The sequence below is a fragment of the Phytophthora cinnamomi genome (assembly GCF_018691715.1).
Source record: "Phytophthora cinnamomi strain GKB4 chromosome Unknown Contig127, whole genome shotgun sequence".
Taxonomy (NCBI): domain Eukaryota; phylum Oomycota; class Peronosporomycetes; order Peronosporales; family Peronosporaceae; genus Phytophthora; species Phytophthora cinnamomi.
The window spans coordinates 780,768-893,900 of record NW_027151060.1 but is presented as its reverse complement, the minus strand read 5'-3'; the positions used below and the strand labels follow the sequence as shown (position 1 = coordinate 893,900).

Genomic DNA, 113,133 nt, shown 5'->3' with positions numbered 1-113,133 from the left:
CAAGCCACTTGTGAATTTAACAGATAGGATATCTGTTAAAAGTTTTAGATACTTCCTCACCTTGGTGTAAGTCACACCAATGGATACATTGAAGTGGGCCACCACAATGAGTGGTCCACACCTACCCAAAGATCCTATTGGTAGAAAGCAGCATCTTTCTACCAATCAGAGACATGCATATTAGCGGGGCTCTGACAGCCAGCCGCTGTCAACCCCTTTCATAGATGATAAACAGTTTTAGCAGATTTTAGAGGAAGATCAATTTACAAACAGTACAGTTCTCATTTTACCTAATCAAAGTCACTTGGAGTCTTTATTTGATTTATATTATACTTGTGTACTCAAGTATAATTAACTCAAGTTATGACTAAGTACTTTCGCTTCCTCATACACGTAGCGCGACGTGTAAGCAAAAGTAGTGCGTCAAGTTAGACCCACTACACCTGGTAGCACTTTGTAGTCCGTCCAACGACCGACTGCTTGACGTTCGTACGAAGTGTACGAACGCGGAGCCGAGAACCCCATGACCACGGAAGTGCCCATGGAGAGCTCCAACACGCCTGCAACGCATGTTGCACGCGCTGACTGCCCCCACCTGTCTGACCCAGAGTGGGAAGCCCTCCAACGACTGTCAACAGTCATTGGAGAAGCGGCGTTAGCTACGATGCTGCGTACGCTATCGCCGACGGAGCAACATGGTGTTGCTCTGGGGTTCATCATGAAGGAGCAGCGTGATGCTGCTTCCTCAGTGACGGCGTCGTCAGGGACGACACCGCGTGCTCAACCATTAAAGTTGAGCGTAAGCAATTACGTGGGAAGAGAGGGCGAGCCTCTCCTCCGATGGCTTGTCGAGCTCGACACAGCCATAGCGGCTCGACGCATCGTCGACCCGCTGTCGAAGGTCGCGTTCGCCATGTCCTGCCTTGGCGGACGCGCAAGGAGTTGGGCGTATGGGCGCCGACTCTCCGATCCTACGTGCTTCAGCACGCACGAAGTATTCAAAGAGGAGCTCAAACAAGCGTTTGAGCCCCCGCAAAACGAGTTCCGGTCGAGGGCGGAGTTCCTCGACCTTCAGCAGGGTAAGCATGACGTCCATGCTTACGCGCAGCGCGCACGGTACTTGGTATCAAATATCGTGACTAACTCGATTGACGAGGCGACCAAGGTCGTCACGTTCATGAAAGGACTTAGAGATGGGCCCGTAAAGACCTATCTCTTCCGAGAGTACCCGAGTACTCTCGAAGCTGCCATTACCCTTGCCATACAAGAAGAGTTTAGCCTGCGGCAGGCTAAATACCATGTAAACGTACCGAGGCCGCAACCGCGCCCGGTAGCGAGGACGGGAGGTCCGGAACCAATGGACCTCTCGAACGCAACAACTGCTGGTTACCAGCAGCAGGGAGGTAACGTGCGATGCTTCCGTTGCGGAAGGATCGGTCACTTTGCACGGGAGTGCACAGCTCCCATGCTCCCTGGAGGTGGCCGTCGTGGCGATGCTAGGCATCGCCGCGGACCAACAAAAAACGCGAACATCCAGTAGGCGCGGGGCGCCCTACTGGTAATGCAGTCGCGCGTGCCGACATCGGGCACGCGACGCTGAGGACTGCAGCCCCCAGTGAGACCAGCTCTCACTGCAAGAAACAAGATGACAGGCCGAACCTAGTCATCTTGAAGGTTTACTGGAAGAGAGCGAGTGACTCTCTTCGAGCTTTGGTAGATTCAGGCGCGTCGAGCAACTTTGTTCGACTACGAAGCCTGCCGAGACTTGACTTCGAGGAGGTAAATGTACCTCGAAACCTTCTGGAGGTACGACTGGCAACAGGTGCCATCGTGAAGACCGAGAAGCGCGTCGTGAACGTGCGCTTCTCGTACAAACAACGGGTGTTTGTCGAACACTTTATCGTCCTGGCCCTGGACGATAAGTTCGACGTTGTTATGGGCATGCCGTAGCTTGCACGGCATGATCCGGTAATAGACTGGAAGAAGCGCACGCTCGTGTGCTTCGGTCGCGGCAGCGGAACACAGAGCGATGGCCCTGTTACCGCAGCGCACGCACCAGCAGGTGCGCGCGACTCGCCAGTCGAGACAGCGCTTAAAGCCGCTGTCCCGGAGTGCCCAAGGGGTGCGCGAGGATGCGCACAAGTGGGGTCCACGTCGGCAATGCTGCCGACGTCGGAAGAAAAAGATGTGTTGGTTCCGGGAACCAACACCCACGTTCAAGCGTGTAAGGGACAGTTCCTGACCCGAAGAGGTCAGGTCGACGACGACGCGTCGACTCCGGGAGTCGACGCACCCTCGGTTATGAGAGGCTCCGCCAATGAATGGCGTCGTGGTGACGAAGGTGTGTCAACTCCGGGAGTTGACGCTGCAAACAGTGCGGACGGTTGCAAACGTACCGCACTGACGCAATTTGCATGCTGTCGTGCAGCCGGGCTTGATATCGCGCGCCCGCAGACAGGGTCTGCCGGCGAACAGACACATTACCGTGCAGCTGGGCTGCACGAAGGAAAATGCGGTCAAGCCGGGCTTGATACCGCGCGCTCGCGGACAGGGTCCGCCGGCGAACAACTGTCCACGGCCGGGCCTGGACCAGGAGAACAACTGTGCGGAGCCGGGCTCCGCACAACAAGAAGATGGCGCAAGCGGAGAACGCTGCGCGAGTCTCGGTCCGGGACCGAGACGCATCAAGAACAGTCTGCTGGGCAGACTGAAGCGGTGACGCCGGACGTCGAGACGCTAAGCGTCTTGACGCGCACCGATACTGGATTCCAGTATCGCGAAATGGGACTCGCTAATCCTCCGACGACGGCGTCGGAGTTGACTTCGCTTCCAGCCATGAGTTGGAAGCGCTTCACGCGCGACTTGCACGATGGACGCATCGAGCAGGTCTGCGTTCTTTCGAACAGCGAAAGAACGAAGGCGAGAGCGAAGAGCTGAGGCAGCTCTTCATGGGAAGTACCACTGAGAGTGAAGACACTATCAGTGCGAAGACGAAGCGAGAGCGCTTCGAGGAACAAGGTTGGGACTCGCTGAAGTCGAGTCCCTATTGCGAATTGTTGAGGGAGTACAAAGACGTACTCCCGGAAGAGATTCCTGCGGAGCTTCCGCAGGATAAGGGTATTCAGCACGAGATTGATCTCGTGCCGGGCACGAAGTACTGTGTCACGCGGCAGTGGCCACTGCCGCGAGAGCAAGTAAAAGCAATCGACGACTTCTTCGAAAGTCGTCGCAAAGCAGGACAAGTGCGGGAATCAAAGTCCCCGCACAGTGCTCCGACGTTCTGTGTCAAAAAGCCACAGGGCGGATGGCGCATCGTTCATGCGTATAACAAGCTGAACGATGCGACGGTACCGGTGCAGACGTCGATACCACGAAAAGATGTTATCATCGATTCGATGGCCGGGAGCACCGTTTACAGTGCTCTCGACTTGCGAGATGGATTCTATCAAATCCTAATGCGTGAGAGCGATATCCCTCTTACGGCAGTGAGCACGCCAAGCGGCATGCTCTGGGAATAGCTAGTAATGCCACAGGGGCTTAAGAACGCACCTGCGACTTTCAACAGGTGCGTGACGCACTTGTTGCGCTCGGTGCGCGACTTCGCACCGAGCTACTTCGATGATGTATTCATCCACAGCCGGGCTGTGGACGAGAAGACCGACATTGAGATGCACAGGGTGCATCTCCGGAAGCTACTTGAGCTTATGAGAACACATAAGCTCTACGCGAACCTGAAGAAGTGTATCTTCGGGGCGAGCGAGATACCCGTCCTCGGGTGTCTCGTAGGGAAAAACGGTGTTCGCCCTGACCCGGAAAAGGTCAGAGTGATTAATGAATGGCCAACGCCTTCAAATGTCAAGGAACTGAGGCAGTTCCTTGGCTTGACCACGTACTTGTGCAAGTACGTGGAGGATTACGCGGGCAAGATCCGCCCGCTGTCACAGCTTCTTAAGAAAGAAGCTGTGTGGAAGTGGACAACCGATTGCCAAAAGGCATTCGATGCAGTCAAGCGGGGCTTGACTGAGGCGCCGATCTTGGCAGTGGCTGACCAAGATCGCCCATTTCACGTAGTGTGTGACGCATCCGATTTCGCGATCGGATGCGCGTTGATGCAGCACGATCACGAGGGCCGTGATCGTGTCGTCTACTACCAATCGCGTCAGCTGAAGCCAGCTGAGCGCAACTATCCGGTGCATGACAAGGAACTCCTTGCCATGAAGTACGCACTCGCAAAGTTCCGAGTGTATTTGCTTGGAAGTAGACCATTTGTGGTCTACACCGACCATGCTTCACTGTGCACCGCAGTGAAGTCGCCACACATATCACAAAGAATGGCGAGATGGCTCTCATACTTTGCGGAGCATAACTTTCGGGTCGAATACAAACCCGGAAGATTGAATGTAGTGGCCGACGCGTTATCACGTCGGCCGGACTACGCAGAAGCTGCTGACGTCAATGCCATTGACGTCATGCGATCGAGCCAACCCACATCGTCTCTGTTGGATGATGTGAAGGCCGCGTACGCGCACGACGCGGACGCGAAACTCTTGCTGGCCTACGGCACAGCGCCTTCTGACAAGTCCCGTCAGAAGCTGCCCAAGCACCTTCGAGCGCGTGCACACCGCTTTCGTGTGCACGACGGACTACTGCTTTACAATGCAGTCGACGACAACGCGGATCGCGTTGTCATGCCGAATGACCATGACCTGCGACTCAGGATCATGTACGAATATCATGATGCCCCGACTGCGGGACATCTCGGACGTGAGAAGACATACGTCCTTCTCACGCGCGACTTCTACTGGCACCACCAGTATAAGTGGGTGCGCAAGTGCATCCGTGCTTGCGAGGTATGCCAACGCGTAAAGCCTGCGCCATTCGCGCAGGCTCCGTTACAACCACTACCGACTCCGTCGGAGTGTTGGAAGTCCATGTCTCTGGACTTCATCTTTGGTCTTCCCCCGGACAGCGGAGGGAACACCGGTGTTGTGGTCTTTGCCGACCGCTTCAGCAAATGGTGCATCTGGCTGCGGTGCCAGCTTCGTCGACCGCGAAACAGACGGCCCGTCTGTTCGTCGACATGGTGTTCAAACACCATGGCATGCCGTCCGACATCGTGTCGGACAGAGACCCGCGCTTCACAGCGCACCTGTGGCAAGAAGTGTTTACACTTCTTGGGAGCCAATTTTCAATGTCGACTGCGGATCATCCGCAGACGGACGGTCAAACCGAGCGCGTGAATCGCGTGCTCGTCGACATCTTGAAGAGCTACGCTCACTCGTTTCAATACTGGAGCGACTGCTTATCGATGGCAGAGTTTGCCATCAACAACTCAGTGCATGCCTCGACCGGGCATACACCTTTCTACGTGAATGTCATGCGGCATCCACGTCTACCGAGTTTACTCGGAGTGATGGCTCCCACTTGAAGTGGGGGAGGATCTACGACTGCAATACAGCAGCCGCAGAAAACCGCTGACACTTGCACAGTGTCAGCTGCAACAATGAACAAACCACATGAGTCTGCGCAGGGCGCAGACTCATCCGCCGACAAGAACAACGACCACGGGTCTGCGCAGGGCGCAGACACCGCAAAGAACCACGCAGAGGCCGGGCCTCTAGCGGAGAGCGAGCTGAATGACTTCAGCTTGGATGCAATTAATTTCATCACCAAAAGACAAGCCGTGATTCGGTTTGTCCAAGACACAATAGCAGCTTCTGTTGATCAACAGAAGCTGAACGCAGACAATGCGGGCAGAGGCAACACAAATGAATTCAAAGTTGGTTCATTAGTTTTGTTAGCTACACAAAACCTGCCTAGACATGCAGTTTCGGATTTCGGAGCAAGTAAGCTTGCTCCGCGCTTCAACGGGCCGTTCACTGTGTTGGCACGGCACGGCAACGCTTACACGCTAGATATACCGTCTAGCATGCGCCTCCATCCGACCTTTACGTCGGACGGCTGAAGCCATACCTGCAGCACGAGCCATCTAGCTCGGCTGACCCGAAGCCTCGGTAGGAGCCGAGGCAGAAGCGGAGGACTTGGCCTCGGCGACGAGCAGCCTCTCCTCCAGCGCGCGGACGCGCTGGAGCAACCCCTTCATCTGGGTCCCCAGCTCGACCTGGATATTTGAGCTGGTCTGCGAGACCGCCGCGACTTGGGCCTTCTGGTTCGCCAGCTCCTGTTTCAGGGCGGCGAACTCAGCGCCCTGTAGACGCTCCACGGCGGTCACCCGGTCGTGGAGAGGCGCATACTGATCAGCCCGGGCTGATCATACCCGGGGCGTGTTCCCACCCCCGCCACCGCCGATCCGTGACGCCCGCGGCTCAACCCGCTGGATTGTTGAGCGGATTGTTGACCATAGTATTCCGAAAACGAACCCTCAAGGGGCTCGTTTTCGTATTCGTTGGAGAGGATTTCCTCCCCATCGAGATACATGGGAGCCGGGGAACGTCTTGCTGGAGGACGTTCCGGAAATGGTGAGGGCGTACGAGGAACAGTACGCGCTGGCGCAGCGGAAGTAACACGAGCGCTGCGATCATCGCCAGCGCCCGAACCCTCACGTGCTAAGAACTTAGCACGGAGCTCTTTGAGACTCTCGGGCACACGGAACGACGTGTACCCGTTCAGGTCGCGGTCGCTCAAGCGGACCGCCCCTGGGAAACACTTCGTGCACTGAAAGCCCTCGGGCACAGCGCACGGCACATTCGCCTCCTCAGCAGCAACATGAAGTTGCTCCAACTTTCCACGCTTCGAGTACGTCTCGAAGCGATCACGCGCTTGCTTAATCCGATCACGGTAAGCACTCGGCCTCTTGTTGAAGTTTTCAACAAAGCCGTTCCAACTTTGACAAAGTGCCTGCCATTCGGGCACTTTGCTGCGAGAACATGTCTTCTTGCTTTGAAACCATCGGAGCTCATGAAAGAGTGCGATGTAGTAATCGCGCCTTTGATGCGTTTCCGCATCAAAGTGCAGCCCGGCAGCCACACCGTCATCTTTGATGGCGCTGCATACGTACAGCGGCACCTCATTCGGAGGTACCGAGTTCCCAAACCGGTCCGCGATCTCGGACGCGGACGGCATCAATGGATCGCGCGCTGCAGGCGCAGCGCGCGGAGAGCCTTGAGCTTTGACATCACGCGCCGCAGCAGCAGCGCGCGGAGTACTGAGAGCCCCAGCGGAAGCGAGTGGGGTATCGCTCTCAGTTCGCGAACGCTTCGAGCTCGAAGCGTCCGATTCGTCCCCTTCACGCCGGCGAATATTCTTCGCATTAGGGTCGAGCGATTCGCTCGACACTGAGTTTTTACGCTTTGAGGGCGAGTCCTCCTCGCCCCCCATTTCTTCATCGTAGTCGAAGTCGACGACGTCGCCGTACTTCGTCTGGCGCTCGAAGTAGTCGTCGATGGAGAGATGACTCCCCACCGACTTCGAGGTCTTCTTCTGAGGCGCGCTCATCGTTGAATGAACGCGGATTTCTTCTCCAAACGCGGAGAATTGACGAATGGTCAATTCCGAAGATTGACGTGCGGAGACCCCGCGCGTCTAACCTTAAGGGGGGGGGATGGTGTAACGGGGTTACACGTACAAGTGGCCTCAAGCCACTTGTGAATTTAACAGATAGGATATCTGTTAAAAGTTTAGATACTTCCTCACCTTGGTGTAAGTCACACCAATGGATACATTGAAGTGGGCCACCACAATGAGTGGTCCACACCTACCCAAAGATCCTATTGGTAGAAAGCAGCATCTTTCTACCAATCAGAGACATGCATATTAGCGGGGCTCTGACAGCCAGCCGCTGTCGACCCCTTTCATAGATGATAAACAGTTTTAGCAGATTTTAGAGGAAGATCAATTTACAAACAGTACAGTTCTCATTTTACCTAATCAAAGTCACTTGGAATCCTATCTTACTTAACTTATATTTGTGTATTCAAATATAATTAACCTAAGTAACTACTAAGTACTTACGCTTCCTCATACACGTTGCGCAACGTGTAAGCTAAAGTAGTGAGTCAAGTTAGACCCACTACACTGTGCGAGTGAAGGGCGACATACATACCCCACAAAAGGCAAGTAATAATGTAACTTCTCCTGAACGCCAGATCCACGGCGCCTCTCAGCTATGTCGGTCTGCATTAGCACGCCAATAAGGGTCCGTATGCAGGTTGACTTCTCCGAAGTAGTCAGCTGGGCAATAGAGCATGCCAGCCACTCTAGCTCGCTGGCCTTTCCTTCGAGACAGCGACGCTCACACTTGTCCCCCCGTATCAAATTCTCCGCGCACTATTTGACGTCGACGTCAAGCAGATTTGTACTAAAGTCCTCTTTTTTCCTCTTCCTCTTCGGGCTCTCTCTCTCCCGTTAGCACCTCTTCCTTCGCGGACGATTCATCTTTCCTGCCGATGTCAGTCTGGGTAGTGTATCGCGCCAGCTGAATGTCTGTGTCGGCCGAGGCGCTGGCTGGGGCGGCGCCAGAGGCCCACGCGCTAAGAGAGAGGTCGTTTGTGGAGGGCTGGTCCTCAGCAGAGCACACCACAGCTGCTTGAGATGGAGGCGAGAGCTGCGCTTGCATGGGAATGGGAGACTGGTATCCGGTTGAGCTGGTGTCTCGTGGAGTTAATTCAGTTTAGTGATCGTTCGGTTTTTCAAAACATAAATCTGCCGTTTTCCCAAAATTGCATAGAAGTAAAAAAAGTCGATGGCCCAACTTTGAGCGCGATTATCTAGATAACTCTAAATGGCGCATAAGTGTTCTTTTGTTTGACATTGTCTCATATCTGCATACACAACGATTTCAAAGGGAGTATTGCGTTCGATTTGAAGTTCAACACTACCTCTGTTGTCTCTTCATCCACGTCAGTACTGCATACACTGACTGAGGGACTTCGTAGCTTAACCTTCCAGCTGAGAGAGCTTGTACACGTTACCCCACCACAGCTCGAAATCTTCATAACTTGCTGGAGAGTGAGGAAATGTTGTTTAAGATATCTTCGTCTAGTTCTTTGGATGATTTTTCCACTGCCTCACTAAGTTCCTTAGTATTTGTCACGGCGCGATGACACGTCCTCGCCTGCCATTGCGTAGAACCACCGCGTGTTCTTGTCGTGGTTAAACCACTTCTCATCGTCGTGGACGATAGCCAGCATCGGGTCGAACGCGTAGCCGTACGGTCCCGGCTGGTCGTCCAAAACCCCGAAGGCGTATTACATACGCCGCTCACGATGTGTTTCTATGAACATGGGCTTGATTGCTGTCATCACAGGGACAATCCCTTTGCTTTTCAGCCAACACTGAATCATCCCGACGGAGACACCAGCCCCGCTGGTGGTCGTTCGGATGTTGAAACGTTGCTGGAGCGACGTAGCGCGGACTTTAGCATCAATGACAGCTGGACTATAGCCTTTCCCGCCGAACTTCCCTGGACTTGCTTACGATGTTTTCTCCGGTGAAGCCGTCGTCTGGTACATTTTCCATTCGCGCTCTACAGCGTGCAGATGAACGTCTAAAGCGTCGGCCGTTGCTGAAATGTCCTTGATTTGGCCTTACTAATCTTTAGCACGTAACGTAATTTTTCACCAGTTCTCCTGACTTACTGATCTTTAGCAGGCAACGAAAAATTGCTACGTGCTTGTTGAGTTCACAACGAACTCCAAAATTCGCGCGTTGTTCTTGATCAACTTGGAGGTCGTCGAGACGCCTTAGGCCTCCAGGATATGCTTGACTCGATCACCAGCTTCCACACGCTGGATGATCTGCATCTAGGGGTCAAAGGGGAGAGTCATGCGGGTGCGCGTTGCCCCCATGACATAGGAGGTGATCATTCTCTTCCGTTGTATTGCCGATGTGCTTGATGCTTCGACGCAATACGACAGGATGTACACTTTGTCTCTCTTGATGCTGATTGTTGTTCCTGGGCCAAACGCCATGGTGACATCGACTTGGCTCGCTCCTGCGTCTAAACACAATGGCACCTGGAGCTTATGTTCAACCAGTAGCTCTTGGTAGGTTTGCGCGAAGCCTCGGCAGTTGGCCGTTCACTCTTCGGCGGGGTTCGCTCTTCGGCGGAGACGATGCACTCGTCGGTAGGGATGGTGGAGTCTACAGAAGTCCCTGCGTGGTTGACGACAACTCTTGAACGTCCCCACCGCATCAAGCGGATCCCCCATGCACGATACTGTCGCGTGTTGGCTCAGGGTAAGCGCTGGGCGTTGCTCCATGACTGGGTCTACGGGTGCTCTGAGGCAGAGCCCGTGCATACCCACATACGTTTACACTAAGCATTTTGTGCGGATATCAAAGCAGGAAATGTTGGCAATACCATATGTTTTGCAACCGAAGGGACATAAAAGTGAGTATTACGACAGGGGATAGTAAGATTCCCTCTTATAGTAAGATTCCCTCTTACTCACTTTACTGCGCGCCTGCTGCTCCTCCCCACGTTGACCTTGCTGCTCGGCCCCACGCTGTCGGCCTCGTGTAGGGATGAATTGTGATCTAGCTTTGTTAATTGTTTTGGTGCTGTGTACTATATATATAATGCAAGCAGTATAACAAGACCCGACTTCCTACAATTGAGGTGTTCGAGTTGAGTATTTGTTGATTATACATGTATACATGTGCATTTGTATATTATTGTATGCACTTGGGTGTGAGTGCTGTTGGACCACCACTGTTTGGCGAGCGAGATGCCACCGAGCAGTGGGGCACTTGACAAGCGACAGCCATCTAGCGTCCAAGGTTTCGCAAGGAAGCCAACCCCTGTTTGCGAGGTGCTTGGAGTGCAACAGCCTCCAAACACCCGGCCAGCCTAGTGTACAAATTGCTAAAGAAACCTAGCATAATGAATTTACAGCAATGCCAAATTCTATCGATTGCTTAATGGTTGCCTCCCTACAAGTGTAGTGCATAGCAGCCCTTACATGTTCCTGAAGTCCGCGCGTCCGTTGAGTCGTTCATTCCGGAACTCGCGGACGAGATCCGGGTGAACGTTGCCGACCGGCACGTAGCTGGACTCCCAGTCCACCAGCAGGAACGCGCCCTCCGTCGTCAGTCGCTCTTCGACGATCTCGCGGAACGGGAACTCCTGATCGTCGGGGTTAGCCACGACGGCAACCCGGCGAGGTGCTCCACGGCTTGGCTCAGGGGCGCTGCCTCTGGGCCTTGAGCCGCGGCTGTCGGAGCCCCGCCAATATGCACGTCTCTAATTGGTAGAAAGATGCTGCTTTCTACTAATAGGATCTTTGGGTAGGTGTGGACCGCTCATTGTGGTGGCCCACTTCAATGTATCCATTGGTGTGACTTACACCAATGTGAGGAAGTATCTAAAACCTTTAACAGATATTTATCTATTAAACCGTAAGTGACAATGTCATGCACAAGTGACCGTTGTCACTTGTGTGTGTAACCCCGTTACATTCTATGATTTAAATTATACTCGTGGACTCGAGTGTATGAATGCAAGTTACAGATAACCTTACGCATACTCATACACGTTCGTGCACGTGTAAGCCGCAGTAGTGAGCTAAAGTAGGCCCACCTGGAGCTTATGTTCAATCGACAGCGTCTTGGTACGTTTGCGCGAAGCCTCGGCAGTTGGCCGTTCACTCTTCGGCGAGGTTCGCTCTTCGGCGGAGACGATGCACTCGTCGGTAGGGATGATGGAGTCTACAGAAGTCCCTGCGTGATTGACGACAACTCTTGAACGCTCCCACCGCGTCAAGCGGATCCCCATGCACGATACTGTCGCGTGTTGGCTCAGGGTAAGTGCTGGGCGTTGCTCCATGACTGGGTCTACGGGTGCTCTGCGTGCATACCCACATACGTTTACACTGAGCATTTTGTGCGGATATCAAAGCAGGAAATGTTGGCAATACCACATGTTTTGCAACCGAAGGAACATAAAAGTGCGTATTACGACAGGGGATAGTAAGATTCCCTCCTATAGTAAGATTCTCTTACTCACTTTACCGCGCGCCTGCTGCTCCTCCCCACGTTGACCTTGCTGCTCGGCCCCACGCTGTCGGCCTCGTGTAGGGATGAATTGTGATCTAGCTTTGTTAATTGTTTTGGTGCTGTGTACTATATATATAATGCAAGCAGTGTAACAAGACCCGACTTCCTACAATTGAGGTGTTCGAGTTGAGTATTTGTTGATTATACATGTATACATGTGCATTTGTATATTATTGTATGCACTTGGGTATGAGTGCTGTTGGACCACCACTGTTTGGCGAGCGAGATGCCACCGAGCAGTGGGGCACTTGACAAGCGACAGCCATCTAGCGTCCAAGGTTTCGCAAGAAAGCCAACCCTTGTTTGCGAGGTGCTTGGAGTGCAACAGCCTCCAAACACCCGGCCAGCCTAGTGTACAAATTGCTAAAGAAACCTAGCATAATGAATTTACAGCAATGCCAAATTCTATCGATTGCTTAATGGTTGCCTCCCTACAAGTGTAGTGCATAGCAGCTCTTACATGTTCCTGAAGTCCGCGCGTCCGTTGCGTCGTTCATTCCGGAACTCGCGGACGAGATCCGGGTGAACGTTGCCGACCGGCACGTAGCTGGACTCCCAGTCCACCAGCAGGAACGCGCCCTCCGTCGTCAGTCGCTCTTCGACGATCTCGCGGAACGGGAACTCCTGATCGTCGGGGTTAGCCACGACGGCAACCCGGCGAGGTGCTCCACGGCTTGGCTCAGGGCGCTGCTTCTGGGCCTTGAGCCGCGGCTGTCGGAGCCCCGCCAATATGCACGTCTCTAATTGGTAGAAAGATGCTGCTTTCTACTAATAGGATCTTTGGGTAGGTGTGGACCGCTCATTGTGGTGGCCCACTTCAATGTATCCATTGGTGTGATTTACACCAATGTGAGGAAGTATCTAAAACCTTTAACAGATATTTATCTATTAAACCGTAAGTGACAATGTCATGCACAAGTGACCGTTGTCACTTGTGTGTGTAACCCCGTTACATTCTATGATTTAAATTATACTCGTGGACTCGAGTGTATGAATGCAAGTTACAGATAACCTTACGCATCCTCATACACGTTCGCGCACGTGTAAGCCGCAGTAGTGAGCTAAAGTAGGCCCACCTGGAGCTTATCTTCAATCGACAGCGTCTTGGTACGCTTGCGCGAAGTCTCGGCAGTTGGCCGTTCACTCTTCGGCGGGGTTCGCTCTTCGGCGGAGACGATGCACTCGTCGGTAGGGATGATGGAGTCTACAGAAGTCCCTGCGTGGTTGACGACAACTCTTGAACGCTCCCACCGCGTCAAGCGGATCCCCCATGCACGATACTGTCGCGTGTTGGCTCAGGGTAAGTGCTGGGCGTTGCTCCATGACTGGGTCTACGGGTGCTCTGCGTGCATACCCACATACGTTTACACTGAGCATTTTGTGCGGATATCAAAGCAGGAAATGTTGGCAATACCACATGTTTTGCAACCGAAGGAACATAAAAGTGCGTATTACGACAGGGGATAGTAAGATTCCCTCCTATAGTAAGATTCCCTCTTACTCACTTTACCGCGCGCCTGCTGCTCCTCCCCACGTTGACCTTGCTGCTCGGCCCCACGCTGTCGGCCTCGTGTAGGGATGAATTGTGATCTAGCTTTGTTAATTGTTTTGGTGCTGTGTACTATATATATAATGCAAGCAGTATAACAAGACCCGACTTCCTACAATTGAGGTGTTCGAGTTGAGTATTTGTTGATTATACATGTATATATGTGCATTTGTATATTATTGTATGCACTTGGGTATGAGTGCTGTTGGACCACCACTGTTTGGCGAGCGAGATGCCACCGAGCAGTGGGGCACTTGACAAGCGACAGCCATCTAGCGTCCAAGGTTTCGCAAGAAAGCCAACCCTTGTTTGCGAGGTGCTTGGAGTGCAACAGCCTCCAAACACCCGGCCAGCCTAGTGTACAAATTGCTAAAGAAACCTAGCATAATGAATTTACAGCAATGCCAAATTCTATCGATTGCTTAATGGTTGCCTCCCTACAAGTGTAGTGCATAGCAGCTCTTACATGTTCCTGAAGTCCGCGCGTCCGTTGCGTCGTTCATTCCGGAACTCGCGGACGAGATCCGGGTGAACGTTGCCGACCGGCACGTAGCTGGACTCCCAGTCCACCAGCAGGAACGCGCCCTCCGTCGTCAGTCGCTCTTCGACGATCTCGCGGAACGGGAACTCCTGATCGTCGGGGTTAGCCACGACGGCAACCCGGCGAGGTGCTCCACGGCTTGGCTCAGGGCGCTGCTTCTGGGCCTTGAGCCGCGGCTGTCGGAGCCCCGCCAATATGCACGTCTCTAATTGGTAGAAAGATGCTGCTTTCTACTAATAGGATCTTTGGGTAGGTGTGGACCGCTCATTGTGGTGGCCCACTTCAATGTATCCATTGGTGTGACTTACACCAATGTGAGGAAGTATCTAAAACCTTTAACAGATATTTATCTATTAAACCGTAAGTGACAATGTCATGCACAAGTGACCGTTGTCACTTGTGTGTGTAACCCCGTTACATTCTATGATTTAAATTATACTCGTGGACTCGAGTGTATTAATGCAAGTTACAGATAACCTTACGCATCCTCATACACGTTCGCGCACGTGTAAGCCGCAGTAGTGAGCTAAAGTAGGCCCACCTGGAGCTTATCTTCAATCGACAGCGTCTTGGTACGCTTGCGCGAAGTCTCGGCAGTTGGCCGTTCACTCTTCGGCGGGGTTCGCTCTTCGGCGGAGACGATGCACTCGTCGGTAGGGATGATGGAGTCTACAGAAGTCCCTGCGTGGTTGACGACAACTCTTGAACGCTCCCACCGCGTCAAGCGGATCCCCCATGCACGATACTGTCGCGTGTTGGCTCAGGGTAAGTGCTGGGCGTTGCTCCATGACTGGGTCTACGGGTGCTCTGCGTGCATACCCACATACGTTTACACTGAGCATTTTGTGCGGATATCAAAGCAGGAAATGTTGGCAATACCACATGTTTTGCAACCGAAGGAACATAAAAGTGCGTATTACGACAGGGGATAGTAAGATTCCCTCCTATAGTAAGATTCTCTTTTAACTCACTTTACCGCGCGCCTGCTGCTCCTCCCCACGTTGACCTTGCTGCTCGGCCCCACGCTGTCGGCCTCGTGTAGGGATGAATTGTGATCTAGCTTTGTTAATTGTTTTGGTGCTGTGTACTATATATATAATGCAAGCAGTATAACAAGACCCGACTTCCTACAATTGAGGTGTTTGAGTTGAGTATTTGTTGATTATACATGTATACATGTGCATTTGTATATTATTGTATGCACTTGGGTATGAGTGCTGTTGGACCACCACTGTTTGGCGAGCGAGATGCCACCGAGCAGTGGGGCACTTGACAAGCGACAGCCATCTAGCGTCCAAGGTTTCGCAAGAAAGCCAACCCTTGTTTGCGAGGTGCTTGGAGTGCAACAGCCTCCAAACACCCGGCCAGCCTAGTGTACAAATTGCTAAAGAAACCTAGCATAATGAATTTACAGCAATGCCAAATTCTATCGATTGCTTAATGGTTGCCTCCCTACAAGTGTAGTGCATAGCAGCTCTTACATGTTCCTGAAGTCCGCGCGTCCGTTGCGTCGTTCATTCCGGAACTCGCGGACGAGATCCGGGTGAACGTTGCCGACCGGCACGTAGCTGGACTCCCAGTCCACCAGCAGGAACGCGCCCTCCGTCGTCAGTCGCTCTTCGACGATCTCGCGGAACGGGAACTCCTGATCGTCGGGGTTAGCCACGACGGCAACCCGGCGAGGTGCTCCACGGCTTGGCTCAGGGCGCTGCTTCTGGGCCTTGAGCCGCGGCTGTCGGAGCCCCGCCAATATGCACGTCTCTAATTGGTAGAAAGATGCTGCTTTCTACTAATAGGATCTTTGGGTAGGTGTGGACCGCTCATTGTGGTGGCCCACTTCAATGTATCCATTGGTGTGACTTACACCAATGTGAGGAAGTATCTAAAACCTTTAACAGATATTTATCTATTAAACCGTAAGTGACAAATGTCATGCACAAGTGACCGTTGTCACTTGTGTGTGTAACCCCGTTACATTCTATGATTTAAATTATACTCGTGGACTCGAGTGTATTAATGCAAGTTACAGATAACCTTACGCATCCTCATACACGTTCGCGCACGTGTAAGCCGCAGTAGTGAGCTAAAGTAGGCCCACCTGGAGCTTATCTTCAATCGACAGCGTCTTGGTACGCTTGCGCGAAGTCTCGGCAGTTGGCCGTTCACTCTTCGGCGGGGTTCGCTCTTCGGCGGAGACGATGCACTCGTCGGTAGGGATGATGGAGTCTACAGAAGTCCCTGCGTGGTTGACGACAACTCTTGAACGCTCCCACCGCGTCAAGCGGATCCCCCATGCACGATACTGTCGCGTGTTGGCTCAGGGTAAGTGCTGGGCGTTGCTCCATGACTGGGTCTACGGGTGCTCTGCGTGCATACCCACATACGTTTACACTGAGCATTTTGTGCGGATATCAAAGCAGGAAATGTTGGCAATACCACATGTTTTGCAACCGAAGGAACATAAAAGTGCGTATTACGACAGGGGATAGTAAGATTCCCTCCTATAGTAAGATTCCCTCTTACTCACTTTACCGCGCGCCTGCTGCTCCTCCCCACGTTGACCTTGCTGCTCGGCCCCACGCTGTCGGCCTCGTGTAGGGATGAATTGTGATCTAGCTTTGTTAATTGTTTTGGTGCTGTGTACTATATATATAATGCAAGCAGTATAACAAGACCCGACTTCCTACAATTGAGGTGTTCGAGTTGAGTATTTGTTGATTATACATGTATATATGTGCATTTGTATATTATTGTATGCACTTGGGTATGAGTGCTGTTGGACCACCACTGTTTGGCGAGCGAGATGCCACCGAGCAGTGGGGCACTTGACAAGCGACAGCCATCTAGCGTCCAAGGTTTCGCAAGAAAGCCAACCCTTGTTTGCGAGGTGCTTGGAGTGCAACAGCCTCCAAACACCCGGCCAGCCTAGTGTACAAATTGCTAAAGAAACCTAGCATAATGAATTTACAGCAATGCCAAATTCTATCGATTGCTTAATGGTTGCCTCCCTACAAGTGTAGTGCATAGCAGCTCTTACATGTTCCTGAAGTCCGCGCGTCCGTTGCGTCGTTCATTCCGGAACTCGCGGACGAGATCCGGGTGAACGTTGCCGACCGGCACGTAGCTGGACTCCCAGTCCACCAGCAGGAACGCGCCCTCCGTCGTCAGTCGCTCTTCGACGATCTCGCGGAACGGGAACTCCTGATCGTCGGGGTTAGCCACGACGGCAACCCGGCGAGGTGCTCCACGGCTTGGCTCAGGGGCGCTGCTTCTGGGCCTTGAGCCGCGGCTGTCGGAGCCCCGCCAATATGCACGTCTCTAATTGGTAGAAAGATGCTGCTTTCTACTAATAGGATCTTTGGGTAGGTGTGGACCGCTCATTGTGGTGGCCCACTTCAATGTATCCATTGGTGTGACTTACACCAATGTGAGGAAGTATCTAAAACCTTTAACAGATATTTATCTATTAAACCGTAAGTGACAAATGTCATGCACAAGTGACCGTTGTCACTTGTGTGTAACCCCGTTACATTCTATGATTTAAATTATACTCGTGGACTCGAGTGTATTAATGCAAGTTACAGATAACCTTACGCATCCTCATACACGTTCGCGCACGTGTAAGCCGCAGTAGTGAGCTAAAGTAGGCCCACCTGGAGCTTATCTTCAATCGACAGCGTCTTGGTACGCTTGCGCGAAGTCTCGGCAGTTGGCCGTTCACTCTTCGGCGGGGTTCGCTCTTCGGCGGAGACGATGCACTCGTCGGTAGGGATGATGGAGTCTACAGAAGTCCCTGCGTGGTTGACGACAACTCTTGAACGCTCCCACCGCGTCAAGCGGATCCCCCATGCACGATACTGTCGCGTGTTGGCTCAGGGTAAGTGCTGGGCGTTGCTCCATGACTGGGTCTACGGGTGCTCTGCGTGCATACCCACATACGTTTACACTGAGCATTTTGTGCGGATATCAAAGCAGGAAATGTTGGCAATACCACATGTTTTGCAACCGAAGGAACATAAAAGTGCGTATTACGACAGGGGATAGTAAGATTCCCTCCTATAGTAAGATTCTCTTTTAACTCACTTTACCGCGCGCCTGCTGCTCCTCCCCACGTTGACCTTGCTGCTCGGCCCCACGCTGTCGGCCTCGTGTAGGGATGAATTGTGATCTAGCTTTGTTAATTGTTTTGGTGCTGTGTACTATATATATAATGCAAGCAGTATAACAAGACCCGACTTCCTACAATTGAGGTGTTTGAGTTGAGTATTTGTTGATTATACATGTATACATGTGCATTTGTATATTATTGTATGCACTTGGGTATGAGTGCTGTTGGACCACCACTGTTTGGCGAGCGAGATGCCACCGAGCAGTGGGGCACTTGACAAGCGACAGCCATCTAGCGTCCAAGGTTTCGCAAGAAAGCCAACCCTTGTTTGCGAGGTGCTTGGAGTGCAACAGCCTCCAAACACCCGGCCAGCCTAGTGTACAAATTGCTAAAGAAACCTAGCATAATGAATTTACAGCAATGCCAAATTCTATCGATTGCTTAATGGTTGCCTCCCTACAAGTGTAGTGCATAGCAGCTCTTACATGTTCCTGAAGTCCGCGCGTCCGTTGCGTCGTTCATTCCGGAACTCGCGGACGAGATCCGGGTGAACGTTGCCGACCGGCACGTAGCTGGACTCCCAGTCCACCAGCAGGAACGCGCCCTCCGTCGTCAGTCGCTCTTCGACGATCTCGCGGAACGGGAACTCCTGATCGTCGGGGTTAGCCACGACGGCAACCCGGCGAGGTGCTCCACGGCTTGGCTCAGGGGCGCTGCTTCTGGGCCTTGAGCCGCGGCTGTCGGAGCCCCGCCAATATGCACGTCTCTAATTGGTAGAAAGATGCTGCTTTCTACTAATAGGATCTTTGGGTAGGTGTGGACCGCTCATTGTGGTGGCCCACTTCAATGTATCCATTGGTGTGACTTACACCAATGTGAGGAAGTATCTAAAACCTTTAACAGATATTTATCTATTAAACCGTAAGTGACAAATGTCATGCACAAGTGACCGTTGTCACTTGTGTGTGTAACCCCGTTACATTCTATGATTTAAATTATACTCGTGGACTCGAGTGTATTGAATGCAAGTTACAGATAACCTTACGCATCCTCATACACGTTCGCGCACGTGTAAGCCGCAGTAGTGAGCTAAAGTAGGCCCACCTGGAGCTTATCTTCAATCGACAGCGTCTTGGTACGCTTGCGCGAAGTCTCGGCAGTTGGCCGTTCACTCTTCGGCGGGGTTCGCTCTTCGGCGGAGACGATGCACTCGTCGGTAGGGATGATGGAGTCTACAGAAGTCCCTGCGTGGTTGACGACAACTCTTGAACGCTCCCACCGCGTCAAGCGGATCCCCCATGCACGATACTGTCGCGTGTTGGCTCAGGGTAAGTGCTGGGCGTTGCTCCATGACTGGGTCTACGGGTGCTCTGCGTGCATACCCACATACGTTTACACTGAGCATTTTGTGCGGATATCAAAGCAGGAAATGTTGGCAATACCACATGTTTTGCAACCGAAGGAACATAAAAGTGCGTATTACGACAGGGGATAGTAAGATTCCCTCCTATAGTAAGATTCTCTTTTAACTCACTTTACCGCGCGCCTGCTGCTCCTCCCCACGTTGACCTTGCTGCTCGGCCCCACGCTGTCGGCCTCGTGTAGGGATGAATTGTGATCTAGCTTTGTTAATTGTTTTGGTGCTGTGTACTATATATATAATGCAAGCAGTATAACAAGACCCGACTTCCTACAATTGAGGTGTTCGAGTTGAGTATTTGTTGATTATACATGTATACATGTGCATTTGTATATTATTGTATGCACTTGGGTATGAGTGCTGTTGGACCACCACTGTTTGGCGAGCGAGATGCCACCGAGCAGTGGGGCACTTGACAAGCGACAGCCATCTAGCGTCCAAGGTTTCGCAAGAAAGCCAATCCTTGTTTGCGAGGTGCTTGGAGTGCAACAGCCTCCAAACACCCGGCCAGCCTAGTGTACAAATTGCTAAAGAAACCTAGCATAATGAATTTACAGCAATGCCAAATTCTATCGATTGCTTAATGGTTGCCTCCCTACAAGTGTAGTGCATAGCAGCTCTTACATGTTCCTGAAGTCCGCGCGTCCGTTGCGTCGTTCATTCCGGAACTCGCGGACGAGATCCGGGTGAACGTTGCCGACCGGCACGTAGCTGGACTCCCAGTCCACCAGCAGGAACGCGCCCTCCGTCGTCAGTCGCTCTTCGACGATCTCGCGGAACGGGAACTCCTGATCGTCGGGGTTAGCCACGACGGCAACCCGGCGAGGTGCTCCACGGCTTGGCTCAGGGCGCTGCTTCTGGGCCTTGAGCCGCGGCTGTCGGAGCCCCGCCAATATGCACGTCTCTAATTGGTAGAAAGATGCTGCTTTCTACTAATAGGATCTTTGGGTAGGTGTGGACCGCTCATTGTGGTGGCCCACTTCAATGTATCCATTGGTGTGACTTACACCAATGTGAGGAAGTATCTAAAACCTTTAACAGATATTTATCTATTAAACCGTAAGTGACAAATGTCATGCACAAGTGACCGTTGTCACTTGTGTGTAACCCCGTTACATTCTATGATTTAAATTATACTCGTGGACTCGAGTGTATTAATGCAAGTTACAGATAACCTTACGCATCCTCATACACGTTCGCGCACGTGTAAGCCGCAGTAGTGAGCTAAAGTAGGCCCACCTGGAGCTTATCTTCAATCGACAGCGTCTTGGTACGCTTGCGCGAAGTCTCGGCAGTTGGCCGTTCACTCTTCGGCGGGGTTCGCTCTTCGGCGGAGACGATGCACTCGTCGGTAGGGATGATGGAGTCTACAGAAGTCCCTGCGTGGTTGACGACAACTCTTGAACGCTCCCACCGCGTCAAGCGGATCCCCCATGCACGATACTGTCGCGTGTTGGCTCAGGGTAAGTGCTGGGCGTTGCTCCATGACTGGGTCTACGGGTGCTCTGCGTGCATACCCACATACGTTTACACTGAGCATTTTGTGCGGATATCAAAGCAGGAAATGTTGGCAATACCACATGTTTTGCAACCGAAGGAACATAAAAGTGCGTATTACGACAGGGGATAGTAAGATTCCCTCCTATAGTAAGATTCTCTTTTAACTCACTTTACCGCGCGCCTGCTGCTCCTCCCCACGTTGACCTTGCTGCTCGGCCCCACGCTGTCGGCCTCGTGTAGGGATGAATTGTGATCTAGCTTTGTTAATTGTTTTGGTGCTGTGTACTATATATATAATGCAAGCAGTATAACAAGACCCGACTTCCTACAATTGAGGTGTTCGAGTTGAGTATTTGTTGATTATACATGTATATATGTGCATTTGTATATTATTGTATGCACTTGGGTATGAGTGCTGTTGGACCACCACTGTTTGGCGAGCGAGATGCCACCGAGCAGTGGGGCACTTGACAAGCGACAGCCATCTAGCGTCCAAGGTTTCGCAAGAAAGCCAATCCTTGTTTGCGAGGTGCTTGGAGTGCAACAGCCTCCAAACACCCGGCCAGCCTAGTGTACAAATTGCTAAAGAAACCTAGCATAATGAATTTACAGCAATGCCAAATTCTATCGATTGCTTAATGGTTGCCTCCCTACAAGTGTAGTGCATAGCAGCTCTTACATGTTCCTGAAGTCCGCGCGTCCGTTGCGTCGTTCATTCCGGAACTCGCGGACGAGATCCGGGTGAACGTTGCCGACCGGCACGTAGCTGGACTCCCAGTCCACCAGCAGGAACGCGCCCTCCGTCGTCAGTCGCTCTTCGACGATCTCGCGGAACGGGAACTCCTGATCGTCGGGGTTAGCCACGACGGCAACCCGGCGAGGTGCTCCACGGCTTGGCTCAGGGCGCTGCTTCTGGGCCTTGAGCCGCGGCTGTCGGAGCCCCGCCAATATGCACGTCTCTAATTGGTAGAAAGATGCTGCTTTCTACTAATAGGATCTTTGGGTAGGTGTGGACCGCTCATTGTGGTGGCCCACTTCAATGTATCCATTGGTGTGACTTACACCAATGTGAGGAAGTATCTAAAACCTTTAACAGATATTTATCTATTAAACCGTAAGTGACAATGTCATGCACAAGTGACCGTTGTCACTTGTGTGTGTAACCCCGTTACATTCTATGATTTAAATTATACTCGTGGACTCGAGTGTATTAATGCAAGTTACAGATAACCTTACGCATCCTCATACACGTTCGCGCACGTGTAAGCCGCAGTAGTGAGCTAAAGTAGGCCCACCTGGAGCTTATCTTCAATCGACAGCGTCTTGGTACGCTTGCGCGAAGTCTCGGCAGTTGGCCGTTCACTCTTCGGCGGGGTTCGCTCTTCGGCGGAGACGATGCACTCGTCGGTAGGGATGATGGAGTCTACAGAAGTCCCTGCGTGGTTGACGACAACTCTTGAACGCTCCCACCGCGTCAAGCGGATCCCCCATGCACGATACTGTCGCGTGTTGGCTCAGGGTAAGTGCTGGGCGTTGCTCCATGACTGGGTCTACGGGTGCTCTGCGTGCATACCCACATACGTTTACACTGAGCATTTTGTGCGGATATCAAAGCAGGAAATGTTGGCAATACCACATGTTTTGCAACCGAAGGAACATAAAAGTGCGTATTACGACAGGGGATAGTAAGATTCCCTCCTATAGTAAGATTCTCTTTTAACTCACTTTACCGCGCGCCTGCTGCTCCTCCCCACGTTGACCTTGCTGCTCGGCCCCACGCTGTCGGCCTCGTGTAGGGATGAATTGTGATCTAGCTTTGTTAATTGTTTTGGTGCTGTGTACTATATATATAATGCAAGCAGTATAACAAGACCCGACTTCCTACAATTGAGGTGTTCGAGTTGAGTATTTGTTGATTATACATGTATATATGTGCATTTGTATATTATTGTATGCACTTGGGTATGAGTGCTGTTGGACCACCACTGTTTGGCGAGCGAGATGCCACCGAGCAGTGGGGCACTTGACAAGCGACAGCCATCTAGCGTCCAAGGTTTCGCAAGAAAGCCAATCCCTTGTTTGCGAGGTGCTTGGAGTGCAACAGCCTCCAAACACCCGGCCAGCCTAGTGTACAAATTGCTAAAGAAACCTAGCATAATGAATTTACAGCAATGCCAAATTCTATCGATTGCTTAATGGTTGCCTCCCTACAAGTGTAGTGCATAGCAGCTCTTACATGTTCCTGAAGTCCGCGCGTCCGTTGCGTCGTTCATTCCGGAACTCGCGGACGAGATCCGGGTGAACGTTGCCGACCGGCACGTAGCTGGACTCCCAGTCCACCAGCAGGAACGCGCCCTCCGTCGTCAGTCGCTCTTCGACGATCTCGCGGAACGGGAACTCCTGATCGTCGGGGTTAGCCACGACGGCAACCCGGCGAGGTGCTCCACGGCTTGGCTCAGGGGCGCTGCTTCTGGGCCTTGAGCCGCGGCTGTCGGAGCCCCGCCAATATGCACGTCTCTAATTGGTAGAAAGATGCTGCTTTCTACTAATAGGATCTTTGGGTAGGTGTGGACCGCTCATTGTGGTGGCCCACTTCAATGTATCCATTGGTGTGATTTACACCAATGTGAGGAAGTATCTAAAACCTTTAACAGATATTTATCTATTAAACCGTAAGTGACAAATGTCATGCACAAGTGACCGTTGTCACTTGTGTGTGTAACCCCGTTACATTCTATGATTTAAATTATACTCGTGGACTCGAGTGTATTAATGCAAGTTACAGATAACCTTACGCATCCTCATACACGTTCGCGCACGTGTAAGCCGCAGTAGTGAGCTAAAGTAGGCCCACCTGGAGCTTATCTTCAATCGACAGCGTCTTGGTACGCTTGCGCGAAGTCTCGGCAGTTGGCCGTTCACTCTTCGGCGGGGTTCGCTCTTCGGCGGAGACGATGCACTCGTCGGTAGGGATGATGGAGTCTACAGAAGTCCCTGCGTGGTTGACGACAACTCTTGAACGCTCCCACCGCGTCAAGCGGATCCCCCATGCACGATACTGTCGCGTGTTGGCTCAGGGTAAGTGCTGGGCGTTGCTCCATGACTGGGTCTACGGGTGCTCTGCGTGCATACCCACATACGTTTACACTGAGCATTTTGTGCGGATATCAAAGCAGGAAATGTTGGCAATACCACATGTTTTGCAACCGAAGGAACATAAAAGTGCGTATTACGACAGGGGATAGTAAGATTCCCTCCTATAGTAAGATTCTCTTTTAACTCACTTTACCGCGCGCCTGCTGCTCCTCCCCACGTTGACCTTGCTGCTCGGCCCCACGCTGTCGGCCTCGTGTAGGGATGAATTGTGATCTAGCTTTGTTAATTGTTTTGGTGCTGTGTACTATATATATAATGCAAGCAGTATAACAAGACCCGACTTCCTACAATTGAGGTGTTCGAGTTGAGTATTTGTTGATTATACATGTATATATGTGCATTTGTATATTATTGTATGCACTTGGGTATGAGTGCTGTTGGACCACCACTGTTTGGCGAGCGAGATGCCACCGAGCAGTGGGGCACTTGACAAGCGACAGCCATCTAGCGTCCAAGGTTTCGCAAGAAAGCCAATCCTTGTTTGCCAGGTGCTTGGAGTGCAACAGCCTCCAAACACCCGGCCAGCCTAGTGTACAAATTGCTAAAGAAACCTAGCATAATGAATTTACAGCAATGCCAAATTCTATCGATTGCTTAATGGTTGCCTCCCTACAAGTGTAGTGCATAGCAGCTCTTACATGTTCCTGAAGTCCGCGCGTCCGTTGCGTCGTTCATTCCGGAACTCGCGGACGAGATCCGGGTGAACGTTGCCGACCGGCACGTAGCTGGACTCCCAGTCCACCAGCAGGAACGCGCCCTCCGTCGTCAGTCGCTCTTCGACGATCTCGCGGAACGGGAACTCCTGATCGTCGGGGTTAGCCACGACGGCAACCCGGCGAGGTGCTCCACGGCTTGGCTCAGGGGCGCTGCTTCTGGGCCTTGAGCCGCGGCTGTCGGAGCCCCGCCAATATGCACGTCTCTAATTGGTAGAAAGATGCTGCTTTCTACTAATAGGATCTTTGGGTAGGTGTGGACCGCTCATTGTGGTGGCCCACTTCAATGTATCCATTGGTGTGATTTACACCAATGTGAGGAAGTATCTAAAACCTTTAACAGATATTTATCTATTAAACCGTAAGTGACAAATGTCATGCACAAGTGACCGTTGTCACTTGTGTGTAACCCGTTACATTCTATGATTTAAATTATACTCGTGGACTCGAGTGTATTAATGCAAGTTACAGATAACCTTACGCATCCTCATACACGTTCGCGCACGTGTAAGCCGCAGTAGTGAGCTAAAGTAGGCCCACCTGGAGCTTATCTTCAATCGACAGCGTCTTGGTACGCTTGCGCGAAGTCTCGGCAGTTGGCCGTTCACTCTTCGGCGGGGTTCGCTCTTCGGCGGAGACGATGCACTCGTCGGTAGGGATGATGGAGTCTACAGAAGTCCCTGCGTGGTTGACGACAACTCTTGAACGCTCCCACCGCGTCAAGCGGATCCCCATGCACGATACTGTCGCGTGTTGGCTCAGGGTAAGTGCTGGGCGTTGCTCCATGACTGGGTCTACGGGTGCTCTGCGTGCATACCCACATACGTTTACACTGAGCATTTTGTGCGGATATCAAAGCAGGAAATGTTGGCAATACCACATGTTTTGCAACCGAAGGAACATAAAAGTGCGTATTACGACAGGGGATAGTAAGATTCCCTCCTATAGTAAGATTCTCTTTAACTCACTTTACCGCGCGCCTGCTGCTCCTCCCCACGTTGACCTTGCTGCTCGGCCCCACGCTGTCGGCCTCGTGTAGGGATGAATTGTGATCTAGCTTTGTTAATTGTTTTGGTGCTGTGTACTATATATATAATGCAAGCAGTATAACAAGACCCGACTTCCTACAATTGAGGTGTTCGAGTTGAGTATTTGTTGATTATACATGTATATATGTGCATTTGTATATTATTGTATGCACTTGGGTATGAGTGCTGTTGGACCACCACTGTTTGGCGAGCGAGATGCCACCGAGCAGTGGGGCACTTGACAAGCGACAGCCATCTAGCGTCCAAGGTTTCGCAAGAAAGCCAACCCTTGTTTGCCAGGTGCTTGGAGTGCAACAGCCTCCAAACACCCGGCCAGCCTAGTGTACAAATTGCTAAAGAAACCTAGCATAATGAATTTACAGCAATGCCAAATTCTATCGATTGCTTAATGGTTGCCTCCCTACAAGTGTAGTGCATAGCAGCTCTTACATGTTCCTGAAGTCCGCGCGTCCGTTGCGTCGTTCATTCCGGAACTCGCGGACGAGATCCGGGTGAACGTTGCCGACCGGCACGTAGCTGGACTCCCAGTCCACCAGCAGGAACGCGCCCTCCGTCGTCAGTCGCTCTTCGACGATCTCGCGGAACGGGAACTCCTGATCGTCGGGGTTAGCCACGACGGCAACCCGGCGAGGTGCTCCACGGCTTGGCTCAGGGCGCTGCTTCTGGGCCTTGAGCCGCGGCTGTCGGAGCCCCGCCAATATGCACGTCTCTAATTGGTAGAAAGATGCTGCTTTCTACTAATAGGATCTTTGGGTAGGTGTGGACCGCTCATTGTGGTGGCCCACTTCAATGTATCCATTGGTGTGATTTACACCAATGTGAGGAAGTATCTAAAACCTTTAACAGATATTTATCTATTAAACCGTAAGTGACAAATGTCATGCACAAGTGACCGTTGTCACTTGTGTGTGTAACCCGTTACATTCTATGATTTAAATTATACTCGTGGACTCGAGTGTATTAATGCAAGTTACAGATAACCTTACGCATCCTCATACACGTTCGCGCACGTGTAAGCCGCAGTAGTGAGCTAAAGTAGGCCCACCTGGAGCTTATCTTCAATCGACAGCGTCTTGGTACGCTTGCGCGAAGTCTCGGCAGTTGGCCGTTCACTCTTCGGCGGGGTTCGCTCTTCGGCGGAGACGATGCACTCGTCGGTAGGGATGATGGAGTCTACAGAAGTCCCTGCGTGGTTGACGACAACTCTTGAACGCTCCCACCGCGTCAAGCGGATCCCCATGCACGATACTGTCGCGTGTTGGCTCAGGGTAAGTGCTGGGCGTTGCTCCATGACTGGGTCTACGGGTGCTCTGCGTGCATACCCACATACGTTTACACTGAGCATTTTGTGCGGATATCAAAGCAGGAAATGTTGGCAATACCACATGTTTTGCAACCGAAGGAACATAAAAGTGCGTATTACGACAGGGGATAGTAAGATTCCCTCCTATAGTAAGATTCTCTTTTAACTCACTTTACCGCGCGCCTGCTGCTCCTCCCCACGTTGACCTTGCTGCTCGGCCCCACGCTGTCGGCCTCGTGTAGGGATGAATTGTGATCTAGCTTTGTTAATTGTTTTGGTGCTGTGTACTATATATATAATGCAAGCAGTATAACAAGACCCGACTTCCTACAATTGAGGTGTTCGAGTTGAGTATTTGTTGATTATACATGTATATATGTGCATTTGTATATTATTGTATGCACTTGGGTATGAGTGCTGTTGGACCACCACTGTTTGGCGAGCGAGATGCCACCGAGCAGTGGGGCACTTGACAAGCGACAGCCATCTAGCGTCCAAGGTTTCGCAAGAAAGCCAACCCTTGTTTGCCAGGTGCTTGGAGTGCAACAGCCTCCAAACACCCGGCCTGCCTAGTGTACAAATTGCTAAAGAAACCTAGCATAATGAATTTACAGCAATGCCAAATTCTATCGATTGCTTAATGGTTGCCTCCCTACAAGTGTAGTGCATAGCAGCTCTTACATGTTCCTGAAGTCCGCGCGTCCGTTGCGTCGTTCATTCCGGAACTCGCGGACGAGATCCGGGTGAACGTTGCCGACCGGCACATAGCTGGACTCCCAGTCCACCAGCAGGAACGCGCCCTCCGTCGTCAGTCGCTCTTCGACGATCTCGCGGAACGGGAACTCCTGATCGTCGGGGTTAGCCACGACGGCAACCCGGCGAGGTGCTCCACGGCTTGGCTCAGGGGCGCTGCTTCTGGGCCTTGAGCCGCGGCTGTCGGAGCCCCGCCAATATGCACGTCTCTAATTGGTAGAAAGATGCTGCTTTCTACTAATAGGATCTTTGGGTAGGTGTGGACCGCTCATTGTGGTGGCCCACTTCAATGTATCCATTGGTGTGACTTACACCAATGTGAGGAAGTATCTAAAACCTTTAACAGATATTTATCTATTAAACCGTAAGTGACAAATGTCATGCACAAGTGACCGTTGTCACTTGTGGGTGTAACCCCGTTACATTCTATGATTTAAATTATACTCGTGGACTCGAGTGTATTAATGCAAGTTACAGATAACCTTACGCATCCTCATACACGTTCGCGCACGTGTAAGCCGCAGTAGTGAGCTAAAGTAGGCCCACCTGGAGCTTATCTTCAATCGACAGCGTCTTGGTACGCTTGCGCGAAGTCTCGGCAGTTGGCCGTTCACTCTTCGGCGGGGTTCGCTCTTCGGCGGAGACGATGCACTCGTCGGTAGGGATGATGGAGTCTACAGAAGTCCCTGCGTGGTTGACGACAACTCTTGAACGCTCCCACCGCGTCAAGCGGATCCCCCATGCACGGTACTGTCGCGTGTTGGCTCAGGGTAAGTGCTGGGCGTTGCTCCATGACTGGGTCTACGGGTGCTCTGCGTGCATACCCACATACGTTTACACTGAGCATTTTGTGCGGATATCAAAGCAGGAAATGTTGGCAATACCACATGTTTTGCAACCGAAGGAACATAAAAGTGCGTATTACGACAGGGGATAGTAAGATTCCCTCCTATAGTAAGATTCCCTCTTACTCACTTTACCGCGCGCCTGCTGCTCCTCCCCACGTTGACCTTGCTGCTCGGCCCCACGCTGTCGGCCTCGTGTAGGGATGAATTGTGATCTAGCTTTGTTAATTGTTTTGGTGCTGTGTACTATATATATAATGCAAGCAGTATAACAAGACCCGACTTCCTACAATTGAGGTGTTCGAGTTGAGTATTTGTTGATTATACATGTATATATGTGCATTTGTATATTATTGTATGCACTTGGGTATGAGTGCTGTTGGACCACCACTGTTTGGCGAGCGAGATGCCACCGAGCAGTGGGGCACTTGACAAGCGACAGCCATCTAGCGTCCAAGGTTTCGCAAGAAAGCCAACCCTTGTTTGCGAGGTGCTTGGAGTGCAACAGCCTCCAAACACCCGGCCTGCCTAGTGTACAAATTGCTAAAGAAACCTAGCATAATGAATTTACAGCAATGCCAAATTCTATCGATTGCTTAATGGTTGCCTCCCTACAAGTGTAGTGCATAGCAGCTCTTACATGTTCCTGAAGTCCGCGCGTCCGTTGCGTCGTTCATTCCGGAACTCGCGGACGAGATCCGGGTGAACGTTGCCGACCGGCACGTAGCTGGACTCCCAGTCCACCAGCAGGAACGCGCCCTCCGTCGTCAGTCGCTCTTCGACGATCTCGCGGAACGGGAACTCCTGATCGTCGGGGTTAGCCACGACGGCAACCCGGCGAGGTGCTCCACGGCTTGGCTCAGGGCGCTGCTTCTGGGCCTTGAGCCGCGGCTGTCGGAGCCCCGCCAATATGCACGTCTCTAATTGGTAGAAAGATGCTGCTTTCTACTAATAGGATCTTTGGGTAGGTGTGGACCGCTCATTGTGGTGGCCCACTTCAATGTATCCATTGGTGTGACTTACACCAATGTGAGGAAGTATCTAAAACCTTTAACAGATATGTATCTATTAAACCGTAAGTGACAAATGTCATGCACAAGTGACCGTTGTCACTTGTGTGTGTAACCCCGTTACATTCTATGATTTAAATTATACTCGTGGACTCGAGTGTATTAATGCAAGTTACAGATAACCTTACGCATCCTCATACACGTTCGCGCACGTGTAAGCCGCAGTAGTGAGCTAAAGTAGGCCCACCTGGAGCTTATCTTCAATCGACAGCGTCTTGGTACGCTTGCGCGAAGTCTCGGCAGTTGGCCGTTCACTCTTCGGCGGGGTTCGCTCTTCGGCGGAGACGATGCACTCGTCGGTAGGGATGATGGAGTCTACAGAAGTCCCTGCGTGGTTGACGACAACTCTTGAACGCTCCCACCGCGTCAAGCGGATCCCCCCATGCACGGTACTGTCGCGTGTTGGCTCAGGGTAAGTGCTGGGCGTTGCTCCATGACTGGGTCTACGGGTGCTCTGCGTGCATACCCACATACGTTTACACTGAGCATTTTGTGCGGATATCAAAGCAGGAAATGTTGGCAATACCACATGTTTTGCAACCGAAGGAACATAAAAGTGCGTATTACGACAGGGGATAGTAAGATTCCCTCCTATAGTAAGATTCTCTTTTTAACTCACTTTACCGCGCGCCTGCTGCTCCTCCCCACGTTGACCTTGCTGCTCGGCCCCACGCTGTCGGCCTCGTGTAGGGATGAATTGTGATCTAGCTTTGTTAATTGTTTTGGTGCTGTGTACTATATATATAATGCAAGCAGTATAACAAGACCCGACTTCCTACAATTGAGGTGTTCGAGTTGAGTATTTGTTGATTATACATGTATATATGTGCATTTGTATATTATTGTATGCACTTGGGTATGAGTGCTGTTGGACCACCACTGTTTGGCGAGCGAGATGCCACCGAGCAGTGGGGCACTTGACAAGCGACAACCATCTAGCGTCCAAGGTTTCGCAAGAAAGCCAACCCTTGTTTGCCAGGTGCTTGGAGTGCAACAGCCTCCAAACACCCGGCCTGCCTAGTGTACAAATTGCTAAAGAAACCTAGCATAATGAATTTACAGCAATGCCAAATTCTATCGATTGCTTAATGGTTGCCTCCCTACAAGTGTAGTGCATAGCAGCTCTTACATGTTCCTGAAGTCCGCGCGTCCGTTGCGTCGTTCATTCCGGAACTCGCGGACGAGATCCGGGTGAACGTTGCCGACCGGCACGTAGCTGGACTCCCAGTCCACCAGCAGGAACGCGCCCTCCGTCGTCAGTCGCTCTTCGACGATCTCGCGGAACGGGAACTCCTGATCGTCGGGGTTAGCCACGACGGCAACCCGGCGAGGTGCTCCACGGCTTGGCTCAGGGCGCTGCTTCTGGGCCTTGAGCCGCGGCTGTCGGAGCCCCGCCAATATGCACGTCTCTAATTGGTAGAAAGATGCTGCTTTCTACTAATAGGATCTTTGGGTAGGTGTGGACCGCTCATTGTGGTGGCCCACTTCAATGTATCCATTGGTGTGACTTACACCAATGTGAGGAAGTATCTAAAACCTTTAACAGATATTTATCTATTAAACCGTAAGTGACAATGTCATGCACAAGTGACCGTTGTCACTTGTGTGTAACCCCGTTACATTCTATGATTTAAATTATACTCGTGGACTCGAGTGTATTAATGCAAGTTACAGATAACCTTACGCATCCTCATACACGTTCGCGCACGTGTAAGCCGCAGTAGTGAGCTAAAGTAGGCCCACCTGGAGCTTATCTTCAATCGACAGCGTCTTGGTACGCTTGCGCGAAGTCTCGGCAGTTGGCCGTTCACTCTTCGGCGGTGTTCTGCAGAAGATTAGAATGGAACGAGACCACTAAGAGCAGCGGCGACGCGCCGGCGAGCAAGTTTGGGGGCTCGAACTACTGCAGTGCGCTCAGCTAGAAGCCCAGCAGAATCAACACGCCCAAGTTCGGGCTGCCATCCAGCTGCAGCAGCATCTGGCTATGATGGTGGATCTTATTAAATCGGTCGCTGCTCAGTCCAAGAGCAAGGATTAGTGGTTTCTCTATATAGTTTCTATTTGCTCAGTCGTCTTTCGCTTCAGGTTCAATGTGCGTAGTGATCCTTTGCCGACTCCGTGTGAGGTGCTCGCCGGCAACGAAGAGGCCGGCGCATATTGTTGCCCGAAGGCATTCTCGGATCTGTTGCTTATCGAGCCGACCTCTGTGAGAGGTATTTCTTGGTAACAATAATTTTCCTACGACATTACAAGACGCTTAGATATCACTACATGGCTAAACCCTAGATAACTCCTGTTGTCGACGTAATAACAACAAAAAGGAAAACCTGTACCGGTGGAAGCAACAACGCTTTACAACTCTGGTGTTCCCGGCCAAGTCGCAGATGACCTAGTTCGCTTAGTTGTCTGCAAATATGCTATTGCACACTCCTCGATGTCACAATACTGTCTAGCAAAGGCACACAACATCACCAACCAACCATAACACACATTATTATCGCCACTGTTGCGTTGCAACCAAATCTGATTATCAAGTAATACATGAAATGACACATCCTCATACACACAGAACTCCAAAAATATTGAATTTACTTCTCAAATACCAGACTTGACGCCGTATCACAAATTTGTCACTTCGATGCAGGCAACAAAGGCTTGCCTAGGCGGCTGCCTTTTGCGGCTCGAGTAGCCAGCGCGTTTTCCGCCGTCCGCTTTCTAGCGTCATCCAGCATATTCTTCGATGAAGCTTTGAGGGCTCCAAAGTTGAGCTGATCTTGATTAATCGACCCGTCAGGACTTGGGCCTTCAACTGTTCCAGGAGCCGAAATTGTGCTCATTGGGCGGCGCTGTTCCTCCAAGGCGTCTAGACGACGAAGAACGTGTTTATAATGCTCAAGTGGGACTGTCCGCGGCTTGGAATCTTGGCTCTCTGTCTCGATTGGTTGTGCACGACTCGCAGCAAGCAGCATGTTGATTTGCTTCTGTTGAATACCGAGCTGCTTCTTCAGTCGGTCTGTCGTACACCTTTTCAACTCCAATTCATCTTCCATCTGACTCATCCGCTCCAGCAATTGCTGATTTTCCAGGATTAACATATTCACGGAGGGCATATTGTACGTGACTTCATCGACTTGGAATTAATCTTCAGCATGAAAATTGGTATCTTGCACTTGTGCAGTGTGGTGTTCATTATGGATGGGTGGGTGTGATCGGTTTGTCGCCACTGCGGAACGAACTGATGCATGGTGCTGAATTGGCTGAAGCAAAACGACTGCCGCTGATGGGCCTCATTAACTTCAGTTGTAGCTGCATTTCGGAGGCCTTCATCGCTTAGAATCGCTGCTTTTTAGCAGCGACTTATTGTTGCTTTTGTTGTTCCACGTGAGCAAAATGCTGCGCGTCAACTTGCTCGTGAAAAACACCTCGTGCTTCAAATGAACCAGCTCGAAAATCTTGCGCTGCTAGTCCGGCTCTCGACGGACAACAGCACAACTAGACTCCTCCGTGGTTTTGGCTGGAGGGCGTACTTCTCCAATTTCAATGCAATCCGGCCGAACTCTGAGTTCGTTGAAATTCTGCTGATGGCGCCAACTGTTCATGTCCATTCGACTCTGAAAAATCTCTTGGTACGCGAGCATCATCTGAAAATTCCGGACTTGATTGCGGTGAAGAAGCTCGAGCTGGAGCGAATTTCCCTCCTGCACGTCCTGCACGAGCTTCTTCCTGCCTCTCTATCGTTTCACCTTAAACAAACTGTTTTTTCAAATGACGCCTACGTAAGCCTCGCGTTCGTTCAAACCAGCGATAGCGACACCCCGACGTAGACATGCTAGCTTTAGCTCGCCATCATTGAATACATTTAGGTACTCTCGAAATGCCTTCATGCCTTGAGCTGTTCTAAAACAATCAATAATATTTTCTACGTCCAGCGGCTTGTCATCACGAACGTCGCCATCATCCTCATCATACTCAGTGATGTCTACATTTCTCTCTTCGTCAACCTCCAACACAGGTGGGACATGATTCCCAGCTCGGGGGGCAGTGGCAACAACCCTGTCGATATCTGCAACCGCAGTCCACGCCGAGCAATGGGCGTGGGTCACCGCAATCAGGACATCTCTGACGAGGAGAATTTGGGACGGCGAAATACTCAGTAGCTCCTTCGTCTCTTTGTTGTTTTCGTCGTAAACACGGAGTAACAGATCATACCGTGATGTCATGAGCTTGTACGTAGCCTCGCATTTGACAGGATATCGGTATGCAATACGCATCGAACGTAGCTGCGACCATACTTGGAGTAGTAAGTCAATACTTCATCCACGACAAGTGCACTGATGGGAATCCGCGGCGGATACCGCGGTTCTCCGTGGCCTTAGCGTACGATTTCGATGGGTTCCGTAGCTCCGAGAAGTTGTTGGTGATCGAGCTGAGTGGCTCATTCGACTGCGTCTTCGGCATGCTGTGGCTTGCCTGCCGCTAGCCTGAGATTAACTGGCTGCCTGGCACAGTCCGCCCCCGAGGCATAGCTGTGAAACGTCGCTGTGAAAACAGTGGTAGCGTTCCTGTGCGGAACCACTAACCGGTGCCCGCACGTTGCCGTCATGGATTCCGACGCCATGGTCCATACTGCACCTGACGTGAGCGATGGCCCTTCGTGTGCGGTGTGGGAACACTCAACCTGTGCCGGTCTTGACTAGGACTCTTGAGACGTGCCTGACGTGGTCGAGCTTGGGTTCCCACGTCCCGATGAGCAGCGGTTCTCGGAAGTAGACGATAACGTGGTCGAGCATGGGTTTCCACAGAATGAGCAGTGGCTCACCAGTGACGAAGTGCAGGAACATGTGGTTGAGCATGGTCTCCCATATGCGGTCGAACATAGGTCCCCGCGGGTGATCGAGCGGGAGCTCCCTGATGAAGTTGACGCGGTCGTCTCCAGAGAAGCGCGTCCAAACGCCGATGTCGTGTCACGGCGCCGCCATTCAGCGGCCATGATAGAGCGTGGGCTTTTACAGGCAGCCTCGGAAGACACTCGACGTCACGGCCGTCGCGAACCACGCCGCCCAAGTGCGCGATCGGCATTCTCGATCGAGACTGAGTATGAGGTGATCTCAGTCCTGGTGGAGGGCGACGCGGAGACGCCTCCGCGCCTCCGCAACGTCGAGGTCGCACGTCCACCGCGCGACGTCGCCAAGATCTCTCGGTTGTCTGGTCTCTCGTAGAAACACTTCCTCCGTGACTTAAAGAAGGGCGAGATCGAGCAAGTGTGCATGATCGTCGCCGAGGACACCGAGCCCATCGCGGCCGTCGTCACCAGCGTCGGACCCAACTTCCGACGCGAGAACGCGCCCGAATTGAGCTGAGCCGACGGGTGCTCGCCAGGCACGCTACGCAGCTGAGTCGTTGCCGGCGCTTGAAGCGGCCGGCTACGCAGTCGTTCCGCTTGTGCGTGAGTTCATGGAGGAGATATCTTCCCGGACAAGGTCCCTACTACTCTTCCACCCGACCGCGGAGTTCGGCACGCGATCGACCTCGTACCTATTATAAGTACTGTGTAACGCGGCAGTGGCCGCTTCCTCGCGACCTACTCGAAGCCATTGACGCCATCTTTGAGAGTCGTTGGCAAGCCGGACACGTTCGCGAGAGCCTATTCCCACACTCCAGCCCGACATTCTGCGTGACGACTATCGATCAGACGTTCATATCAGTAATGCGTGTACTGGCCACCGAAGGTACCGCCGAGAGACGGACGAAAGCAACCAGCGGATCAGCCACGCCTTCAACGAGCGCAACGACGCCACTATTTCGGTGCAGACGCCGATCCCCAGGAAGGACATGGTGCTGGACACCATGTCTAGTAGTACCGCCATCCATCTGACGGATGGCTTCTATCAAATCTTGATGCTCAAAGCCGACGCGCCGTTAACTGCGGTCAGCACACCTAGCAGGATGATGTGGGAATGGTTTGTGATGCCACAGGGGATCAAAAGCACCCCCCGAAAACTTCAACCGCATGGTGTCCAACTTGCTTCGGCCGTACTGAGACTTCACTTAAAGATACCTCGACGGCATCTTCATTCACAGTTGTGCCGAGGGCGACATGGCGGACATCGAGGTACATCTCCAACACCTGCGGAAGGTGTTCGAGGTGATGCGAGAGAACAAGCCGTAGCCCAATCTGAAGTAGTGTATCTTCTGCGCTCTCGAGACTCCTGTGCTCAGAGATACGTCAGCAAGAAAGGTGTCCGTGCTTACTCCGAGACGATCGAGGCCATCTGCGTGCGGTCCACTCCTCACGACCAGAAGCAGTCGCGGCTGTGGATGCGTCTTGCGACATATCGTCACCACTAATCGAACAACTTTGCGTCAACCATTCGTCAAGGCCGACGCCACGCGGTCATGGCGCCCCGAACACCAAGATGTCTTCGGTGGGGTGCATACGAGCTTGTCCACCGCGCCTGTCATGGTGCTGCCCTACCCCTCATGTCTTTCCGCGTGGTGTGAGACGCAAGCGACTGAGGGACGCGAACGATTCGTGAGTTACCAGTCACGCCAACTGAAGGCGACGGAGCGAAACTACCCCGTACACGACAAGGAGCTGCTAGCCATGTGCTACGCCCTCACCAAGTTCGATGGCGCTGCTGTCGAGGTTGCAGCGACCGGCCCGCCTCGTGACCTGGCAACGACCGCGTACGAGTCAGACGCGACGTCGGCGGAGATGACCAAGTACCTGAGAGATCCATCAGCAGCGGCGCGGTACCGCTTATCCCCACGTAGTTGCGCCCGCGTCGACCGCTACGGACGACACGGAGGGCTGCTGACCTACTGCATTTCCACACAGACGCGCGATGAATCGAGTTCGGCTGATCCACGAGTTCCAAGATACGCCCAGCGGCGGCCACCTCGGACGCGAAAAGACATTCGCGTCATTGTCTACTGGCCGCATATATACATGTGAGCACGGAAGTGGGTATGCTCCAGCGAAACGTGTCAAGCCGTCTCCATCGACGCAGGCTCAGTTTCGACCTCTGCCGGTGGCACCGGAACCGTGGTTTTCGGTGGGCATGGACTTCGTCTTCGGGTTACCTCGCAATCCGCAAGGCCGCACTGGTGTTCTCATCTTCGTCGATCGTCTCAGCAAGATGGTGCATCTTGCTGCGTCACCGCGAAACAGTCCGCGACGATGTTCTTCGATATCGTCTACATCACGTCTTACGACTTCGATTGTGTCGGATTGAGACCCCGCTTCACCGCCGCGTTCTGGACGGAGTTGTTCAAGTTGGTAGGGACGCGGTCGGCTATGTCCACCGCGTCACATTCAGAGACGGAAGGCCAGACAGAACGCGCGAACCGGGTCGTTGCGTACGTGCTAAGGAGCTTCGCCACGCCATTCAAGTCATGAATTTCCTTCCTGTCCATGGTCGAGTTCGCTATCAACACTGTAGAACACGCGTCGACGGGGTCACCCCGTTCTCCATCAACTTCGAGCGATATCCGCGTGTTCCAGCGCTCCTCAGTGTGAAGCGCTTGATAGATAGGGTTAGCTGACAACGGCACTGCCGTTTCCGACAGCACTGATCGTAAAAGCGCTCACAACGTACAAGTTAATAGAACGTGGATCTCGAGTTACAACGAAAGGGACGCGGACGCGTGCTGCCACAGGGGGGAGGGGGGGGGGGGGGGGCGCAGATACCAACCGACGCCCCTGCAAGAGGGTCACGTGCGCGTGTCGCTACGAGGGCGACACCTTCGATACCGCAGCCTGCACGGATCGGACGCTGATCGATCCGAGTCAGCGTCGTCATGCATTTGAGTATCAAGACCCGCCGGCCGCGGTGGAAGCCGCCGCGCCACTTCCTGCAAAATACGACCCCAATCCGGAGCCGCTGCCGCGTGACGCAGCGGCTGCCAACGAGTTCCTGCAGCGGTCGGTGGTTCGCTATATCCACGATGCGATCGTGACTGCGATCGATCGCCAAAAGGAGAATGCAGATCGTCGCGGCAGTAAGATTATGGAGAAATTTGCTGTGGGCGATCACGCGTTACTGTCCATGACCGGTATTCAACCACATTGATGACAAACTTCGGCGCGAACAGGCTCACGCCCCGATTTAGTGGACCAGTCACAGTGTTGGAGGTATTATGTGATGCCTTCATGTTGCTGATACGGTTACATCCCACTTTTTATATTGGTCGGATGTGGCCTGCTGATGCATCCTGTGACGCAGCTCCTGGTTATCGCGCTCCACATGGTCCAGTCAACTCGCGATCAAGACGTCCGTTTGAACATGATGGTCCGGCCCCGCGTGTGCATAGCGCGGGCAACGTTCCTCACATGATGGAGATGATCCTTCGACACGACGATGACCGCGCTGCTCCTCAACCTGGTCATCAGGGTCGCGGCGCCGCGACGAAGCGGTTCCTGCGCATCGCCAGTACCTTGTGCGTTGATTGGGGCCGATCGCCGGGTAGTTGGGAGCCACGCGCGGTTCTCCTTGCCGTCGTGCCGGAAAAGTGGGGTTTCAGAATTATAATTTTCAGGATTGACGTGTGTTTTGGCTGTAATGACATCTTGTGATATGCCAAAATATAGCCGTATAGTGAACGGTCATATGAGCCAAAAATATATATTTCTGGCTCTGTGCGAAACGTATTAGATACTTACTTCTAACGGGTAAGTTACGATGCAGATCCCAGCCGTCCTACTAACTTCAGGGAATCTGTAAATAAAAGTGTAAAAGAGGACGCTGTTGTAACAGGCCAGGTGTGTGCCCGTCACTAACTTACACGTATCGTGAGGAAGCTTAGGTTCAGACTCGAAATTAAGAAGACCAAGTACTCAGTCTTGGTGAAAATCAACTCTGTTTTATTTTAGAGCCAGGGTGGCTGCCCCGGGTCTCTTGCGAACCACTCAAATACAGGTCAGCACCTAATTGGTTGAAATTGGTCTGGTTCCCTCTATTTCAACCAATCAGGTGATGCCGTATCAGCACATGGCTAGCCGTGTGCTGACTCACCTACTAATGAAAATTCAACCTACCTACATATGTAACAGGGCCCATTACAGCTGTAATGCCATGTGACTTACGAAATCAAGTGAATAGAGTAATCTTAGGCACACCAAGGATCGATTAACAGCCGTCTTAAGAAAAACTTGGAACCCGTGTGATGAACACAGGATGCGATCTGAGATCGGATGTGCGTGATCATTTAGTGGGAGTGTTTGATATCGTTATGATGTGATGATGTGATGCACGCTAATTGGGCCTAAATAGATTATTAATTTAGCCAATACGAAAAGTACAGTTCATCTACTTGTGCGCTCTACACAACTTGCAGAGGGATATAAGAGGAGGAGAAGAACGCGTGGCGCCGCCACTTCCCCCCCCCCCCCCCCCTGACTTCGAAACTGACGGCCTATATACTACACCGACACTGTGTCACACAGTATCTTTTACAGATCAATTTTCCTGTCAATTCCTGTAGGTAGCAGGCAGTTTAAACGATCTTTTTTTCTTCTTCGTTTTGTTGAGGGGGGGGGGGGGGGGGGGGCTAAATCGCTACGTCAAAAAATTGCCAGATTCGTCTCGCTAGAAAAACAGCCAATCAAGTTTCAGTTTTGTTTTCTACAAATCTCTCATGTTTGAATATTATTATCCAACGAGAGACCGTAGTGTGTAGCACAGCACAGTACTTCAACCAATCTAAAAGCAAGATTTTGGCATAAAAAAATCTAACTGTGATTTTTTCCCCGGACCGGTTAAGTATTCAATACATGCAATGTTAAAACGCCAGCTTTCAGTATGCGATTTATTATATTGACATGTTTATTGTGAAGTATATCAACACTATTGGGATACCTATAAATATCCTACAAGATTTTGTTACACGCAATTTTACATCGGTATAATGTCAAACCCTTTATTATTTACCAAGTTTCAACGCTTGGGTTCATCGAGTCGTGAAAAATGCGCTGTGGTGCACTATTTGATATCACAATAACTGGCATTTACAAGTTCCACATCACTTCAAACGTTTTACGTACATGTAGACTGATAAAAAGCAATTGGGTGCGCCAAAAATTGTTTGCGTCCGTGCCTTGAGGCTAGACTACATGTGTATCCACTTCATAATGCCGGTCAACCCACTAGGAATACAGCACGCCAAGGCGAAGGACCAACGAGGTAGTTGAGCCGAAACAGATGTGACGTAGTAGGCGTACGCGTACGTGCTACCAGACGAGGGAACCCGCATCGCGAGCTCCATGTAGACGAAACCGTTCATGTAGCAGAACATGCCGTCGATGGGCCCGCTCACCACACTGCGTTATCGCTCACGATCGACACCGACGCGGAGAATAATATTTTCCGTGTTTGCTCAGACCAATGCCATGTTGTTGTTGTATTCGGAGTGAAATATTGTCGAGATTCCACACTTACATTTAGCGGTGAAACTGCTCTCATAATTAAAAAGAAATACAACCGGTACGACAACTTATCAAATCCTAAACTTTGAAGCTTCTCGGCGTCGGTGTCCTGGAACTCAACTTGATAACATAAAAAAACGTAATCGGTATGTCTCCAGTGCAAAAAAATAAAAACTTCGGCTCGAAAACCCATCGATTCAGCGCTACGACCAAACCAAGCACCTGGTAAGTCAATCAGAAATCCTGAAATTGACGCGGGCTTGCCGATTCTAGGTTCCTCCAACTCAACTTGAAGCCTTCTTCTTGATGCGTTTATCTGCGTGCCACTTACACCGAACTCGTTGGCGATATCTTTTTACAGAACCTGGTTGGTCATCATTTTGAATACAGCAGCCTTGTCCTCATCGAACAGCCTGACCTGCTTGCACATTTTCGGCGGCGGGAGATCACGAAGAGCACTAACATCGGGTTTTTCGCTTCAACTCTGCTGCATCTTGGCGTTCGCACAGGCGGCCAGAATTTTGTGCTTCACTTTCTTTAATCCGGCCCACCTGCTGCGCGTTGACACCAAAATCCTCCGAGATCGCATTCTGCACGTCTCCGTTTTCGAGGCGCTTCAGAATCGCCGCTTTGTCGGTAAGCGAAATCATTACACACTTCTTGATGTCAGTGTTGTCGCGAGATTTAGCCATGAACGTAGACGTCAGATCCTTCCTCTTCAAATCCGCAGCATCCTGAGCTTCGGCACAGCGAGTCATGACAGCAGTCTTGTTGGTCTCGATCTTATTCAGGGGTTGGAGGCCGATGTTGTACGCAGCTGCTATGTCGGTCGGCGCTTCCCCGCTTTCAAGGCGCTCGAGAGTCTGAAGCTTCTGCCGCAACGTAGTTGTCACGTGCTTATGCTCGGCGGGAGGCTGAGTGCTATCGCAGCTGGTGTCGGGCGACGTGGTAATACGCGGAAGGTTTTTCTTCGCCACCACCGCGCAGTCTTCTGCGTTCGCAACCACCTCCAAGATGCGCGTCTTGTTCTTGACGAGCTTTGAGGTCGTCGAGACGCCGTAGTCGTCCAGGATATGCTTGACCCCATCGCCAACTTCCAAACGCTGTATGATCTTAAACTTGGCGTCGAACGGGAGCGTCACGCGGGTGCGAGTTGGCTCCACGTCATGGGAGGTGGCCATTCTCTTCGTGGCATTGGCGACGCGCTTGATGCTTCGACGCAATACGCCAGGGTGTGCACCTTGTCTCTCTTTATGTTGTTTATTGTTCCTGGGCTGACGCTAAACGCCTTGGCGACATCGACTTGGCTTTCACCTGTGTCTAGACACATTAGCACATGGCGTTTTTCCTCAATCGACAGGTTTGCGCGCAGCTCCGGCACTTAGCGACAGCGGAGGCGATGTACTAGTCGGCAGAGATGATGGGGTTTGCAGTAGCCCCTGCGCGGTTGATGCAGGAGCTACTGCAGACTCGATCACCGCCGGTAATACGTTCTTGGTCATCTTAGAGGGTCTGCAACCTGGGGTAACGGAGATCGCCAATCCCGCAAAAGTTAAGTGTTCGGCGCTTATGGTAGTCAAAATCGGCAGTACAAGGAGAATTCTTCGTAGGGATTTTGTTTCTAAAGTGTTTATTCTCGTTTTAACAGGAATCCTCCGTAAGAACTGGGTTGAAAACGCCAATTTAGGGGGAAAAGCTCAAAAACTCATTAAACCCTGAAAAAGATTACTGCTTCCAACACTACGGTAGGCAGTCCACCAATCCCGGGGTGGATGATAAAAACATATTTGGGGTATTTGTTATGCTAAATGTTTAAACGTATCAAAGAGTAAGTGTTCATCGGAATTGATTGTGCATATTCAAGGGTTTTACATTTTTTTCGCTTGACGATATACCGATGGTGTAGCAGTTGCTGTCGCGCTCTGGTGTGCAATAAGGTCGACACAGGGTATCGCGACGGAATCGCTTTTTAGGCGACATGCTGGGTTGAATACGAGTCTCAACGATGCTTTGCCAGACTTCAACACAAACTTGCACTAGAAGCGAATGCAGTCGAACAAAATAGAGACTAGGCACTACAACTGGTCATATCGTCGCAGCCTCAACTTCGAAGACCTTCATTTTAGGTTGCGCTGTCGCGGTGAAGTCGAAATGTTATCCTCGCTGCGTGAAAACTCCAGTCTCGACGTACAAGACCACCAGGAGCTCTTGCGGCGCGTAGAGAGGCCACTCCGATCGACGACATACAAGAATGGCAAGGTTTTCGTTGGAGTTTACGAAATTGCCTCTATCCTGGGGGAGGAGTGCAGTAGTGCAGCACAAGTAGTGGACACCTTCTTCAATGGCAAGTATTACGTTGAAGAGGAACTTCTAGAATGAGTTGTGGAAGTCGGTCATGAAGAGTGTACCACTGGAGATATTCGCTGGAATCGCGGTACAGTTCCAATACCTGGTGCGGCTACGGTTTTGCTCAAGGAAGGTGTACTGTGTGAAGGAAAGGTGACGTTGGTGGAGCAACTGGAGTGCCTCGCCGCCAAATGGGACAGTCGTTTGCGGGACGCACTTCGGGCAACCAGGAAGTCCGTAGAACAAGCTAAACTAACAAAAAACACGAACCCTAGCGCCGCAATTCAAGTGATGATGCATCCGCTGTCAAGTCTGGGACCTCTTGGCCCCATCATGTACCCCCACCGTGTCACCGACGATCCAGATAATTGTTACGCTTGGATTGGAGATGGATTGGAGACGAAGGTGGGGTGTACATCATTTCTGTATGCTCTCGGTTTGAATTTGATGGAGAGGAGTGGCGCTTGGAGATCGTCAAGGTTGGTGTTACGTTCCGTGATCTACGGGTTCGCGTGGAGGAGGTCATGACTTACTACTCCAGGTATGGTGGTCGCAATTGTGTGCGATGCGTATTGCATACCGATTATCCTGTCGAGTGCGAGGCGATGTTCAAGCTCATGGCTTCGCGATATGGTCTTTTACTCCGAGTTCACGACGAAAACAACAAAGAGACGAAGGAGCTACTGAGTATTTCGACGTCCCAAATTCTCCTCGTCAGAGATGTCCTGATAACGGTTGCCCTCACCCATTGCTCGGCGTGGACTGCGGTTGCAGACATCGACAGGGTTGTTGCCAATGCCCCCCGAGCTGGGAAGCATGTCCCACCTGTGTTGGAGGTTGACGAACAGGGAAGTGTGGCCATCGCTGATTATGATGTGGATGATGGTGACGTTCGTGATGACAAGCCGCTGGACGTAGAGAATTATATTGATTGTTTCGGAACAGCTCAAGGCATGAAGGCATTTCGAGTACACCTAAACGTATTCATTGAGGACGAGCTAAAGCTAGCATGTCTACGTCGGGGTGTCTCAATCGCTGGATTGATCGAGCGAGAGGAATATGTAGGTGCCTTGTGGAAAAACAGTTGCTGACGGTGAAGCGACAGAGAGGCAGGAAGAAGCGTGCGCAGGATGTGCAAAAGGAACATTCGCTCCAAAGTTTTATTTTGAAGGGGGACTTCATAAACGGGCTACAGAGGTTGATTATGAGGAATCTAACGCTGGAGATACTCACTGGAATCGCCGTACAGATCCAATACCTATTGCGGCAATGGTTTTGCTCAAGGAGGGTGTAGTGTGTAAAGGAGATGCGACGTTGGTTGAGCTACTGGAGCGCCTCGCTGCAAAATGGGACAGTCGTTTGCGGGACGCACTTCGGGCATCCAGGAAGGCCGTGGAACAAGCTAAAAACGAACAAGACGAATCCTAGTGTGATAATTCAGGTGAATATGCATCCGCTGTAAAGTCTGGGACCTCTTAGCCCATCACGTACCCTCATCGTGTCATCAATATTCCAGATAATTGTTACGCATGGATTAGGGACGGCGGCGGGGTGTACATCATTTCTGTGTGGTCTCGGTTCGAATTTGAGGGAAAAGAGTGGTACTTGGAGATTGATTAGGTAGGCGTTACGGTCCGAGACCTATGGGTTCCCTTCACAAATGCTCGTGTCCGCTGGTAACACCGACAAGCCCTCGGCGCGAAGGAACTTGTTCGTCGCGCCCGAGTCCAACAGCGCGCAAAGCGGGCGCTTCACGCCATGAACGAGGAGACTGAGCAGTCTCGAGTAACTGCTGACATAGCTGTGCTTGAAGCACAGGAGGGATAGGAGGAGATTCTGTCACCAGAGAACCACCACTCCTTCCACGACCGGAGGGCGCCCCGCACCTACTAGTTGTCGCCATTTTTTTTTGGAGCTGCGACGCCATTCACGATTGTGACGTTCGCCTGCATGGGCGATGGCGCGCTGCACACTGCCGTACGGTGTTATGGTTTACCACAGCGGAAGCGCAGCATCGGACGCGGACTGCGCGTCGATGGCGATGTTGTTCCTCGAGTCGATGTCGTCGGTCCCCAACGTCCACCGTAATGCTGGATCGCATCCACCACCATCGGCTCCGTCTCAGACACCGAGGACAGCGAGTCGTCGAATACCTGCGGCGCCATCACACAGTAGTCTTCGCGAAGCGCAACCGCGAAGATATCTCCGAGCGTCGATGGAGTCTCCTGAGTCAGGTAGAAATGCTGGTAGCCAGCGTTCATACTGGAGATGAAGACACGGACTTGTGAAGCCATGTCCACTGGATGCGTCGTGATGCACGACACGAGGTGCCGCGCGCGCTGGATGTACTCAGGCATGGACATGCGGCTTTGCTTCAACGACACGAAGGCTGGTCGCTGGACGCTCTCGTCTTGGGGCGGATCGAACGCGAGCCACGGGTCCGCCGTCATGGATGCCATAGTCCGACAGCAGGAGGTGTCGGCGACGAGCTTGCCGAGCGCCCATTCCTTCGCCTTCTCCACCAGTTTGGACAGGAGAAAGCACGTGCGCGCGAGCTCAGTAGACAGCTACCGAACTTCAGTCGCGATGCCCACCTCGCAGAACCAGTAGTTCAGGTGAAGGCGGCTCTCGCTTTCACCGCTGTACGTGGAGACATTGCGCTTGACGATGTCGGTCTCGTTCTTGGCCAACGTGGGAATCATCGCGTGCTGACGGAGGTCTGTGAGTTCACGTGCCATGAACTCGTGGGGATCCAGGCGTTGTTGTTGTTCCGTGCCGGCGGTCAGCAATGCCTTGACGACACCGTCACCTGATACTTCAGCGAGTCTGTGCAGTGCCTCCCACTCGAACAGCGACAGGTGAGGAAAACTGGGGTGTTCGAGCGACATACCAGTCGCTCCGAGGGTGGGCGCGTTGTTCACCGACGTGTCGTTCATCTTGGCCGTTGGACGGATAACAAAGTGCTACCAGGTGTAACGGGCTTAAGGCTGTTACTGGCTTGCACAAGCGCATAGGAAGTAGACAGGAAATGGAGTCTGAGATTGAGTGTTGAGACGGTCGCGGTGCTCGTGACCATCCCAACCATTAAACATATACCGGGATCTGATTGGCCACCGCGCACTCGCGGTGGCACCCCTGTGACAGTAGCCTGTCACAAAAGACCCACTAAACCTCTGTAATCGAATGGCTGCGCTGCTATTTGCTCAGGATCCATATTTTCTTCTTTCTCAAGTACAACCCTTCCGGCATGTTGTGTCGGCTCCGGATCGCACTCAGGTATGTTAAACTTGTGTGATAAGTCCATGATGTACTTATGTTAGACATACTGAGAATCTTATTGAACGTGTCTCTCTTAATCTCCATTTTCAAGAGGTAGTGGGCCTATCTTAGGTCTTTAATAGTAAACCAAGAGGATAGTGTAGCCTTGACATTTTCCATGAGTTTCATATTACTCGCAGCAATTGTGATATCATCTACGTACACGCAGATAAGTACTACATGAGGAACTCCATTTACCTCCCACTTTTGTCGAGCAAACAATACTCCTCTTTGCACCGGGAAAACCGAAGTTGTATCAAAAACTTATTGAAGAGCGCGAACCAGATTTTGTGGTGCCTGTTTGAGTCCGTATTGGCTCTTCTTTAGCTTACACACGGTCGAGTCACTTCCGTGTCGAAATCCATGAGTCTGTTGCATATAAATATCCTCTAACAGCGTTCCATTGAGGAACACCGTGGACATATCCAATTGGTGCACATGCAGGTCCTGAATAGTTGCTATTGCTAGAAGCAATCTCAGCGACCCGTATCTCGCAACTGGGGAGAAGATCTGATTGTAGTCTACCCCATGAATTTGTGTATTTCCTCTCACTACTAAGCACACTTTAAATCACCTAACCGTCCCGTCGGGGCTGTACTTTACATCAAGGACCCAGTGACACACTAGAAATTTTCCGCCCTTTTGGTAATTTTACAAGTTACCAAGTTCCATTCGCAAGTAATGCTCGGTGTTCAACCTGAAGTGCTACCTCCCACTGTTTGCATGTGGTCCTTGCAGAGCTTCTTTGAGTGACCTTGGAATCAGTATGACTTTAATACTTCGTGTAACAGTATCGATGGCTACTACGTAGTCTTTGAATTTGGCTTGCGTTTGCGGCGGAGTCTCGGAATTGAGGAGATGACCTCATGACCAGCCTGGTATCCCACTGCTCCTGTATGCGTAAGAGCGCAGACGCGTATCTCGTAGTTCGTCTCTGTTTTTTTTTTTTTCGGAGCGTGTACCCCTGCTGCTCGCACCCGTTAACCTAGCTCACGTATCTCATTGAGCGTGTCCTCACTGACTTCAATGTTTGCTGGTGGAAAGGACTTCGTGGTCAAACTGGACGCTACATCAAACCTCAGATCGCGGGCATGAGGTACCGGTTTCCATTGATGCCCAGCATCTTATATCATTTGTAGTTATCCGACAGCCCCAGGAGTTTGCACTCAGTTGCCCTGTTTTATTAGTTCTTTTTGACTTCGATACATGAGCTTATCACATGCTACCTCAAATTCGTAATGCTAGCCCCGTAGGTTTCTTCCTATATAGGGCCTCATAGGGCGTTTTGCCTTTGAGGCGGGCAGCTGTCACTCTATCAGCCACTGCAGTCAATAGACATTAGGCCTCTGGCCCCCACTTCCGTGTCATCCCAGAACCGGCAAGCGCACATCGGATACTGTCGACAAAGGCTTGGTGGGCCCGTTCAGCGAACCCATTCTCTTCCTGGGACTCCGCATTGCACCTCTGAAATCGCAGTCCGCTTCTTAGAGCAGTATTTCTCTACTACATTGTTTACAAAGTCAGTACCTCCGTCAGTTTTGATCTTTTGTACTTTGTATGAAAATTGCCTTTCCAGTGAGGCCATAAGAGTTGTTAACTTTGCTCCCACCTCTTTGAGTGATTTCATCACAAAATACCATTTGTATATGGTGGCATCATCCATGACCGCTAACGCATATTTAAACCCTGGTGTACCATACAGCCCTTCAAGCTTCATTTTACTCAAATAGTCAATGTGTAGAGTATGGAGCGGTTTGGTCGCCATTTCACCTATCATATTCCTGTATGGCATTCGCCGAGATTTAGTCAGTACATATGTGTGGCAAAAGAAGGCTACCCTTGCCATGTCTTTCCGGGCCAGGCGTGGTCCCCCGTCAATTACATCATTCGACAATATCCTCACTAGGCGGTCTTTCCCAACATGACCAAGTCGCAAGTGCCACTCTTTCATAGTGTCATGGATAAGTGTTGAATTCAAGATATTGGCAGATAATAATTTAGTACTATCGCCCGCAATCTTACTTGGTAAGTAGTAAACTTTATCAATTGCTATTGCAGGATAGCCGAATCGATTAATTTTATTCAAAAAATACAGGTATTTCCATTCATGGCCTGAATATGCCGCTATCCCTGTGTAGCAAGATAATATGCACTTAGCAGATTACTACTGCACTCCTTATCAAAGGCAACATTCTTTATTGAGATAACACTATGGTAATCATGTGGTTTGAGTTTACTAAATTTCACCTGCCTTGCAGTGTACTCAATGAGGCACCCCCAGTTCCCTTATTCAAAAGTGTGAGGTTGCCCTCATCCAAGACTATTAATAGGGGCTTTCTGTGTGCTCTGCTCCAGTATCAACAACCCACTGATCGTCAGTTATCTCTTATTCCATTAACAGGGATAAGTGCGTTCCAAAATGTTTCCTTGCCTCAGCATCAATGTCCATCTAGTTGAATGCCTTGTCCTCGGCCTCCTCCCCCTCACTATTCTCGTCGAATGCGAACTCATCTGCGTCATCCAGGAAGTCGACCATCCTTCACCATCATCATGCGTTTCTTCTTCGACTAGCAACCTCGAAGTTGGTCCTGCTCCTAATGTAGGTAAGGAAATTGTCCTTCCACATGGTGTACTCCCCTTCCTTATTGCTCCCCATGAAATGCTCCAGCCCAAGAGTTGGAGCGCTCCCATTGCGACCAGACCTCATCGTGTGCGGCGAGCTTGAGTACGTATCTGAGATGTTAGTCTAATAAATGGGCCGTTAGTTTCGAAGTGAGGGTGACTGCAGTGGCGGCGCCACGAGTCCTCCTCCTCTTACATCCCTCTGCAGGTTGTGTAGTGCACACAAGTAGTTGAGCTGTACTTTTCCTATTGGCTGAATTAATAATCTATTTAAACCCAATTAGCGTGCATCACATCATCCCATCTTAACGATATCATAACACGCAGCGTACTTAAAGCTTCACATGGAGGCCAACTACAATGATATTGGAGTTTTTACTGGGAGGAAGCTTTAGCTGGATGAACAGCCTAACCAATATTATTTCATTGGTTTAAAATTCTAAATTTGTTGCTTGAGTGCATAGGTCACAGATTGCAGCTAACGCAACACAAATATACGTGTGTAGATGGTGGCCGATGGTTACCGGAATGTTAGCCGTCTTTACACTTACAGGTCACATTAAGCCTGTACCAGAACTACTCATGAACAGCAGCTACATTTAATATAAGCCCAGTAGAGGTTTCACACTCTTAGACTGTCTACTTTGCACACCGAGCAATGGAGAAGGACAATATTACTGATCACTGAGAGATTCAGAGCGACGACGAGAGCCTCTACGACCACGACAGCACGCCTCCGAGTAAAGACGATCTCGCAGACGGTGAATTACTGCTCGTCAAACCGCTCCAGTGCTTCAGTGCATTCATTGCAAGGATGTTATCAAAGGCGACATACCGCAACTACAGGACGCTTTAGAAGCTATCGCACGCGTGTCAACGTATGATCCTGTTGCTTCACAACGAAGCGGGGGGACAAAACCATTACTCAGGTATGTGAACTAACGCTGCCACAGAACGACAAATACGCGTAGAATATAGCAGACACTGCTGCGGAAGATGTCGCTAGCAGAGTGGAGACTGGGTCCTGCTGCGTAGGTGGCCTTGCAGACGAACAACAAAAGAGCGGCTGCGTCACTTAGCTCAACCGGAACCAAAACGATAATGCTTTCCACCGTATACTCCCATACGCAACGTGTCGTACACGAGGAGGGAAAGCTGTCGGACATGCACAACAGCAACTTCAACAGTAAAAAAAAACGAGTTTGTCGCGTCCCAACTAACGGCGCGCAGATCAACTTGTCTCGCGTCCGACCTGGCTCCAGCATGAGTGACCCTCACAGCACTCATCAACGTGAAATGTAGTCATCGGGGTCAGCCGATTCCTGCTAGAATATACGTTTACCTTCACGGAACTGTCTGGTCAAAGCTGGAAAATCTTATTTTCCACACAAACTAGTTATCTGCCTTGCATTCTCCCTGTCTGCAAGTAGATGAAAACGCGACTAAGCGCCTTGTGAAGAGACTGGTGTCGGTGCCGAGAGAGCCTAGCATGCATTCGCTCCGCCCGCTCCTTCACTGCTGCCTCGTACGAGAGCCAAGTGCCTGGTGCCTGCCCACACAGCCCGTGCCTCAGAGGGGTGCCATCCTTGTTCTTGACAAATCACGACGAAGCCAGAATAGAATAGACTAGCAGAGGTTTGATGTGCTTTCTTACCGCGCTCGCATTGGTTTAAAAGTTTAAATGCGGCTCTGTGATTGGTTCTACTAGAGGTCCCTGGTGACTTCTACTTGCCGGCTCGTAGATAAAGGGTTAACGTCAGAACAGTCTTGCTTTAATTTGTATGTATTCAGGACGCTGCGCTAGCGATTGCTCCACATCTCCATTCACCAAAGAAATTGAACAGCCTGCTTCTTCAGCGCCAACGTACGGGCGCTTCTCACGATGCGCATTCAACTGCCGACGTCTCGCCAATTTTCGCTTCTTTCCAACCATTTTGCTGCACGGAGAAACGACGGGAGGTCCTACCAAGTCCCACATCCTATTTTCAGAAATTACACAATACCCACACTGTCCTCCCAGATTAGCATCGCCCCTAGTTTTCCAGACAGGAGAAGTAATACCTGTACAGCTCATGATTTCAGTCGGACCGCTTCAAATAGCAGTTGTAATTGTAGCCTCGGATTGGTTTAAAAAAAAACGGAAAATACACAGCCCATGTTTTGGAATACGTGTTTCCAACAGGTTTAGTCCAAGTTTGTAGTTTATTTGTTTCTGTCTGTTTTAAATTACGATTCGAGCCAGCCATCCACCCCGACGCCACGCGTCCTCATTTCTGCAGAAGCCCCCTCGTCCTGCCCCCCCCCCTGTCTCTCCTGTGTAGCGTGCTGGTTGTACCCAGCGACTGCCCTCTCCAGCCTCTCCAGCACGCTGATTGGTACGGTGTTACATTATCCTTCGGCTGTCTTCAGTCACAAGCACTAACAGTTCTCCTGCTTCAATTCATAACTTCTTCCTCCGCCCGACCGCACCACGACCCAGATGTTGTTCACGCTTCCGACGGTGGTAGACCTCACCCGCTTGTGTGGTACACCACGTACTGCTTTTGATCGCTTCATGCGCGAATGATGCATTACTAACTACTACGTGGCGCTTATCAACAGGAAGGGGCTGAGAGAACAGTGTACAGTTTGCGACGAAACCGCGTGAGCAGTGCACACGCGGCTGTCGTGGGCTCAAAGTGTAGTACGAGTACCCATTACATTATCGCAGGTCTGCAATATATTCCGCTACTTGTGAAATGGAGATTAACAACTAATATCTACTTTATCATTGACCGCAGGCTCCCGTCCGCCATCAGTATCGACACACACGCATCTGTCTACTCGTACGTGCTGCTCGATGTACCTGTTCCGGTAGAACATCGTTGTTTTGACGATGTTTTGACCATGTTTGATCATGTATTGACCAGGTTTGCTGTGTTCACATCCTTTGTCGGAGTATGGACCGCACGTAGAACACAGCGCGCATCTTACGATCTATTGCTAAGCGAGAGCATCTGGCGCAGCGACGCCGAAAGCAGCGTTGAGGGCAGTATGAGGAGCGAGGATGTGGAGAGCGCTGCTGATAGTGACGGTGTTGATCCAGCTCAAAATCAGAGGAGATTGCTAACGACCCGAGCAGCATTCAAGATGGAGCGGGTGAAGAACCAGAAGAAAAAGCGCCGCATGAACAGGAAGATGCCTCGAGCCCGACGAACCCCTCGAGCTTTTCAAGCGAAAGTGGTGATGACCCCACTGAGTATACATCTGGAACTTCAGTCGGGAGTGGACATTCCCGCAAGTGTGCGTTCACAGATTGCGACGAGGAGCTTTATTTTGTTCCGACACCGAAAACGTACCACAAGAACTGGAAAAGTTTGAGAAGTGTCTTCGCAAGTACCAGCGCGACACCATGACAATTTTGGCAGTTTCGGAGACTCTCAATGTTCGCTTCAGAAACATCCAAATTGCGAAGATGAAAGCACATGCTGGGAAACCCCCATCCCAGTTACCACGTGTACCTGAATCGCTCGATCCATTCCAACGGGTGTATATTTGCGCTAATGGTTGGAAAACCCGAATCCGATCCAAAGGCGTGCGGCCTCTCCGTCACGAGATGCGGTTTATGGCTCAAATGGTAGAAATATCTAGTGCAAGGTGGCGTGTGCAAGTGAAGTTGCCATTCTACGGACACAACGATTCTGTTGCACGAGCAATCAAAGGGTCATACCCGTCCATCCGCCTAGTCCCTGCCAGCTCGCCAGTTACGAAAGGTGTGGAACTCATGGTCGCTAGTGGAAGTCAATCGAGCCGGATATACGGCTACATTCGGGTCGTGTGGGGATGCGGGATGTGTATAACCTCATCACCAGGATCAAAAAGTCGGTTCGGTTCTGTATGCTATTTTGACGTGACTGCCGTTTGACTAAAGGATTGTTATACTTTAGACAACCATTTGACAGACGAAGGCCAGGTCGCCGAGCTACTGGTGAATTTTAACTCGTCCTCCGAAGGGAATGTGGCGTGCGTCGACGAAAACAGTCGTGGTCAGACTGCTGTGGTATCCATCAGCTCTGAACATATGCGCAATATGTACCAGCGATTCCCTGAGCTGCTTTTGATCGACTTCACACACAAGATGAACCGGTACGAACCGTAGAAACGCGTGCAGCCATGATTTGGCCATGTTTGACGCTTGTTCGGCCATGTTTTGACCATAGGTTTTGTCCATTTTTGACCATGCTTTACGCTTTTTTAACCTTTTAGGTACAACTACCAGCTGTGCACGCTCATGGTCATAGACCAGTTCGGGAATGGCCAAGCCGTGCAACACTGCGTCATTGAGCGCAACGTAGACTGGCACATGGTGAAGGTCGTGGAGCATTTCCGGTCGGTGAACAACTGGGAGCAAACAAAAGTGATCATGGTTGACAAGGACTTGAACGAAGTCGAGGTTTCAAGAAAATGTTCCCGGACGCACGTATTCTGTTGTGTCACTTCCACGTTATCACGTGGCTTCGCGGTGCAGTTCGCAACGACAAGTAGTATGACACGTACCCGAGCGAAGTTTTGAAACAGCTTGATTTTGCGTTGCAAACATGGTAAACTTAAAGTCGGAGGAAGAGCTTCAGCAAAATGCAGATGAGTTCAAGATGCTGGATTGTCGAGGAGATAGAGAAGCTTTGTGGGCTTAGTTCGATCAGAATTGGGTGACCTCCATGGACATGTCGGTGACCTACTATCGGATGAATCTGCCTCACTTCAAAAACAATACAAACAATCGTTTGGAGAAATTTTTCGGCAAACTGAAGGATGAGTTGGATAGTTCAGTGGCGATGAAGCAATGCTTGGGGGCAGTGATCCGGTACCAACGCCGACAAGAAGGCGAATACGTGTCGCGCGTGATCAAGCCAGGTACCAAACGAAACATCAACTACGGAGAGGAGATGAACCAACTACTTGGTATGACATCCGAATGGCTTGCAGACGTGGTTGTGAAGGAGTACAAGTTTGTCACCTGCGTGGAAGCTTTTAACAACTACACAATTGATGATGAAGTTCTTTTCGTCACGTTGCGTCGTGGTGGTCGGGCGCACCGTGTCGACATGTTCGATTAGATGTGTACCTGTGAGTTTTCCGCAACGGTGAAGTTGCCGTGCCGCCACGAGATAATGTATCGCAAACACGCTGCCGGACTAATGACGATCCCTTACGGTTCAATTCCAGCAAGGTAACAACATGTTTGGCCTATGGTTTCCCGTATGAGGAACATGTTTCTGACTTCTGTCCATGTTTTGCCCATATGTTGCCGATCTTTTGAGCATGTTTTGGCCATGTTTTAACCATGTTTGAGTCATGTGTCAACCATGTTTCGACCATATTTCGACCGCGATGTGGCCACGTTTTAATGGATAGATGGTTTCGAGTTGGCACATTGGATGATAAACTGCCCGAGGTTGCCGTACCATTGCGGATTACCACACAGAGCGATGGAGTCAACCGAAAGAAGCAGATGACAGAACACGCCAAGTTCAAACGTGTGCAGTTTATTCGATAGACTCACCTCGGAGCTGACTGACCTGTCCGATGACAAGTTCAGTGCAGATCTCGATCAGTTGGAAACGTGGTGGGGGAATTTGCGCCAAGGTAAGGTTGATCTTCCCCAGAGCGATACTACTGCACCTGCACTGAGCTTCCACCAAGTCGCACTATTGTCTCTGCTAGTGAGCAAAGTTGAGGAATGCATTACGAGGCGATGATGTGACACTCGTAGAGGACTACCTGAAAAAGAGGAAGCCTGCTCTTTTGGTGTTGTCGTCCTACCTGACCACGTTTGAGACTCGTCATCGCGGCGCCAACAACATGAAACTGAAAATTACAGCCGCCAAACACGCCTACACGGCAACATGCGCGCCGTACCGACTTCCAGAACCAATTGTAAAGGAGGCACAGATATCAATCGAGGGTGCGATACCGTATGGAGATACTATGGATCTTAGTATAACTCCCGATGCAAACGACGAATGCCCGATAGCAGATATCAAAGGGGTTGGTGAGTTCACACAGCGACAGCTTATGACCATTAGATTTATCTGGAGTATGTCTCAAGCATGCAGCCGATGCATGCAATGTTACGCTTGGTTGATGAGCAAAGTGGATATCCAGTTCAGTCCAGAAGGTGCAGCTGCGCTAGCTGAGCAAATGATCGAAAAGTGGCCATGTGAGCGTCTGCCAGGTTTTGGTGAAGGCTTCCGCCTGGGTTGGACTCACCTCTATTGTGCCCGAGAAAAATTCTGGCTACATGGCGACTTTATTCACGCAGTCGCGATGACACTGGCGGCCAAGTACAACAACAATACTACGTATTTCGACCAGTGGTGAAGACACCCGCTCTCGACAAAGACAAAGGCAAGCGAATTCCGCCGCTAACACTGAACGAGCTAGCGTGTGCTGACAAGGATATGGTATTTATGCCTATGAGTATCAATGGAACCCACTGGCCATGTGTGGTAGTAGATCACCCAACTTATACCCTTTTTTGCTACGACAGACTTGCCAAGCGAACCTACCAAAATCTGCTCGGAGAAATGGTTGAAGAACATGTAAGGAAGTCTCTATCTCAGCCGGACACGATAACTACAGTGCTCACTCTTATCCAGAAGGACAGCGACAATCGTGGTCTTTTCATCTGTCTGTACTTTTGGCGACTGGCGACTTGTGTTCAAGGAGGCGGGTAATGACTACTCGAAAACCGGACTCGTCCGTCGACGTTGGGATTTCGTGCGCACTGTCGGCGACTTTACCGACTCGAGCAAGAGTGGAGAGTAAGCAGGTGTCAGTTCCGATAAGTGCGGCAAAACATGTTTCGTTCCATCTTTTTCCCATGTTTCCCCCGTGTTCTAAAGATGCTTCAAACGTCAAGCGACAAGTCGGTTGATGACAATAGGGGGTTTCAAAGTTGAGCTGAGCCTAAAGGCATTAAAACATAAATTGATTTTCAGCCAATCAGATCGATTTGCCGTTTTGCCGTCATGTCAGGATTTCTTGACGCCCAAATCGAGTCCAAATGACCTAAGAGCCTATTGACCTGGTATCTGACGGGTCATTTCAACACGTTTCTTTTGCTTTCATCCGCCGTGCGAAGGCGTCAACAGCGCCCAAGACCAAGGAACGAAAACCCCATTGAGCTGGGAGAAGTACGGTGAGGAAATGGCTGCCGCTTGTTCATGTAACGGCATCTGTAGATCATCCAGTAGGCTTGACTACACTCCATCAACATGTCATGATCGCAGGCTAGCACGTCAAACTACGACATTTCTTCTTCTTCATCACCGAACAGATCATAGAAAAAAACAACGCTTTCACTAAGAGCTGTCGCTTGAATCCCGCGCTCCAGACTGCGCAATGTGTGTTGCCGGCGTGACACTTGGGGCATTTTAGCAATGTCGCGCTGGTGTTGCACCTGATCTAGCGGACTCGATCTCCGAGCGGCTCACCGTGGACTTGGTGCTATTGGCGCGACGCGTCGGCGCTTATGTTTTCTTGCCGACTGGGCGACCTCTGAAAAGGGGATTCAAGGTAACTTTTAAAACAGCCATTTCTTCTTAGGACATGACAATCCATCAGGGGCCAACACAGATACATTTTGTAGGACATGCAGTTACCGCACTACATCCCTAGCCGTGTACCTGGGCTGATTCCCCCAATGAGGGTGGTAGCTGGTATCCGTCAATGTAATGTCGCCGTGTTTGCGGATGTTGGCCCGGACGACCTGGATGCGCTCGGACGCCGAGGGGTGGTTCCGGGGGAATGACGTTTGTGTAGGCAATGGAGTGGTCAGGGTCACTCGCACGCCCTCCTCCGCGATTCGGACGAGGTCGTCAACGTGTGTGTACCCGACGCAGCAGCGGCGCAGGGCGGCAGGCAGCATGGCCTCGTTGGGGCGATAATCGTCCGAGGTTTGGCCACGAACCAGCTCCACGAAACGTGCCAGTGGTAGTCGCGTCCGCCGGATGAACTCAAACATCGCCGATTGCATGGGTTTGTTGAGCTCGAATCGCGCGGCATTGTCGGGGGTGCCCAGATTGGCACGTCGTGGGAATGGCACCCAACCGCACTGAAGGCGGTCGCGATGGACACGTCTCTGATGGACCGCCAGAGCTCGGCACGCCGCTGGCTAGAGTCTTGCAGGCGCTGGAGCGCATGTGCTGAGGGAGCTGGTTGAGCCATAGGGACCCTTGAAGTAGTGGTAGTTGCGGACTGGGGAAGGGCTGGAACACGCATGTGATCAGAGTTAGTCATGCACGCATCGGTGGCATGCTCGGAGGAGCTCTCACCGGCAAGTGCAGCTCGCGCGGGAGCACTGTGCGTACGGTCCGGTCTGTTTACCGCCGTGCTGGTGGGCGGCGAAGGTCCGTGGGTGCTCGCCACGGGAGGGGTGCCATGCGCATCGGCGGCATCTCCACTTGGGATCGTGGTCTCTGGAGTCTCACCGACATGTGACATATGTGTTGGTAGCGACGGTGGCTTACTCAGCAGGACTGAAGAACGAATGTGTGTATTCGTAGTTATCCTGGTGCTGGAACGGAGTGCTGGCAAGCCAGCAGCACCTCGTCCCCATCAGTGGGGCTGGGGCGTGCCACCGTGGCGGCGGTGACCGAATAGCCGCGTGACATACACTTGGAGTGCGGACGGGAGATCGACCGGCCAGGTGTGAGTACGGCCGGCGACGACGCACTCACCGTTTAGCCCGCCTCGGCAGACACCACCGCCGAAGAATCGGAGGCACGGTTCCAAGCTGTCGGAATTGCGAGGAATCAGGGCGCGCACACTGGCCGGCATGCTACTTGGGCGGGTGCGTGGGGAGCCGTTGCTGCTGACGTTGCGGCTGATCGAGCGGCTCCGGGGCGACGGCGGTCGGCGCGGTGAGGCGGGCACGGGAGCCACTGGTGTGTTTCTGAGCTGTTGTAAGGCCATTACCCAAGCGACCGAGTTAAACTCGATGCGAGACGCAGCCGCCGAGAAGTCGCGCCACCAATACGGAGAGTCATTCGACAGGTGCACGTACACCGCGCCGAGGTGATGGTTGACCTCGTGGAGCGTGCGTAGGACGCGACGCGGTGTGTGAGCACGGTCGTCGTCCATGTTGGCAACCACAAACTCGCGAAGGCGATGCAACGGGCGAGACATGAGCTCGTACCATTCCGCATGCGCGAACGTAAGGAGCCCTTGGATCGCACTGAGTAAGTCGAAGTACGATGTGCATGGTGGAGACGGAGGTGCGACGGCAGTCGGACCGAAGTCGTGAGCGAAGTTGGCGCCGGTGGACCCCGCCTCGAGCCGGGCCATGGTCCGCGGTATTGCATGACCGAGACACCGCAACGGCCAAACCGAGCACTCTCTGTGGTTGCGAGGACTGCTGGGCTATCATCGAATGCGACGCATTCGAGCAACCGCATGCGGTTGACGAAGGACATCGGCGTTTCGTGCATACCTCCGTCGGTCAGCAAGTAGGGGTACAGACGGTGTGTGGCAAGCATGTACACTGCTGTAGACACAAAGTCGCCGCGGGCGCGCTGGTTTCGTGCTGGGGGCGGGAAGTGCGCTGCGCGTAGAGTCAGGACCCCTTCGGCTGGAAGCAGGCCACGGTGATTGGGCATTGTCCAATTTGCGGCGGCGGGTTCAAGACCTTCGGCTGGTACCGGTCATTGGCTGGGGTTGGAAAGGCCATGGTCGGAGCCCGCGTGGGGGCGCATGAGGCGCAGTAGCTCACTAAGCATCTGTTGTATTTGAGGGTTGTGCCCAGGCGCGTTTCCCAAGTCCAGACGCGCGATGGGTTCAGAGCCAGGCGCGGTATGGAGTGTCTGGTCAGCCGCGAAGGTATTATCCGGAGCGACGGCTTGCGTGGGGGTGCTGCGGTGTTGCCACCGTTGTGGTAGTTTCGCGCGAAATCAGCGAGGTCGAAATCGCGGCGCAGGTCCGCGTTAGGCGTCAGCTGGGGGGCTGGGGGGTCTGGTGGGACCGAGGTTGCTGGTTGCTGTGCACGCTCTGCCAATTGGGACCCAAGTGGCACGGCGTGGCTGACCGGGTCCCATGCTGCAGAGGCACGGGTAGCGCTAACGACGGCGGAGGCATCTGAGAGGGCTCCGATTGGGCTTCGTCCGCCGCGGGCAGAGGGGCACCCGCTGGCGGTGTGTCCACGAGGGTGGTCGGTGGCTGGGTCGTGGGCACTGTGGGTGGCGACCGAGGTGGAGGCGAACAAGCACTGGGGGACGCTGGTGCAGGCGACGTTCGCGCAGGCGGGAAGGCAACACCGGGGGATGGCTGCGCAAGGACCAGGCCGCTGGACGTGGTGCCAAGAGGGACGGCCGACGCTCGTGCGGATGCGGCGGTAGCCTGGTCCTTCTTTGCGGCCAGACGCTTCTTCTGGCGTCTGATGTCCACCAACGTTTCGGCGGTGCGCTTTGGCTTAGACGCCCTCGAAGCGATTCGCGCGCTCGCGGCGTCGACGACGCGGACGGTGCCATGGTAGACGGGGTCGTCGGGGCGTTGGGCCGCGTCTCCGTGAGTTCGGGTACGCGTGGGTTGGCTGCCGCTGGAGGTGGCAGCGCTGACGTAGTCGGCGCAGCGAGCCGCTGCGAGACGGCAGAACCGGTCGGCTCTGTCGCTGGAAGGGGAACCGCGGGCGCCGCGGATGAACTCTGGAGGTTGAGGTCGAAGCAGAAGTCGACGGCGGTTGCATGGTTCCCGGAGTGCTGGTTATTCGATTGAGCTAAGCTGGACGGAGACGGAAGTGAGGCTCGGCGGTTGTGCCTCGCCGCCCACCTCCACGTCTTGTCCAGCTATTCCAGAAACCTCGGTTTCAACTTCTTGAAACCCCAAATCAGAGTGGTTGAAAATTTCCATGTCTTCAGGTCAATATGTTTGGCAAAATCCTACTTTGAAACCCCCTAATACGTAGTTGTGGTCATGAAATATATGAGTGTTGATTGCTTCCGACAATCCAGTAGTTGAGTCAGTCCCCTAACCCTTTTCAAAACCATGGGCAGTATTCAATTGTGTCGAGCATTCGTAAGACGGCTCGGTTACGGGATAACAAATCAATTTGATTGGATAAAACGGAGTCGATTAATCGTGGAGTTGGCTAGTTGCCCTGCACTTTCGTCGACGGAATGGCACGGTCCGAGCCTCGGGGTTTGCATCAAGCAGAGCTTCTCGAATACGTCGAAGTGTTGTTGCCGCTCGATCTGCCTTACTTGGCTTTTTTTTCGTCTGGTGTCATCTTCATGGGCACGTTTGCGATTGCTGTGTCAAAAAGAACGTCGGCTTCATGTTGATTCTGAGGTGGCTTGAGATCTCGCCCAGTGGTGGACTTTATTGCATCTCGCAGATGCTTCACCAAAACTGTCCACTCAGAATACCGCTTACGTTTGCTTTTCGTGGCAAAGTCTGACGGCTGCAAACCTTTAAACGGTGGGTAGCCCATAGATGGATTTCCAAACCACCACAAGTGCCAGACGCCGAGCGCATCAACGTCAGGAAACTTAAATTTTCTGGTAGCCGATGAAACTTGCCATCTCGGCTCCAGTAAATGATTGTGCCATGCGTCGCTTGGGGACACACCTCTGTCTGGACTGTGGTCCTCTGATACAGCCCTACTTCAGTAAGGAGCTCGCGTATGGTAGACTGAAGCTCCTCTTTTCTCATTGCTCCAGTTCCAACCCTCTTTTCGTCCAAAAGCTTCGAGATACCGCTCAGAAGTACATCAGGCATGCGTTCAATGGCTTTGTTAGTCTCCCGCTGCTGCTCATATAGATGAATATAAGGTGGAATTCCTGTTGGGACCAGCGATGACATATTATCGCGCACCAGCTTGCGTTGCAGTGAATCCATTAAATTGACGTCTCGAAATATGGCTGAAACCATTATGGGGTGCTTGGCGGGTATAGTATGCCTCAAGAAAATGGCATGCTCAACCAGTGATGCCAGACACAGTGCTAAAATCATATGCATGTTTGTGTCCTTACTCATCGACGGAAACATCACCTGTACTGCTGCGTCAATAGCGCTGCCATTTACTTCAGCAAAGTGAGGTGGTAGCACTGAAAAAATCAGGCGAGTTGAGTGGAAGCCCTGCCACAACTCGACCCAGGAATTGGTCACCTGCAGACTCGTAGCGAATGTAGCGGTTTTGTACCCCACCCAGGGACCACCCGCAGCGCAGACACACACTTGCGATTGGTGATCCGCCAGTACTCCCACTTGAAGCAAAAGTAGCAACCCCTTTTCGTATGGAGTGCGTACCATACGCCTTACCACTAGTCTCCTCCTGCAATAGCTCTTCCAGGTTCTTAGAAAATCTGCTTTTCTCGTTCGAACCATTGAAAAGGCTTACCAGCGCCTAGCGTTGGGTTCGACGCGAAATAGATGCCAAAGGCCAAAATACAGCAAATGCTTGGATTCAGCGGGTTGCTGTAAATGTGTCGGGGGTCTTTGGGGCCACTGCACTCTTGGTTAGTCTTAGTTTTGTGAAGAATGCAGCCAATGCTATCGTCAACACAATTTAGATGCGTCATGTGCACAGTTTCTATCGACTTAGATCTGCACTTTAAATTCCACTGCAGCACCACGTACAAATGAGCTAACTCACTATCAAGGATGCCAAGCGTTTTCTTGCAGAGAATCTTGTAGAGAGAAAAAGAAAGGGGGCATTTTCGAGAGGTGCGACCAGTGCCATTTTGATCATTATCTGCTTCAATGTGCTTCAGCCCACGAAAAAAGATTTTGAGGTCGTCTGTGTACTCGGGAGGGAGTGGGATTTTCTTCCGCCGATAGATATCCCAAACAACACTTCGGTAGCCACTTAGAGTCGATACTTTAAGCGACTTTGAGTTCATCTTATCAAGCAAAAACGTTTCAAAGTGAGATGGCTTGAACATCTCCACCTTAATTCCACCATCAGCGTCAAAGTAGCTTTCAGGAGACGGCAGCTTCTCCTTAATCCATTTGGTAATGCCCTTAACGCAACTCTTGTAGGCCTTCTTTGTTGATGGTGCTGTGCAAGCACCACGGACGTCAGCACTACTGAGCGTTCGAGGTGCTGGTGTCCGGCCTTGAGCCTGAGATCGTTGTGTTGGAGGTGCCAGCGAGTCCACGCCATGCCTGACGGTCGCCATGTTCGCTTCAGCGTGCCTGTCGAAATTTGAACCAATAGGATACGGATCTGGGCCGTAAGACGGCCAGGCTACGGGCTCTCTACACAACTCATTGAACGCCGGACCATACTAAAACCAGGTCTTTTTGAGTCTCGTCAAAACTTTTGTTGAGAAAAAAATAGAATATTCGTCTTACGCTGCCACACAAAACACAAGTTTGGTCTTACGAAAGTAGTTGAATCAATAATATCAACAGCCAAAAAAAAAAAAAAAAAAAAAAACACACAGCCAAACTCCCGTATTATCTATCACAGCGAATGCTACGTAGGTGCTGTTTGTTAGCTGACAATCAGTATAGTTTCTGGTAAGGAAAACTACCTACTACAAATTGAAAAAAAAATGCTCGAGTTATACTTATTCGTTTGTGTTCGGCATCACTCTACCAAAAATGGATTGCTACTCTGGTTTCGTCGTCGCATGGTTAGCAAATCAGTGCCCCGCATAGCCGTCGCCACGTTTCGAGGCGATGTTTGCGATGCGCCGCTCGACGCGCTCCCGCTGGGCTTGGCGTGATAGAGCGATCGCATCCTTAATCAGCGTGGACGACTGGCGGTGGGTGTAAGCCGACTTCTCAGCTGAGCGAGGTGATACGGGAGGCGTGCCTTCAAGGAGGTCGTAGTCTTCGATCTCCAGGGGGCTCACCACAGCAACAGCCACCGTCTTCTTTTCAACCAGCTCGAAACTTTCATCGCTGCCAGTGCTGCCTGAACTTTGCTGGGGAGTAAACGCACGAGCTGGTTCGTCTTCTTCCTTCTCCGCCTCGTTATTCTCCTCGATAACACCCGCCACAGTTTCTTTCACTAGTGTCGTATCTTCCTCTTCCGACGACTCCACCCTCTCTTCTTCCTCCTCCTCGTACAGGAACTCGCTCTCGTCGATCTTCTTCATCACCGAGTGGTTCTCTGGCCCGGCCGCCAGAGCGTTGTACTTCCGATGCAGCCTCTGGAACAGCAGCTCCTCGTTGAACTCGTACTTCCGGAGCAGCTCGTCCACCTCGCGCAGCTTCTCGGGGTTGTGCTTGGTGTAGAACGCCACGAGCCTCTTTCTGCAGCACGTCAACTGTTAGCACTAAGTCCACCCTCAACCTCCCTCTGATAGCCACCCACCGGAAGCGCGCCTTGGCGTCACCCTTTCCTCCGAACAAAATTACGCTGACGATGGCTGCAAAGCACAGCATGGTGCCCGCCAGGAACAGCTTCTTCTCGGCCTCCACGCTCATCCCGAGCAGCGAGTCTTCCGCGAGCTGCAGCCCCCACAGCGCGAGCTGCAGCGCCGCCAGCGCCGCGAGCACCCAGAACCAGGACGGCCGGATGCTGGCCAACGCGTAGCTCAGCAGCGTCAGCAGACCGCGCAGCACGCGCACCGACGCGTCGGCGTCCGCGCCGTCCAGCTCCGACCCGAGCAGCGGCTGCAGCAGCAGCTGGGGACGCACGTAACAGGCCACCGCTGCCGCCAAGACGGCCACCTTGAGTCCCGACCCGAGCATGATGTGGCCGATTGATGTCTGTCTGGGTGATATTCCTGGACGACAGCTTGAAGCTATTTTTAGCCGCAAGGTGCGCGCGGATTGGTCGATATTCGTCACGGCAGGTTACTGTGCGAAGCATGAGCCGACTGCGACAGCTGATGGTGCTGAGCCGCGACCTGGCGCACTCCAAGCAGTTCTACCAGGAAGGACTGGGGCTCAAGCTGCTGCGCTCGTCCGACACGTTCGCAGAGTTCGACACGCAGGCGGGTGTGCCGTTGTGCGTCAAGTTGGCGCAAAGGTGCGAGGGCAACTGGCTGGAACTGAGGAGACGGTGAACGACTCATGGGACTGTGTGACTTGTAATTAATTCTGTAGTGAGGCTGCGTGCAGCAGCGGATACTCACCATTCCTGAACTTCGACATTCCGGACCTGAGCGACGCCGTGCCGCGGCTGCTCATGCTAGGGGCGATCATGGACGGCCCCATCAAGTACCCGGCCCACGGGAAGGTACGTTTTGGCGATCTGGACGCGGCTTGGGAAGTTGTGGGGTCTAAGGAGTAACGTGGTCCTGGTGGTGGGTAATGCTGCAGGTCGCGGCGCTGCGGTCGCCGGACGGAGTTATGATAGGACTGTACGAGCCCAACTCGTGGGACAATGTAACTTCGGCGTGATTGGTGTCAGGGCAATGAAATCAATTTGCAGAAGTACCAATTGAGCTTGGAGCAAGGCTCGCTGCGTGGTTACCGCGTTGCATGACAAATTTGTATGATTGATTTGATACCTTTCGTGAAGGTGAAGTTCGACTACTACGAAACTAACTGTGCGGCGATACCCATTGTCGTCGACAACTCTTGTCACGGTGAACATGCTGCGGTTACATGTTCCAGACTTGCACTCATACAGAGAATGCTGCGACCACTGCGCCAATACAAAGCGTATTCCGGAGAGTTGCGCGGGAACCTGTGGGTGATTCAGCCAGACTAGCGGATCGAGCTCGCGAGTGCACCACTGTGTCGTACGGCGCAAATGTGAGTCGCACCGGGGAGGCGTCACTTGCCCCACGAAGAGCAGAACTGACGTCGGCCAATCGAGCTCCGATCATGCTTGAGCTGTTCACGGACCGCAGTACCATGCCAGGACGTACACCTAGCAATCTTGCAGGTCCAAGCACCTCTGATACGACGATCGGAGATGGAGGCGGGGTGAAGTCAAGCACACAGGGAGATCGAACACTGTGCAGGAGTTCCACCACGTCCTGCAAACTCTTCCCAACGACCGACATCTTCCCAACACCGATGAGTTCTTGACCGGGGGAGATGTCCGTGCGCATACCTGGTACGTCCTTCACAGCCACGCCTCCTTGCGGCATCTCGACGAAGGTCAGCCCCAGTCGCTGGTTCTTGGACCAGACCAGTCTCGTGGGTCTCTGCTCCTCCAGAAACCTCGACCTCGCGCGCTGCAGCGTCACACAGAGCGTGCCTCCCGTGTACACGATCGTGGTCTCCTTCGACGCGACTGGCTGCAGGGGGGTCGGTGGCGGTGGCAACTTGGCATTGAGGCCCTGAGTCCGTCGCTTGCCGTACACGTAGCCAAAGAAGCGCATGGTCTCAGGCCGCTCGAGTCGTGAGCACTAGGCGTGCGTTTGCTAACTGCACCACTTGCAACCAACGCGCAAGCTCACCCCACCTCTCGAACAGCCGAAAGAGTCCAGACGAGCGAAACTGGCTTGGTTTCTTCGCGTTACTTGCCGAGGGCTGAACGTGAGCTAGGCGCCAAGCAAGACCACAGACCTCTCCACTCCGTCGCGCCTGTCTCCGTTGCACGATGTAGCAGCATTCTATTGCTATTACGTTCAATGTTACGGATCCATTCGCGCCTCCACAATTCCACCAGACATGACAAACATCATATCCCGTCCAGGTTGAGTATATCCATTGAATGGATTCCATTCACACCAGCACCGCTGCCAACGGACTGCAACAAGCAAACCTTTCTGATTTGCCTTGAACCAGGAGCTCCACATACAAAACGCCGCATAAAACCATCATTCCGATGCCAGTAGACCCGTCATCGCCGACACAATTCAATTCGCTTCTAACCCGGCAGGCGGCATGGGCAACGCGGTGAGCTGGCTGGCGCAGTGCTTCTATCCGGAGGACCAGGTGTTCTGGGCCGCGGCGCGCTACGGCGACGCGCGCATCATCCGCTCGGCCACGTCGCGCCTCACGCCCGAGACGCGGCAGTTCCTCGAGTGGCAGGAGCCCTACACGGGGCGCACGGCGCTGCTGGAGGCCGCCGCCAAGGGCCACGTCGAGTGCGCGCGCCTGCTGATCCAGGCAGGCGCCAACAGCAACGCCAAGGACCTGAAGATGAACACGCCGCTGCACCTCGCGTGCAAGCGCGCCAGGCCGGAGATGGTCGAGCTGCTGCTGCAGGTGCCGGCGCTCAACCCGTTCGAGATCAACTTGTACATGAAGACGCCGCTAGACCTGGCGCGAAGCAGGTTCTCGGACGAGGAGGAAGAGACCGAAGCTGAACCATACGCCAAGTGCATTGAAATTCTGGAAAAGGTTCGAGTTTGTCAGCGTTTTAACGCTTTTGGACCATGTTGTAGTGTTGCTGTCGTTGACGGTCGCGTGTGGATATGATGTTGCTGCAGAAATTCTGTTTGTACAGTGGCTGGTTGTATGAGAAGACCGACAACGTGCTGTCGCTGGTGTCGGGCATTTCGTCGCTGAATTCGTGGACGCGACGTCTGTGTATCGTGTTGGAGCGTGGGGAGCCCAACGTGTTGGAGCTGGCGCTCTTCAGCATGAAGGAAGGCGGCGGGCTGCGCCCTGTTTGCCCTACGTCAGTGATGCTGTACAACGTTGCAGCTGGGATGGAGGCTTCCAGTGATCCGAGGTGGTTTAGCCCCAAGGACTTCACGTTCATTCTGCGAGGAGACCAGCTGAGTAAGTGTCATTACCGAGCCAGCTCGGCACTGCAGAACCCCGTCCACTTTGCCGCAGTTGACCAAGCGAGTTTTGATGCGTGGAAGCACTTTTTCGCCCATCAACAGCAGCAACTGGCCGAGCGATCCCACTTGAACAACAGCCTCCACGAACAGCTAAGACCATCGGAGGTTAGACACAGCCACATTGCTGGCTGGAATCCGGCCGTTGTTCCTTCGCCGTCAATACCGACTCCCCCAGGCCCTGAAGAAGATGAAGACATTCGAAGAGCTATTCAGCTTTCCCTGCGGACGGCGGCTGCAGAAGGCAATGGGCCTGGGGCTACTACCGATACAGCACGTTCACCACCATTGCCAATATCAGCTCCTGATTGGGAAGACTCGGAAGGATGCGAATCAAGTGGAAAAGAGGCATCAACAGCGGGTGCCAGTGAGCATAGCAGCGAGTCGGTGGCGTCTTCGGCCTCTGAGCAAAAGCCACCCGTGGTAAACAACGGAAGCACAGCGTACTCGTCTATCGGCGAGTGCGTTATATGCTTTGATGGACCTCAGTCCGCTGTATGTGTGCCTTGTGGCCACAACGCAGTGTGCATGAAATGCGCCGAAGAGATACTTACAACTACTGCGGAGTGCCCAGTTTGCCGAGCTCATATTCGTGAGCTAATCAAGCTGTACCGTGTCTAACCAACAAAGCGCAAGAAGTAGGGTAACGTGAGGCCTTCTGTAAAGCTTGCAACATGAAAATTAATTTATGTATTCCAAGTCACTACCGTGCCACTACGTCACACGCGATAGAGGCGAATCACCTCCCTGACTTGTTGTCGGCACACAGGACACAGTCGAGTGGTATCAAGAAGCTCCTGTGCGCAATCCATGCAGACAGCGTTGTGGCCACACGGAACGCAAACCGCCTCCTGAGGCCCATCGAAGCAAATCACGCACTCATCAGGGCTCTGAGCTCCTGATCCTTGAGCAGGAGTACTCTTCGCAGGAGGGCTCGACGTAGAAGGAGGTGCGGATGCTGTGCCATGACTAGCCGTTGAGTCATCGTCACGAATAAGCTGCACGATCTCCACTCCATCGGGTCCTACGATCGTTTCCGAATAGCCCAGCGTTTCCAGCATGGTGTCGGAAGGAGGTGGAGCAGAAGGCGCCGACCCAGTTCTGGGCTGACGCCGGGATTCCTCGAGGGAGAGGCGTAGAGCTCTTTCCAAGTCACGCTGCTCTTGAAGCAATGCAGCTTGGGTAGGACTTGTGCTTTGGGCCGACACAGCAGCGGACTGAGCAGGTTGTGGCGACGCAGAGCGCTGCGCTCCAAACGCAGTAGTGATTGGGTTCACTTGGACGTTAACCTGTGCAAACACCTTGCAAGTTAGAGCCTACACCAAATCATTTCGAATAAGGTTATCTGCAGAGAACAAGTCGTACCCGTAGACTCGTCAGAAATGACTTCCATGCAACCAGTTCGCCCTGATTTGAAGCAGCAAAATCCATCGACTGGACGGCCGACGCTCGACTTGTGCCTAACTTCCGCGACACCTTCAAGGACAATCGATATTCCTTTCGGTTGAGCCACGTGACATCGTCACTCTGTTGAATCCCGTCGCTCGTTCGATACAGCAGCTCCGAGCTGGTGACACCAAGGTTTCTCGCTCAGTGGAGACGTCGTAAAACCTCCCATGAAATTAACAACGCGTACCTTGGCACTGGTGGGCGTCGCTCTCCCGGCTTCATCGGGAACAAGTCGATCTCGACAACTTCTCTCGCTGCAGTCCGCAGCACCATCGCGTACCTAAGTCCAAGGAACGCATCAGAGCCTTCACCCTAAAGATCCGCACCCGGCTACGCTCTACCTCTTCTTCCACGAATCCAGGCCTGAAATTCCCGACGCAAGCGACAAAAAGTTGTCGGATCGTTCGTACAGCCATCCCGAGTAGATGCAGAGTTTCTGCAATCCATCCCGAAAGTGCATTAGAGGAAAAATATATCAGATCCACCACAAAGCAACACGAGTCTTCTACATGTACTGGTACCTTCTCAATGTGCTCCACGCACTGAATGTACTTGAGGCCTCTTCCCTCCGACGTTCTGTACGCCTGGCGCGCAATGTCCAGCGCCGTCTGCGCCTTGGTATTCGTCTTGGCGAAGTAGTCCACTGCCGGGGCCTCCAGCAGCAGCCGCACCACCTCACTCTTGCCGCAGGCCGTGGCGATGTGCAGCGGCGTGTTGCCCTGCGAGTCGCGCGCGTTGCAGTCCACGCCGTACGCGAGCAGTGCCTGCACGCAGTGCAGATGGCCCTGCGAGCACGCGTTGGCCAGCGGCGAGTAGCCGTACACGGGGTCCCTCCACTCGGCGTAGAAGCGCGTCTCGGGCGTGAGGCGCGCCAGCCCGTTGCGCAGCGTGGCCACGTCCCCGCTCTTGGCCGCCACCCACAGCGCCTGCTCCTCCGGGCACAGCGACTGCGCCAACCAGCTCGTGGTGTTGCCCATGGTCGCACTCCGATGGCTTTTTGTCGAATGGCACATATTCTTGATCCATCGCTATGATACATAGTGTAACCAAGATATAACGGTATAGTTGAATACCAGGTATAACAGCGGAATGATTGTAAACCAATATCCACGTTGCTGGATGCTATTCAGCCTGGTGCTGCTGGTCGGCGCTGCCTGGCAACGCGAATACCTCGGCGCTGACTTCGTTCCTGTTGAAGTCGTCGAGCTCCAGAGTCGTGCCTTGCACTACGACGAACTGCAGACTCGGACAGTGCACGCTCGTGGTGGTCCCTATCAGCTGGTCGCAGCCGCGGAGGTTCAGGCGCCGCAGCGACGGCGAGCGGATATACAGGTGTGTGAGGCTCTTGAGGAACGACAGGTCCAGGTCCGTCACGCGCTCCAGGTCCAGCAACACGAACTGCAACTTGTCATTGCGCGATAGGTCGAGCGTCTCCAGCAGCTTGGAGCTCACGTGCACTCGAGAGAGCTTCGCGCAGCTACTGAGGTCGAGTCTACGCAGAGCAGGGAGGTCTCCAGGATCTACCAGCACCTGCTCAAGCTGCGAGCACCCGGCAAGACTCAGTTTTTCCAATGCAGGAGACCTCGACAGCGTGTCCTTGATCAGGTGCCGCGCCTGCAGCGCCGACAAGTTCCGCGAGGACAGCGTCAACTTCTTGAGCTGCGGCAGACTCGTATCGGCGCAGAACTGGCTCACGGGGCAGTGCTCGATCACCAGATCCTCCAGGTTCGGCGCGATGATGGCAGGCTCTTGCACCTGGTAACACTGGCGGATGGCGACTTTCTTGAGCTCCTCGGTCAGGAGATGCACGTAGAAGCCACCGACGCTGGTGACTCGCGTCAGTACCAGCTCCCGCAACTTCCAGTCCTTGTTCAGCCATGGCACGAGCGACTGCATCGTCGGCATCTCCTCCAGAATCGCGTCCTGCAGCCGCAGACACCACACGTGTGGGAACAGCTCGGCCAGGCGAGCCATGACCTCGGAATCGCTGACGTTGCTGGCCGTGAGCTCCCATGTGTGTCGCGGAACTGCAGCATGCAAGTTGCGACTCACTGCCCGCAAAACGCACAGGTCAAAGCTGCTGAGCCACGAGCTCAGGTGCCCCAGCACTGCCGGCGACTCAAGCGACATCAAGCTCAACCTGTTAACCTGGAAATGCCAATCAATTATAGAATTTTAATTCCAAAAATTGCACCTTCACTCACAAACAGAGAAGCTATCACAAAATGCGTCAAATAATTTATTTTGCTCCCAAATTGCATCAAATAATTTAAATAATTTATTTTGACCAGCATTTGACCACCAACGATCAGATGAACAGCAGCGACAGCGAGAGCGATGGCGAGCAGCTGATGCTGTCGGGCGCGGCGCTGGCGGCGCTGCAGGAGTTCGCCATCGAGCGCGGCATCGCCGTGGAGGAAGGCTCGGGCGACGTGCGCAAGGACATCCAGAAGGCGCTGGACGTGGAGCCCCGCGAGGACTCGTTCGAGTTCAAGTTCGGCCAGGCCGAGGGCGCGGAGGACGCCGAGATCACCATCCGCCTCAACGGCCTGCGCCGCGACATCGGCCAGACGCTGCAGTCCACGGGGCTCACGCTCTGGCGCGCCGGAGACTTCCTCAGCGCCTACATGTACCAGGACCGCGGCCGCTTCGCCGGCAAGTCCGTCATCGAGCTGGGCAGCGGCCTCGGCCTCATCGGCATCTTGGCGTCCTACCTCACGGACCAGCAGGTGGTGATCACGGACGGAGACGACGACACCATCGAGCTGCTGGTCGCCAACTGCAAGCTCAACGAGGTGGAGGACAGGGTGCAGTGCCGCAAGCTGCTCTGGGGCGTCGATCTGGACCAGATTCAGGACAAGTTCGACGTCGTGCTGGGCGCCGACATCATCTACGAGCAGGAGCACGTCGTGTCGCTCTTCGAGACGGCCAAGTACCTGCTTAAGCCGGGGCGCCGCAGCGTGGAGGACGGAGGCAAGGCCGCGTCCGAGTTCTTGCTGGCGTACACCAAGCGCAACGTGTCCATCGACTACGTGCTGAACACTGCCAAGAGCTTCGGTTTTGAGTGGGAAGAGCCCACCAACGACGAAGGTATCTACACCTTTAGATTAGCGTAAACTGGTCTGCGTTTGACGCAGCGAAAATGAAGACGGCTTCATCTAGACACGAGCTTGTAGCTCTACGCGTGCGTGTTCGCCGCAGGTGACGATGAACCCGACGAGGAGGAGGACGAGTACTTCTCGCTGAACTCGATCAGGATCCGGCGTTGCTTTGGGTGGAGACTTACGTGGGGTCTCTTGGTCTTCACGAGCTCAAAGGCCTCTTCGAGCGTCATGTTGCGATACTGGATGAGGAACGCCACCACCACCACCGTGCTGCGCCCTCGTCCAGCTTTGCAATGCACATACGTCGTGTTCTGCTTCACGTCAATCTGCTCGTGGACGAATTCCACACACCTACGCCAAACGCACACAAAACGATGCCGATTAGAATGTGTTTGTTTTTCGTACCTCTGCTTCCAGCCGAACCTCTGGATGGTCTCCAAGGTCGGCGGAGAGAAGTCCCCAGTCGAGCCAAAACACTGAGCAACCTGCGCGCTCTCCCACTCTTCTGCAATACAAACAGTGAATCGCCTCATGGGTCAGTTTGCGAACTTGCAGCCACTGTAATCCACTACACTTCACGTACCCGGAGACACTGGCGTAGCCAAGAGGTTCGGCAGCAACTCGACAGGCTGGTTCATGGTTACAATTGCTCTCACGCCTTCATCTTGCACCAGCTAAGCCCACGTCCCATCAGAATAACCCAAACTGCGCAATATGCTGAGTATGTCTCTACCTGGTCCAAGTGGTTCTTGTTCTGCAGCGGGAGGGCGCCGAGGATCAGCTTGGACTCGATGCGACTCCACCACGGCCGGCGCTGCTCGTGGCGCAGCAGCAGGTTGTACAACAGCGACACGTGGAAAATCTGCTCGCCGTGAAGCAATGTTAGCACATCAGACACACTGTCACAGTCAAGTACGTCTCCACCTACCACGCCGCGGTTGCGCTTGGCCATCTCGACGCAAGTACTGTATCGTCCGTCCGCTTGACGACTTGTACAGTTCAGCAGCGATGGACATACGAGGATGTAGCCATATGCTGAATGAGATGGCTACAAATAGGCTGAGTTGGACACCGCATAGCTATGCGAGTTGGCGATGTCCAACTCAGTCTATTTGGGGCTCAACTGCTGCCTGGTGCAGTTAGTGTGGCATGATGCAGTCGCTTGCGGCGCCATCATCAGCGCTCGGCATCGTCCGGAACTTGACGGGGCCAGCAGGCCCAAGCGACACAGAGCTGCTGGCCTCCTTGCAGCGGACGCTGCTGATAGCAGCTCTGGAGACTCCGTACGGCCTAGTGAGGCTGGTTACACATGAATGGGATGCTGGATACTGATGTTGAGCGTGGTTTTCAACAGCCCTCGCTTTCGCAGCGACATCGACGTGGTCATGATTCAGCAGCACCTGGCAAGTCTTGGAGTCTTCGCGTCCGTTGCACCACAGATTCTACACTGTACGTGAACTATATAGTTTGGATCACTTTTGGAGCAATTCGAATTTTACATCTGTGGTTGCGTTTGTTCATTAGACTTGGCTACCGAGTGTACAATTACTGTTGGTGCAGCATATCCCATTTTGTTTGCGCCTGATAAATACAGATCACTAACTTCGACTGCTATCATAATTTCAATCCGATCATTTAGCGTATACCCGATGGAGATGTTCTTTTCTACCAGGTACGTGAGCGGCCAGACGATACTGCTATGTTCGTATCACCGTCTTATATTTTTGCGCTATTACACTTTGATGCAGGAGGACGTAGTAGACGACCATGCTCACGCGTACATTGTCGTACGTTCATCGCAGTCGATTACACTTCAATGTTAGTTCCAACCAGGGAGGGTGTCGTCATTTTGTCCAGCTCGAAGGCTCGCTTTGTGGTTACTTCAACAAAGCTTTTAGCAACCGTCACAGCAGAGGTGATGACTTTCGATCTTGGAACAGCAAAAAGACCAACGCTAAAGGTGTCACGATCGACTTCGGGGATCTCCAGGTCACCTATGGCAAAGGAGGTATTGCATGTATCTAAACAATGTAAACATGGTAACGGATCTAACTGTTCGCCGCCTTTTCTTCACAGCCATATGCGGGATTGACGATTTTTACTCGTGTTCGTTGTCTACATCGAACTGCGAGAGTCGGCATCATCTGAAACCTCTTTGCCGTCGCAGCAGCGTGGTAAGCAAATGCTGACATGTTTTTTTATATAAGTATTAACTTAACACTCCCGCTTGTTCTATAGCACAGCCAAGAATCCACTACTATAATCATGCTAGCAAAGGTGTTGTTGGCTCAATCACCAGGAAATTTCTACTTTGTCTATAGTCTCACTCGTTTACTATGTAAATATTTTTGAGCAGGATTCACTGGATCGGGTAAATGAAAGGTTTGGGCTGGTTTACGAACGAGGTGCTTTAACTTCGACAAAGGTCAGAAGAGTGCCAATGAGTCGATAGTAAGGTGTTTCTTCTAACCGAAGTTTATGCGGGAAATTTGCTGGTGTACAGGAAACCTTGCGTACGGATGTTGCTCACCTAGCAGTCTTTTCTCTCCTGTCTGAAACGGCGAAAAGAACGCTGCTTCAAACCGCGGCAACACGAGAACTCAAGGCGGGAGAAGTCTTGTTTTCTGCTGATGCTGAGAAAGATTCCAGCGCTTCAGCGTTTGTGATAGTTCGCAATGGCTGCCTGAACATTCATTGTATTGAGTATGCCGATACACCGATTACCACTATGGTGAACACCACAACAAGCAATACGTCGGTGCCTAAAGGTGCTGTCGCGTCACTATCTCGCGGCCAAACGTTCGGCGACCAAATGGTTGCACTCGGCCGTCCACATATTTGGCCATCCAACCCTCGCCGGCGGCGACACGCCCCAATGCGTTTTAAAGTCGTGGCAGGTGATCCATCCACCGAGGTTTTGCTGATTACCAGAGAGCAGTATGAGCAGCTCGTGCGCGAAGATCAGCTACGACTATCATACACTCCGATCTTTGGAATGACATGCGTTTCTAACTCTGCAGCGTCCTTGGCGTCAGCTATCGAAGACCAAAATTTATCCCTGATTACTCGACAATTGTTGACCGATGCAACCTTGTCAAAGTTTTTCTTCCAGTTTCCGCCGATCGTTCTCGAGCGCCTGTGTCATCATATGGAGATCCAGCACTTCGAATCTCATGGAGTTCTCCTGGAAGCTGGTGAGCCCATCGACCGTGTACATATTGTTCTCATTGGATCTCTTCGCAGTCGTCAAGTTCGCGGGTCCGAAAGTGATCGCAACGCGGGAAAACCATTGGTTCACCAGGGGAGTGCGAGGCGGATGTCCTTCGCGCAAGAAGTACATTTTATTCCAGGCGATGCGTTTGGTGCTCGTGAGTTGATGAAGCGTTCTTATACTTCCGACTCACCTGTGCTTGCCGATGCTGGAACAACCTTGCTTTGCGTTACGCGCTCAACGTTTGAGAGGTGGGTGACGCCAATGCGGCACAACACGATTGTAAAAGCAGGAAGCATTCTGCAGCCTTTTGTATGGAGTAATACGTCGCCTCCAGCAAGTCCGCGGCATTCATACTCGGCAAACTACGCTTCATCGGCGAAAGTATATCGACGACAATCTGGCCCACCAGTACTTTCGTCTGCAATCGTTGAACCGGACAGAAGTAACGCTCGTCGGCTTGACGAGGCAGCAATTTTACTAAAGCGGCTTGGCCTTTTTCAGACTCTGCCACGATTCCTGTTGGCACAAATGCTTACTCAAGCTTCTTTGCACAGCAAGAGCGCTGGAGATGAATTGTTTCACGAGGGAGATACCCACCGAGCACTTGTCGTCATTCTCTCGGGCTTTGTGTCATTCTACAGTATTGAGAATATGTCAGCTACCATCGATATGTTCCAGAAGCACCCGTTTTGCTTTTACGCCACGTTTTCTGGCAGCACTACAAGCCCAGAAGACTTCGTGACTGAGAGGAGAGCCGAGGAATGTCCAACAACGCCTCCCCCAGCAACGTTGAAACACCGTGGTGCTATGCATGGCGTTCATATACAAACACTACCACCCCGTAATGCCTTCCGAACTGGAGTACTTCAAGAAGGCACAGTTTGTCCTGCAACCGTGCTGGCTCAAACAAATTGCCAGTATCTATTGTTCGACGAGAAAATGTATGCGACCTTGCTGGCCGAACATACTCCTGCTGTCGATATGAGCAGCTATGTTGTTCAACCCGAGTTTTCAGTAACACCAGCGCCATCTACTCCGGCATACACTCCCGAGTCAGGATCAGTGCTACACCAACCAACCCCGAAGCCGACTGCACCGAAGCCAGACTGCAAACCTGGTGGTATTCCACCGAGTTTGCTCTCGTATCTTGAAGCAGCACGTATTCCATGGCTTCCGCCTTCCACTGCCAAAAAATCTCTGCTGCTGCGGTCAATGGCTCGTGTTCACCTTGCACCAGGACAAAGGCTCATTAAGCACAACGAAATCTTGAAGCAGCTTGTGTTTGTCGTATCTGGTAAACTCGCAGTATACGTCCGTGAAAGTAAAGAAGTCACATCCATTCTGAACGCGAGCCAGCGTTCGGTCCAAAGTGCCGCTCTGGAGCGAAGTGTTGCCAGTAACTACTCTACTACATCTCAACAACTCTACCAAGAGCGAGATGGCATTGATGATCGAAAGGCACTTCAACGTAAAATTGCACGTATCTCAGAAGAGACCGTGTACAATGAGTCTGAGGCAAAAGCTACCAGCCCCAATTCACGTTTTACCGATTTTGTTTTGCACGCAGCGAAAGAAGCAAAAGCTCGACAATCTATCAAGGTAGAGGGTCCCCAGCAAGTACCCCCCAATCCGCCGGCAGGTACTCGAAGATCGCTACACTCAATGGTGGACAAAGTGAAGTTTCAGTGCACGGCAGCAGATTCGAGTGGACATACTGCAGCAGAAGTGAAAATGTACACCAAAGAGCTATTCATGCTTCACTTGGGTCCGGGAGATATCTATGGTGAAGAAATAACAGCTCCAAGCGGCATTTTTCGGAGTGTTCACGACATCTATGCGGATACTTCGCTAAATGGAAACTCGGAAACGGGAAAAGATCGATCGCAGATGTCATCGGCAGGGACAGAGATCCTTTGCTTAGATCGTCACGTTTTGCATTCAATTTTTGCAAAAACAGAAGATGAGGCTGCGAGCGAGCTTGTTGGAAGGGCGTCAAACGCGAAGGCTAACTGGCAACTTGCGAGTCGGAAACTCATAAAAAGAGCTTCGCATGGGACGATCGATGAGTCTGGAGGATATATCAAATTAAAGAAGACTCCGAAGCTCTTTGATATCTTCAAGAACATCCTAAACCAACGACGATTTCTTACAATGGGCACCCTCGCTCACTTCCCACTGTTGCGAGATTTATCAGAAGACGCTCGACGCGAATTGTGCCTAAATGCCCGATTCGAAGCGCTAGATCGATATACCGATGTGTACAAAGGTAACGGGGACGCCAGTGGAAATGATCACCGATTCTTCCTGTTGCTGTCCGGACGTGTTAATCTCATTGCCAAGGGACCAAACAGTCATGTTGTATCCCAGAACGCGAACTCGACTGGTCTTGAACACAGCCTTCGTGAGGTTGGAGCAGGGGAAGGCTTCGGAGAGTTCGAGATTTTGGTACCGGAAGCACCCGTCTATATTGCGGCAATTGCTGCAGAGCCCACAAAGCTATTGTCTATTCCTGCTGACATGTTCATGAGACATTGGCCATCCACAAAAAACGCACAAGGCAATATTGAATATTTGCGCTCGCAGATCCCGTCTTTTGCTTCGCTTGACCACGAGAGGATTGCATACTTGTATCACAGTTTTTCATTCCAAACGCACATACGAGGAACCAGTACGTTTGTCTTCTCAATCGAGCATTTGCAAGTTTGTCGTCATTTCTTACTGACACCGTTTGTCTGCAGACATTTTTCAGCTTCACGACAAGCAGTCCTGCGTTCCGACGAAGGAGGTCTACTTGATCAAGGAGGGCGCATGCTGCATCCGCCAAATTGTTACTCTAGTAGGCTGTCCAGGCACCGACTTCCGTTACGATCCATGTGACGATGATTGTACTAGTGCTCAAGCAAACACACCAGCTCAGATGCAAAAGGCTGGAAAACCCATCAAAGTATTGGCGACTGTGGCTGATGTTGGGGTCGGGCACGTCTTCTGGATCGACAATGATCACTATCCTATTTCTCTGGTAGCAACTTCGGCTGCTGTCACAATAGCAAGCATTTCCGTTGACAAGCTAAAGGCAATCGTGCCGCGTGGTTTGCTAGTTGGTCTCGAAGATTTAAGCGATCAGCTAAGCGAGCTGTACGCGCAGCAATACCAATTAGCAAAGCGAGTGACTGCAACTGTAATGCACGAAAAGCTGGCAGCTCATAGTCGACCCCTTCCAACGATACAGCCTTGCAGTGATCAAAGTCCTGGCATTCCAGAGCAACCTCCTTGTAGCATTTTATCGCCTTGTGGATCACCGCTGAGAAAGCAAACTAATCCCGACACCGGCAACGCCTTGGACGTGAGCGCAGATGCTTCGAAGCGAGCCGACATGGTAAATGCTACTTATCAGGCCCAGCATCAATTTGAGCGCTATGATATTCCCAGTCAAGTGTCGGCCACAACCTTAACAGGATCATTTCTCGACAAGAAGCAAACGAGTAGTGATGCAAGACCAATTGTTAATCAACCGCAGACGACAGCTACGCCCAAGCAAGATCAATGTAGCAGCGCTGAAGCTGCTACTGAGCCCACCGTCGCACAGCGAAACGAAGCACCGAGCTTGCTTCGGTTAAACGTAAAAGTTCCTGTCGCTGGTCGACATGGTCCTCCCAGTCTCCGAAATTTAGCCAAGCCTACCGCAGCTTCCACCGATTGGAGAAGATGCTCGACAGGCAGTAGTCGTGGGGTGGCAAGTTCACCAATTGATGTTGAAAAGGTGCTCCGCTCAAACCAAGAAGGCCCGATAACTTATGAGGTTGACGTCCGTGCAAGAGTCCGCGCGCAGATGTGTACGATTGAGTCACCAATGCGAGCAATGCGTTTGGAGCCTTCTCGCACAGCAGTGAATAGTTTGGGGAAATATTTGGCTGATTCTCCGTCCCCATTCACCCGGCCGGGAGAATCCTATCTGAGGCGACAACTAGGCCTACTGCACCGCGTACCCACACCGCCAGCTCAAGAGCGCTTAAAGCCGCGGCACCACAAGCCAGTAAAGTCTTCGATATCAAACGTAAAGCAGATGCAGGCAATTATGCCATCGGACGTTCCATCTCGCGCAATGTTGACACGAAAGCAAGGGTTTCTCACGACATTACGTGTGAGGAACGTAGCCCCTTTCGACGGCGACGGACGTGATATCCTAGACTCAATCCTCCCTCGAGTTTACCAAGGGCGCCGATTTTTCTACGTTCTGGTTGACAGCGAGCTCCGTGAATACGCGGACACCATTGCTCTCAACAATCTCTCTCAGACACCTTGTCTCCGTCGCTACAGCCTCTACAATCCTCGCAGGACATGCTTAGTCAGTGACGTACCTGTTACGTCGGGACAAGCCGAAGCCTTGCTGCGTCAAAGTTTCATGTTGATCATCGACGACGCGACTCGGCTATTTTTCACGGCTGCGAGTGCAGTTGATAAGCACAAGTGGATGACCGAGCTCAGTCAAGCACGCGTGCTTGGAGGGTTACAACATCCGGTCTCTGTTCAAGTCCAGCCACGACGACCTATCGCTGCAGCGCCAGCTCCAGGTGATCCGGCAGCGCTTGCAGTAGCAGTAATTGACGCATTCAAGGGCCGTCGTAAGTCAAGCGTAAATGAACGGAAGCGGTCCTCCGTTTTCGTGCCGAAACTAAAACCTGAAGACGCATTACACGTAGAATACCACATCAGCTGAATATACACGCACTTCGGAGCGCTCGTTTTTCGTTCAAATCTGCCTTCTGCGTCAACTCGGTCTGCACACTGGGCATCTACTTGAGCTCGACGGTTGGGTACCACTGCTTGAGCGTGTCAGTGAGCTCCCAGAAGCTGTCGTCCACCACCTTGTTGACGAGGACGGCGTCGAACACGCCCGGCTGCTGCCCGTAGGCCAGCTCGCCCGCGGCGTTCTTGACGCGGAGCTGGATCTTGTCCTCCGTCTCGGTGGCGCGTCCGCGCAGGCGCTTCTCGAGCTCGTCCATGGAGGGCGGCGCGATGAAGAGGTACTTGGCGTGGATGCCCGACTTCTTGACCTGCTGCACGCCCTGGATGTCGATGTCCAGGATGCAGATCTTGCCCTTCTCCTGCACGTCCTGCACGGCGCGCTTGCTGGTGCCGTACACGTTACCGTGCACCTCTGCGTGCTCGAGGAAAAGGCCGGCCTCGATGTCCTTGAGCACCTGGTCCTTTGCGTGAAGTGGTAGGCCACGCCGTCCATTTCTGCTCCTCGCGCGGGCTGCGCGTCGTGTGGCTCACGGAGAAGCCGAAGGTGTTGGGGAACTTCTCCAGCAGCAGGTTGATGAGCGTGCTCTTTGCCCACGCCCGACGGGCCGGCGATCACGATGGGCTGCAGCTCCGCGTGCGGCGGCTTGAAGGCCGAGAAGTGCTCGGCCGCGAAGGCCACGACGTCCTGCGGCTTCTCCAGCAGCAGCGCCGACATGAACCCGCTCAGCAGCGTCTTGATCTCCGGGTGCGCCTCCACGTAGGCCGCGTGGTCCTTCTTCAGCGCCTCCTTGCGCTCGTTCAGCAGCGACAGCTCCTCGAACGACAGCGACTCCAGCGCCTTGGTCGCCTCCTGCTCCGCCGCGCTCATGGCTTCACTGGTCTGCAGATTATTTAGATTGGGAACTGAGGATTCGACTTCAGATGGAGTGTGCACCACACCTATTGATGTGGTGTACACGGACTTCACAAGTGGTACACGTAGTTGAAGTGCAGATGGCTACATACACTGGTTATCCCTTTTCAACCGGCATGCCGGAGCGTATCAGTTCTCTACTTGGCATTAGTGCAACGGCGGCTACTGCAGCACGCTCGCGTTCGCCGATAAATTCACTTCTTCGTCCTGTGCAGGTGCGTCGTACGCGACGGGCTGGGCCGGAGCGTACTGAGGAGCGGGCGCCGCGCCGAATGCAGGGGGCTGCACGGCGGGGACAGCGGCGGGTGCAGCGGCATCTGCGTTGTTGGCCAGCTTCGGGTTGAAGATCTTGAACTGAGGTGGTCCGCGAGCTGCTACGCCAGCGTTAGGAGGCGCGTAGCCCGGGTAGCCGCCTGGGGTCGTGCGCGGCTTGTTGGCGTACGTGGAGGCGTACGGGTTCACGCCGGGGGCAGGAGGAGACGGAGCAGCCCCTTCTGGTGCCGGGACATCGACTGGTGCAGGTGCCGGTGGCATCATGACCGACGGAGGCGGGGCAGTGACCTTGATCTCACGCTTATTACCGAACTTGGCCGTCAGCTCCTCGTTACCCACACTCGAGCCGAAGCCGTCTGCCTGGATGGGGCGGTAGTCCTTGGGGCGAGCGAATCGCGACGGTCCGCCACGCGGAATAGCGCTGTGCGTGGCGGCAGCATATAGGTTGTTCTGCGGTGTATGCTGTTGCGGGGGCATGCCCATCGGCGGACCCTGCACGGCCGAGTAGTCTCCACTAAGCGGGGGTGGCGCGATGACCGGTCGGGGCGCCATCGGGTCCACCGACGGCGTGATCCCGGGCGGGAGCATGGACGCGGCCTGCGCCGGGTCTTCGTGTCGGAACTGCAGCGGCAGCAGGAACTGGCGGATGTTGTCGCCCTTGGCCACGTCGTACGGCGTGCGGCCGCTGCGGTTGCGCAGCGCGGGGTTGGCGCCGCTGTTCACTAGGTACTTGACCGCGTCGTCGCGGCTCTGCGCTGCTGCGTAGTGCAGCGGCGAGTTCTGGCGCGGGCACATGGCGTTCACGTCCACGTTGTGGGCCAGCAGCAGCTCGAGGAAGTCGACGCGTCCGTAGTAGGCCGCCGTGTGGATAGGCAGGTTCCCGGCCTCGTTCTTGGCGTTCGGGTCCATGTTCTGCTCCTCCAGCATGCGCACGAACTTGTCGTGCAGACCCTGCTCGATGGCGGCGTGGAACTCCTGCTCGGGCGTGAGCGTGGGCGCCAGCAGCTCGCCCAGGTTCTTGACGTTGAGCTTCTCCGCGAAGTAGCCGAACATCTCAACCTGTTCCTTTTAATACCAGCCACAGCGGCCTGAAGGGTGCGGGCACACACAGAGGAGAGGGCGCAGAGGAGGACGAGGCCACCTTCTCACCTGCAAGAGGGCAGCGGGCGTCTCGTGCTTGAACTGAGCCACGTAGGTCAGGTCTTGTCCGCTGGTGTGCCGCACACAAATAGGTATGTCTGGTGTCCTGCACACAAAATTATCCATATGGTGTATTGCACACCAATGTATCCATGTATCCTCTGAGTTCAGAAAGGAAGAGTTTCCTTTTGGGACAGTCAAAAGAGAATCCACCTTGGCGTCAACCTCATTCCCGATTAAGCAGCGTCGGACCGACCGAAGCTCCCGCGATGATTCCCGCCGCACAGCCACTGCCGCAGACGGCGGCCGACATTCCGCAGCGCTCGTACGCGCCAATGAAGGACCCGCGCACGGGGCTCGACATGACGAACGCCGAGTGCGCGCACTGCCGCAAGAGCCTGTTCGAGAGAGACATCATCAAGCAGCCACAGTGCGGCCACCTGTTCCACGCGCACTGCATCGACAGCCACCTGCGCTCCGAGCTCTGCTGCCCCGTGTGCAAGGTGCAGCTGCTGTACCCGGCTGTGGCCGCCACGGTCGTGCACGACGGCAGGGCGGCCGGCTCAGTCTACCCGGCGGCGCAGCTGCCCCCGCGCGCGGTGCCCGTGGCCACGGCCTTCGCTCCGGTGGACGGCACCGACGCTCGCGACTACGCGGCGTGTCGGGAGTGCGGCCAGATGTTCTACCGCGACCCGACCAAGGTGCGGCCCGAGACCAACGGGTGGTACCGCTGCCAGCGCTGCGCTCAGACGGACATCATCGACCTGATCAGAGGCAGCTTCTGCGTGCTGCAGTGAGCGGCAAAGTGAGTGTCTGCAGCGGCAGCAGCTTGTGGCGGATACGTAACGTTGCTGTATCCGCCTGCGCCGAGCGGACTGGCTGCGGACTGCAGTGGATGGGAGGCGATCCGGTTTTATATATCACCATTTTGTACGCTTAGCTCAACCATAGCGAAGAGGGACAAGTAATTAAAAGAGCACGAATGCTGTGGTTGCATGTCACGTGAACGGTATCAATTGCTGGTGGCCTGCCAGCGTTTGGCAGGGATATTTATTTCATCCAGGCTGACACGACTCATCTCGCACTTCGTCCTCTGTCGGCATATTTTAGCGAGAGAATTTATCCAGGAGCATGTATCATTGTTCATGTAGCACGCGTACTTGCGTACCCAATGCACTGAAGTTGCGAATAAGAAGCTTCTCGTACACGGCGTTCGTCGAGCGGTACTCGCAGCTCGGTTGAAGTTTCGACTGTTAACCTCAATTTTGAATTTCACGCCGCGTTGGTTATCGGAATTTTCACTTTTGCACCAGACCTCCGAGACCTCATGGTGACGAGGAAAAGGACTAGGCACGGGGTGCGCAACGCCGGCCGCGCTAGCGGCCGAAGCACGTCGCTGAAGCTGAAGGGCCTCCTGAACGTGGGAGACTGGCTGGGTGCGTCTCTTGTCGCCCCCCGCAGCTCCTGCGTGCAGCTCAAAACTCACCGATTCCGAGAATTTGCGCAGACGTACTGGACCTCGACGGCGTGTGGAACGTGGCGCGCGTGCTCAGCGTCCCGGCGCCCGGAGAGGTGCAGCTCTGTCTTCCGCGCCTACCTGAGGCATCCACAGCCGCTAACAACGGTATGCTGCTGCTACTGGCAGGTGGAGATCACGTACGATGGCTGGCCGACGGACTACGACGAGGTCGTGCGCATCGACAGCGACCGCGTGGCGCCCTACCACACGTTCACGAAGGCGGTCAAGTGCTGGGTCAAGTACCTCAACTGGCCGCTGTGGCCCTCGCTGGTGCGTCCCTCACCTACGTTGCTGAAATGGTAGTAGACTTGTGCTCACCTGCTGCTGGGAGATGTCGTAGATCACGATCCGCACGCCAGGGACACCGCAAGGCGTGCGGAACCTGATGGCCGAGAATCGACTCCACGTCGACTTCTTGGATAACCCCGATTTTTCAAAGAGAGACCGGTGCGTGCTATGCAGGACAAGGATCTGGGAGCACACTGCAGTTCCTTGACGATGGTTTTCATGTTGCACCGTAGATGCTGGCAGAAGAAAGGTCAAGCGCGGGCCTTTGAAAGTAACTTCGACACGAAGCGCATGGCGACGACTGGTGCTCAATTCGAACGAGCTCTGGTATGGGTGCTGCAATCCGACGCGTCTTCGAAGATGCCTAGGTTTGTTGTAGGGACTTTGCCGGTGGAGTACAAGAACGGCGAGATGGAAAGCGTTCAAACGGCGAGGAGAAACATGGGTGACGAACTTTGGTTCCAGAACTTCACGCAAAACAGAATGCATCACCGCCTGTGTCACGTCTACGAGACGACGGGAGAAGAGGAAAAAGGAGACTCGTCAAGCGACGAATCCCCGCCAAGAAAGCTGAACGTGAGAAGATTAAATCTGTCGGCAATGAAGCAAGAGCTTCCCTTAATTGGCAAAGAGAAGAAGCAGCCGCCTCCTGTCAAGATCGAGCTGGACCCGTATTCGGATCCTGAAGTGCCGTACGAGCTAGTACCGATGAGCGGCAGCGATAGCGGCAGCAGTCCTGAAAAGATTGTTTCAGCGAGCAAAATGGACATCGCAGATGATAATGCGGTGACGGGTGGTCAGGTTCATGTCGACGAGGTGGATAAGGCTGAAGCAAAGTCCACGTCTGCGGTGGTCTCTGTTGACGAGGTGGATAAGGCTGAAGCAAAGTCCACGTCTGCGGTGGTCTCTGTCGACGAGGTGGATAAGGCTGAAGCAAAGTCCACGTCTGCGGTGGTCTCTGTCGATGAGGTGGATAAGGCTGAAGCACAGCCCACGTCTGCGGTGGTCTCTGTCGACTCGAGCGATCTTGTCTCGACGATTGTGATCGATAGGAGTGAGAAGGGGTCCCAGGAACTGCGCGGGCGATTTTGTATGATGCAGACTGCAAAACAAGGTGATGGCGCTAGCTTTATGCAACTATGTTTCATTCACTGTTAACTCATCGTGATTTTTGTGCAGAGTCGTCTTCAGCAGTCCATGCCGAAGAAAAGGTCAAGAGATCCAGGCAGACGGTCATCGCAGTACCGAGAAAGTTTGATGAGGCGGCTCACAAACCTATCAACCCAACAATCGCTATGGTTCAACCCTGCTTTAGTCTCGTCAAATCAGTTTCAAGGATTGAGGGTGGAGTTGCGTTGACATCACCATCGACGGCAGTTTTCTGCTCCAGCCAGGGATTTTCAATGGAGTCGTGGTTCAAGCGGAAGTTGATGGCAGATTTTATGGCTGGCGAGCCACAATCAACTATCAAACGTTGATGTATTAATCAATACAGGCAATCCTCTATGCTGGATCCCTTTGGTGATGCCGTCTATATGTATGTAGTCCCTGGTATGCAATGGACGGGTTCCCGTAGAATCCTTGTCTAAAAACCCATGTACAGATCTGGTACAGCCCGTAGTTTGGACCCGCACATCTGGTGATTAGATGGCTAAATACGGTACAGATCAGAGGTGTCATTTTGAAGCTGAGGAAACCTTTACTTCTGCACTCATACGCAGCATAAATCATGGCGCCCAGCATGGCGGCAGCGCTACCTGCAAGAGTAGGCGAAGTACACGGGTATCAGGAAGGAGAGCAAAATCACATTCTATAGTGTAAGAAGAACCAGTCAAAACGAATGCCAAAGGCAAACACAAACGCAGGGACTAGGGGCTCATTGTCGGTGCGCGAGCACAACGCTGCCTCATCCAATGCATCCTTCTAACACACGCCATCCCGAGCAATACCCGTAGGCATGCGCTCCTAGACTTCCGTGCGAAACCAAGTAGGAAATGAACGCTCGTCACGTTGAAAAGCCCGTCCTAACGACTAGCGTAGCTCATTTTCCGGAAATGCGTTCTCGTGGCATACCGTGCCGCCAGTTCAGTGGTGTATCTCTCTTCGTAGTCATTGCGACGGCCACGATATTAAACGAACTAGTCATTGGCGTCCACTATCTGCACAATGATTGCTTCAGCGTGGAGCAGCGCCCCATACTTGGTTTCACACGAAAGTCTAGGAGCACATACTACAGGGCGTATAACGAGCAATGCTGAGCTTTATGCACTATTTTGTAATTTATACATACCTTTTCTGAACTTCCATTCAAAATGCCGATTGAACTTTTGCTTTTGATCCAAGTTAATTCCATAATTCCATAACGTCGATCCCGTTGGCTACGTCGGCCATGCCGCCCAAGAAGAGGCTGTCCGCACACAGCTCGTCGCCCCGACAGAGCGTGGCGCTGACCAAGGGCGACTGGCTCGGTGCGTTCCTGCTGTCCGGGTCGGCGGCCGTCGATGACCCAATCTAACGGCCGATGAATGATACATTTTTTTATTTTAACGATACTCTTTCGCGGCAGACGTGATGGATCACGATGGGGTGTGGAACGTCGCTCGGGTGCTGAGTGTGCCGTCGCCAGAGGAGGTGCGACACGTACTGCGTGCTGTAGTAGCTCAATGAATACTACGCGAGGCTAACCGACCACGTTGGAATTGATACATCGACCGCAGGTTGAAGTCATGTACGACGGTTGGCCCGAGGACTACGACGAGGTCGTGCGCGTGGACAGCGACCGGGTGGCGCCCTTCCACACGTTCACGTGGGCTGTCAAGTGCTGGGTCAAGTACCTCAACTGGCCGCTGTGGCCATCGGTGGTGCGCAGCTCTACTCACCGCAGCTAGAACTGTGAATTTTGTGTCGTAAACGTGGTTGGATTTACGTCGATGGTTAGATTACAATTCGGACGCCTGGAACGGAGGAAGGCATCAAGAACCTCGCGATGGAAAATCGGCTCTACGTGGATTTCCTGGATGACCCCAACTTTGCCAAGCGAGACCGGTAGGTGCGTTCGCTCTGAAAATTGGGGCTGCTGGTTGGGCTTAAGGGTTCCGTTGTTGCTGTAGGTGCTGGCAAAAGAAGCGGCAGGTGAAAACTTTTAAGGATAATTATGATGCAAACCGCACGGGAACTAATGGCGCGCAGTTCGAGCGAGCTCTGGAGTTTGTGCTTCGGTCGGACGCAACGACAAAAATGCCAAAGTTTGCCAAGGGTACGCTTCCCGTGCAGTACGAGTATGTAACGACAGGGTCCGTCGAAGGGATGCGAAAGAACATGGGTAAGGGACTTTGGTATCGGAATTTTGCGAACAACAAGCAGCGCCACATGCAGACACACGTCTACGAGGTGATAGGGGATGATGAAGAAGAAGAAGACATCAGCAGCGGGAAACCCATGCCAAAGCTGAAAGTAAGGAGGCCGAAAACGTCTTCAAGGATTGACACGACACCCACTATACAAAAGAAAAAGCGGTCACTTCCTGCAAAAAAGCAACAGATTCCGGTGCAGATAGAGGACGAACCACTGGTGCAGGTCGAGTCTTCCTATGAGTTCGGGGTGACGAGAAACAGTGATAGCAGCGGTGATAGTGAGCATGAACGACGGGCTTCACTCATCAAGAAGAGACGCAAAAACCGATCAACAGTGCCTCCATCAGCGAACATAAGGGGATCTCGGAACGAGAGGCACATGATCTCGTCAAAGGACACTAATGCTGCAGCAACGATGCCCCGGCATGTTACTGTCTTGATGGATGAAATTATTGTCGACGATGATGATGATAGCGGCAGCAGTGGGGTAGTCAATCCAAGACCAACAAGAAAAGCCCCAATAAAAGTGCGTGGTGGAGGACGAATGCAAAATTCTTGGTATTAACGATATTTGTGTTGTTTTGAACACGCAGAGCCAACCAGATGACAGCCAGGCGAAGCATTCCACCGATCAGGGAGATCTTAGCCTTGCTGCGAGCGCCAAAACATCTACTCGGACGCCTAATTCAGATGATGATTCGGAAGAAGGAGAAGAAAAAGAAGTTCCCAGACATGCAGTGAACGACGTCGAGCTAGATAGATTGTCCCCGAAAACGGTTTTGGATTCGCTACGCACCGAGCACTTGGGAAAAGAAAAGTCTCGATCTGGTGATGTCACAGCTTCAAGGACGTCCAGACAGCCGAAGTCAGCGAAACGACCAAAGCCAAAGACAGCGTTGGAGCAGCGTATTGCGCTCACTAAAGAGCTGCTACAAGGTCTGGATAAAGAGAAGCAGCTAGCGGCCAAAAGCATCCCAGACCAGGGGCGGAAAAAGACGACTACGCTTTCATCCCGTGGCTGTAAGTATTGATGTACATTTTCGAAATGACACGACAACCATAACCAGTCTCTCGTAAAATATTTGCAGCCCGCGATGGGAATCGACCGGTCGCTCACCAAGCAAAGATGCTGGAGTCATACCAGCTGGAGAACTCAGACCTATCGTTTATCCGTCCTAACAGCGAGAGTTACGGATCTCAGGGAATCGACACCTCTCATGAAGGTATGGTATGGTACGCATATCTTAACTTCACTGCAGCGTAAGATAACGGCAATCGTGTTTCTTTTGTTGTGGGATCATATACAGGAGTGTTCACTGAGACTTCATTCGCCTTTGGTTTGGAGTCTGAAGAGTTAAGGCACTCATTTCTGTCTGTCGAAAAAGACTACAGCTCTGATAGTCAGGAATCAAAGGGTATTCCGACGGCACCTGATGAGCCTGTTATGATAGACCCCCCAAGCGCCCCAAAAGAGAGCGCACGCCGCATGAAAGCCGAGTCGAAAACTCTCGAGATGAAAACTTCTGGTGATTCAGAGCAACGCCCTGAGGAGAAGATAATATCGGACGATGACGGCGAGGACAAATCTCCAAGCGATCCGAAAGAGAGTACACGTCGCAAGAAAGCTGGGCTAAAAGTTGTAGAGCCGAAAACTCCTGCTGAGATGAAGCAACGCTCTAAGGAGAAACCCATCTCGGTCGATGATGGTGAGGAAAAATCGCAAGAGGTGCGTCGGCGTTTTTGTGTTATGCAGGCTGGCTTAGAAGGTAAGCCTTCATGAAGCTTACCTGAGTGAAGGTTGGAGTGCCCAGACTTTTTACTGATGTTTGTATATTGCAACAGGCGCAACGGAGGCTGATGGTAAGGAACGAGGCGCACTGGAGGTTGATGACAATGAAGAAGCGAGCCCGGAAAATTTGAGAAGAACTGTGATCAGAATATCACGTATATTCGACGAACCTGTCAAGGAAGCGTCGTCTGTGTTCACGAGCTCGACAGACTCCATGCTGCGTATTTCGCCGCCACCACCGCTACCCCTTGATGATTCCAATGACCGCTCTAGCGTAGCATTGACGTCTCCTTCGGTAGCAGTTTTCAGCTCAAGCGAAGGATTTTCAATGAACAAGTGGTTCAAACGCTCGCTGGTCGCCAATCTTAGGAATGGCAAGTTTAATTGATGTGACGGAAGTCAGCGGCAGATCCAGCGAAGGTTGTTACAAGTTATGTGTGATCAGGGGGTTACCTATTTAGCGTACGTGCGCTCGGCGAACTAAGAGATCCAAAACAACAATGATTCGAACACAGCCCTGGTCTACTGGTCTATTCTGGTAAGTCTTTTGTTGTGGGTGCCAACATTTGTCTTCGTACCGAGCTCGATCACAGAACAGAGAAGAAAATGGGGGGCCAAAGTGACGGGGAGGAATACACCAACGATCAACAGCGAAAATGCAAGCGAAGGCCATTGTACACAGTGCGACAGCCACCGTTGATTCAGCCATTGAGATTGTCTGCGTTTGCTGAGAGAACTTGCTGTCGCTTCGGTATTCCATCCGACGATCTTGCGCATGAATGGGTAGTATTGTTTCAAGCGATCAGTGGTGGAGAGAAAATAGGTGGAGGTATGCCACTCCAGATCCCCGATACGATCTTGCTCAGCCCAAGTGGGTACGTTATGAGAGTTCCAGAGCGGCAAGCTCCATTATACCAACGCTGATATTTATTATTAATGACCGTAGGCAACCAAGTGTTTGGTACACGACATCATCTGCAGGACGCGTGAAAGCGAGAGACTTGATGGTGAGATTGGCTTCGATGCTCCTACCAATTGTGACTTACGTGTTCGCTCCAACTTTGCAGCGCGTCTCGCCTCAAGCGATTCTTGAAGCCTTCCACACCCCATTACCTCATCGACGGAATCCTTGTGCCGGCACGGATGATGCAGTTGCTGTGCAACGTCTAGGCTTTGAAGTCATTACTCTTGTTTCACAGCAGCTCAAGGTGAGTAGCTAACTGTAACTTGGTTGTTTCGTACCGAACTAATTGAAAGTTGGTGCTAGGTGTTTTGCAAAGATATGGAGCTCCCTACCATTTGTCTTCCTATGGAGTCAGACTCGAATCCAGCACGGTCAAGATTAACCAAGGGGGTATTTTGTTTGCAACGCCATATTCCATGCCAGAACAATGCCAGCTTTTTGGTTGTGTGGCGCCACTCGCACGTACTACCAAGTAACGAAAAACGAGATAATTACGAGAAATCTACTCACCCCGTATCGGGGAGCCGTGGAGAGGAATCGATCCACAAAAGTACAGGTAGCAAGCGTTCGACGCCGCGTGCGCACTCGGACGTATTTCTTCTCACTCAAATCGCAGTCGATATCGAGCGTGGTGTAAACGAAATTATTGACGACGGCACTACCGAAAACGAAAGAGATCAGGCCCAATTGCAGAGTGTCTGTCGACTGGAACACCTTGACATCGAGCGTCCGGGTAACACTACCTCGAAGACACTTCGGCAAGGTGGATTCGACGCCGGTGTGATGGCTCCGCTGCTGTTCTACATGAAACGCGTGACCTCGGAGGTCGCAAACAGTATAAATCTAGGCCACAACACGCGGCAGGCATGCGGTACGTTGAAATATCAAAATGTGGTGCCATCTTTACAAAACTCACATCATTTCTCTTCTTCACCAGGCCTTGCGTGTGAGTTTTTCGTCGGTGAGCACAACCGAAGCGTGTATTTCTCAGCACTGCGTGGCATTCAATGGGTCGCAGGAGCACCGTCTTGGGAAGTTTTGCGGGAGGTTGATCCTCTGTCAAGATCGCTGTGCGAGTTTTACGAGCGCTCCGATACCACCCGCGTTCGCCTAGGTGGAAGGAGTAGTAGAAGACGAAACGCGACGTCCCCTGTAAGGCCTCAATCACCACTAGCAGCGATGTATTACGAGCTAAATCCGCGGTTCCCGTCGGTCCACACACCATTTGCCGGTGAGAAGCAGTGGCTCCATCGCTCTCAATTGCTCGCACCAGACATATCGCCGCGTTACATCGGTGCATCCGTTCCAAAAATCTATCGAGACGGTGTGTTTCAGTCGCTGTTGACAGCGCACCAAGCTGACTCGGTAGTTCGCCTCAATCTGTCACCACAGGCGCCAGCATCACTGGCAGAAGTTCGCCGTGAGCAGCCTCACTTGTCGCCTCGGAGTATTTCGATTCGGCGGAGGACGACAAAGAGTATCTCGGTCTCTTCAAACGAAAACGTTGAGGCCTCAGCTTCATCTCCATCCTCCAGCGCGGTGTGAAGATCTCAGGATATGGTGCACGTAAGCCAAGAAGACACATCAGTACAAAGGTCATTTACACAATAGAGAACAGCTAGTATTCTCCGCTGTAGCTTTGCTTCACTTCCTCTGCAGCCTGCTTTTAAAGCCCTCCGTCAGCCATCCCAGGATGTTCCAAGGTTTGTTGTCCACTTCGTAGCGAGATCCGCCAGACCAGTCTTGGTAGAAATCCGGGTCTTGCTCCAATGTTTGACTTGACGTCGTTTGGTTGCGTGATCCCTCCATTTTCACAGAGGAGATACGCTCGGACAATTTGGCAGGAGGGTCCATCGGGTCTTTCCGACGACGGTTGCCGCTCAGTACACCAACGTTGGTCGGACGACTAACTTCGATAGCTGGAGCCGCGGGCTTCGACTCGTCCATTAACACGTCGTCGTTCAACATCTTGCTGTCCGCCGTGCTGGCCTTTGGTAACTGTGACGGCACTGGTGCTGGTTTTTGGTCTTGGACACCATTGGCAGGCGGTTGTTTCATTTCCCAGGACGCGGCTTGAACGGTAGGCTGCGCTTCATGCTCCGCATCAAGACGAGCCTCCGATGTGACTACAAATCCCGAGCTGCTGTCTACAACGCCGGCGTGGTTGTTGTCCCTGGCAATGCTTGAGGATCTGGAGCTCGCTTCGCGCACGGATGGAGGTGGTGAAAATGAAGACGCAAAGGAAGAGCTCGAAGAGCTTGTTTGCGTCAGTTCCTCAATTACTGATTAAAAAAGAGCCAAACCACACATACACAGTCGAAAAATCAACACTATGCACGCATGGGAGGCAGCTACGCGCAGGCACGCACGCACGCACCCATCCACCTGCACTACAACTGCAGACGGAAGGAAGGAACGTCAAATTAACCTTTAACGCGTCGGGCCCGGGTGCTGCGGCGGGTGCTTGGTGCCGGGGCGGCGGGGCGCTTGTTCTGGCGAGTCCGCCGGGCCGGCGCCGTCTCCTCGTCTTCATCGCCACTCTCCTCGACTTCATCGGCTTCCGGCTCCTCCTCCTTCTCTTCGCTTTCATCGTCATCTAAACACAAAATCCCACGAAACAGCAACCATAGCATCCAAAATATCACCATTTCCGCCTCTCACCAGTTAGACAGCAGCAACACACGAGCACGAACCTTCCGACTGCTCCTCCTTCAGCGCCTTCTTCGGCGGGCGGCCAGGGCCGCGCTTGGCCGACTTGTGCGCACTCGAAGATGCCGTTTTCTTGCCCGACGAGAACGCGGGCGCCGTCGAGTAGCCGTAGAGCTCCTGGTAGCGGTTGCTGAAGTCTCTGTAGAGGTGGAACCACTGCTCCGACGTGCACTCCTTCCTCTTCTCCTCGAGCGGGTCCGCCATCTTGCTCGAGTACTCGATGGGCAGCGTGCCCGGGCCCGAGAACAGCAGCGGCGACGTGCCGGCCTTGGCGCGCTGCGTGCCTTCCACGAACTTGGGGAAGTTCTTGCCGATGTTCTTGGACGCGCGCTCCTCGAAGCCGTCGCGGAAGGACGACACGTTCTTCTTCTGCATCCAGCAGCGCGAGCGCTTGTCCTCGTTGAACGAGTCGTAGAACTCGACGTACAGCTTGGTCTCCTCCTCCAGGCCCTGCGCCGCCAGCGCCGTCGTGGGCGCGCGCAGCACCACCTGGAAAAAGTATCATTCGTCAATCCACTCGTCAGCAATAAGAAAATAGTACTCTACTGCTACACGACTACTACTTTTTTCCAAAAATAAAAAATGATAAAATAAATTACGTACGAAGGCTGGCCACCAGGGCCACTTGGTGAGTTTGGCCCAGCACTTCTTGACGATCGTGTACGTGTGCAGCGGCGCCAGGCGCTGCGTGGCCACGCCGATCCACTGGTTGTAGTCGTCGCCCCAGCCGTCGTACTTGATCTCCACCTTGTCCTCGTCCTCGTCGGCCTCCTTGCCCACGTCCACGATCACGCCCGTGTTCCAGATACCTTCGTCGTCCAGCACGTCTGCGCACAGAGAGAGGGAGGGGGAGGGAGTGAGCCTACAGGTCTAGACAGGGGGAGGGGAGGGCGATCGCACGCACCGACGCGCAGCCCGATGTCCAGCGGCATTTCCATCATGTTCCTTGCGCCTGGGGCCTGAGCTTCTTTTGCTGCTGTTCCCCGTGTTTTTCCCGCGTTGATGTGCGATGGGGTCAGGTTTGACCGCGCGCCGCTCCCATTGGTCGAGAAATAGTGTGCGCGTTTGAAAGAAGGCTCCGTCCCGTAAAAGATGGGCAGGCAGCTTCAGCTTCAACCTGCTCCGTATGCTGTGCTGGACAAGTTGGGGCTCAGTTAAGCCGAGATGGTTAGAAGTTATTGGACGTGCGTCCTTCGTGCGGTGTATTTACAAAGTCTAGCGTACTGTTCTGTTCTTCTATCTGCACAGGCCGGCGTCATTCGCATCGTGCTCTACTAGCCCAGCGGTGTGCTGCGCAATTTACCTCCCTTCAACTTCCATCGGAGTAGCCGCTACCTCACCCGCAGCGAAGTGTTGCTGGGGAGGCATTGACTTGGATGACGATGCTCCTTGTGCGTGCGTGACTTCCTTGCCCGGATTGCAAGCTACCTTGCCGCTCTCATCGGCGGGCTCCTCTTCCGGTGTCGGCTGGGGCTCAGCGGCAGGTTGCTGGGTCTGCCACCACTCTGCGGTCTCGTCCAGCAGCGGGAAGAAGTACGGCACGTGCACCTTCTTGACTGGCACCTCCGCGGCCTTCCGCTTCTTGCGGAGCGGCAGCGGCAGTGGCATGGTCAGCGACATGGAGCGGGAGCCCTTGCGGACTGGCCGCATGACCTGAGGATGCTGCTTCTGCTGCTCCTTCCGTCCCGCGCTGACGCTGTGCCACGGCGACCGCAGCAGCCCCGCGAACTTGGGCAGCAGCGAGTCCTGCTCGTCGTGGTCGGCCACGACGTTGACGCTCAGCGGCCCCGACGTCTCGTCGTCGCTGCTGTCGGCCTCGGCCGCCGTGGCTGCTCGTCTGCGGACGGCGAACACGAACGCGGTGGCGATGGCTGCGAAGAGCGCGACGCCTATCGCAGCGGCGACGAGCGGATCCATGTCACGGAGCGCGGCGGGTCCCTACGAGGTCGCAGGTGAGCTCTGCCGCCCACCACCGTGGCCCCCTTTGCTGTCCGACCGCGGTAATGCTCGCGCGGCATGCCATTGGTGAAAAAAACATAAAAGAGAGGTCGTGTGTGACACACTAAATATTCCTATCTTTTGGATACGCGGTCAAAACTGCAGGAATGCGAGTGGCGTGCGGCTGGCACGAGCTCGCGCTCGCCCTCGGCCCGTGACCGCCAGCCACGCTCCCGTCTCGGTGGTGACTCAATGCCATGCACACGGACGGACAAGGGCGCCGAACGAGTGCACGAAGCTCGATGGCGCGCGCGTAATCGCCCCGCGCGGCATGCGCGCACTCGGCTGGTCTCTGAATGCCCTCCTGTGGCTGCGAGCGCCTCTGGCTGGGGCAGGACTCAGCAAGAAGCGGCGGCGTATCCGTGCGGCACTGGATTGCGAGCTTCCCGATCGCTGGATCGCTCCCGCATTCGTCGTTCGCGAGGTGCACGGCAAGTGGCACTGCGATAACGGACGCTGTACCGAATAGACTGTACGTCAACTTGACGTCGTCGTCAAGCCTTACCTTGAAGGGCCGCGGCTTGCGCAAACTGTTCAAAAGGCAACTTGCAAGTCGGCAAGGCTCTTGCCCCGTTCAAATCTTTCGGTCGTCAGGTTTTATGCTGCGATATTGAGCGCCGCTGATTGCAGAGGCTCGAGAGCAGACTTCGGGTTCGCTAACTGCAGCCTCCCCGCGACAAGTGTCCATGATGATGATGTTCGCCCCCGAGTATCCTGCGATGTGGATTGCGATCGCCTGCGTCGCGTCGCATATCCGACTGGAGCCCGATCCCTCATGCCGATCTTCGGTGACGGCGGAGCTCGGAGCTTGGAGCTTGGAGTTGGGGCTGCTCCGCGCCACGCTGCTCGGGGCTCCAGCACCGGTATGGCCGGCGGGACCACTGCTGCTGTTAAATGGAGGAGAGGGATGCGCTAAGCTTGAGTCAGCCGGGTTCAACTCAACTCCACTCACAAAGGCAAAAGGCATCGAGAGGGTTGAATTGGTACACTGGTAACGTGTTGGCATTCATTCTGCACATACTTATTACTACTTCGTACACTACGCGGGCTTCTCTTTTTTATAGTAGTGGAGCGCTACATACATAATAAACTATCCTGTGGGGCGGGGGCGCAGCCTAGAGCTCGAGGTCGAAGATGAGGTCGCTGGCCGCGGCGTCGGTGGCCGCAGCGGCGTGGGAGGTGGCCTGCCAGCTCTCGCTCTGCTGCTGCTGCTTTTGCGGGTGTGCGCAGCACGGGCACTGGTCGGCGTCGTCCTCCTCCTCCTCGTCTTCGTCCCACAACCACCGCTTCGTGGAGGTGGCGACGTACTTGCGCGTCTGCGCGGGGATCAGCACGGGCGAAGTGCGCGGGGCGGCGACGGCCGGGCGGGAGACCTCCTTGTGGAAGAGCTGCTTGTGCGCGCGCTCGCGCTGCAGGCGGATGAAGCTGGCCATGAGCTGCTGGTCCTCGCGGCTGAGGGTGTCGCTGCCGCGCTCCGAGTCGCAGTCGGTCTCCTCGCCCGACAGGTACAGCGGGTCCTCGTCGTCGACGGCGGGCTTGCAGGGCTTCATGGGCGCCCACGCGGGCAGGCTCTGGGTCTGGGCGAGCGGCATGCTGGCTGGCTGGTCGGGTGGGTGGGTGGGCGGATGCCAGTCACAGTGCGGACGGGCGGGCGTGCGCGGGGCTTCGACAATTGCGGACTGAGGCCGGCTCGGTGCCGCGGCCGCGCTTGCAGTCTCGGCTGGCGTGGGTGACAGCGCCGGGCGGCGAGCCCAAGCGGCGCCAGCTGGCCGATGGAAGCGCACGCGCGCAGGAGGCGCCCGCCCATTGGCCCAAAGTGGTCAAATCTCGCGCGATTGGCTGAATCCGCGCCGCGCGCGCACGGCCGAGCCCGAATCTGCTGGCCGCGGCGGGGGTGACGGGGGCGCGCGTCCGGTAAAAAGAAGCCCGGCCTCGTGGGGCTCGGTGACGCCGCTGTTTATGGCCGGCCAGCGGCGAGCGCGTGCGCGGGCGGGCGGCCGGCGATAGGTAGATGCATAAACTCACAGCGAGGTCTCTCCACCAGCAACTCGAGGCTCTTTGTCAAACGAATCTCTTCCAGAATGTACCGAGATTCGGGCGGTACCACGATACCGGTACAGGTACAGGCAACTGCAACCAAACTGCAACCTCGCGCGAGGAACACGCAGCCCGACGGATCACGGCTCGGCTTGCAGCATGCGCCCCGCTGTCCTGGTGCGCACGCTAGCGCTGCCGCCGGCGGCTCGCTGCTGTCTCGACGACGAGCGAGCGAGCGACCGACTGGATGTCATCATCATCGCCCGATGACGACTGCCGCCGTTGCTACAACGAGACAAAGATAAGATTCACAGGCAAGCGCAGGCAAGGCAAAGCTTCAACTGCAAGGTTCGGGGCGATAATGTTCGATGGTGGATAAGTTACGGCGCGCTTTGCGTGCCTTAGAGGCCCTCGCGGGGCTGAATAAATAGACTATCCTGCGTTACTACGGGTGCGGGCCTTACAGCTCCATGGCGAAGATGTCTTCGTCGCCGTCGTCGACGCCCGTCGGGGAGGTCGGGGCCGCGGCTGCCTTGAGCGGGAGCGCGCTGCGACGCACCACGCGGGGCTGGGCGCCGCACTGCGAGCGGAAGAAGGCCAGGTTGCCGTAGAAGGCCGGGTCGTCCTCGTCCAGCTCGTCCTGCTCCGAGTCCACGCCGTCGTCGTGCTCGTGCAGGTAGCGGCCGGCACGAAGCAGGCGCATGTCGGCGTGGTAGGACAGGTCCGGGCTCTCGACGACGCTCGCGCACAGGTGAGGGTGCGGCTGCCGCCGGCCGGACGTGGGGATGCTGATGGGCGCCGTGCGCTGCGCGGCGAGCTTGCGCTTGGGCTCGAGGCCGCACCGGCAGTCGGTGCAGCCGCTGTCGTCGCTGTCCGAGTCGGCGCTGTCGGTCTCGGCGTACGAGGACGCGGGGCTGTGCTGCGGCAGCTTCTGCAGCGTGGTCATCCACTCGGAGAACTCTTGCATGCTGGTGGCGGGTGCGCTTGCGCGGTGGGTGGCAGATTCGATTGTGAGCGTCTACAGCGCTCCAGCGCCGCCGCCATCATCGAGCCCGTCTCTCCGCCGCCGCCGCGCTTGTGGTGCAAGCGGCGCCGCGCTGCCAGCAGTATTTTCGTCGCCAGCAGGCACGCGCACGGGCGCAAATTGCGGCCCAATCCGCGACCAAGCGGCAAAGATACGGCTGACTCGGCCCCAGTATAGCCCTGCCGGCGGTCGCGCGCCACGCGATTGGCCGCAAGGGCCCCGCAAAAAGACACGCTGCAACACGCCAGCCTCGCCCGTCACGAATCGCATGAGACGAACAGGCCAGCACCCGACAATCCCCAGGAGCCCAGGCTGGGCAGCCAATGCCTCTGCTGGTCAAAGCCACCGCAAGGCTGTTGTTGCCCAAGGACTTCGTAGCTCCGACGGCGCTCCTGCCCTATTTGACAGACTGTGTCAAACCGCACGCGCAGCCAACAGCGGGAAGGCGCGGCACGCTCGCCACGCTCCCAATCGCCCCTGAAGGCCTTGGGCTCGCTCAACGAACGCGCACCGCGAGCCCCAGCACTCGACATCCGGGGCCCACCCGCGAGAAGAGCCACCCGAACAACGCACGTGCCTGGCTGCCTGTGACAGCCTTGTCGACAATCCGACGGGGCCGAGCGGGATCTTATCCTGCTGCAATGCTCGGCTCGAGGATACATGTAGCACAAAGCTCTGAGCAAGTCCGGCCGCCGCTGCTGCGGGTGCATGTACTGTAACCATGGTAATAATAGATGTACCATGGTAATAATAGATGTACATATCGCCAGCGCTGGGCCGGGCGATTGGCGAACGTGCGGCCGTCAGCGCTGACCTGGCCCGACCGACGGCAACGAGCCGCGAATCTCTCGCCGACGGCGGCGAATCTGCTCGTGCCCGACACCACCCGCTTGTTACCTCTATGATATGGTCGGTCGCGTGGTTGGTCGGGCGGTGAAAAACGCGCATCCCAAGTTCAACGGCTCGTCTATTTCTCCCACAATAGACGCGGCGCGGTTAGGGATTCAGTTGTACCAGAACAGCGGTACACGCCAGAGAGCCTCTGGTTGAAGTTCAAGCCGCAATTCTGCGCAATTGTCCTCAGGGACGTCCTCCTCTGCCGGATCGTGTTGATCTACAGTATTTCAACGCCCGCGACGCCGCCAGTGGTTGCCTTTTGAAGATCCCTTGCGGCTCGCCGGTGGGGCGCTGCGCCGAAACAACAGAGTCGAGCGCTCGTTGCGCAGCGGGTGAGCTTTTTTTCCTGTTTGAAGTTACCCCCTGCAGGAGAGGGTCGGTCGGTGCTTCTCAACACCATGCGATGGTGGTTCGGGCAGTCTTCGTCGGGCACCCGCGGCGGCGGTGCCACGATTGGCCGTCTCCGTGACGTGGCCTGGGGCAGCTCGACTATTTGACGTTGAGGCACCTCCACGTTATGGTTCGCACCTCCACGTAGACCGTCGAGGCTACTGGAGACAGCTCGTAGTATACACGAAGCGATCGACCACGGCGTTCCAACTTAGGAAAAGGCAGTCGTTCGAGCAAGCAGCGTGCAATCGCGTTCGTGAAGTACGAAGCTCCGCCTGCTGCTGATGAACGTCCGCAGCTGATTGGAAAACTTCGACATACACGATGTGGGTTGGAGAAGTTCGAGGAGCTGTGTAACTTGCGCAAGCGAAGCTTGGCGTGGTGTAGTGTGTATTACGCTTTACGTGAAAGTAGGGCGATATTTAACTTGACCCAAATCAAATTCATCGTTTGTGTAGTGGGGTTTCGTTCAGACGAAGCACAGATCTACTCACTGAGCATCGCAACGGATGCGATGTTGAGCTGACAGTTAGGAAACCACCTCCACGCCAACAGGCCGTGCCTGGCAGTGGAGGGTCATTAGGGAACACGTGCAATAATACTCATAATGTGCTTAGGGTTCGCAACGAAGCCCCAGCTTCCTTACCAGTGTGTGTGTTTTCTCGCTAAAACCCACTACAGTTTGTGTGGCATCGGGTATCCATTCTGAGCAAATTACATGTATGTACGCCGAGCAGAACGCGGCCGCTACCGCCAAGTCACGTGCAAGTTGTTGTTTAACTGAGATCATCCAAGCGTGAATAGTGTGCAACTCAATCAGAACGGTGCTGACGAGTTTCCGTTCCAAGCCACTCAACACGGACAGCATATGTACCTCTACCTCTGGGTCTGATTGAGAATTTTGCGCTTGCAATAAACGACCGTTTAAGTTTTCAAGAGCCTCTTCTTGTGGCATTTCATACATTGAGAGGGCGATGACACACAAACGGTAAACCTGTCAAGAGCATTGTTCGTGTTTCGCAGCTTTCCGTACTTTAACTTCAAGAAGCGAGGCGGTAACAGCGGCAAGAGAAACCCCACCACGGCACGCGCCATAAGAACCTAACCTTGAGTCAAACGCAGGCATGCCATACACTTTTCACACCACCCCGCCTTGTGTATGTCGAAGTTTTCCAATCAGCTGCGGACGTTCATCAGCAGCAGGCGGAGCTTCGTACTTCACGAACGCGATTGCACGCTGCTTGCTCGAACGACTGCCTTTTCCTAAGTTGGAACGCCGTGGTCGATCGCTTCGTGTATACTACGAGCTGTCTCCAGTAGCCTCGACGGTCTACGTGGAGGTGCGAACCATAACGTGGAGGTGCCTCAACGTCAAATAGTCGAGCTGCCCCAGGCCACGTCACGGAGACGGCCAATCGTGGCACCGCCGCCGCGGGTGCCCGACGAAGACTGCCCGAACCACCATCGCATGGTGTTGAGAAGCACCGACCGACCCTCTCCTGCAGGGGGTAACTTCAAACAGGAAAAAAAGCTCACCCGCTGCGCAACGAGCGCTCGACTCTGTTGTTTCGGCGCAGCGCCCCACCGGCGAGCCGCAAGGGATCTTCAAAAGGCAACCACTGGCGGCGTCGCGGGCGTTGAAATACTGTAGATCAACACGATCCGGCAGAGGAGGACGTCCCTGAGGACATTGCGCAGAATTGCGGCTTGAACTTCAACCAGAGGCTCTCTGGCGTGTACCGCTGTTCTGGTACAACTGAATCCCTAACCGCGCCGCGTCTATTGTGGGAGAAATAGACGAGCCGTTGAACTTGGGATGCGCGTTTTTCACCGCCCGACCAACCACGCGACCGACCATATCATAGAGGTAACAAGCGGGTGGTGTCGGGCACGAGCAGATTCGCCGCCGTCGGCGAGAGATTCGCGGCTCGTTGCCGTCGGTCGGGCCAGGTCAGCGCTGACGGCCGCACGTTCGCCAATCGCCCGGCCCAGCGCTGGCGATATGTACATCTATTATTACCATGGTACATCTATTATTACCATGGTTACAGTACATGCACCCGCAGCAGCGGCGGCCGGACTTGCTCAGAGCTTTGTGCTACATGTATCCTCGAGCCGAGCATTGCAGCAGGATAAGATCCCGCCAGGCCCCGTCGGATTGTCGACAAGGCTGTCACAGGCAGCCAGGCACGTGCGTTGTTCGGGTGGCTCTTCTCGCGGGTGGGCCCCGGATGTCGAGTGCTGGGGCTCGCGGTGCGCGTTCGTTGAGCGAGCCCAAGGCCTTCAGGGGCGATTGGGAGCGTGGCGAGCGTGCCGCGCCTTCCGCTGTTGGCTGCGCGTGCGGTTTGACACGGTCTGTCAAATGGGGACAGCCCACAGGAGCCGTGCATTCATCTCGCCGTCGGAGCTGCAAGCGCGCAGACGGCGTGCCTTCCTCCGAGAACCATCGCAATCCAGGGGGGGGGTAGATAGGCTTGAAAAGATACGTTGCTCAGCGTCATTGAGCATCTACTAGTAGCATGGCTGTCTTACAGACCAATGCCAGCCACGTTTATTTCGGTTAGCAACTGACGAGAGTGTTGTGTCAGCTTTCCAACAGCGTCATGCAAGTCGAAGAACAGCGCCATGATGTTCATGTCGGACAGCGTTCGAGTGGACGCCGCGCCTACACGAGTATGGAGGTCAATGGGCCCTCGCCGAAAGACGAGAAGCAGACGCAGACAGAGCCGTTGCTGGTTGCAACCGGGAAAACGCGTTTTGTGACGCCACAGATTGTCCTGAGCGCTGAAGAGGCCACACACTCGCCCTACGCCGAGGCATTTGCCGAACTCTGCAGGCGCATTCGGTCGCCCGCATGGGCATCTTCAATGCTGGTGGTCCTCGGGCATGATCCTGAGAAGCATCGAGATGACCTGGAGCGCAAAATTCGAGAAGATGAAGCAGCGGAAGCCATCAATACCGAGCTGCGTGTATTTTTCGACACAGTGCTGGCTCCGGTCATGCAGGAACGTGAGACGGCCATAGTCAACACTATCCACGAGTGCGTCCAACAGGAGATGCATGCCAGAGATCTCGTAACTCAAAACCAACAGCAACGTTTGGCCCAGCTGACGCTGCAGATCGAGGAGTGGGAAAAGCAGGTTGTGCATCTGAAAGCCAAAGTCGATCGTCGCGTGGCCGAGAACAACGCATTACGCAAGGAGCAGTACAGACAACTGCTCATGCTGCGCGACATTGTGAGCAAGCAGGGGACAGAGCCTGGAGCATTGTCTGCGTTGAACGAGGCAATCGCCACCGTTTTGGCTGGGAAGCAGCACGTCCCGACACCGGAGAATACCCAAAGCAACAACGAGCCCGATCAGGGTAAAGCTCCTGGTTGTGGCTGGGTACCTGGAAATGCCAACGTACAAGCGCTGCACCGAGAGAAGGAGAAATGGGAGCAGAGAGCGAAAGAAGCCAACACGGAGTGTGAAGGACTTCGTGCTCAAATCGCACGGTTGGCGCAGGAGAACTCGACATATCGAGCGACTGAGTCGGCGCCTTGGTTTTTGAAACCTCAGAATGCCATCGCAGAGCGCCAGCGTATCGCGGATGCCGTGTGCTCGTATCAAAGCAATTGGGAAGAAATTGGCGACTCCCTCGTGGAGCTTCTGAACAACGACATCCTTTGGGCTGCAGTAGAGCAAAGCGCTCGTCGGGGTGGCAAGAGTCGAGTTTCAAGAGGGTTGGAGGCCGCACTAGCACAGCTTGACAGCTGCCTCCAGCCTTCATCCATCGAAGAAGAGCCTGCACCCAAAAGGGGACAAGAACCCATTGCCCCTCAGCTTGGTAGAAGACGCTCGACATTCACCGACCTTGGTCGGTTGATTCCGTGTAAAGCCTGCAATGGCATCGGGTATGTTCATGCTGACAAAGGAGATGCTGGCACTAATGATACGGATTCATACCTGCGCAAGACGTTGGAGCAAGTGCTGGAGTTGAAGACGCAACTGGATAAAGCTAACACTAAGGCATTAACGCTGGAGGGACAACTCCAGTTATCGCATATGCAAAGTTCGCAGTTGCAGGAGAAGATTCAGCAGGCGGAGCTGATAAAGTCTAGCGCGATGGATAGTTGTCTCCAAACGGACTTGGGCGAGGAGGAAGGGCTTGATCTCGATGAGATCATGCACTCAGCTTACGGGCAAGATGCACTCGCAACTGATACTTCCCGATCTCGCCAAAAACGACGCAATACACAGTACGACCATTTGATCGTCGAGCTAAAGAGCACGCTCGCAGTTAAGGATGAAGGCTTGGCTGAGAGTAGGAGAGCTCTCGATGTAGCTCAAGCACGTACAGCGAGTTTGCAACGTGCGCTTCAGAAAGAGAAGGAAACACACGCTGAAGAGCTAGCGATGTTAAAATCCTCGCTGGCATTCTCGCTCAAGACTCGCAACAGCAAAATTGAAGAGCGTCAAGCGGCCGTTAAGCTCTTGATGAAGAAGTTTTCGAAGAAAGCACCTCAACCACCGGTCATAAAGCAACCCAGTGCGACTTCTTTGCCTCCAATGGACGAAGCTGAGCACGATGAAGAGAGTGATGACAGTGATGAAGACCAGGAAAAAGATGCCGATAGTGGCGCATTGCTACACACGAATACAAAGGAACAGTGCAACGAACCGAATGAGGTCAAGCGTATGGAAGCGTTAGCTCAACGATACGCTGAAGACATCGTCCGCGTACGAAAGGAATACGAAATGCAGCAGGGACTGCTGAAAAAGGCGGAAGCGGAGATCGCGGAGGAGGACGAGAAGCGAGGACGGACCAACAGCATTTCCCAGGGAAACCTCGTCGTCAGTATGGCATCCCATCCTCGTGACTTGTTCAAGGCACTGTCTACAGCACAAGCCGATATTTTGAAGCTACGCAGGGCATCACAACGCTCGTCGGCGTTGCAGACTGACCGTTTGCTGACGCTAACTACTCATTTGGGCCATATGTCCGAGGAGCTATGTACTTTGCGCAAGCGAAACTTTGCCGAGCTCGAGTTCTGGAAGCTAGAGTGCGAAAAGCTGCAAAACACGAACAAGGCCCTTGAAACAGAGCGGCAGATTTACAGGAAACAGTTGCAAGAGACACACAGTCAAGATGATTCCGGAAACTCGCTGTCCTCGAGAACCTGCTCGATGTGTGAAGAGCACAAGAAGAGGCTCTTACAGATTTCAAACGAGCTACTGAAACACGCACAAGTTTCTCGGTCGGATCCGGACGTAAAAGTGCCTGCTCCATCAACACTGACAGACGCGGAACGAGAACTCGTCAGCAGTGTTTTACTGGAGCTCGAGACTATATACGCTGGGATGACGTCAGTTAAGCAACAACTTGCCCGCGACTTGGTGACAAGTCACCTGGGTAGTGCATTGCGCCCACGTTCTGCTCGGCGTACAGCTATAGATCTCGCGAAGTTGGAGCCGAATGCCACGCGATCGAGCAACCAAAGTGGAAAAGATGGAGGTTCACCAGTACCCACGCGAAGTGCAGGAAACTCCCCAAAGAAAAGTTCGGCTGGTTTAAAGTCCCTAAAATCTAGTCGTCAGCTGAAGAAAACTGGCGGAGAAGTTATCGACGGCAAACTAAACTGTGCTCGAAGTCCTACCCGAGCCAGTCTGGACTGCCTGCCTTCAGTATCGAAGGTGAAGGTCAACTTAGATACCGAAGGTACACGAGACGAATTACCCACTACCGACGAACGAGCTTCTGAATCGTACCACAGAAAAACACTTGTCCAGGAGATCCTGGAAGGCGGTGGGTTCTCGCTAACTAAGATCGGTCTTAGGGTCGAAAAGTGGACGTCCGAAACCTCTGAGTTGGATGTTACACAGGAAAAGAAACCGAATTCGGACCCTGATAACAACAGTGAGGATGCTAACACTGGTCATCCTGTTATGACCACGCCAAACGATACGTCGTTCGACTGGAAGGGTTCTGAATCTCAATATGCTCCTGCGTCAGAATGTGATGAAAATGCGCTGACGCTTCAGATAGCGGGCCAGCCTGTGGTGAACACCTCCAATGACATAAGACGTGATCCTGAGATTATTTGCCAACTCAGGTATTTGGTCAACCACAGAACTGCGGCTAAAGAGCGAGTAGCCGTCACCCGGTGGCAACTTTTGGTATCCCGTATCTTGTATCTGATGTGCGAGCAGCGGCTTGAGCAGGTATTTGGGTGTTGTGGTCTCTGTACGATATGTTACTGCGCGATAGGGCCAAACTAACGGTGGATGTCCATTTCTTTTCCAGATTAAGTTTGTTGCGGACAGAAGGACGAGAATCCATCCTGATGGAACCCTCCGCCCCACGAGCTGCAATATTATCGGCGTTTGTGTCGTAATGGCTAAGATGGCTGAGCACCATAAAGTTGCTGTAGAGACTGCCATGGCTGCTCAAGATCTCTCGTGTAGACATCTCAAAAAGGCTGAAGCACAAGTAATTTTTCGAATTGTATGATAGCTTTTGCTTGGATACTCACAATGTTTGTTGCGTTATGGCAGCTTATTCATGGAGTAGCTGCGCTTCTCGATAATCTGAGTAGGAAAGGGAAGTCGACGATCGAGCTAAGGGAGATCCTCCTTCCAAGTCAAGGGGGCTCCCCTCGGCGAAGCCCAACAAGTAACCGGCCATTGTATCCATCGACTAAGGTGAACTTGAATCGATTGCCTCAAACGCAACAGATTCCGACGTCAACCTTTCCAGCTGTGGTCACACCAAAAACGGGCGGGGTCATGCGTCCTCCAAGCAGCTCTGGGTGCAGCGGCGAACCACCCGCTGGACACTCTTCATACAATGAAAGTTACCACCTACCAGTAAGAAACATTTTGCTGTTCTCATGTGTGCCAACCGAAGCGCTAACACCTTAAATTCTCCCTCTCAAACGCAGAATCGGCTTGTTAGGTCTGCGGGGCCCCGACCATTCCACTTGATTCACTCTTCTATTGGCGCATTGCAAGGGTCAATGCCATTCCCCGATTCTGTGTACATCCGGAGTTTGCATGAATCGGAAGTAAGGACACCTGGTAGCACAGTTGCTGCCCCACAACGACCAGTGCGACCCCATTCGTCCCCAGCAGGCCCACGACCGATGTCTCCCCGGGTGTACGACTTAACTTCGTCGTCGTGTTTGCTATACAGGCCAGGGCAGATCGCTGAATCCGAAACAGAAATTGAAGCAAACTCGAGGTGCTAATAAACTTAAATTTGATTGGGGTAAACTACAACTCAATTACGCTACTCACATCAGTACAGTTATTTTTTCCAGTCGAATTTGCTCAGTTGTGAAGTTTAATGTACTGGTCCGTCCGTTATGGGGGTGGACTGATACCACGTCAATCGCAGTATTGATATTGATATTCTCAATCGTAATTTTCCACCTTTTTGAGCCAACTAAATTGCCAACTGAAATCGGCTCCTGTTCCATCGTGCAAGATATCGTAGTTAGATCACTGACCATAGCAACAACGAATCGTGGTGCAACTGTCGCTCGTACACATACCGTTGTGGTCCAACGAGTTTTGAATCGTGTAGCATATCCACAAAAACAGATTTGATTGCACCATTCGCCATTCACGGTCCAGTACGAAGGCGAGCTGATGTAGTGTCGAGACCCCAAGCTTTTTCTTTAATATAACGCTCATAGCTATGAATGACAGGAGTTCCATGAGGCCATAAATCGCGATATTACCGAGCATTGAGGAGAGTGACGTGCGATTTAACGCCCGGATCTGTGGATAGAAGACTCGATTTGGTAGTTGGAACATCGCGATCGTATAAATGCCTACATTTTCAGAAGCACCACTAGTATTAGGCGGAACCTTCAACGGGATGGATACAGCTTACTGTATATGAAGGGGATGATAACTTCGGTGAATTCAATCAGGACAATAAACTCAGTTGTGAACAACACTTGAGCCGTCCTCTGAACATATTCCATCCGCTGCTTCGTCGTAAAGATTGCCCGAAGAGGCTTGGATATTTGCGGCTTGGTCGGCGCTACAGCAGCTGTTTTTAAAAACGGAGTCGAGGGATACTTTGCTAGTATTGCTATTGTTGGGAACATCTGGCGGGTAGACTTGAAAGTTGTCTCTACTTCTTCAGAGGTCGGGTCAAGATGCACTTTCACCCCCCTGCCACTAGCTGCATCGGGGTTATGAGATCGAACTGAAAAATAGCGAAGAGATACATCTCTTTTCAGTTGAGCGTCTTCATCCAGCATTTGAAGAGCAATTTCGACAAAGTTTGCCGATTTCAGTGGGTGATCCGTCGGAATCTTGAGGAGCAGCGACGTAATATCGCTTAGAAAGTGGTTTACGTCCTTGATAGATATCCATGCGAGCACAAAATCGACGAGCATAAGTGCCAAGGTTGTTGTGATCGATGTAGCATTTTGCATTGAACTTGCCACATAGAGTGCGTTGAAAACCTCGATGTTGAGAATGACAACCTGCGGCTTGAGGTCATCTTTGGCACCAAGAAAGAAGCTAATCCAATTCTTCGTGGCAATTTTGATAATTGGGAGTAGCAGCACGTAAAAGGTTTGTGCAGTTGAACTTATCGATCGGAAGCCGTAGAGATAAGCAGGATAAATAAACGTCAGCACCACTTGGCAAGCAATTACGACTATGTAGCTGAGTAATTCCTTGCGTAATGCCGCTTCTCGCCTTAATTTCTCGCCAAAGAATATTCCAAAGCATATTACAAGCCCAACAAACCACACTGGAATCCCAGCCACGAGAGTAAATGGCAATGGAAATCCAAGTAAGCTCGTCATCCTCAGCATAAAGGCCACAGCACCAGCGCTCGGGATAGCGGAAATACTGAACGTTCGCAGTGTCGTGAACTCCAAGCTTGGAACAGTGAGATGAAGCTGCTCGAGAATGGCGCGTGTCATGAGTGAAATTGTCAGATAATTCCGACCCCAAAACAAATAGTTCGCTTGGGAACCTTTCTCCGTCGGAGCCAGTGGCACGCAGTCGATTAGCGTGAGGATAATAACGCACGGAAATGGTGCCATAGCCAAGAACATGCTGGCGCGAAGAACCGAAGTCGAACTCGTGTATTTGTTTAAGAGCCTCATGCGATAGATGGAGTAGCTACCATGGAGTTCCACTTGGAGATACAACCACACGTCGAACACGCCATTGCACAAGCGCTTCAAACCTCGCATTTATTTTCTTGGTCAGTCGGATTGAACTTTGAGGGTTTCGAGTTTTAGAAGCAGTCATTGGAATGGCCATCCCAGGATGTGAGCTATTTTCGCTTTCCAGTATCAAGTCGTAAGAGGTGTTTTAGCCCTTGTGTTCTGACTCACTAGCTTCCAAGTACGACATTAGTTATTCGCCTCGTCACCTCTCACTTGAGAAAACGAAGCTGGCCCTCACAGATATGAGGCAGGAAACTCGTGTCATTTGGCGCCGCATGCGCAAGTTTACATCTACGTTTCAAGCGGAGCTGCGTGGACACTACTCTCCCGATAGGATGGAAACTTTGATGAAGTACAGTCAAGCGACGTCAACAACACGAGCAGTTCTCATTTGTGCGGTATCGCCATTTCCGTGCCTGTTGGTATTAACGCTCATAGACTGTGCCCCGTTGGCCCCACCTGATGACGGATCCAGGGCCAACTACTTGTTCTGGGCTCGAGACTTTCTGACGATTGCACTGATGACACGGGTTATCTTGGAACAGTTTCGAATAAGCGTTCCGGGGCTGCATATCAATTCTATTCAAGTAGTTGCCATGCCGCTTATCTCCAGTGGAGGAGCTGTAGCATTTATGACGATGATGTCGAGCATTATTGGGTTTCCATTGCCATTCGCGCTTGTTGTTGGCATCCCGGTGTGGTTTGTGGTCCTCGTCGTGTGTTTTGTATTGTTTTTCGGGAGAATACTGAGGCGAGATTTAGTGTTGTTCAAAGACTTGCTGAGGTCGATCGTGGTATTGATTTGTCAAGTGCTGCTGACGTTCGTCTACCCAGCGTACTTGTATGGATTTGTCAGTGTGGAGCCGTCAAACCAAAAATTCTACGTCATGTTGCTTCCTGTCATAAAGATTATTGCTAAAACTGGATCGGCTATTGTCTCGGGGACAAATACGATTTGACGCCGCAGATCATGATTTTCAACGTTGACGTCTTCAACGCACTCTACGTATCTAGCTCAATGCAAAACTCGCAATCCATTACTACAATGATGGAAATGGTGGCATTGGATGCATTACTAGGTTGGGTATCGATTTCTGACATAAGCGATCTTGTGCGGGATGTTCTCCGTCTACGGCGCAAGATACCCGCAGGACATCCACTGAAATTTGCCAGTTTTATCGAAATCGCTCTGCAGATTATCGAGGAGGACCCTCACGCAAAAACCCTTCTAGCACAGCGTCAATATAGCTCTTCTGCCATGGTTGTAAAGCGTTGGAGTGGTCCTAGTACACCCTCCGTGGCGGTTCCTTCCCAACCTAGCTTGCTATCCACCAGCAGACAAGTTCTCCCTGTTGACCTGTCGTCGTCAACAGTTGTTACTGCACCTGAAACTAAAACTGAACCCCTGCAGCTAGCCCAAGTCCCCAAGTCTCTCGAGAGCATTTTCTCGCCCAAGGAGCGTCGGCGCTTTCTAGATCAAAGTGCACGAGTGCTCTTCACGACGGAATTCGTTATTCTGGTCGAATACACGGAAGTGATCGTGCCGTACATTTACAGTGAGTAGTTGAATTTAATTGCCATACCTCTGGAGCGCATACTCACCTGTTGTTTAGGTATCTACACTACTGCCATGTACTATCTGCCCAACCACGACTATTATCCACAAATCCAGTCATTTAGTAAGAATGGTTTGGCAGACAATCTCGGCAGAATCGTCGCGTTTGGGTTCATTGAACTCCTTTCACTGTTTGTGATCGGGTTCTTCATCCAGCGGATGCTTCGCATCTCAATGCTACAGTTGCTTTCGTTTGTACTTGACCGTAGCTGGCGCATGGTTCAGTCCAACTTATTCTTGTGGATTTGCTACACCATCCAGAACTCGCTTGAGCACAATGGTAGGCGATCAAATGTCGTTATTTACGCGAGCATCGTTGTATTTCTCACAGCTATGTTTCGTGAACTAGGAGCCGACTTTAGCTTCTCATTCGCGTGGCTTCATTCAGCTTAACTTGCAATTTGGCCCACACCCAATTTGCCGAGCGACTCTTCATCACGCTAGCAGTACTTACCCATATGGCGGCCGCTTCAGCAGCACAGCTAACAAGTGTGGGCCAGATTCAGGATGCCGCGAGATTTCTGATGCAGCCGCGGAACTCTCGTCGAGCGTCAAAGGTTCCTGCTGTTCAAGCACCGAGACGGATCCTGCTGTCAGAGCAGCAACTTTCAATGGAGTTTGGAGTTGAGTTCTTCCTGTTCATCTCGTTTCCCGCCGTCTCTACTTCATTGACTATCCTTGATCTCTCGTTCAACGGGCTGGATGATCATTTCTGGCTGAATTGGACGCCTGACTTGCGAGGCGCAGCATGGCCAACGTTGATAACACTGAATCTAGCCAACAACCAGTGCGTTCGAAGTATCGATATACTGATTTGTTGATTCATTATTGATCTTTTTTGCGTGCTACTTCCTTAGATTTTCAGCCCGAGGGCTTGAAGCAGTAACAGTATTTCTTGCGCGATGCCCCAGCTTGACACAACTCGATCTATCGCTCAATCCGTTGAGTGATAAAAGTCCATTGTCTGACTGGATACGTCCTCTCATAGACGTCCTGGATGGAAAAGGCCGTGATCAGTTGCATGTACTGGACATGTCATGCACCGGTCTCACCGATGCTAATGTCGTGCAGATACTTCAATCTGATTTTGCGAAGTATGTTACGAAGCTATATCTACGCTCAAACGGGTTGACGGATGAGGCAGCATTTACATTCGGGAACGCATTACCAAGTATGAAAGTGGAAGTTCTCTCGTTGGCAGGTAATATGATTGGAGACAGTGGAGCTGCTAGCCTTGCCTTTGTCATGGATGACGTACCAGCGCTGCAGACTCTCGACCTGGAAGAAAATCAGGTATTGTATCTTCCCCAGAATAATAGCTGGAATTTTACATCTATTATGTTATGTATGTACTGACCAACTTTCGTTCACAGATCGGACGTGCAGGAATTGCTTCGTTTTCCACTGCATTAACGGGATGGCAGCAGCATTTCCGTTGCGCCACCTACACCTTGGCGGAAACCCATTTACATCGAAATATGAATTGGAGCAGATCCACACGAAGATACACGAGAAAGCTATCGAAACTCAATTGGGTGCTTCCCCTACTGCGACGGTGCTCAATCTTTGCGGGAATAAGGTCAGGCGGGATATCTTACTGGAATGCTGCTTAACTGACCGCTATGTACATGTGGTGACACAAACACTGCGGGCATTACCCAACTGGCAAATGCTGGAAGTACTTGATTTGAGCGGGAATGAGATTAGCGAGCAGGGCGCGTATGATATTGGTCTGTTCCTAGCCTTGCAGCCCCATCTTCGCTTGCTTAACCTGTCCAACAACTGCATCACTGGTAAGGATAACTGCTGCGTGCACACACAATTTTTGAAGCTCACAATCGATGTGGTGTGTATGCTTGTTCAGATACCGGAATTTTAGGTCTCGCAGAAGGCCTAGAATCGAACGCAAAACTGCAGGAACTACTTCTCGACCACAACCAGATAACCGATGCAGGAGCAAAACAACTGTATTTGAAAGCTTTCAAAGCTAACCAACAGCGCCGCATAAAGCTCAGCGTCGGAAACCCTCTTACACCGGAGTGCAAAGTCATGTTGGCAGCGATTTCACAGGCACACGATCTCCGGAAGCGATTCGCGAAGGAGTTCGCTGATCAAGAGAAACTCGAGCTTAGTGGAAGAGCACTACGCCAATACGGTGTTGCCGCAATCACCGAGGAACTTGTATCAACCTCCAGTTCCAAATGTCGAGTTATTGACTTCTCACGAAACGGGATCGGCGACGAAGGTGCCGAGGCTGTCGCGCATCTGCTGCGAACGTACCCGCCGCTTGAAGAGCTTGATCTAAGCTTTAACGATATCGGTGATGGCGGCGTCATTGTACTATCCGATGCGCTAACTGAGAACTCCACCTTACTGTCACTTTCATTGCACTCTGCGCTTGAAGGATCCCAAGTGAAGCCGAAGCTGCAGGAGAAGGGTTTGTGCTATCTTGCACGGGCTATTCAAGGGCATAGAACGCTGGTTAAAGTCGATTTGCGGAACAATGTCACCTCCCCGGCAGTAGTGCGGGCTTACGTGGAGATGCTGCGCCGCAACCAAGGGATTCAAAAGTTCAACGGGACGAGTGCGGCGGTGTTCTTATCGAGATACGACTTCTGAGACTTCGAAGACGCATATACACGCATAGCTAAACTAGTGTCAAACGTGTCCCCTACGTTTACAACTGTTCCGTTGTAGTGGCGTGACTGATTGTATAATTAGTTTCACGATAGCATTTCGTTTTGCACTGAATCACGCGACTGACTCACAACTAACGATGACAAGCTTGCACCGCTTCTGGAGGCGAGCATACAGATTCTGCGTAAGCTTTCAGGTGGAATTACGCGGACACTACTCGCCCGAGCGCATTAGCAACTTCGATGACTACCGCCGACAGACTTCGACGCTCTGGGCTTTGTTGGTTTGTGCAGTGTCACCATTTCCGTGCTTGCTCGTTGTCGCAGCAATCGACTATGCCCCCATGGCTCCACCAGAAGAAGGTTCAGAAGCAAACTATCTGTTTTGGGTCAGAGATTGCCTTGCTATTACTCTCATGACTCGAGCCATATTGGAGCAGTTTCGAGTTAGCGTTCCAGATCTTCACATTAACGCGATGCAAGTTGTCGTTATGCCACTAATCGGTGGCGCAGGCGCTGTGTTATTCATGATAGCTATGTCAAGCGTTATCGGCTTTCCCCTCCCGTTTGCGCTTGTTGTCGGGATTCCAGTATGGTTCGTCGTCATTGTGATATGCTTTGCGTGCTGCTTTGGGCAAAAGTTGCGCCGTGACCCCATCCTGCTCAAAGACCTGCAGAATAGCCTCGTGGTGCTGATCTTTCAAGTGTTGCTAACATTCGTTTACCCGGCATACCTCTACGGGTTTAATCGAGTGAAAGTGTCTAACCAGAAGTTCTACCTCGTCTTGCTCCCGATAATCAAGATCATCGCGAAGAATTTGATCAGCCACAGCCTAGGCACAAAGTACGATCTTATCGCCACCGATCATGATCTTCAATGTCGATGTCTTCAATGCTTTGTATGTGTCCAGCTCGATGCAGAGTTCGAATTCGATGAGCACGATGCTTGCGATGGTCGGACTGGATGTTTTCCAGGCGTGGGTGTCGATATCGGACATCGATCGCTTGATGAGATGCGTGGTTCTGCTTCAGTGCAGGATACCCACTGGACACCCGTTCAAATCTGCCAGCTTCATTCAAATTGCTCAACAAATTATTAAGGAAGACTCGCACGCGAAAGCCAGTCTTTTGTTGCACCGCTACAATTCCGCTCTTACGCTATTGAAGTTCCCGGATAGGAACAGTATTGACAGTCGTAGCTCCATCTTCGCATCGGCAAATGTAATCCAAGGGAAGAAAGTACTACCAGCCACTACAACAGGCGTATCACTCCCGGTTGCAGCAGTAGAGACATTTACACCTCTCCACCAGGACGAATCGTCTCGACGGCGCAGTGTTTTGGAGGATGTTTTCTCACCAAAGGAGCGCCGGTTATTCGTCCAGAGAACAGCTCAGGTGCTTTTCACGACCGAGTTTGTGATACTCGTTGAGTATACCGAAGTCATCGTACCTTTCATCTTCTGTACGTACAATGACTACATGTAT

The 113,133-nt window shown here is 52.8% G+C and overlaps 25 protein-coding genes across 30 annotated transcripts; 7 read left to right on the top strand and 18 right to left on the bottom strand.

The window, feature by feature from the left end:
- Positions 1-10,918: 10,918 nt before the first annotated feature.
- IUM83_07255 (uncharacterized protein) lies at positions 10,919-12,744 on the bottom strand (the record flags this gene model as incomplete). Its single annotated transcript, XM_067931537.1, has 2 exons — positions 10,919-11,174; positions 12,476-12,744. The coding sequence occupies 2 exons, from the start codon at positions 12,742-12,744 to the stop codon at positions 10,919-10,921; spliced, it is 525 nt and encodes a 174-aa protein (XP_067780239.1).
- A 1,282-nt stretch (positions 12,745-14,026) lies between these two features.
- On the bottom strand, positions 14,027-15,855 carry IUM83_07254 (uncharacterized protein; the record flags this gene model as incomplete). Its single annotated transcript, XM_067931536.1, has 3 exons — positions 14,027-14,281; positions 14,647-14,806; positions 15,587-15,855. The coding sequence occupies 3 exons, from the start codon at positions 15,853-15,855 to the stop codon at positions 14,027-14,029; spliced, it is 684 nt and encodes a 227-aa protein (XP_067780361.1).
- Positions 15,856-17,138: 1,283 nt separating this feature from the next.
- On the bottom strand, positions 17,139-20,526 carry IUM83_07253 (uncharacterized protein; the record flags this gene model as incomplete). The annotated part of the gene is made up of 3 exons (XM_067931535.1): positions 17,139-17,394; positions 18,699-18,950; positions 20,258-20,526. The coding sequence occupies 3 exons, from the start codon at positions 20,524-20,526 to the stop codon at positions 17,139-17,141; spliced, it is 777 nt and encodes a 258-aa protein (XP_067780263.1).
- Positions 20,527-21,808: 1,282 nt separating this feature from the next.
- IUM83_07252 (uncharacterized protein) lies at positions 21,809-25,737 on the bottom strand (the record flags this gene model as incomplete). The annotated part of the gene is made up of 5 exons (XM_067931534.1): positions 21,809-22,063; positions 22,429-22,588; positions 23,370-23,621; positions 24,928-25,091; positions 25,543-25,737. 5 exons carry the CDS (start codon positions 25,735-25,737, stop codon positions 21,809-21,811), a joined length of 1,026 nt encoding a protein of 341 aa, XP_067780362.1.
- A 739-nt stretch (positions 25,738-26,476) lies between these two features.
- IUM83_07251 (uncharacterized protein) lies at positions 26,477-27,291 on the bottom strand (the record flags this gene model as incomplete). The annotated part of the gene is made up of 2 exons (XM_067931533.1): positions 26,477-26,731; positions 27,097-27,291. 2 exons carry the CDS (start codon positions 27,289-27,291, stop codon positions 26,477-26,479), a joined length of 450 nt encoding a protein of 149 aa, XP_067780364.1.
- A 740-nt stretch (positions 27,292-28,031) lies between these two features.
- IUM83_07250 (uncharacterized protein) lies at positions 28,032-29,861 on the bottom strand (the record flags this gene model as incomplete). Its single annotated transcript, XM_067931532.1, has 2 exons — positions 28,032-28,287; positions 29,593-29,861. 2 exons carry the CDS (start codon positions 29,859-29,861, stop codon positions 28,032-28,034), a joined length of 525 nt encoding a protein of 174 aa, XP_067780363.1.
- A 1,286-nt stretch (positions 29,862-31,147) lies between these two features.
- On the bottom strand, positions 31,148-41,626 carry IUM83_07249 (DNA binding protein; the record flags this gene model as incomplete). Its single annotated transcript, XM_067931531.1, has 2 exons — positions 31,148-31,402; positions 40,997-41,626. 2 exons carry the CDS (start codon positions 41,624-41,626, stop codon positions 31,148-31,150), a joined length of 885 nt encoding a protein of 294 aa, XP_067780505.1.
- Positions 41,627-62,353: 20,727 nt separating this feature from the next.
- On the bottom strand, positions 62,354-63,410 carry IUM83_07248 (putative secreted RxLR effector protein; the record flags this gene model as incomplete). The annotated part of the gene is made up of 2 exons (XM_067931530.1): positions 62,354-62,969; positions 63,031-63,410. 2 exons carry the CDS (start codon positions 63,408-63,410, stop codon positions 62,354-62,356), a joined length of 996 nt encoding a protein of 331 aa, XP_067780454.1.
- A 119-nt stretch (positions 63,411-63,529) lies between these two features.
- Positions 63,530-64,064, top strand: IUM83_07247 (Glyoxalase-like domain; the record flags this gene model as incomplete). Of its 2 annotated transcripts, none has more annotated exons than XM_067931528.1 (3): positions 63,530-63,669; positions 63,768-63,900; positions 63,984-64,064. In XM_067931528.1, 3 exons carry the CDS (start codon positions 63,530-63,532, stop codon positions 64,062-64,064), a joined length of 354 nt encoding a protein of 117 aa, XP_067780373.1. The 2 variants fall into 2 exon arrangements, with proteins under 2 accessions (XP_067780373.1, XP_067780372.1); XM_067931529.1 differs by having other exon boundaries at positions 63,530-63,690.
- Positions 64,065-64,288: 224 nt separating this feature from the next.
- On the bottom strand, positions 64,289-64,996 carry IUM83_07246 (NAD-glutamate dehydrogenase; the record flags this gene model as incomplete). Of its 2 annotated transcripts, XM_067931526.1 has the most annotated exons (2): positions 64,443-64,466; positions 64,538-64,996. In XM_067931526.1, the coding sequence occupies 2 exons, from the start codon at positions 64,994-64,996 to the stop codon at positions 64,443-64,445; spliced, it is 483 nt and encodes a 160-aa protein (XP_067780514.1). The 2 variants fall into 2 exon arrangements, with proteins under 2 accessions (XP_067780513.1, XP_067780514.1); XM_067931527.1 differs by having other exon boundaries at positions 64,289-64,996.
- A 508-nt stretch (positions 64,997-65,504) lies between these two features.
- IUM83_07245 (uncharacterized protein) lies at positions 65,505-66,347 on the top strand (the record flags this gene model as incomplete). Its single annotated transcript, XM_067931525.1, has 3 exons — positions 65,505-65,963; positions 66,053-66,262; positions 66,336-66,347. The coding sequence occupies 3 exons, from the start codon at positions 65,505-65,507 to the stop codon at positions 66,345-66,347; spliced, it is 681 nt and encodes a 226-aa protein (XP_067780511.1).
- Positions 66,348-67,128: 781 nt separating this feature from the next.
- On the bottom strand, positions 67,129-68,835 carry IUM83_07244 (Ankyrin repeat-containing protein; the record flags this gene model as incomplete). Its single annotated transcript, XM_067931524.1, has 5 exons — positions 67,129-67,698; positions 67,775-67,976; positions 68,046-68,138; positions 68,200-68,294; positions 68,380-68,835. 5 exons carry the CDS (start codon positions 68,833-68,835, stop codon positions 67,129-67,131), a joined length of 1,416 nt encoding a protein of 471 aa, XP_067780512.1.
- A 145-nt stretch (positions 68,836-68,980) lies between these two features.
- Positions 68,981-69,988, bottom strand: IUM83_07243 (putative F-box and leucine rich repeat containing protein; the record flags this gene model as incomplete). Its single annotated transcript, XM_067931523.1, has 1 exon — positions 68,981-69,988. The coding sequence occupies one exon, from the start codon at positions 69,986-69,988 to the stop codon at positions 68,981-68,983; it is 1,008 nt and encodes a 335-aa protein (XP_067780509.1).
- A 542-nt stretch (positions 69,989-70,530) lies between these two features.
- Positions 70,531-70,974, top strand: IUM83_07242 (uncharacterized protein; the record flags this gene model as incomplete). The annotated part of the gene is made up of 1 exon (XM_067931522.1): positions 70,531-70,974. The coding sequence occupies one exon, from the start codon at positions 70,531-70,533 to the stop codon at positions 70,972-70,974; it is 444 nt and encodes a 147-aa protein (XP_067780510.1).
- A 62-nt stretch (positions 70,975-71,036) lies between these two features.
- On the bottom strand, positions 71,037-71,914 carry IUM83_07241 (phosphatidylglycerophosphatase and protein-tyrosine phosphatase 1-like; the record flags this gene model as incomplete). The annotated part of the gene is made up of 5 exons (XM_067931521.1): positions 71,037-71,313; positions 71,386-71,467; positions 71,546-71,636; positions 71,696-71,824; positions 71,891-71,914. The coding sequence occupies 5 exons, from the start codon at positions 71,912-71,914 to the stop codon at positions 71,037-71,039; spliced, it is 603 nt and encodes a 200-aa protein (XP_067780506.1).
- A 197-nt stretch (positions 71,915-72,111) lies between these two features.
- On the top strand, positions 72,112-76,971 carry IUM83_07240 (uncharacterized protein; the record flags this gene model as incomplete). 2 transcript variants are annotated; one of them, XM_067931520.1, is made up of 13 exons in its annotated part: positions 72,112-72,245; positions 72,317-72,411; positions 72,487-72,512; positions 72,602-72,634; positions 72,711-72,739; positions 72,820-72,877; positions 72,952-72,970; positions 73,039-73,136; positions 73,201-73,239; positions 73,319-73,387; positions 73,466-73,475; positions 76,813-76,844; positions 76,915-76,971. In XM_067931520.1, the coding sequence occupies 13 exons, from the start codon at positions 72,112-72,114 to the stop codon at positions 76,969-76,971; spliced, it is 699 nt and encodes a 232-aa protein (XP_067780507.1). The 2 variants fall into 2 exon arrangements, with proteins under 2 accessions (XP_067780507.1, XP_067780508.1); XM_067931519.1 differs by lacking the exons at positions 72,112-72,245; positions 72,317-72,411; positions 72,487-72,512; ... (2 more) ...; positions 72,820-72,877; positions 72,952-72,970 and having other exon boundaries at positions 73,118-73,136; positions 73,201-73,241.
- Positions 76,972-78,969: 1,998 nt separating this feature from the next.
- IUM83_07239 (guanylate kinase) lies at positions 78,970-79,790 on the bottom strand (the record flags this gene model as incomplete). 2 transcript variants are annotated; one of them, XM_067931517.1, is made up of 3 exons in its annotated part: positions 79,010-79,027; positions 79,114-79,383; positions 79,479-79,790. In XM_067931517.1, the coding sequence occupies 3 exons, from the start codon at positions 79,788-79,790 to the stop codon at positions 79,010-79,012; spliced, it is 600 nt and encodes a 199-aa protein (XP_067780319.1). The 2 variants fall into 2 exon arrangements, with proteins under 2 accessions (XP_067780320.1, XP_067780319.1); XM_067931518.1 differs by having other exon boundaries at positions 78,970-79,383.
- A 207-nt stretch (positions 79,791-79,997) lies between these two features.
- IUM83_07238 (Guanylate kinase) lies at positions 79,998-81,161 on the bottom strand (the record flags this gene model as incomplete). The annotated part of the gene is made up of 1 exon (XM_067931516.1): positions 79,998-81,161. One exon carries the CDS (start codon positions 81,159-81,161, stop codon positions 79,998-80,000), a length of 1,164 nt encoding a protein of 387 aa, XP_067780318.1.
- A 356-nt stretch (positions 81,162-81,517) lies between these two features.
- Positions 81,518-82,045, top strand: IUM83_07237 (RING-H2 finger protein ATL73-like; the record flags this gene model as incomplete). Its single annotated transcript, XM_067931515.1, has 1 exon — positions 81,518-82,045. One exon carries the CDS (start codon positions 81,518-81,520, stop codon positions 82,043-82,045), a length of 528 nt encoding a protein of 175 aa, XP_067780324.1.
- A 530-nt stretch (positions 82,046-82,575) lies between these two features.
- IUM83_07236 (putative E3 ubiquitin ligase) lies at positions 82,576-84,397 on the top strand (the record flags this gene model as incomplete). The annotated part of the gene is made up of 7 exons (XM_067931514.1): positions 82,576-82,684; positions 82,756-82,820; positions 82,894-83,037; positions 83,108-83,214; positions 83,289-84,169; positions 84,235-84,296; positions 84,371-84,397. The coding sequence occupies 7 exons, from the start codon at positions 82,576-82,578 to the stop codon at positions 84,395-84,397; spliced, it is 1,395 nt and encodes a 464-aa protein (XP_067780275.1).
- Positions 84,398-85,444: 1,047 nt separating this feature from the next.
- Positions 85,445-88,585, top strand: IUM83_07235 (uncharacterized protein; the record flags this gene model as incomplete). Of its 2 annotated transcripts, none has more annotated exons than XM_067931512.1 (9): positions 85,445-85,523; positions 85,622-85,686; positions 85,773-85,916; positions 85,994-86,100; positions 86,166-86,508; positions 87,002-87,428; positions 87,497-87,631; positions 87,716-88,174; positions 88,251-88,585. In XM_067931512.1, the coding sequence occupies 9 exons, from the start codon at positions 85,445-85,447 to the stop codon at positions 88,583-88,585; spliced, it is 2,094 nt and encodes a 697-aa protein (XP_067780305.1). The 2 variants fall into 2 exon arrangements, with proteins under 2 accessions (XP_067780305.1, XP_067780306.1); XM_067931513.1 differs by having other exon boundaries at positions 87,716-88,134; positions 88,251-88,328.
- Positions 88,586-90,805: 2,220 nt separating this feature from the next.
- On the bottom strand, positions 90,806-92,811 carry IUM83_07234 (PWWP domain; the record flags this gene model as incomplete). Its single annotated transcript, XM_067931511.1, has 5 exons — positions 90,806-91,443; positions 91,590-91,757; positions 91,855-92,359; positions 92,474-92,697; positions 92,775-92,811. 5 exons carry the CDS (start codon positions 92,809-92,811, stop codon positions 90,806-90,808), a joined length of 1,572 nt encoding a protein of 523 aa, XP_067780323.1.
- Positions 92,812-93,169: 358 nt separating this feature from the next.
- IUM83_07233 (uncharacterized protein) lies at positions 93,170-93,787 on the bottom strand (the record flags this gene model as incomplete). Its single annotated transcript, XM_067931510.1, has 1 exon — positions 93,170-93,787. The coding sequence occupies one exon, from the start codon at positions 93,785-93,787 to the stop codon at positions 93,170-93,172; it is 618 nt and encodes a 205-aa protein (XP_067780322.1).
- A 1,196-nt stretch (positions 93,788-94,983) lies between these two features.
- On the bottom strand, positions 94,984-95,460 carry IUM83_07232 (serine/threonine-protein kinase drkB; the record flags this gene model as incomplete). Its single annotated transcript, XM_067931509.1, has 1 exon — positions 94,984-95,460. The coding sequence occupies one exon, from the start codon at positions 95,458-95,460 to the stop codon at positions 94,984-94,986; it is 477 nt and encodes a 158-aa protein (XP_067780304.1).
- A 905-nt stretch (positions 95,461-96,365) lies between these two features.
- On the bottom strand, positions 96,366-96,872 carry IUM83_07231 (serine/threonine-protein kinase drkB; the record flags this gene model as incomplete). The annotated part of the gene is made up of 1 exon (XM_067931508.1): positions 96,366-96,872. The coding sequence occupies one exon, from the start codon at positions 96,870-96,872 to the stop codon at positions 96,366-96,368; it is 507 nt and encodes a 168-aa protein (XP_067780274.1).
- Between the last annotated feature and the right edge of the window lie 16,261 nt (positions 96,873-113,133).